The following is a 144,179-nucleotide window of genomic DNA, read 5'->3' as shown; positions in this document are numbered from 1 at the left end:
TGTTGATAGTCCTTTTTAAAAAATATATATTTTTATTGATTTCAGAGAGAAAGGGAGAGGGAGAGAAAGATAGAAACATTAATGATGAGAGAGAAACAATGATTGGATACCTCCTGAACACCCCCTACTGGGCATGTGCCTTTGACCAGAATCAAACCTGGGACCCTTCAGCCCTCAAGCCAACACTCTATCCACTGAGCCAAACTGACTAGGGAAGTGGTCCTATTTGATAAGCAAATGTGATACAAGTGCATATGCCCAGAGATGCGAGATGGGACCAATTTTAGGTCTTGCCATGTGGAATCTATAGGAGCTGACGCTTGGGATATGGGTTATGAATGTTTCCCTCCCTCCCTCCCTCCCTCCCTCCCTCCCTCTCTCAATCCCTTCCTTCCTTTCTTCCTTCCTTCCTTTCTTCTTGCCTTCCCTCTGGCCTTCCCTCTTTCCTTCCCTCTTCTCTTATTCTTCAATTCTTTCTCTGGTCCCTTTTTCTTCCTCCCTCTCTCCTTCCTTCCCATTTTCCTCCCTCCCTCCTCCCCTCTTCCCTCTCTCTTCCCTCCCTCCCTCCTTTGTTCTTTTTCTTCCTTTCTACCTCTGTCTTTTTAAAAACCTTTTATTAGGAACCATTTCAAGCACACACAAAAACAGGAAAATAGTATAATGAATCAAATTATACCTGCCACTCAGCCTCACCATTTCAACTCAAAGCCACTATTGTTTCATCTGTACTCCAGCCATGCCTTCTGCTCCAAGATGACTGTAGAAATGATTCTAGACATAATATTATTACATCCTAAACAGTTCACTAAATTGCCATTTCTAATAATTGTACTTTTCTTATATTATTCTCAAGCCTTCAGTAAAAGTTTGTCAAAAGTAAGAGTGTATATATCTTGTTCAGAAAAATTACGAAACACCTGTCCATGTTCAGAAAGAGTAGCTAAGGGAAACCTGTATCCTTTTTAAGACTGGATTGGGATTATTAAGACAATTACATGAAGTGGAAATTTGTTCACAGCAGAGAGGGAACCTCCAGAGGGAAGTGCATGTTCAGCAAGACAAGCAGTAGGGAAGCATGAGGGGAAATGCAGAATCTCAGTCCAGGAGAGATAGTTCTCTTAATACTTTTCAAACTAGACATTGTTGTTCATTAATAAGAGTAAAACCAGATTCCTGCATGGCACCAGTATTCAAAAAGTGAAATAGAATAAATGAGGTTAGAATGGATGGGACTAGAATAGGAAAGAAAATAATAGTGTACATAATACATATTAAGGCAAATCACAGCATTATTCTTATAAACATTCACATGGGCACACTGCATCATGTGATACGTAATGCATGTGTGACCTGTAGTTATGGCGGGCCACCGATGTTTGAAAAGCAATGATCTAGGAATTCATAAAAAGCTCAAAGACACTATGAGAGGAATGAGAGTTTATGGCCATTGAGTTTGTGGAGTCCAGTACTTCTGGCTCTCTGGCTATAACTACTTTATTTTGGTTACTCATATATTCCCAGCACCTTATAAAGTGTCTGGCACATAGTGGACACTCAATAGATATTTGCTTAATAAATTAATAGAACAAATAAAAGTATTTCTGATTAGCAGGTAGGTTTCTTTCATGTGGTAGTTCAGGCTCCTTCCACCCTGTGACTTCGCTATTCCTTGTTCTCCTAGACATCTGTGTCTAACTGAAGGCAGGGAAGGAATCTGAGAAGGCATTCCTGATTTTAAAAGCAAGGGCACAACCTTGTGACTACAGCAAAGAGCATTGGAGTCTGGTAAATACTGTACAGCTGAGTGCCCAGGAAAAGAAGGGAATAGATTTGATGAACAAATGTTCTATAAAGTAGTATATAATAAGTATCAGATACATAATACAGCGGAAATTTTTTTCCAGTAAAATTGGGAATGATACCTGAGAAGTTATTTGAAACAAATGAGTTAAAATGAATTTTTTAAAAGATACAGAGAAATAGCAAACATTGATTTTTAACTTAAAAATGAATTTAAATTTGTTTGCCCATCTTCAGTGTAGTGATCAGGCCTTTTCTTGTTCTTTTCTTTTTCAAATACATATTTTATTGATTTTTTTACAGAGAGGAAGGGTGAAGGATAGAGAGCTAGAAACATCGATGAGAGAGAGACATCAATTAGCCACCTCCTGCACACACTCCACCGGGTATGTGCCTGCAACCAAGGTACAAGCCCTTGACTGGAATCGAACCTGGGACCTTCCAGTCCTCAGGCCGACGCTCTATCTACTGAGACAAACCGGTTTCATCAGGCCTTTTCTTTTAATATAGGTCTTTGATTGATCTACACTCTCTTCTTTACAAAGAATCACACGCATAAGGCAAACAATTTTCAAGTTAAAATGAAATAAAATAATTATGACATGATGTGATAAGTGAGGGAGATGAATTCTGTATCCAGATGGGGATTGCATAAGGCTGCAGAGAGGAGCTGACACATGGATTGACCCCTAAAGAATGGATAGAAATTCAGCAGAAGGCCATGAAAGTTGTCCCTCCTTGGCTTATGAGGGGGGAAAGGACATGAGGGTTTTGACACAGAGAATGGACAGGCTGTGTGAAGTGGCAAGAGAAGAGACTGAGAAAGAAGATGACTTGCATCAAATGTTTGGTCCACTGTAAAGATATTGGATTTAAAAAAAAAACACCTTAGAGCAGTAGTTAAACCCAGGCTTCAGTTTAGAATTCCTTGGGGAGCTTTTAAGACATACTAATGCCTGAGACCAATTAAACCAGAATCTTGGCAATGAGGACCAGGCGTAGTTTTTGTTGCTGTTGTTGTTTTAACTGATCCCTTGGTGGTTTTAATATGCAGCCAGTGATGAGAACCTGCACAGCAATTTGAATGAGATGACACATCAATATCTTCAGTCAGAAATTTTTCCTTGAGCAATAGGCCCATATACCTGCCGTCTCCTTATGCCTCCTCCTGCATACATCCTCCCAGACAATGTACAGGTACCCGTTTCACATTTAGAATTGCATCACTATTTTTTCCACATGTCCCTATTCTATACTTTGTGTAATATTCTTCATTTCTGTGAATGTCATCAAAATGCATCCAGTCCAAAAATCTCTACCACAATCACCAAATTTTCTTTTCCTATCTCTTAATGATTTATCCAGATTGCCTAACTTGTCCCCTGTCATATTGTTACTGTCTTAGGCCTGGAAAGTAAGTGGCACTCAAATTGCAAGTTTGTCCCAATGGAATCCATTTCTAGGTAATTGCTCAAGTGACATTTCTGAAAAATAGATCCACAAATCACTCTAATATCAGGTACTCTTTAATATTTTCTCAAGTTTGTTAGAATACATTAAAAACATTTTGACATAAATTGAATGCCTTTAAGATTGTTTTGCCTTCTTCTACTTACCTCATTCCCTTTGTTGCTCTTTACTAGGGTGTCTACACATGCTGCTCTTTCTTGGCATTTTATACTTGGTTCTCTTTACCTGGACAACTCAGCTCACCTTTCAAGTCTCCTTCAGATATTTATGCAGCATCTCTGAGACCATAGAAATCAGTACTATCCTAATCAAGGAACTTATCAGACTGTATTTTAAATACAGGGTGTGGTAAAAATAGGTTTAGAGCTATTCATAAAGAAAATAATTCAATATTTAATAAATAATAAAAGAATAAACTGTGTTTTGAGTACTCACAACTGTAAATCTACTCTGTGCTTATTTAATTTAATATTTACTCACAATACATAAAGTTTTATAGAACAAAGGAATTGTCTGCTTTGCCCATCATTTGTATTCCCCCCCAATATAATAATACATTTATTGCCCAGAGCAGGTGTTGGGTAAGTATTTGTTGAATGAATGAATAAACATGCTAATCATGGGGGTGCAACAATACAATGAGTTATAATACTCAGGTTCTGTCGTCCAGAAATGTATAACTTAGTATGGGAAGCAAATGAGTAAATGAAAAAGTGCACAACATAATGTGAAATTGTATTATTTTATGTAAAAGCTACAGGGTGTTATGGAGCACATTGGAATAGCATTTAATTCAGCCTTGATAGCGATTAAGGGAGATTCGTTAGGGAAGATGTGGGTGAGGATTGAGGTCTAAGCTTATTTCTGAAGGTAAGTAATGTGCTAGAGAAAAGGGAAGAGCAGGAAGTGTGGGTCAGAAGGGCCAGGAAGAAAGAAAGAGGATGCAGCACATGGTAGAGGAATCCCAAGTAGTAAAGTGTGGCTGTGTGTGGAGCCACAGGATGGGAAGATCCTAGGTGATAAATTACATATGCATTGGGCACTTGATCTTGAACACAATCAAAAGCCAGTACATACTATAAGCAAGATATTGATATAATGGACTTGATCTTTACAGTGATCATCAACTGTATCTTGGAGACTATTTGAGAAGGGCACAGTGGACGATCACTTAGGAAACCTGAGTAGTTCAGGAGAAAGGTGGTCACATGGACATGCAGAAACAAGAACTAATGAAGAGATATCAATGAGAATCCCCAATGGAATGTGATGACTGATAGGAACAAGGGGACACAAAAGAGGGAGGAATAAAGGAGTGAAACTTTAGTTTCTGACATGGGCAGTGAAATGGAGAGCAGGGTCATCCTCTGAGATGGGGAATGGCTGACAAGGACCAGACTGCCTTTGGGGGGAAGACGAGTTCAACTTCGGAACACTTGCAGGTAGGGATGTTCATTTGAACATGGAACATTGTTACAGGTTGAATTATGTCCCTCACAAAAAACATGTTGAAGTCCTAGCTTCCTGGTACCTCAGAATAAACCTTACTGGGAAATAGGGTAATTGCAGATATAACCAGTGTTCAGTTGAAGTCATATGACAGTAGTGTGGGCCCCTAATCTAATATGACTGGTGTCCTTATAAGAAGAATTCTGTGAAGACAGAGACATGGTGGGGACACCATATAAAAACAGAGGGTTGGAGCCAAGCATCTACGTCACTTCATACTCTTTGGAACTACGCACAAAGATTGTTACAAACCACCGAAAGCTAGCCAGAGGCAAGGGAGGATTCTCTGCTAGAGCCTAGAAAGGGAGCGTGGCCCTGTCCACATTTTTATTTCAGATTTCTAGCCTCCAGAACAGTGATAAAATACATTTCTGTGGTTTTAAGCTACCCAGTTTATTGTAGCTCTAGGAAACTAATACAGATTTTATAACAAAGCTACCTAATATTTTCGAGCATTTAATAGGCATTAGTAACTGTTCTAAAATATTTGAATCTACCAATTTAATCCTCATAGCATAATTATTATGTAAATACTATTATGATTAAAAAAAAAGTAAGTAATACAGGTTGAGTAAAAGGGAGGAATTATGGCAACAGGAAAGGAAAGGAAATGGATTATTTTTGTGTCTCCTGGATAATGTCTTATTTTGAGACAGCTGACCTGTCCCCAGGAGCTGCTTGGGAATGTACAAGGTCAGCAGGCTTCCCTTAATGTAAAAATCAAAGCTAACAAAGAACAAGTCGTCCTACCGTGAGCAATGCCTACACGGGCCAATTGTATTGTGTAGGCATTTGTTTCCATGAGGGTCTCTGGCTGTCCCGCCAGGCATTGATTACAGAGATCAACACGGAGGAAAAAAGGAATTTCTCCTCTCACATGCCACAGCGTATTTTGGGATGGAATTTCTGGACTGTCTTTATGCTAAGAAGTGAAAGGGGAAGCTGGTGTACTAAGGTGAAATGCAAACGAGACTATTTGATTCCTTACACGAGTGTCAGCATTATAGCCCATTTTCCTGAAGGCTAATTGGGTCCTGACAACAGAACAGAGCCTTTCCCTGCCCCACTTCATGGTGCTACTCAGGGCACATGGGACGCCATATACAGTCCCCACTCCCCCTGGGTGGCTGCCAGAAGACGTGATTTCCTTCATGCCTCTTAGGGAAACACATTTCCTCAAGAAATAAATCTCCATGATAAATGTATACATATGAGTTGAGCCTGTAAAGTTATGAGACAGATTTTCACTGTGGCTTATGAATCAGTTTCAAAATCTGAGAGAACAACAGAGGTGATTTAGGCTGCCAACATGGATACGTTTTAAGGGATAATGTTTGTGATGGTGAGATATTTGATAGAGCTGAAATGACGTAAATGAAGAACTTTTGGAAAGTATAATGCACTATATAAATATATTCCTATTCAGGATGGTTAATAATTGCTGTGAATTCTGTACACTAACTTAAAGTTTAATGGTTTTATATTTCAGGTTAAATACTATCCAAGATAGCATCTTAGGACTTGATTTTTATTCCAGTTGAGCAGTCCCATTTATTATTATTACTAGAGGTCCAGTGCATGAATTTGTGCTTGGGTGGAGTCTGGCCAGCCCAGCCCCTATCAAGGCGGATGGGGGCTGGGCCTGTTGGGAGGAGGAGATGACGAGAGGTTGGCTTGCTGGCCTGCCCCATGGGGCCTGATCAGGGCCAGGCTGACTGGGGGAAGGGGCCTCAGGTGATTAGCTGGTGGGCCCTGCCCCCAATTGGGGTTGGGAGGCCAATTGGGAATGGGGCTGGCCATGGGGAGGGGCTATGAGCAGTGGGCCTGCCCCACCCCCAAATGGGGTGGGGGGTGCCTATCGGGGGCCAGTGGCCTCAGGGAGGGGCCATGGGTGGTTGGCCTACCTGCCCTGCCCCTAATCAGGGTTGGAGCTCTGATTTGGGATAGTGTCAGGCCGGGGGAGGAGCTATAGATTGGCCCTCTCCCTTATTGGGGTGAGGGGTGCAATCAAGGGCTGCAGGCCTATCATGGTGAGGTGGGCTGATTAGGGGGAGTGAGGAAGCATTTGGCCAGTGGCCCCACTCTTGATCAGATTGGGAGAGTCTGATCAGGGGCAGGCTGGCAGGGGGGAGGAGCAGCAAGTATGGTTTGCTGGCCTCAATGGGTGTCATAGCAACTGGGCATTATGGTAGTTATTGCTGTTATGATCACTGGCTTTTTATATATATAGACTAGAGACCCAGTGCACAAAATTCACGCATGGGGAGTTCCCTCAGCCCAGCCTGCACTCTCTCCAACCTAGGACCGCTTGTCTGACATCCCTCTCAAAATTGGGGACTGCTGGCTCTTAACTGCTCACCTGCCTGCCTGCTTGATCACTCCTAACCACTCTGCTTGCCTGGTCACCCCTAACCCCTCTGCCTGCCTGCCTGATCACCCCTAATCTCCTCTGCTTGCTTGATTAACCCTAACCCCCTGTGCCCCTGCCCCCACCACCGTGGCTTTGTCCAGAAGGAAAGCAGACCTGAAGATGTCAGGTCAACTAGGTCTAATTAGCACATTACTCTTTTATTAGTATAGATTGTATAATTGGCAGTGCTTATTTGTACTTAGCCGAGGAAGATGTATACTGTGCTTCTTGTACTTTTTATTCAGAGATGTTGCAACATGTGAAAACCAAGCATTAAGCTTGGTTTATGAATCTAAAAGCACTGAAAAGTTGAGTGAGCCACCTGAAACCACACAGCAAAGCAGCAGAAAGAAAAGGTAGGACATAGCAGCTCTGATTCTCACTTTTATACTCAGATCTTTTGAACATTCTCCCTTTTACTAAAGATTTTGAAACATCCTATCTAATAAAAGAATAATATGCAAATTAACCATCACTCTGCTACAAAGATGGCAGTGCCCATAGTGCCAGTGTCCCACTCCCAGGCCTCACAGGGAGGAAGGGCTGCAGACAGAACGCTGGGCTGCTGGGCCAGGGGCATGCTCCGAGCTGCCACAGTGCGCCTTGGGACACGCCTCCGGCCCAGCAGACAGAAACCCAGCTGACAGAAAGCAGGGCTGCTGGGCTGGGGGCATGCTCCCGGCAGCCCCCCAGCAGTGTGGCTTGGCCATGCCCCCAGCCCAATGGACAGAAGCCCTGCAGACACAATGCAGAGAGTCCTCTGTGCATGAGCTACAGAGGAAACACCTTTTCTTTTCTTTTTCTTTTCTTAATATATTTTATTGAATTTTCCCAGAGAGGAAGGGAGAGGGAAAGAGAGCTAGAAACATTGATGAGAAACATCGATCAGCTGCTCCCTGCACACCTCCTTCTGGGGATGTGCCCACAACCAAGGTATGTCCCCTTGACCAGAATTAAACCTGGGACCCTTCAGTCTGCAGGCCGATACTCTATCCACTGAGCCAAATCAGTTAGGGTGGAAACACCTTTTCTGAAGACTCATTGGCTAAGCTCCCTGTAAGCTGCCTCTTACAGTATTCTTGATAACTTGAATAATAGGAATGCAAGAAGGTGATCTAGGGTTTTTCCACCTCACTCTTGGAGGAAAAACTAAGGTCTGCTGCTGGAGGGGCTAAGAAATGTCATATCCTGCCCTAGCCAGTTTGGCTCAGTGGATAGAGCCTCGGCCTGCCGATCTCAGGGTCTGGGTTCAATTCTGATCAAGGGCATGTACCTAGGTTGCAGGCTCCTCCCTGGCCAGGGCCCAGGTCAGGGATCATGCAGGAGGCAACCAATCGAAGTGTCCCCCTCACATTGATGTTTCTCTCTGTCTTTCCCTTTCTTTTCCAAGCTCTCTAAAAATCAATGGAAACATATCATCAGGTGAGGATAAAAAAAGAAAGAAAGAAATGTCATATCCTATGAAGACACATCTTGAAAGTGCCTAAAGAAAGTTGTCATTTTTTTCATGGTGAAGGGATTGGAGTCCATGTTAATGAGAACACCTTGGCAGCTGTGACAGTGGCAGCAGCAGTGGGGTGATGGGACTGGTGCCTTCCTCTGATCAGCCCAGTCACCTCCCACAGAGGAAGGCCAAACAGTGGCTTAGGCCTGCTCTCCATCAGTAGGACATCTCCTGAGGGCTCAGTCTGTGAGAGGGGGCAGGTTTGGTTGAGGGAACCCTCCCTCACCAGTGCACGAATTTCATGCACTGAGCCTCTAGTTGTATTTATACTTAAACAATGGCCTGATGAAGGAACTCAGGACTTAATTTTCAGTTTATAAATTCTTCAGCTTAATTCCAAGTTAAGATAGAAAATTACTTCATGAGCTAAGAGATTTAGCAAATGGGAACCATGGTATTGTGCTCATTAAAGATAATAACAGGTTTTCATACTTTTAGTTATAACTTCCTCACTCATTTTGTAATACCAGATATTGGTGTACTAATATTCTTGGAACACACATATCTAACTGTCTTTCTGCTCTTTAGCAATCATTTTTAATGCCCAACTGCCCAGATATTCTTTGGGATATGTGCTCAGGAACCTGAAGAATACATTTCTAGGTAGCTGCAAACATGGATATAAGACAATACTTAGAGCTGATGGCAAAGGAAGATATATTGAAAAATAATGGTATCATTTGCTCTGGCTGCTGACATACTACCGTGTTTCCCTGAAAATAAGACATCCTCGGAAAGTAAGACCTAGTGCATGGAAAAATAAGACATCCCCTGAAAATCAGATCTAGTTCATCTTTGGGAGCAAAAATTAATATAAGACACTGTCTTATTTTTGGGGAAACAGGGTCCTATGATGCAGAGGTTCTAGACAGGACTTTCCAATCCCATCAATAGCAGACAATAACAGCAGTCCTGATTTGTAACTGGACAAGATATTTTACTGTTTGTTATTTGTTTATTTATTTTTAATAAACAACTGGCATATTTTGTCATCTGCATAGTTGCTAGTCAGTGATTGTTCTACCGTCATAGATGAGTATAAAAAATTACAAGTATTCAAACTAACATGGCCATTTCTACTTTTACAACATTATACACTTAAGAATAAAGTAAAATAACAACAAACAATAGACTGATGGCACTGACAGCTACCATATTTGCCAGGAATGGGGGTGGAGTGAGAACCTACCTTTTTGAATGAGGATAATGTTAGATTGTTATTTGAAATATCCAAGAGACAAGTTTGGGAGATAATTAGGTAAATATTATGAAAAAAACACCCTCTCTGTTTTTTAGAAACAATCATTTCTTTATGTAGTACTTTGAAGCATCCTGCATTATATTTGTCACTGAGGAAATGGAATTATTCTGAGCTATAACATATATAAGTTTAAAATAACTTCAAACAGAAGTACTATTGACAGCATAAAACTAAACTGAAATAAAGTTGTATGTATTTGTGTGTGCGTGTGTGTGTGTGTATTGCATCTTGTATTGTATCTATTTTTTTTCTTGAAATTTTACCTTTTAAATCATACTGAACACATTTTTCGGTTGTAACTTGGGAAGTAAAAAGTTATATTGGATTTTAAAATGAAATATTCTCTCTTTTTAAAATTCTTTATTGATTAAAGTATTACATGTGTCTCCATTGAGCTCTCCCTAGCCACTCCCACTCTCTCTTCTCTTTAAATAATTTCACCTCAATTGGCTAATACATCAAAGAGTATAAAATAACCATGTTTCAATTCTAAAAGCACTATTGCCTCCAAAGAACTCCAAACATGCAAACATCTATGCCATGGACATAATGCATACATGTTGACATTAGCAGGCCCTAGTCCTTTGAAACTTATCTCAATTACGTTTTTAAAATCTTCATATCTCATTTAATACTTACATTGCAATCAATACTTTAAATAGGTAGATGCTATTGAAACCTCCTTGGGTGCTATGTTCTGCTCTGAATTACAGAAGCACTACTTTGACCACTAAATGGGAAATTTGTAGGATTACCCTTGTAAACTATTTCATATGTCTCTTCATTTCCAATACAACAGATACTTATGTATCATGCTTGATTCAGGTAAAGGTCCAAATAAGACATTTTGGGTTTTCAGCATGACTGTCATCAACATAATAATGTGATATTCCTTCTGCTTCACTCTCAGCCCTGTGGATTGGAGGATCAGATTTTTATAATAGCTTGACATCAGGCATATGATGGATGAGGAAACAATCTAGTTGGCTCTCCACTGATTCTACTGTGCTAAGTGTACACATATTTTAAATCAATTGATTTCATTATTAAACTCACATATCCAAAGTAAAATTGCACAGTGAAATAGAGAGGAAACACTGTTAAGATTAAAAATAGTAAACAAAATGCTTTTCACAACACTAAAACTATCCATGTTCCTCTGACTTATCAGTTCATACATGAATATGAAGATTATCTGTGTTGCATCTAGAGAAAAAGTGTGCCATTGCTGAGATCAGCCACAGAGTCAAGCAGGAAAACTCAGATTCCGACTTTGCAACCAAAGTAGGCAAAAATGAAAATACCAGATGAGAGCAAAAAATTTCACAATTATTTGGACACATGAAAATAATTATTTATTTGAGTTTTTCACACTATTATAATGACAGGGTTATTGATAAGCCCCAGCTTCTGATTTTTCAAAATATGCTACCAAGCACCCTGATTTTGTAAAAACCAACATCTCAAAGGAGTTGAAAATCCTTGGAAGCAGAGCTGTCTACAGACATGTGTCTCTGCAGAGGTAGAGCTGACATGGAGCAAAGCTGGTAGATTGATGCACAGCTCACCCTTCTTGTAGAACCCTAAATATTAGCTGAGGAATTTTATCAAATGCTCCACCTTTAAAGGATTTTCTCCCTTGCCAAGAAGACTTTTGCAAATAATATACTATTTTCCTTTTCACAGAAGCCTGGGTAGGTTCAGGAAATATCCTCCTCGCTTATGTTAGCTTTTTGCTTTTCAGAGCAAATTCCCTATGGCAAAGATATTATCCAGATCACTATAAATGTGTGTGTGTGTGTGTGTGTGTGTGTGTGTGTGTGTGTATGTGTTACACATTCATATATTTTTAAATTACTCTTCCTCAAGTTTTAACAAATCAGAAGATTTAATTATTTAATTATGTGACTTCTTATTTCCTAAATCTTACTAAATACCAACATTTATTTTGTCTTTGCAAACCTGATCTTTTTCATCTCGACTTACTTATGAATGTGCCTGTTTTGACTGTGCATAGGAAAGGACTATATTCATACAAAAGACCCATTTCTTAAGTTGGGTGTGATTTTTTTACATGTTAGAAAATAAAATCAAAGTAGAGAAGTGGAAATGAAAATGTATCACTGACTCATTTAGTGCTTCTTAATGTTGTGGACTGATTTACTGGAGGGTTTTCCCATGTTCTCACATTACACATGGCACACACAGCGTACACACACACACACACACACACACACGCGCACACACAATAGATGCTCAGTTACTATTTATGTATTATCATCTGCCAGGGGCTTTGAAATTTCTGTTTTGCATTAAAGACAAAGAATTCCTCTCTCTGACTGCTCATTGAGGGTTTCCTGACACAAGAACATAATTAACTCTTTACTGGCCTAAATAATTTCTGCATTTTAAAAAGTGGCCAGGTATGACAAAAGTGGAGCACTCTATCCACAGGGTGGCCATTAGCTGCACTCCGTCACTGTATGTCCTCAATTCAGGCCACAATTACTGTCAGGGAATTGCACTGGAAGCTCCTTCTTGTACGCAAACAGGGATATTATTCATTAAAGAGCACTTTCAATAAAATACAATCTATATTTTTAATGAATATTTGAGAAAGAAAATACAATCTTAGCTTCAGAAACCTGCAATACGGTTATTATTCTTTTAATAACACAGACTTCCTCCTGTACATATGCTGAGAGATGTCGGAGGAGGAAGCAGAAATGAGATGGCGGGCTTTAACGCAGAAGAAAGGAAAAAAGCTGAGCTACAGTAAACTAAGTCAATGTTAAATAAGGATTTCCTGGTACCACCTACAGCAGACACCGCTTCCTGTGGGTTTTATTGATATCCCTGAAATACTAGATTTTGCTTAAATCTTTCAAGCCCAGTTAAATATGAGAACCTGGGGCACTTCAGAGACTGAAAAAAAATAAAAATAAAATAAAATAAAATAAAAACTTGAGGCACATCTAAGACCGTCCCTTGCTCCAAGAATCTGCCACCCCATAACCCAATTCTTTTTCTCTTAATATGCTTTTAATTTTAGTGACTGCGATTTTCATATTTTCAGACTGTTGGTTCTAATAAAACACCTAGTTGCAGTTTCTAGGAAATGGTATCAGTAATATTTAATGCTCTAGGAAAATGTCTGAAATTACTTCCCACTAATGAACTTTAAATATGGCCCTCGATTATTAAAGACAAAAACAGAAATAGACATGTGTGTGCCTGTGTTGTGCACATGCACAGGATGTGCACACTTGCACACACACATTTGTAAGCGACGCGCACTGGTGGATTTACTGAATGCAAGAGCAGTTTGTTCTGGTAGCCCTTGGTGGTAGCCAGCCCCATCGCCAATTGCTTCAAAAAGCAAAAGCACAAACAAGCATATTGATACAGACTGAGAGTGTTTCACTGACCAAAAAATTCCAGGAATGTTGCAACTCAAACAAACATTCCATTGAAAATCTAAGTGATGCTTCCAGAAAACAACTAAATTATGATTTTTATAGGAATGAATCATAAGTGGAAATAACCAATTTTTAAGGGGGAAATGCAATGCACCATCTTATTAAAGAAAAGGAAGATCATGCATTTAGAGTCTCCTAAAGAAAACAAGTCTTACATATAGGCTTGGATTCACAGCGAATTAAATAATTTAAAGTTATAACGTGCAAAATCCACTCCCCCATTCCCTACAAAAGAAATTGAGTGCCAGTTATCAAGATTATTGCCAACATCCTGGTGTTCACTTTGAATTATATTTAACTAATAGGACTATGGCTAATTTTGAAGTACATTCACTGACAATGAACATGTTTTTATTTTATTTTATTTTTTCCCCCCTCTCTCTTTTATTTTCAGTTTGGTACAGCGACCATGACTGGATGATATACTGATTGCATAGTTGAGAAGAGGGACTTAGAAAAAAGATCTCCAAAACAGGTTGTTTCTCCTCCTGCTTATCACTGACAAATGCAAAGGAAGAATTCAGAATTTCAGTGGCAGCACTTAGCTCGTGCCAGTCATGCATGGAGTGAAATGTGTTAACCTTTAAACAGTTTGGGAGTGGATGCAGTTAATAGGTAGGACAGATAGTTACAAAGTCCTGATTAAGTACAGAGCGCACAGACGTGTGGAAGGAACCTTGGCTGTGGGGACTGGGAAGAGACAGCGGGTTATTTACTGTTCTGTAGGCCAGGTCCCCGGGAACAGGAGGAGGAGGACATTCTGAACAGCAACATTGCCCTCTTTTGGCAAAACAGCGCACAGAGTATTTACCTCGCTCTCATGTGAAAGCCTGTCTTGGGGACACAGACACTTTCCCACCTCAAGGAAAATGTGGCACACACCGTTAGTAACAAAATCAAACGCATCAGAGAGGGAAAGAGCCCACCTCTGTCCCCATCAGCTAGACACAATGCGAATACAAAAGTGAAGAGACTTAAAGCGATAGGCTGACAAAGAAGCTTTCAGGCTCGGTCTTTCCGGGGTCCAGTCCCTGAGAACAACGGTTGCTTTAACCCTTGTATTTATCCCTGACAGCTTCCAGCCATCCGCAATGTAATCGCAATCCTGCAGGACTCAGCGTGTCAACAGACAAGGCAGGATCTCGCTCCCCTCGTGCCAGCGGTGCTGACAGAGGCGGGGAGTCCGCAGTCACTGCAGAGAGCTGAGCCCCGCAGCAGCCAGCCCCGCAGAGCCTGCGCCCGCCCGGTTGGTTGTAAGGAAGCCCCGTGAGGAGTGAGGACAGTGAAAGAAATGGGCTTGATCGCATCGAAAAGAGAAAAGAAAACTCTCAGGAGGAGAATCAACTTTCATTCACGTTGTCAGAGCCACTCTTGAAATAATACTAATTTCAGGCTCCTTCTCCATGTTTTCTTTCCTCTCTGTTTTTCAAGTTAAAAGACCACCTCTGGCTGGATTTTTGTTATGGGATTTTTAAAAAATTATTATTAAAAAAGAGATACCTCTGGAATGTAGGAATTTCTAATACAAGTGTGGGTGTACCGAACCGGTTTAGAAATTTACTTATTCTAGTTTTCTCTCTCCCTGGCTATGAAATGAATCACCAGGCCTGCTAGTCCTAAATGCCACACCTTTGCTAGCGTTCAGGCTAGACATATTTGTAGAAAGATGTCTGTGTTGAGAAGGCTCACAGGTCTCTCAGGAGTGAGGACAAAGCAAGTTCCTCAGCTTTCAACAGTAGGAGGTAGAACATGCTTCATGAAAGGACACTGAGCATCATGCCCCATTCTAGTTCGTTTAGTTAACTCTCACTAAATAAAATAACGGTCAGGGGCAAGGAGGTTTTGCAAGAGGAAAATCTAAAGGGAGAAATTAATAGTTACAAAACAGAGGCAGGAGAGGCAGCCCACATCTGTATTTGTAAACTGCTGTTTCTTCCCCTTCGCATTGCTGCGATTTGGAATACGTGAACTGCTAGGTACATGCAATCTTTATTGTCAGAGTAGTATTTGAAGGGAATTCAAGTTTAATGTTTAGATCATTTGGATTCATTTGCAAAAAAAGAAAAAGAAAGAAAGTGCTTGACTCCCTCAACATTGCTCTCCATAAAAATTCCAAGAAACTATTTTGAGCTTTTTGGCAATCAATTTGGAAAGGTCAATTAATTCTATTAGTGCTGAAAGTTTACAAATGGCTTTCATATAAATCATCTTATTCTATCTTTGCAAAAAACCCAGTGAAGTAAGGATCTATTATTTGGGTCCTTACTGCATTTGGCAGGTGAGGAATTGGGAGGCCAGAAAGTTGATGTGGCTGCCTGAGCATGTGCAAACCAGGGTTCTAGTTGTAATTCTTGTGCTCTTTTACTTTTCTTCATATGTGATATCATGGGACTTATCCTCCCTTACCTGCCTTAAAAACAAAACGAGTGGAAAGCTAGGAGCCCCCTTCAAAACCCTTCAAATATCATGTAGAACTTGAAACTTTATAGAAAAGCATTTTTTAAAAAATACAATGGAATGTGGGCCTTCCTGTTTATTCATGTTCAGAAAGATTTAAACCTGCAGCATCGTCTTAAAGGAAGCGCATTTCATAAGGAACCTCGTTCCGGGAGGCAAAAACAGAGTTTTTTTACTTTCTCAATTCCTTCTACATCAGTACACTTCAAAGTGACAAATAAAGTTGTCCTTCTCTGTCACAATCAAATTGACATTTATCTCTCCCATATCCGGTGACACCTCGCCCCACTGCATCTATCAGCTGCTACAGCCTTCAGACCCGAAGCAAAGCAAGCTAATCTCCAGTGGCAGCGTCTGAGGGGTACACAGGTGGCAAAAGCAATTGTACAGGTCTGCCACCAAACACAAACAGCACTACCAGGTAAGCCTCGCTAGATAGCATTGTTCTGTTAGAGCCTATTTTCCCAGAATTCCCCTTTGAACCTAAGGAATTTGCTTACTATTACCTGTAAAAGAAAAGATATGTCCTTGTGCAAATTTCTCCTGGCAAAATATGCATGCCCGAATCATGGTGAGAAGGAGCCAGCTCCCTACAGTCATCCACGTCTTTCTGCATGAATGTGTTCATTGACCTTTGAGGCCAGCAACATAATTTTATGTGTGTGTATTTGGCGGGGGGTGGAAGTCATTTCTTCTAGGATAAAGCAAGAAGAAAAGTCAGCCAGGTTGCTGCTTTTTACATAGAGAAAGAGGAAAAAAACAAAATTTCCTGTCTCTGTGAGTGCTGACATCGACACACACTGTACAGCTCTAGAGGAACTTGTGAGGCTGTTTCATTTTCACATAGGAAATATAATTCAAGTAAGATTCAAGTGACATTTTCCAACATGATGCTCAAGTTATAAATAATAATGGTTCCCAGATTTTTTTCTGGATCCAAATGAATCCAAAATGATTCAAATAGGTATTGCTACTATAATTTACTCATTTGGTCAAATGAGGATGCTTATACTGGTAGAAAAAAAAAATCTGAAAATAAAAACCAACATATTTTTCACCTTAAAAAATTTCTTTGTATACCTGGTTCTTGGCTGGGAAAACAAGATTTATATATTAAACAGTGACTGTCACAGGTTTCTTTCAAAGAACCTTTATTAATACAACAATGTCTTTAGAATCTGTTAAAGTTTTTTTTCTAATTTCTTAGGACTGTTTTTACTTCCTGATTTTTAAAATGTATTCAGAAGTTTTATAAGTATTCAAGTGTTTCACATATGTGCTTATGTTTTAGTCCTCTTTAAAAGTGGATGTTTTTTACATTCTCTATGGCTTTACACTATTTTTTATTAGTATTAATTTGGTCTTACGGCTTAAGCAACCAATTTCAATAACAATTTATGCCAGGTGAAGGAAAATAAATGAACTTCCAAAAGTGAGCATATACTCGCTGCAAAATTGGTTAGCCTGGAGAATAATTTGATTTATTTGCATGCGAAGTCGCAGACTTTCTGATGCTTAATGGAATGGACCTGCAGTGGTTTTCAAACAATGCATATAGACAGTCCCCTCATTCAGTGTGGGTGATATTCTGAAAGTTCATTTGTAAGTCACTTGTGTGGAACTCAGAATGCATTTTCCTGCAGCAACAATATCATAACAATGATTAGGAGCTCAGGCCAAGTTTCCTTCCCCCCTCCGCCCTCCTCCTCCTTCCGCCTTCTCCCTCCCCTCTCTTGAAAACTCAATGTTGTTGAAACATTGTTTTACATTTTCAGAGAAAACCTATAAAAATTATGGGTGTTTTCACACTAGTAATCAAACAACACAGAGAAATGAGAAAATGGGAAAGGCTGTCTTGGAAATGCTGATGCTTGAGGAAAGCAGGTTTGATTGGAGGAGGAGGCGGAGACTGAGGAGCCTGCTGTGAAAATGCTGAAGGAGACTCCTGGACTCGCTGAAGGGCTCTAGCGGTGCCCAGTGCCTGCTGTGGTTGTGTCTGATTTCAGTTCAGGATGGAGACTCTACTCTCTTTTATTACAAGTATATCATGTAATATGAGCCAGCATTGAGGCCATTGTTTCTCTCTGTACTCACAAATGGAAGGATGGCTGAGTGGGCCAAGGATCATTCTGAGGTAACAATAGGAGATGGAGGAGGGAAAGGGGGAGTACTGTATTGTGTTTAGGAGGGGACAGTAACATCAACAGCAGTGACTGCAACAAGCACCACATGTTTCCTGGGAGGAAATTGATGGGTTATCAATGGTCCCTGAGAGGCTAGGATGAGCAGGCAGTAGGTCCAATCTCCTGAGTTGAAGAGGTGTATGTTTCAGACATATCCCCACCCTGGAAAGTGGATTTTCTCTAGAAAAAGTAGGTAACAGGAAAGTTAAGGTAGCTGGCTGTGTATAATCTGATTAAGGGATTCTTTTTTTGTCAGATACCTACAAGTTTGGAAATGTCTACATTTTTTTGGAGGGGGGGGGGATTATAATGAATGGAATCAGCTCCCTATGTTTGTCATGCCATGTTTGAACACACAAATTATCTGAAAATGCACATTATGTATAAAATATAGAACTAGTTATTTTGTTGTTACTGTCCTCTGAACTTGTCATTGTATTAGCCAGCAAGTTAAGTATAACTCGATTAAGAAAATCTGTCTTTTCCCCATCTTAGCTACTCAGTGCAGACCAAATACTTGTTACCCCCAGGGTTTTCAAAAAAGGCCCAAATTTCACATTCTTTAAATATTTACTTTTCATAAATTTTGAAAAAATTATACATTGCAAAAATTTGAAAGCCAAATTATGTCACTAGTGATTTATAACATGTGTGTTTGTATGTGTCTGAGTGTGTGTATAAAAATAAAACTGATCCTGGGAAGTATATACCCATTTGAACAGAATCCTTAGCTGTAGATATATTACGGGAATAATCCCATTTTATTCCATTTCATTCATTGACCACTTTTGAAATATTGAAAATATTTTCTTATTAAAAATATCAAACAGTGTGATGACATGCTATATAAAATGTACTATGAGTAACTCCTTCCAAGAATCTTACGGAATGGGTTCTATAGGTACCCTGTATGTCTGATGAGAAAACGGAGACTCAGATATGTTACATAATTCATCCAAGATTATTCTAGAATACCTACAATAATCTCAATGTTCTGAATATACTGAAACTATGGCATCTGGTGAATGGATTTAAATACAAACCTGCTTATACAAAATCGACTCCTCCTTACAATTATATTAAATGTGCTTGAAAATATACTCTAATGCAAAGAACAAGTAGCATGGAAAAGAAGACAAATTTTCTTAGTCCAGTTCTGCTTAATTCGTCTCTGCCTAGGTCAATAGTGAGCTCTGAGGGCAGGGAAAACAATGTGGAAAATCACATTTTCCATGGTCTGATAGATAATTTTGCTCCTTTTGTGATAAGACATCCTCCAGCCGAAGCCGGTTTGGCTCAGTGGTAGAGTGTCGGTCTGTGGACTGAAAGGTCCCAGGTTTGATTCCGGCCAAGGGCATGTACATTGGTTGCAGGCACATCCCCGGTGGGGGGTGTGCAGGAGGCAGCTCGTCGATGTTTCTCTCTCATCGACGTTTCTAGCTCTCTGTCTCTCTCCCTTCCTCTCTGTGAAAAATCAATAAAATATATTTTTTTAAAAAGACATCCTCCAGCTGATTCATAAAACCAGTGCCTCTGGTCAGAAGGAGGACAAGTGAGAGAGCTCAGGTAGGTTTTGACATACTCATTACCACTCCTGAAAAGGCATCACATTATTCCTAGGTATGGCCAGTTTTACCTTTCTGCAGATGAAAGCCTGCACTTTTTTGTTAGATTAAACATATTACTGATGAATTCAGTTCCATGTGAAATGGTCACCAACATTGTTTTTAATGTTTGGTTTTTTTCATTATTAGCTTTAAGTTCTATTATTAAACTTTTAGTTTACAGTGTCCTACTAGACATAGGTGTTTCCTCTGACCCTTCTCAGGACCCTCCTCCTGTCTGAGCAAATGCATGGAAGTACAAAAGGAAATAACCTCTTCGTGGAGAAGAGATTTTGAAAGTAGTCAGAAATAATGAAGAGATTTCAACAAAAAGAGAAAGCAGATGAGCTTGGGTGGATGGGTGAGATGGGGAAGTTGCAGCCTAGACAGAACACAGGATAGCAGAGCTATTTTTCTCTCAACAGAAGTTATTGGGGAAACCTGGGACCAGAGTTTCCACCTATCAGAGAGGCTGGCCTGAGATTCAGGGATGAAAGCAGAAGAATAAATTAAAAACCTTTATAAAGGCCAAGTGCACTTATGGCCTAGATAGGTAGCCAACATTTACCTCCAGGTAGAAAATAGACAGGTCTTTTCTAAAGGTTCAGCCTACATTGTTTGTTGAAAACAAAGTCTTCAGGGCTCTGAGGCTCTCTCCTCTCATTTCTGAACCCAAGAGATTTCTAAAAGAGTCGGGTCCTCCAACTTGAGATAGCCTGCTCCCAATTAGAATTCTCACACAGATGTGAGACCCAGAAAAACAACCCTATGGACCTTATGACACAGATAACTCAAAACTAGCTACCAATTCCTTTAATCTTACATATAAAGAACCACTAGGAAAACACATACTAGTAACATCAAAGAGAGAGACTAAGATAAACAGAAAAATGAATATGGGAGGAAAAAGATTGTTCAGGGAACGGGAAAGAGTTTAATATACACCAATGCCGTGATACTAAAAGTGTGCTCATCAGCCCAGCTCTTTGCACTCCACTATTGGCTACTGGTCCCAGAGAAGTTAAGATCTTTGTGCCAGAATTGAACCCAGCTATGGCATTAAGCACACTCTAGGTTAGCTGCTAGTTTTCTCTGAAAGATCTTCTCCATGAAGACAGAAAAGCACTTAGTCACATTGTGATGCAAGAACTATAACTTACAAGCTTTTCAAGGTTCATCACAACCTGGGATTCTCCGTCAAACCCCGCCAGGTGGGGGTGGGGGGGTGTGCAGCTTCAGGTTCCCCGTCAAGCCCCACTGGGCAGAGGGCGTGGCCTGAGGTCCCCTGACCCAGCATTGGGGGTGCATCTTGAGGTCCCCTGTCAAGCCTAGCTGGTGGGGGGCATGGACTGAGGTCCCCTGTCAAGCCCTGTTGGGTGGAGGGGCATGGCCTGAAGTCCCTTGTCAAGCCCCACCTAGTGGAGTGCACAGTTTAAGGTTCCCTGGCCTGGTGTTGGGGCAGGGGGAGCAGTCTGAGGTTCCTAGCCCAGCATCAGGACGGGAAGCGCACCTTGAGGTCCTCTGTCAAGCCCCACTGAGTGGGGGGCATGGCCTGAAGTCCTCTGTCAAGCCCCACCAGGTGGAGGGTGAGACCTAAGGTCCCCGAGCCTGGCACTGCCTGAGGGAGCAGCCTAAGGTCCCCTAGCCACACCAGGATGGGAAATGCACCTTGAGGTCCCCTGTCAAGCCTCATGGGGGCAGAGGAGGGCATAGCCTCTAGTCCCTGTTGATTATTGGTTAAGGCTCCTTATGGGAACTTGGCCTCAGCTGTGGGTGCAGCCATCTTTGTGACAGAGTGATGGTCAATTAGCATATCCCCTTTTTAATACACATACACACCCACACACACTATTGGCCCAATGCATGAAATTTGTGCATGGGGGTGTGCATGGGGGTGTGTGTGTGTTCCTCAACCTACCTGTACCCTCTTCAATCTGGGACCCCTTGGGGGATGACTGACTTCTGGTTTAGGCCTGATCCCACAGGGACTGCTGGCTCCTAACCACTAACCTGCCTACCTGACTGATCACCTTTAACCTCTCTGCCTGCCTGATAGCCCCAACCATTTTGCCTGCTGGCCTGATTGTCCCCAACTGTCCTTCCCTCTGCTGGCCTGCTCGACCCAACTGCTCCCTCTGCTGGCCTGATCACCCCTAACTGGACCCCCATACCAGCCTGCTTGGACCCAACTGCCCTCAGCCAGCCTGATCACCCCCAACCGCCCTCCCCTCCTTATCGCACCTAACCACCTCAGTCCCGGCACCATGGCTTTGTCCGGAAGGTCTCCTGGAATGTCTCTCAGTCTAATTAGCATATTACCCTTTTATTTGTATATATATGTAAACATAGAGTAAACATATAAACAGATAGATTAAATATATGGTTTTATAATGAATTAAGCTTTCTATTAAATGAGGCTAGTATAAAGACACCCTCATACATTCAAGAATTTAAGAAACTTACTTCATTTACATTCCTTCCAAAGGATGTTGCTTAAAGATATACTGCGGAAAAAGAAGTGTCTTTTAGGAATGAGGAAGAGACTGGATCACTCCAGGAGCATGTATTTTAACTCAATAGAGCACAGGAGGGAGCTTTTATTTTACTTATTAGTAAATATATATTTTATTGATTTTAGAGAGGAAGAGAGAGGGAGAGATAGAAACATCAATTATGAGAGATAATCTTTGATTGGCTGCCTCCTGCTGGGGAACGAGCCCACAACCTGGGCATGTGCCCTTGACTGGAATTGAACCCAAGATCCTTCAGTCTGTAGGCCGACACACTATCCACTGAGCCAAACCAGCTAGGCCCACAGAGCCTAGGGAGCTTTTAGAATGACATTTGCACACACTCTTACTAAAAACCAATCAATGTTGAAGCTAGAGGATAGAAAGCTATGAAGGGAGGTTTCATGGAAAAATGGAGACTCATGTTAGATAGTTTTACTAAGAATCTGGAAGAAAACTCATAGCTACAAAAAACGGTGTAAATAGTATTTTTTTTTTTAAAGAAATAAATAAGCTCTAGGGAGAAAATATTTTCAAGAAAACGGTGATCAAAATATCAGACAACAGAAAATATGATCATTTAAACCCATAATTGTAGCATAAAAAATAAAATACATTTTTGTTGTTTTTCTTGTGGAAGATAGGAATATTTTCCATCCAGTCAGCCAGAGGTCATAACATTGACTTAGACTGAAAAACATTATATTCCCAGCATACTAATTGGCTCAGTGGTGAAAAATCTTTACATAGCCAAAATAATGTTATACTTTATAGCATTTTCCAATTATTAAAAAAAAATTTGTTAATCCTCACTCAAGGATATTTTTTCCATTGATTTTTTTTTTTTAAGAGAGAGTGGGAGGGAGAGAGAGAGACACACAGAGAGAAACATCTATGTGAGACAGACACATCAATTGGTTGCCTCTCACACACACCCAACCAGGGTCAGGGATCCAACTTGCAATTGAAGTACATGACCTTGACCAGAATCGAGCTTGAGAGCCTTCAGTATGTGGGCTGACGTTTCCTAACCACTACTCTAAAAACTGGTGAGGACAGTACTTTCCAATTTGCTGAGTAAATTCATGGGCAGAGTTTAGAAAATAGCATTTGCTTGTAGAACAGAATGTAAATATTAGTAATATTAATAAGGGGAAAATGTGAGTAATACACAGAAGGTAGTATATGAAAAGTGGGAGAAAAGATAGGACAGGAGCTAATACCTTTATCTGATAAGGTGGGAACAAAGAGATATTATTGAAAGTGATGCATCAGACTTCACACCAAGGCACTGTAAGTTTATGTTCTGAAATAGTCTCTTCTACTGTAATTAAATCATATACCAATTCTTGGAAACATGATACCATAATCTGCTCCCATAAACTCCTCTAAAAAAGTCTAGTCTCCCTGGACTACATGGGTGGTAAGAGTGGTCTAATCACCATTTGCTACAATTACTCCTATCCAGAACTGTGGTGGGCAGAATGGTGCACCCGTTTTAAAGATGTCTATGTTCTAACCCCCAGAATTTATAAATATGTTGCCTTCGGTGCCAAAATGTAATTTGCAAATGTAATTAAATTGAGAATATTACAATAGGAAGATTATCCTGGGTTATTCCATGGCCCCAATATAATCATGAGAGAGATTCCCTAGAAGAATGAAGTAGGAGGGTTGGAGTCAGAGGGAGAAAGTTGAAGATGCTATACTGCTGACTTCCTAGAAGGATGGCAGGGCCAAAGTATTCGGGTGGCCTTCAAAGTCTGGAAGAGAAAAGGGACCAGATTCTCCACTGGAGCCTTCTGAAGGAACACAGACCTGTTGACACCTTGATTTTAACTCAGTACAACCAATTTTGAATGTGTGACCTCCAGAACGATGACATAGAAAATCTATGTTGTTTTATGACAGTTTGGGGTGGTTTGTTAAAGTATCAGTAGGAAACTAATACACAAGCTAATCAAGAATGGATTTCTATCATTTCTCAGTGGAGGTGATCAAAATATGGTAGAGGCAGACAATAAGAACATACAACTACTTAAAGTTTACCTCTTCGGTATTCCTGAGTAGTGTTTCAATTTTGTCACATACTAGAAACACCTAAAGTGCTTTAAAAATTATAATATGCCCAGGCCCTGCAGTAGAACAATTAAACAAGATTATCTGGAAATTTGAGAAAAAATAAAAATAGTATGTTGGAAATTTTCATAAAAATTGAAGTACATGACCTAAATTGAGCTAAAATGTTTCAATCTGTATTTTTTGTTCCATACAGGTTTTGAAAGGTTATGGAACAAAAAACACAAGTTAAAACATTTTAGCTCAATTTAGAATTTAAGCAATATAAGATTCAAACAAAATTTAAATTCCACATATTGTGAAAAAAGAGAAAGGAGGGAGGAAGTTAGTGTATGTGAATCAAATAGATAAGTCAGGCAATGGATTCACTGAGTTCAAAAGGGTGCCTCTGTGTAATGTGGGATTGCAGTTTGAAAGGAGGGGGATGGAAGTTGAAAAGTATTTGTGAGAAATAATGATACTTTTACTAAAATTCAGCAACTGTCCTTGAAGTCAAAGGCATTTGTTTATTGTAAGATTGCTCTGATATTACATTGGGCAGCACTTGCTTTAATAGGAGGTAGTCTGATATGCCGAGTAACAGAATTATTTCTATTTAGTTTAAAATCTCCCTTTCTGAAAACACTTGAATTTTCTACAACTAAATGTGGCTAAAATAACCCTTCAGGCTAGTTAAGTCTTTTCTGTTAAATTTAGCAAGAAGAAGAGAACAAAATAACAGTATCTAGGTTTAGGACTAAGGTAAGTGCTGGAAGATGCTGATGTTTTCAAACAAAGAGCTCTGGATTTCTTTAAAGACTCAGTTCCACCTAACTAAAAAGAAAATTATCAAGAAAGATAAGAAATCTTCCTAAATTTTTATAATTTTTTTGGGATTGGCCATAGAAGCCATTTAAAAATTTGTGTTTTTCTAAAATTTCACACATTGCAGAAAACTGAAAGGAAGGGAAATAGTTACCTACAGTTCCATCATCCGATTTCAATTTCTGTGAGTTTTACTGTTGTGTGTATAATCTTCCATTTTTCTTCTTTTATTTTAAACTAGCAGCCCCCAGCACAAACCCATGCTCCAGTAGCTCTCTACAGGGCCTGGCCGCTCTGTGCCCGCTACCCAGAGGTTCTCGGCGGCCCAGAGGCCCATCTGCGGCCGGGCACAGAATGCTTGCCTTGTTGCTGCTGCAACAGAAAGCATTCCACCAGGCCACTCATGCTGCCCACTCTCAGTGACTCCCCCCCCCCCCCCGCCCCCCCGCCAGGTCTGGGAAACTCTGGCCGGGCTGAGAGGACTGGATATCACCATCTTGTGGTTATGGATGCCGCCATCTTTTGTGATGGAGGGATGGTTAATTTGCATATTACCCTTTTATTAGATAGGGTCACCATATATTGGAATTTCTTTAGTTGCTTTTAAAATTTCTTTTTTGCATATTGTCATCAACCTACATATAAATGTCTGTTCTTTTAAATTGAATATTCCAATAATTTACACATCTTCCTCCAATCCTTTGGAGAACTACACATTGTATTGTTTTAATACATAACTATTGCATTTATTTGCTCAGTGAAAATTTCCCAACATATGCCTTCTGAGGTACTGACTGTCTAGGTGCAAGAGAAAGAAAAAAAAAGTGATTTTTTCCCTCCTGGATCTTTTTCCCTAATGGGGAAAAACTCACACTAATGATAATAAATGGTATAGATGTACTATACTAGAAATGGTAAATGCAATGGAAGATGTATATCTGAATAAGAGAAATGAGACAAGGTTCTAATCATGGAAAATATAAAATGGAAGAAGCATTGCTAAGAGAATCACTTAAAATAGAGTCAGAAGGCTAGTAGGAATAGCCTGTGCAAATCTTTCCTCTCCGTTCTCACAGCTGCTATTAGGTTGCAAACCTGTTGCTGAAGTCAGCTCAAGGCTGAGCTGTAACCATCTTGGAACAACTGACTTTATCAGCTTCTTGTAGTTTTCATTTGCATCTTGTAGTTTTCACCTCTTTTGTTGGCATATTGAAACTAACCAGTCCCTGCTCACCTCGCCAACGAACCTTCATTTACATGAAAGAATTACTGCGCTTCGTGGTTTTGGCCTTTATAAACCCTGCCTTTGTTCTCTCCAGAGCGCAGTCCAAGCTAATACCTGAATCTGAGTCTCTTGGATGTAAATCTCTTAAGACTCCAAATAAACTTTTAAATTGTTTGACAGCCTCAAGTCTTTATTGGTTAACAGTTACAATGCAGGTAGGGAAGGACGGTCTCACTGAAAGATGACCTTTGAACAAAGATGTGAAATTGGCAAGAGAGTTCATGTTGCTACCCGAGGGAAAAGTGCTCCGGGTAGAGTGAACAGCCAGGGCAAGAAGGAGCCGGGAGGCTGGACAGCGTGATCAAGGTGAGAAGCTTAGTGATGTATTTGGGGGAGTGGAGGACAAGTTATGTTGGGTCTCAAGCGATGTTCTTTGACTTTTATTCTAAAAGAAATGGAGAGTTAAATTCGCGGAAATTAGTTTCAGTGGAAATTTTAGCAAAACATTTAATATTTTTTAAAAAATTAAAAAATAATACTATATGCTGTAGTGTAAAGAGAAAACTTTCAGGTCATTTCAGAAAGGACTAAATGACCTTTCAATCTTTTCCTTCTAAAATTGGACTCTGTACAGTAGCATTCTATTCAAGAATGCTTTGGGAGAAAATTGTTATATGATGGGTTTGTCACTGAGTCCTGACTCAGCAGGGTATTTAATCTGCCCTTGATTTAATCTTGAGATTCTTGGTGCCAGGGCATTCTGACTATGGTCTCTGCTATGTAATTCTCTGGTCGGGTTGTCCTTTTATTTAAAATTAATTGAAAAAGTATCTATGTGCCCCTGTTTTCAACCACCTGAAAGCACAGAAATGTATTCCTGAGTAGCGTGTAAAGTCTCCTCGAACTTTCTTCATCTTCCTGTGTATGTTGTTGATGGGTAAACAGAGCAGTAAGAGCAACTTCATTTTGGCTTTATCATTAGGGTGGGGGGGTCATACAACTCTTAAATTGCTGTGCTTTTTATTACATTAATGGTATTTGCTTTACACAAATACACATAAAGGATCTACATGAATATGTTTAGAGTGGTGACAAGGCTTGTCTTGGTCATTGGTATGACATTCATTCCTTAATATTTGTTGAGTACTTAACTCACAGACAAGAAATGAACAATATTATGGTTTCTGCCTTCATAGAGTTAAAATTGGCAAGTCGATGCCGTGTGACAAGTGTGATGATGGTAGAAGTACAAGATGCTATAGGAGCCTACAGAGGGGACTTCTCATCCAACTCCAGATGTTCAGTGAATTCAGGGCATGTTTCAAATACTTAGAAGCACACATTCATGCACACAGAAACGCCAGATTTGCCTTTGCCATTTTAAACACCTCACATGGCATGTCATGGAGATATTTTTTTCCTAGTAAGTAGGCCATTGTAACTATGAAATAGATCTGGTCTTCATTCTAAAGAGATAATTAGAGAAACCAAGCCAAATAAAGTGAACAGACATTTATCATTTCCACAGACTTTTCCAACTTTTTGATGATCTATTCCTTCACCTGCTTAGAAACTTCCTACTCCTAGCAAAGTTCTATCTTGGAATGTAATTGCAGCTACTCCCAGATTTCCTGCAAATAGCTGACTTTTCCATCTTAGTTACTAGTAATTGGTACAGCAATTATATTGTATATAGATGCCCAGTGGGTAACAGCTGAGAGCCATTTTGAATGAAAGCCTTAATGTTCTGCAGAAAAATTGAAATGGACTGCCTCACATAATTCTAGATAAAAAAAAAAATACCAAACATGTTTTCTCAAGAAAGGCTATTAAATGACCCATAGTTCTAAGCTTGGAAGTGCTAATGGGTGTCCCTATGATGGAAACATTTAAGCACAAATGAGTCATCTCTGCTGCCTTAAGGTTCTGGAAGATCACTCCTTCCCCACTCCCTTCTCTCCTCCCCTTCACTTACACCCCCCTCCCCCCTGCTTAAGAACTGCTTAAGACTGCTTAAGAACAGGTGGCAATAATTCAAGTGATAACAAATTATCCAAATGCTTCTTCTACTTCCAATCCAAGGGCAAGTGGGGACTGGGGTTGTCAGTAGAGGTGTTGCACTAGCAGCAGAGGACAGGCCTGTGATTTCTCTTTCCTTGGATGCACTTTAGGAATTGAATGTCAGTCTCATTGTACCGTCCAATGGAGATGCAAGAAAATGTTCACAGTTATTTTTAGTTGTCTGCTTAGCCTGCAGATGCAGCCATACATTTTCCTAATGTATAGTTTTGATGTTTTAACAATCACTTTTTCCACATGGAAAAGCAACTTTCCCTTGTGTTTTGTTGACAAGTAGTTGAGATTTTGTTTCTGCAAACTCAAAGTAGAAACATTTACTCCCATATCTTGGAGGAGAGAGAAGGGGGCAAATGCCAAGATGAAGACAAAACCCCTGCCACACCAGAAGGAGTTAAAATAAATTAATGCTTTTGACTATAAATCCCTCTATGTATTACAAACAAATTCAAGAAGTCTGCAAAAGCTTCCAGAAGGAAGTTATGTCTAAATGGAGCCCTGAAGGATGGGAAGAATTAGCTCAGGGAGGAATGGCAGGAGTGAGTCTCAGGAAGAGAAGAGCTTATGTTGCCTGGTAGCTAGGAGAACACAATCTATGAAGAAATGTAGAGTTCACATTCAGTGCGAGTTGATGGAGAATGGCCACTATCTAGCCATTCCCTGAGAAAGGCTGCGTGACCAATTGATAGAATTAATGGCTGAAAAATAATTTTAGATTTACCCTAGAGAATTGCAACTATTCTAAATTGTGATTGTGCAAATTTTATGATTTTATTTTTTTAACTATTGATTTGAGAGAGAAACATCAATTTGTTGTTCCTCTTATTTATGCATTCATTGGTTGACTCCTGTATGTGCCCTGACCTTGTTGTACTGGGATGACATTCTAATAACTGAGCCACTCAGCCAGGGCTTGGAAAATTTGTGATTTTCAAGAGAACTGAGAAAACTCACTATAACCATTTTTTTGGAGAAGAAAATTAGATCCAAATTTTAATTCTTGTACAACATTTCAAGTCCTGGAGTCTTTTATTTCCTGGAATATTACCATAAGTAAAGGGATAAATCATCCAGATGTATTTTGAAGACATTTAATGTGGGCAAATCTAATGCCGTAATGTTAAAGATACGACATTCTAAGAAAACAGTCTTCGGAAACACACTATATAAAAATTAAAAACCTTCACCTCATGGTAAACAAAATCAATTTGTAATATATTTTTCTAATATTTAGATGATACATTATTTTTCTTGACTTTATTTTTCTCATATGTTATATTTAAAAAAAACAAACCCAGATCTATTTAGCCTTTGTGTATTTTGAAATTGTATACCAGGTCACCTCAAACTTATCCTTTTTTACTCGGAATATCATCTTAACATTTTCAGTGGAATGCACATTCCAGAGAGTTGGTATCATTCTGTGTCTCTATCCTGTGCTCCTTGTTTGCCAGTAATATGTAAGTGTATGATAGTCACTTGAGGTAAAGAACAGAGCACTTAGGCTGGAGAGATGGTATCTTCATGATAATAACAGGTTTCTACGACCTGGCTTTGGTTTTGTTATATGGTGTTGTATGCTGGAAAGAATATGGGCTCTAGAGACCCAGATTTAAGCTTGAAGCCTCTCTTTTAATTTGACTAAAAATTCAGGGATATAAATCGCCTTCTCTGAGTCTCAGCTTTCTAATATACAACAAAAGTAAGCCTTATTTAAAATATTAAAAATTTAATAAATGTATGCAAAGTGCCTGAAACATGGGTAAGACAATAAAGGATAATTGTGACTACAATAATAATTATCACAGTATTTATATAAACAAATAGTGTTTATGGATATTGAACAAAAGTTATAAGTCTTAAGCAAATATCTTTTAAAAAGATGTGATATTTTCTTTTGATTAATTTAAATGAAATTAAGAGAGAAACCAAGCCAAATATTACATATCATAAGATAAAAATTAAAGAGTTTCCCATTATAAGTGAGTAGCTTCTGGGTAAAATGTATTATGGACAAAAGTATTATTTGAAAGGCTTTAACATTTCTATAAAACCTAAAATGTAGTGTAATTGCTTCTTCATTTCTGGGAATTTCTTCTTTTTACATTGTGAATTAAGCTCAGAAATGTCCTATAACCACACTTCACTTTCAGTGATTAAAGTTTATAAAATGACATAAACCAATCACATAATAAAAAATGACTATATCTTATTCTTTATAAAATGAAACTTATTCATTTATAGTAATATACAATGATATTATAATATATAAAATTGTTAACCAAACCTCAGTCAGGTTAATGTGTCCACCATGAAGTAGAAAGAATTCGATTTTGGACTCAAGACATTAATTTATTAGGATAAATTAGAGTAATTTTGCAATGTTGATGAACATGCTATGTCAAGAACTATGAGGAATAATGCCAAGGACAGCTTTTTATTTAGATGAAATAAAATCAATATATTTTTTATAAAACATTAAGGGAAAAGAATATAAATTTGCATCATTGTTGTTGAATATACATTTATTGTTTTTTCTAGAACTACAGAGTTTGCTGTTGTTGTTTTAATATTCTCACCTAAGGACATGCTTTTTCCTGATTTTAGAGAGATGGGAAGGGAGAGAATATGAGAGAAACATAGACCAGGACTCACGGAGGATTGAACTGACCGCCCTGACAGGAAATCAAACCCTCAACTTTTCAGCTGCAATATTAATATCCATTAATACAATAGGACTGCAGAGGTTTGACTTCATTTATCTTAAATCTGTATGCTGTCTTTCCCTTGCCAAATCTTTCTGGTTCTCAAATGACACTGACATAACATAACATAACATAACATAACATAACATAACATAACTCACATAACATAACTTAATTTTTTACCTCATACACAACAATCTGAGAATAACCATATCAATTAACTAAAGACACTTTTCTGTTTTTTTCTCCCCTAACTCACATAAGACTATATATATGTACAATTAAATATTATATGCTTCAAAATTATTTGCAATATTTCTGTGTTTTGCTACAAACTTGGCCACAGAGTCAAGTTTCATATGTGGAGTCATTATTAGCTTCATTGTCTTCTCTGATCACAGATTTTACTCTGGACATTCATTCTTAGCATTTTTATTTTTCATCTTAAGTAGCACTAGGGAAAAAAAGTGTTTATAGTCTTTTGGTTTTTCTTGCCTTTAAGAAAAACATCTTCTCATATGGGCATAAGCAATTCCCCACTGAGCAGATAATCATGCAATGATTGCTTGGAATATTTATTTTTGAACACTGGGATAACCAGCCATATTGGATAGGGCTGCTCCTTAACTAGAAACATTTGAAGGTAATTTTGTATTCTTTTTTAACTGAGCAATTAGCTTTTTAGAATCATGATTTGTGCTACCATGTCTTCAAAATAGAGAAATGTGGGAAATAGACAGCTTTAAACATTTTAGATAGAAACATTAAAAACCCCATATGATTTAAAATAGCAACAAGGGGAACATAATACTTGATGGATGCAATGGTCTTAACTCCTGCCTCAAATGACTTTTATTTCTCATCGTCAACGCAACATTTAGGTAAGACTTTGCATATGAAAATCTTAATTCTTAGAAGTAAAATAAAATTTGTCAATGTCAAGGTAGAATAATCAAATGCCTATTTAACTGCACTATTCATGCCAATAAATCACAGGGAATCTCTCTCCCCCTTACTCACTCTCCCTGATGGGGTAAATACTGTTTGTCACATTCAGTGATTGTTGTATATCATAAGATTAATCAGAGCATGTTGATAGGTCCAATTTTCCGTCACTTATTTTTCAGTGCCAAACCAAAGTAAACCTCACTACATAGTTTAGTCATGGGTAGGAAGAGAATTAGCCTGTTAATGGGACCTGCTATTTTTAAAAAGTGGCTCTTAGCAGTAGAAGATGGAAGGAAACATTGGTCGGATTAATGCACAATTGTTCACTGTGCTTACTAATGCTATATAGAAAAGCCTCTTCGAAAGTTTTCCTTACTACCTATTTTGCATAATGTCCATATTAAAAAATCAATGGACTATTTGCCTCTGAAAATACTGCAGCTGATTTGTAAGTCAGTTTCAAAGAAAACTGAACTCAGTAGACAAAGACTGATTCTTCATCCATCTGACATGTCATGCCAACAAATGGTTCTTTTTGTGTGTGTGTGCCGTTTTGTCAGCGTCTTAATCAGTGTCAAGACAGCCTCCAGCACCGACTCACTCTGAAAGCGCTTCTCATACTTAATCCTTCAACTTGTATGTGTTGTAGAGACATTCAGATGAGGCATGATAATACACATGATTTACAAGGTTCTGTCAGTTCTCGGATTTGTCACACATCAAAATCTCCTAAGCTGAATTTCTCCCCTATTACCATCTGAACTACTTAAAGAATAAGTTGCAACAGTAGTACTTCTAATTGCTCTACAGAACTACGTATTTAGTGTAGCTTGATGTTAAATTTTTATTAAAAAGGTTTTATAAACCTGTTTAGTAAAATGTTATTTTAATTAGGTTCTCATGTATAGATATCTGTGCATAGATTGTTTCCTGGTTTTTCAACTATTAAATATGTGTAAACACATGAGATTATGTGACTAAAGGTTAAATAAGTCAGTGATTTGCAACCCTTTTTTTTTAATTTCATGGCACACAAACTAATTACTAAAATTTTGCAACACACCAAAAAACATATTTTTCACCAAATGGACAAAAAATAGGTATAATTTTGCTTCATTCACACCAGAGAGTTATTGTTGTGTTGGCTATTGTCATTTTTTTTTTTAAGTTTAACAATCTAAGGGAAAAGAGGTCAGTGCCCTGACTGAATAGTCATGGATCACATGTCTTAAAAATTCTTGCTGCATGCTGGTGTGTCCTGGCACACCAGTTGAAAATTGCTGGAATAAGTGTTTGCTTTATTCGATGAACCTTTTTGAAACCATGTACATTTAAAGGTTTTTGGTGAATACATACATATGAACAAATATATTTTTTTATTTAAAGCACAGCATACTGACTTTGTATTTCAAACTGAAAGAATCTTATCTATACTAATAAAATAGTAATATGTTAATTAGACTGGAGACCTTCCAGATGTCCTTTTTGACAAAGCCATGGTGATGGGGCCAAGGCAGAGGCAGTTAGGGGCGATCAGGCCAGAAGGGGAGGGCGGTTGGGGGTGAGCAGGCCGGCAGGGGGAGAAGTTGGGGACAAGCAAGCTGGCACTGGGGGGCAGTTGAAGGCGAGCAGACAGCCGCGGGGGGGGGGGGGGGGTTGAGGGTGATCAGGCTGGCAGGGGGGGAAATTGGGGGCAAGCAGGCTGGCATTCATTTAAGATCTATTCCAACTCTCTTTGGCCTTTTATTTATCTTCAAGGACTTTTTTGGGTTGTTTTGTCTTTTTCATCAATTGTCAGCCTCCCTTGCAGCTAAGCCCTGATATTGTGACAAAATTTTAGCAGAAAATAGATCTCAGAATGTGAATAAAACACAAAACCTTACTAGGAGAAAGTCCTTATCCTTCTGCTTATGGCTAGATGGGCAGCAAAGATCTTGTGCTCATGAAATGATAAACATGAATAACTGTGGCCCTGAGCACTGTTGGTTTATTGCCTACAGCATCACTGGAATTGTGGGACATAGCAACACTTGCCCTGGCATTACCAAGCCTACTAACCAAAAAAACAACAAAAAAACCAACAAAAAAAACCTTTCACTTTTGTATTTGCTTAAATAAGAAAAATTGGTCTTTTTCTTGTATAAGAGTCTATAATTCAATTTATTTTTATTTGTATCAATTGCAGTCCTAACTTAGATATTTCCTAGCACACTGTACTATTGCATGTCTTTGTGCCTTTGAATATATTATTGCCCCATACCTTGAATGATACACAATGTTTCCAATTAACCTTCTGGGTCCTGCTTCAGCACTGCCTATGTCTAATGTTAATTGTGTTAAAAATCAAAGAACTGTTCTAATTTTTTTACATATGATTTTTACCATATTTGGATAGATTGTGGGGTGTAATAAACTAATTTAATTATACCATTGTTGTTATCTATAAGAAGATCTCTACATAACTAGCACAGAATAAAATCATCACCTTTTATTTTATGCATATATATTACATATGAATTATAATTAGTATGAATGTTAAAGAGAATTAGGTATAATGATTTTTTACTTAAAATTTTGTGAAGCCAAGTATCATATTTTACTGTTGCTTTTTAATTTTTGTAGGTTATTCATATGATACACAGCTTATGTTCTAGAATCTGTAAATAAAGGTTAGTGGGCTAATGTGAATCAAAACAGATAATATTTCTATAATGTTCTACTCAGGGATCAAGCTTCATTGATATTTATTATATATTCATTGACATATATTAAAATCAGAAATTTTCATAATCTGTACAGTTAGTATGAGAAAAAATACACTTACATTCTAAAGTATACCAGTAAATATATTTCTCAACAATGTTCTTTGAAATAAAGCATTTTTGAAAGAGTTTATTACTTGCAAACCACATTCTCTTTCCTCTCATTATTGTTCAATAAGGTAACTCTTGGTGGGATCTTAAATAGCTTAGAGTTGGGGGCTGGTCAGCAGAAAGAGCAAGCCTTGATTAGAAGTGTGTTCAACTTCCAGCCCAACACACCATCCTCTGAGGAGCTTGAGGGGATGGAGATTGAGCTCCATACAAACTATTGAACAAGGGGATTTGGGAAGTTTTCAAGATGGTGAGCATAGCTCCTGGCCAGAAAGATGGTGTGCCCTAACTCAAAGGGGACAGAGACTCCTGTACTTCAGGGCCTCTTTATCTGGCTATTCATTTGTATGCTTTATAATATACTGTAATAGCAAGTATAGTATTTTCCTGAGTTATTTAAGTTAATCTAGCAAATTATTAAAACGGGGGAGAGTGAAGGCTGTGGAAACTCACAAATTTATAATCAAGTTGGACAGAAATGCAGGAATCCTAGGGATCTGATATGATTGACATCTAAAGAGAGGACAGTGTTTTGGAAGTAAGCCCTAATCCCATGGAGTCCTACACTAGGTAGTAACTTCAAGTAGTAAGTGTCAGAAGTGCATTTAGTTGTAGGACACCCAGTTCATGTCAGAAAATCAGAATTGTTTAGTGTGTGTGTAAGGGGAAAAGAAACCCTCTCAGTATATATATTTTCCTTCTTTCCAACAAATCACTAGAAATATTAGAAAAAAAGAACAAGAAAGGGTGAGGACCTCAGTGAGCTTAAAATTATGTCAAATTTATAAATACTAATGGCCTACCAAAAGAGAAGTCATACTTATTTCCAAGCATGGATACCTTTTATATTGGTCTCAGCTACTTTGTTTTTACACATATTATCTGACATCAAATCAAAGATTATAATACACACACACACACATACAAAATTGAAGCAACAAAAAATAATCCCACATGAACAGATAAAATAAAGACCAACTTGGAGATGATCTAGTCATTGAGAACTTAGTGCAGAAGATTGACATATACATGAAAAGGAGAAGAATGTTGGGAGAGATAGAAACTATAAGTAAAAGGCAATGAAATGCCAGAAATGAGAGGTACAATACTAGAGCTACTATCAGTCTTAGTTAAGGTCTACAGTCAACTGCTAAATGTGATTTACAAACATCTAAATGGATGAAAGTCTGAAAAAAATGAACTTTTTTGTTATGCAGGCATTTTAATATACCTCTTTGTATATTTCAACAAGAAAAACATATAAACTCTAATGAACACAAATTTTACAAGGTTATTTGCTTTATAAGAAGTGCTTCCTCTTTTTTTGAAAGTTTTGATTCCAATGCCAGGTATTTAAACCCCTCTGTCCTCTGTATCATTCTCAAGGTTGCTCTGACAGCTTCTGAACATCACATTCCCTTTGTCTTCTGAAATGTATAACCGTAGCCAACTCTGCAGAGCGAGTCTTTGTTTGACATCCAGTTTGTCTGGCATCTGACATTAGCTTTGCTCAGTACCTAATTGCTAAGTGCTACCAATTCAGATAGTGTACATCATTCATGGACACTGACAATCATTTTAGTTAAATAAAGCAATAAGAAGTACTTTATAGAATATAAGGCATAATGAAACATATATTTGACTAAATGTTAACTGATTTCAGACATATAGACACATATGCATATATACATCCAAACATGTTAGCAAATAAATGATAGAAGATAAAATTTGTTAAATATTAAAGTAGTTTAATAAAGGTACTGGAGTCTTTAGATGTTTAAACTTAAAAATTTTGAGACTTGGGCTGGATTTGTTAATTTCTGCCTAAAGAAAAGGCTAAGATTAGATCTATTCTCAAAGGAAGGCATTTAAGAATATAACAATAAAGAAAATACTATGCACAGAGGAAAGAGAAATTATAATCTAATATTACTGAATAAAAATTTTTAAAAAAATATAATAGTGAGATTTCTCTGTCTAAAATCTTTCTATATGCATGAACCTTATGTACATTACCATAAATAACATTCAAGGTAGCACATTTTAAGGCATGAACATTAGACTAGTGAACCATGACTGACAAACAGGGACAGGCCATCCTTCAGTGGAAGAGATGAGTCTGCAAAGAGTGAGTGTGAATGTAGGAGGGTTTGCTAGAGTCAATCACACATGAGCTATTATTTCTAGAGAGTGAGGACAGTGAAATTAAAAAAAAAAGTTTAATTTAAGATTGGAGTAAAGGATTTAAATTAGAATCTTTCCTTCTTCAATTGTAGAGACAAAGTGTCAGTTCTAAACACAGTGCCAGTGTTTAATAAAAAAGAAAAAAGAGAAGAAGGAAAAGAGGAAGGAATGGAGAGAGAGAAAAAAGAAATAAAAAGGAAGGAGGGGACATGCTTAGAGAAAGAAGAGAAGAAAATGGAAATAAGTGAAAATTGCCAACTCCATTGTGAACTGGAATGTGTTCCACCATGTGTAATTTTCTCTACCTTGGAGCACTCTTGGTGGCCATATAAAGTTTCAGTTTAATCCAATCTAGAAGGACAAAGATGAACTAGATAACCTTTCAATACGCTTTCATCCTTGGGATAGCTTGTGATTCTGTCTGAAGGAGTGGCAGATGGAAGAAGAGCAGAGACATTCTCATCACCTCATATTTTGAGATTCTGACTTTTCCATCTTTGGTTACATAAATAGCTATTTACTAATACAAAAAACCCTCATGTGGGTTATTGCACCAGTTAATTGCATCTAAATTTTCAATGCACTTCCCAGTGAATATGTATGTTTTCTGCAGATGGCAAAATAGGATTTCTTTTGAAAACATTGCCCTGTGTTCTCAGTGGCATATTTGGGCAAAGGCAAATGCCATAACCCAAAAGTATGTACTGCCATTGAAGAAATGTGGCACTGTGGACTGCCAAGAAAAATTCAGCATCCAAGTCTGAGCTGGGATTGTTTTATTTCATGGCGTATGAAACATGCCTGTCAGAAGCCTTTGAATACAGGCGTACATTTCACTATGAAAACAAACTCTAGTCCCTTTTGTCTACCACTTCCTTCTGTAAAATGAATTAACTAATAGAATAAAATTAGTACAACTCTAAATCTTGCACAGAAACTTATCTGGTCTTATTCATTCATTTATTAAGCAATTGTTTATGGAGAAAAAAATGCCATACTAGATGTTATGAAACTGCAAAGAATTTTAAGATCCAGAGTTAGTGTATAGGCTGAGAAATAAGAAACACAGGGAAATTTGAAAAGCAAATGAAACTGGAAATCCCTTTATTATATAGACTTTATTTTTTCATATAATTATCTAATCCAGATAAAAAAAATGGGCAAGATTTTAACAAATGGTCTCATATAATAAAGAGCCACCTCAAATTGCACTGGCTCAACAAAATAAGTTTATTTTTTACTCACTTCACAGTCCCACACAGATCAGGCAGTTCTGAATGACAGTTTTTGCTAACATTATAAATATAGATAATAAAATACAGCACCATCTCTCACTTCAGCATAGTCATTTGGCAAAATTCTGACCCTGATTAAATCTAATTACCTGCTTTTTAAAAATTTATTTTTATTTTTATTTTTATTTTTTTATTGATTTTTTACAGAGAGGAAGTTAGAGGGACAGAGAGTTAGAAATATCAGCGAGAGAGAGACACCGATCAGCTGCCTCCTGCACCCCCCCCCACTGGGGATGCACTTGCAACCAAGGTACATGTCCTTGACCAGAATCAAACCTGGGACCTTTCAATCCACAGACCGACACTCTATCCACTGAGCTAAACCGGTTTTGGCAAATTACCTGCTTCTTAATGTTTCCTGGCCATCTCGACTTTCCCAGATGATTATTTCAGACCCTCTTTTATCTCCTCAAATCTGTAATACCTTTCACCTATCCTCATTCTCAGTGAATGACCCAGTTTTAATTTGACCAAGGAAATCTAAGTAATCAGAAAACAATTTCTAGAAACTTCTACCACCACCAATACCCCCAATGACATATGTATCCATATGTTTTGTCCTTCTCTCCTTACAGTCGATGAACACTCCATGTTCCTATCAAGGCCAGTCACTCAATTCTGCACCAGAGCTTCTCTATTACTTAAGAATGCCACTCCAGTAATTCTTCCATTTCTTTTCTTTTTCATTAATTTCCTCATTTCTACTATGCAATGTACATAAGGAATCTGACTTCCTTTTTCCCATCTTAAAAAATAGTCTCCTGACCCCAATTATATCTTTATCTATTATTTGATTTCCTTGCTCCCCTTAATAATAAAACTCCTCAAATCAGTGTGCACATTCACTATCTCCAATTTTGTCTTCTTGTTTTTTGCTTAAATCCATTCCACTCAGGTCAGCTACATCATTCTTCAAAATCCATTATTGCCTTGGCTGGTGTGTCTCCGTTGGTTGGGCTTCATCTGGTGCACCAAAAGGTTGCTGGTCGGTCGGTCAGGGCATGTGTCTGGGTTGTGGGTTCAATCCCTAGTAGTGTGGGAAGCAGCCAATTAATGTTTTTGTTTGTTAGTTTGTTTTCACTCATTCTTGTTTCTTTTTATCTTCCTCTCCCTTCCTCTCTCTCTAAAAATCAACAAAAACATTTTTTTTAAAGAAAACCATTATTAATGGTTAATCTAATGGTCAATTTGCTGTCATTTTACTTTTTCTAAAAACAGCATTTAACATAGTTAATACTCTCATCTAAGAAACACTTTTTCCCCCCTTCAAACATTTTCCTGGATAGTAAGATTGTGTTGCTACTTTGTCCAAATTCCATCAATAGTTCCTATTTCACTCAGCATGAAAGGCCAATTCTCAGAAGGTCTTACCACACCCAGCATATTGACCCTCCAAAACCTCTCTGACTTTATGCCCTTCTATCCTCTCTCTCACTCACTCTTTTCTATCCACACTGGAGTCTTGGCTATTTTCTTGAACACATCTATCATGTTCTACCACTTCTAGGTCATGTATGGGCTTTTCCATCTGTCTGGAAGTTCTGCTCTCTGAGAGCTCATTTCTCATCCCATGCCTCCTCTGTCTAAATTCACTTACTTAACAAGGCCTTTTCTGGCCATCATATACAAGCACCTTATTTCGCCTTTTTCTTTAACATTTATTTTCCAGAATATGGCATACTTTACTATTATGCTTATGTTTTTTCACCTCTTACCAAATCCTAGAAGAGTGCTTGGGGCTCAATGTACACTATTTGCATATTAGGATATAAGACTGGAAGGAAACGCTGATATAAGCAGGCCTTACCTGCTTAAAGGTTTTCAGGTTAGAAAATGGCATAATGAAAGTGTGGTTCTAGAGAAAATGAGAACATGGTGGCATGCAGAATTACTGAAAGGAAGAGAAAAATGCAGTCACAGAGGATAATTGGAGCTATTAAAATTGCTTAGAAGCAAAGTAATACAAAAAATAAAAATAAATAAATCTTGACAAAAAAAACTCTTTTCAAGTATGACCAGTTAGAAGAGAAAGACCAGTAAGAAGGCAAGACACATTGTGAACAAAATCTAGTAAGATTAGGTAAAGATGTGCATGGAGAACTTTGGTGACAAAATAATTGATAGAAATAGGAAAGTCAGGAAGAAGAGTGTTGAAGTGAATGAAGAGACTAAAAATAACAATATGCATATTTTATGGTGAAAGGAGAAAATTCCCCATGATTCATATAGTATGCTGGCCATAGCTATGGGACTGGAGATAAGAAAAGTAGTAGGGCTGAGAATGAAGATGCTTAGGGGTTCTGTGTTTAATGCAGTGAATTTACTATTTAGTCAGTACTTAGGTTGCCCAACTTGGACATTTCTTTTTCTACAATAGAAGTTGGCTCCTAGGTCCCAGTTGTGTTCAGAAGGTCTCACTTATGCCTGACTCACACTGGGCCAAATGAATCTCTTTGAGACCTCTGTCAGGCTATCCCCCATTACTGTCCACACTTAGAGCCATTACCAAGAAACACACTGTTGAACATGGAGCTTCTCTATGAAGTTTGCAGTCTTCTCAGACATACCTTAAATATTGAGTTTGGTTGACCTGGGTGATATGTTAGCCTCCTGCCCTGAGATTGGGCCATTGAAAAGGGGGCAGAGAAGGGCATAAAACCTGAGGCTATCTCATGAAAGCTCACATTTTCCTGCTTCCCTGCCTTCTCCCCCCCGCCCCCCCGCCCTTGCTCCATTTCTCTGTGACCATCTCCCAATCAACTGCCTTCAGGCATTGTGGGAAAACTGGGACCTCTGTTCTCCTTTCAATGTATTATTTTCAAATAAATTTAATTTTATTTCTTCAGGCCTCTTGACATTTTAAGTCAATACTTTTAGAATATTTAAAACACAAGCTGAAAGCTTGGCTTAAAAATAATGTTTTTGCTATGAACTTAAACTCCATTTAATTCCTCATCTCTCTGGGTCCAGGCTACATTTATCTTCCCCCTCAGGCAAGGAATGGTGGCTATGGGGCCAGAAGAAAGTCATGAGGACAAGACAAATCTTGGAGCCAGCTCTGAATGCTGTCATTTCATCAACACTCACTTATCTTCTCAATGAATGTTTCGTTTGTGGTCTTCCAATTTCCTGAAAGGGTTGGTCCTTATGTTATCTGAGTAAAAAAAAATTGCTGGGAACCTGTCCCAAGATGTTCATACATACACTACGCATGTGCCATGTGAAGTAGGACTCAGTATCCCTGCAGGCTCTTACTAGATTTTTGTTTTCCTAGTAACCTCTGCTTTGCTTTATTTTGCCCTCGTCATTCTCGATTCCATAGTTCATCTTGCTCCCTGTGGCTGTTCATCTTTCTCTGCTCTGTATCACTCACTCACCTGAGGGTGAACAGTCACCCTTCTCCAATTCTTGACATAAACACTAGGAGATGAATAATCTATTAATAGCTGTTGTATTAAGTTTGAGGCTGACTCAGAGAACATGATTGGAAGGAGGTGTTCAGCATTTTGCAAAAAACAGAAAACAATTTAAAATTGACTGTTAGACATAAATGTTTTAACCATGTAGTAGCCATTTTCCACCTTAACAAATTTCTCCCTTGCTTTGTTCATTCTTCTAGGTCTTGGTTTACTGACAGCTTCACCTTTCACTGATGAAAACTTCTCTTTTTCCTTTCTCAAATGTTTTCTGAGTTTCTGAGTGCCCAAATTATTATTTAACTCACAAGAAAAACTCAATACTTCCATTTCCTCTTCCTCTTCCCTATTTACCTCCCTTTCTCCTTTGCTCCCTTTTTTCTCTCTTCTTCTTCCTCCCCCTTCTTCTCCTCCTTCTTGTTAAACACAAATTAATTTCTCTTACTTAAAACTTTTTCATCTAAGTAAGGTAGCTATGCCTACTAAGAAAGCTCTTCAATGCTTTTTAAGCACAAAAGATCATTAGCATGTTTTCCTAAGAACATATACTGTATATAAGCAACTCTCTCCCTAAGTAGAATTCTATCTTATTACTCTTACATATGAAACACTCTACCTGTAGTCAGCTTTTAAATAAATGATTTTACCTCTGTTTGAATAATATTTATGTACATATATATATACATTTTTTCCATATTAGTGAAGATATTATGACATATTAAAGTAAAATGAGAATGTCTGTGTCCTTAAGGAACAAACAGCTAAGTAAATGATAGTAACATGTAAATAAATAATTACTTTCATTTAATACTAGAGGCCCAGTGCACAAAATTTGTGCACAGGGGTGTGTGTCCCTCAGCCCAGCCTGCAACCTCTCCAATCTGGGACCCCTTTCACAATCCAGGATTGCTGGTTCCCAACTGCTCACCTGCCTTCCTGATTGCCCCTAACTGCTTCTGCCTGCCAGCTTGATCATCCCCTAACCACTCCCCTGCCAGCCTGATTGATGCCTACCTGCTCCCCGCCAGCCTGATTGCCCCTAACTATCCTCCCCTGCTGGCCTGGTCATTCCTAAATACCCTCCCCTTCAGGCCTGTTCCCCCCCAACTACCCTTCCCTGCAGGCCCAGTCACCCCCAACTTCCCTTCTCTACTGGCCTGGCCACCCTTTACTGCCCTCCCCTGCAGGTTAGATCATCCCCAACTGCCCTCTCTTACAGACCTGGTCACTCTCAACTGCCCTCCCTTGCTGTCCATCTTGTGGTGGTCATCTTTGACCACATGGGGGGGCAGCCATCTTGTGTGTTGAAGTGATGGTCAATTTGCATATTACTCTTTTATTAGATAGGATAGAAGCCTGGTACACAGGTGGGATCTGGCTGGTTTGCCCTGAAGTGTGTCCCCGATTAGTTTGGTGGTTCCCTTGGGGTGAGGGGCTTGTGGTGGTTTCTAGGCTGGCCATGTCCCCTGGCAACCCAAATGGAGGCCCTGGTATCTGGGATTTATTTATCTTCTCTAATTGAAACTTTGTAGCCTTGAGTGGAGGCCAGGGCAGGCAAGAGCAGGCGGGAAGCTTGGCTTCCTCCATTGCAGTGGAAACCCAAGCCTCCTGCTCACTCATGGCCACAGCCATCTTGGTTTGGGTTAATTTGTATACTCGCTCCTGATTGGCTGGTGGGCGTGGCTTGTGTGTATAGCTGAGGTATAGCGAATTTGCATGTTTCTCTTTTATTAGTGTAGAAGTGCTAAGGAAACAACATCAAAGGCTACTCTGGAGCATAGGGAAAGGAATGAGTCCCTGTGCTTGAACTCAGGAGGAAGAAACCTCCTGAGTTCAAGCACAGGAGGTTTCCTTTAGGAGGAATGTTGTTTTCCTTTAGGAGGCATGTTGAAAGTGATTCCTGAAGGATGAGAAGTTTGTCAGTGATGGTTGAATTCTTAAGCATGGTTGAGGTCTCCAGATAATCAAATTTGTACTAAGTGAAGATGTGGGGTTAAGAATTGGATTCCTGTCAGGTGAAACTGGTCAAAGATTTCTCAGTTTGGGAAATTATTATTTATTGAAACTGTAATGACATTTAAATATTTTTGAGAAAATCCTTTAAAATGACAATGTGTAATAAGTATATTGTGGCAATTAAGATTATGAAATATATTCTGATTATTATAACTTAATGTAGGTGGAGATATTTTAGAACTAATTCAGCCTTATCTGAACATGGCTGTGAAATGTAAGAGATTTGGGAATATTGATTTTATATCATGGAGTATAAAAAGAAGGTAACTCATGATATGATAAGGAGTAGCATCTATTCTGTTGAACTCTAATGCTTAGTTATGATGATCAGTTCAACACATAGTTTAAAGTACATTATGCAATATATTAAAATAATGATTTTGAGACAAATTAAGCCATAACAGTCTCAAATCAGTTTGCCTACACAGTTAATATGTTGATTAATGTCCTGTTAGGCTTGAGACACTCATTTTTATCTCATTATTCAACTTAGTGTTTTCCCACAACTATTGAATAAAAATGTAATTATTGCTCTAAATTATGTTATTATTAACTTTCTCATGGTGGGTCTTGATAAACAGAAGCATGGAATAAAAGACCATGAGGAGCAAATAAGTCAGAATAGAAGCCATGTAAGTATATGGAACCATTTAAAATTATGTGTTTTAACTATATTTGATGCTGGGAAGAAGAGAAGGTAGTGTTTTCCTTACAGAACTGTAATCAAAAGAATGTGATACTGACGTCACGGAGCCTGCATTCATCAAATAAAATGCAGTTGACAAAAATTCCAAATATTAAATTCCGTTCTAAAAATCTGTGAATATTAGCAAAGTCTCTTCCCATGTGCCCATATTTATGGATTCTGGACCGAGTGATCAACACAAAGGTCATTCACCCTAATATTGCCACCTTTTCTTCTAACATAGGGGTGTCGAACTCAATCAGAGAAGGGGCCAAAATCTAAAATCCAGCCTAAATCGAGGGCCGAATGGTTTACTGAACAGTCATAAACTGTCATTGTGATGGAAACGCAGCGGAGTGCAGTGATGATAGCGCGGTGCGGGCCACATTGCAAGGCCTGGCGGGACGGATTTGGCCCGCGGGCCTTGTGTTTGACACATGTGTTCTAACATCTGAAGTTTCAAAGAAGTGTTTCTTGGTGACCTTTACCTAAAACAAACATGACTTCAGAAACAGAGCCCTGGGATCAGATCTGCACCCGTGTATTTAAATGGAATACTTTCATCTTATATCTTGTCAGAGATATTGTACAATGCAGAAACACAAAGCATTTTGGAATTCTCTAAAGATACTTGTAATGTATCAATCCTCTGCTTGAGTTTTATAACTAAGATGGACCTCTTCAGAGTTATGCCTTTGACGTTATTGTTATGCAAAATGGCATTTTCATGCATTAATCCCCACATGAACACCGAGTGTTACTCAGTAATGTTATCACATTCAGTAAAAGAGATTGCACCAGAGTTTGATGGCTGCAGTTCCTTTGGCTTGATTATTAAAAAGAATAAAGTGTTAAAGCATTTCCATTTATATAGAAATGCCCATATCTTAAACAACCCTAACAATATGCCAAGAAGCTAATAATCTGATAAATAAGCATCAGTGCTGACTTCCATAGCAGGTGAGGTTCAACGCAGGGCATTACTGAGGAAAGGACTCAGTTTTTGCTGAGTCAGTGTCCAGACATTCAGCAAATCACCACTGGAAAGCACACCAAAGATGCAGAATAAGGTCAGCAAAACAAAGGTAGAATTAGAGTTACAAAAAGGTTATTTAATGTCATGCTAATTTAACCAAAGGCTCAGAAAGGTTGTATAACTGGGCCAAGGTAACTCAACTTGGTGATGGCAGAGTCCATTCAAAAAGTATGTAGAAACCTAATGTATAGGTGGCCATGACATCGTGTATGGGAGGTTTACTACAGCAATTAGAATTGAATGATAAAGACAAATATTCAGGATCAAGTAAACAATGAAAGACAGAGAATCAGAAAACAAAATAAATATAATCCTTGGTGCAGTGGGTGATAATTAAGATAACCACAAACCATGCCCGGAACAGTTTTTAATAGTCCTTATTTTATTTCCAACATTTTTCTGAGTTGGACAATAAATTCTATTATATTAATCATATAGCTTCAGATTTCTGTACTATTCAGTGATATTTAATCTGGCCTTTGCTTTTCCCTTCCTCCATAAAAAATTCCAAGCAACTATGTTGTAAAAAGTGTCTTTAATCACTTATAGAAGTTGAAGAAATTGGAGACAGATAAAAGAATGTAGATAAAGTGTGGATTATTTTTCCCTGAAAAACTAAAAGTATAACTCAAAGCAAAGCACAAGTCAATGCATATGTCTAATTAATAGTGGAGAATCTATACATAAAATAAATAATACCATCAAAGCCACTTACTTTTAAATCCCCCAAGGTGATAGAATTCTATTATCTCAATACTCAACATTGGGCTGAAACATTTTGTCAATAAAACCGACTTTTAGCCTTTTATGTCAATTAAAAGGAGGACCGGCTGCTTCATTTATTTGTTATAAAAATTGGTTTGTACACTCAGTTGATATTACAATAAATTTAATGACTTAAATTATATTTATAGTTATTGGGCCCAAATATAAATCTACCATAGTATGGATTATGTTATTAGTAATTTATATGATGGCGAAATTCCTTTTTCTCTGAGGCAGCCACTAATAGTCCTTCTTCTTAGGGACTAAAAGGAATTAGAGAAAGTTACATAAACCCTAGAATAAGTAAATAACTTAAAAATTTATGGTATTTATTCCTTTGCCTAAGATACAAAAGTGTGGCAAATGAGTAGTATATGAAGTGAGAGATAAATATAACTTGCTCATAAATAAAGATTGGAGGTTTGGTTCTGAAAAACTTTCCCCTTATTTCCAGCAGAAGTCCAAATTCTGGGGCAAGGCTGAAGAGATTCTAAAAGCAGTCCTTCAAGCCGAGACCGGTTTGGCTCAATGGATAGAGCATTGGCTTGGGGACTGAGGGGTCCCGGGTTCAATTCCGGTCAGGGGCATGTACCTTGGTTGCGGGCATATCCCCAGTAGGAGGTGTGCAAGAGGCAGCTGATTGATGACTCTCTCTCTCATCGATGTTTCTAACTCTCTATCTCTCTCCCTTCCTCCCTGTACAAAATCAATAAAATATATTAAAAAAAAAAATAAAAATAAATAAATAAATAAAAGCAGTCCTTCAAGTAATAGCATCACTGTTGATCTGTGACCTAGGATCTGGTCCCTCACAGGTATGTTCCATACCCATGCTTCATTGTGAACCCCTAGGAAACCAAAGGTAGATACTCTCAGATTCTAACACCAGCTTCTTTTTCCACTCCTTCTTACATGTGGCCACTGACTCCCTGACTTTTGTCTTGAGACCCTGGTTGATTCCCTCTTTTGTACTTGTACCACCACACTGGCAGGTGTGGCTCAGTTGGTTGGATCATCATCTGGTAGACTGAAAGGTTGTGTGATCTATTCCCAGTCAGGGCATGTGTGTGAGGCAACAAAATTGATGTTTCTCTCTCTCTCAAATCAGTTTTAAAAAAATTTAAGTTAGTGCTCTGCCTATATGTTCTGTCAAGAACTCCTTTTCAACTTTGTGTTCCTTCACTATAACATGAAATAAACCACTGGTACTTTTGTTGATGTGAATTTTGAAAATTAGTGTCCAGGCAACTTAATCAGAACTGATTGCAACAAGGAAGTAAAGTATCAGAGAAAATAGTTCTCACCAAGCGACCAGAGATCGCTTTGGTAACTCTGGCACCAAATCCATGTCTGATCTTGCAGGGTACACAAACCATCTGGCTCCAAAGTGAGAAGGTTGAGCTAGACTATAATTTCTTAAAACAGTGTTGCATTGCTCCTTCACTGTGTTGTCACTGTACCACCAGCCATCCTCTGAGATTGGAACTAAATTTCAAGGTGATCTTAATATCATAAGGGAACAATATTTAGGATGGAACAGATTTTTAAAAATTAGTTCTAAAGGAAATTAAACTTTGCTTCTCTCTGATAGAATAAACTTACTGAACAATGAGACAGGATGTGTCATATCAATACAGGCTGTACCCCATCATTAAAGCTCACCTGGAGTAAGGGCATAGAAAATAATCTTGGTGAGAGTTTCTCAAAGAGTCTTTGGTAACTGTTTTCATGCTAGTTCTGCTCATTTGTGTTATTCATAGCATTCAACTTTCCAGAGATAGAATAAAGAGTGAACTTCTTTATAATTTTTTTTAAGATTTAAACTTTGAAGAAGTAAATCAACTGATATATTCTAGCTAAGGCAAAGTAGACTTCAGAGCCTGGTGGGTAATTTTCTTGCCTCCAAAAAGGTGAAGAGAAGCATTGGCCATTATCATGAAGAGAGTCTTTCTGAAAGCATAGTGTTTTGTTATCTGGCTAGACTTTGAAAAAAAAATTAATTCAACTTTGTGATAGGGAAAATAAAAGTGAAAATTAAGGTCTTAAAACAGCAGTGGTACATAAAAATATTTTATGGCTTTAATTTTAGATTTATTAAGAAATCCCCGAGACTCTTATAATCAAAATAAACACAGAGTTTACATTTCCTTTGATGCTTATTATGCTTTAAATTAGTCTAGCTTTAATGTTACATATATTTAAAATTAATATACAAGTTACTGAAACATGTGAACAGAACTGAGACAGAATTGAATTAGCTGACGTCCGTTACTGAAAGAGTAGTCTTTTGGCCTGCTCTTTTTTATTCACCTGGAGTTGTCATGTAGTTAAATACCAATCTCACTTATTACAGATAATTTGACTTAATACTTGGGCTTTTTTGCATGTACTAAAAAGGCTTATCTCTTGTTTGTGTCAGGACAGTGGGCAAAAGTGTCAAGTATAAGAGACTCTTTTCTTTTGAAATGTGCTTCTGGTCATAAGCATTTTGATCAACTTAAGGGTAATTATCTTATGCTGATATTTAAAATTCAGTCATAACTCTTTCAGGAAGAGTTAGTTTTCACTTCCATCTTTCAAGAGACTTAGTCATACTGCTAAAACATAATTCTAGAAGACTTCAATATGCTTCAAAATAAAGTCAAATCTATTCTCAGATGAAGGTCTTTAATCCTTGAAGATAATGAAAGAATTAAGTGTGAACTTGGAAGTTACCCAACATAAACAACATACTCATTTGCATTCTTTTGCATTTTTACATTATATTGCTTTTTAACACACCTACTTTCTTTAAAGGATTTCCTAATGTAGTTAAATTTCTTGATTTCTTTACAAATGTACATTTCCAGATAACTTAGTACAGTAATATTTCAAACATAACTACACATCTGAATTCATGAAAGATATTTTTAAAATAAAGATTTTAGAGGCCTATTCCTTATTAGCAGAGACCTAAGTTCAATGCGAATTTTAGGTCAAGCATTTGATGATCACTCTCTAGAATATTTCTAATGGATTATTTTTATACTTGAATGAATGAAAAAAACAAAACAAAACCAGAATCATCCTTTCAACACCTATAATAATTCTCTTTATATTTTACTTTTCTATTAAAGACATCACTGACCTTTTGGTTTTATAAAATTCATCATATCGATACCTTATTTTTTCTCATCTCTTTCTAATTGATCTCAAAATCTAAATTATAAATTATTGACTGTTTTCTCTTTCTAAGTCATGACTAGTCAGCTCCTGTTTAAAATAAACCAAAAACTAAACTAACCAAACATAAAAGATCATATAAGATCCATAGTGACAGTGAACCCAAATATTGTGGGCAGAAATTAGAAGAAATTATAGGTCAACATAAGCAGTTCTGTAGATACAGAGATATAAACAAGGCAGCAAGGCTCTCTGCAATATCTCAAGTAGCTGCGTAGGACTATTAGACCAGAATCAAGGCAAGAATCACTTCAGTAGACAGTAGTCCACTGAAGGCCCATAATAGCAATGGTGCTAGAGAAATGATTCAATTACAGTAAATTGAGTTTAATTGAATGATGATTGGGCCAAAGAAATAAAGCTGTTTTTTTTAGCCATGAAAGAACTCTGGGTCTACCATCCAGGCCTTTGTCATAGTGACTTCACAAATACAGGCACATGTGTGCATGGTCAAAGGTGGTGTAAAGTTCTCCAGACATAATTAACCATAGCTCTAGCTCCATCTTTGTGTCCCCACACTTAGATGGATCACAGAACCAGCAACTTTAAATGTGAGTTCTAAAAGGTTTCTAACAATATTTTTAAAAAGAAGGAGATCCCATAGAAAACCTTTTCCCGTCTTCTGAATAGAAATCTTATGATTTGTAGATGAATAAATGTGAATAAGTAAAAAAGGCAAACTATTAAACTGATACTTTGCATAACAAAACTAAAACATTGTGTCTAAGACTTGGAAGGCCAAAACACTTATGAAAGTGATGTCTTCAAGAAACAAGAGCCAAACTATGACTACTTTTATATCTCCATAAAAAGAATAACATTTAATTTCTTACAAGAAATGCACAGTGTGATAACAGGTACAAATAAATAGAAAACCAGATGGGAAATGTATCAGTATAAATAACAATAGGGTTAATACAATAAATAAAGTAAATAGTTATGAAACAAAATAGGCAGTCAGGTATTTTGAAAATATAGTCAAGAGAAAAATCAATAAATGAAATAAAAAAATAAGAAGAAAGTTGAAGAATTTGGAAGCCAGTCAATGACAACTAAACAGTTTTTTTTGTGTGTGTGTGTGCTTTTTCAGCAAAGATCAAAACAAATAAAACAAAACTACTATTCAAAGATAGAAGGGAATAACTAAATTTAAATAAATATATGATATCTCAACAATATATGCATTTTCAAATTGTATTTCACTGCCAAAGTTTCATTTGATGTGTCATTGTAAATCCTGAATTAATCTGAAAACATATTATTGAGAATGAAATGTCAATAAGTACGCATTTTGAGAAACCATCTATAAGAGCAAAAGTAAAATTTTTAAAATTGACAAGTTTAAAAGAATGTTAAATGCAATGTTCAAACCATTTTAAAAAGAGGTATTATTATTCTTAATCTGATTATAAAAGTGATATAGTATATATTGTTGAAGTTTAGAGAGTAAAAAAACTATAAAAAATAAAACTTTTTACAATCTCACTGTTGTCAGATAATTGCTATTAATATTTTGGTGTTTTTCATTAATTTTCTTTTTCTTTTTAGAGAGATACCTTCCTCCCTCCCCAAATGGAGATATACTCTGTGCATTATTATTTTTTGTACATTATGTTATTTTATCAACATATCTCTAAGCCACAAATAATTATTCAAACACATTGTATTGATATTTTTTTCATACTATTTCATCGTATGCATGAATAATAATAACACATTTAAACATTTTTATAAATTTGGACATTTAGGTTGTTTCTAACTTTTTAATATTAAAAAATACTTCAAGAAATAACCATAATAAATACATATACAAAATAAATACATATATTTGGTCCACATTTCTTATCTTTTTCTAAAGAAAAAGTCCTAGAAGTGAAATTTTACAGTGAAGGGATAAGACATTTCATAGAGTTTGGATACAATGTCTTTCCAGAGTTTGTGGCATTATACACACTCATTTACTAAGTACAAGCATGTCTAACAAAAAAGCTGGAAATTTAGCTTCTTTTAAAAAATTACATTTTACTTTGTATCAAAGGCATATTATAAAACTTCCATAAAAGTTTCCGTAAGGTTATTCCTTCAATTTTTCTTTAAAAAAATTTTTTTTTCTCTTGCTCTGGAAAATTCTTCCAAAATGGTTATAAAAACTCTGAACTGATTGCCATCTATATACAATTTACTTTTTGGTACCCTGGGACACAAGAAGCTGTACTATCTAATCTGAACTTGTGTATTCCTTTCCAAAAAAGATATCTTGACTCTGTAGAAAGAACATAAACTTTGTTTTAGGAAAAGAGTTCTAGGCCCCCCATCTGCACATATTCAAAGGCTAATCATACCACCTCATGGGATTATTGAGGAAATACTGAGAAGATACATAAAAACCAATATTAGTTAGTTATAGAGCACTGTCTTTGTTTATGAAGCGTGGACAAAAGCTAAAAATACTAATGATCATTTACAACTAAAATAACTGATGTCCATTCCTTAGATAAACTAAAAAGTTAAAATAATTTATAATTAGAAGGTGAAAACATGAATGGACACTTGCAATTAAGAATCATTTTACTTATTTTTTTAATGGAATCTATGTCTAGTAGAACAACATAAGTTAAGAAGATACTTTAACAAGCTAGAAATTAATACTATAGTTCACCACTCCTGCAAAGATAGTTGACTCATTTTATGTTAAGTTCTATGGAAAAACTATTGGAAATGATGTTTATGTTGCTTTAAAAAGTAGCCTGTGTCTATCAAATTGCTTCTAAGATGATATAGGATATAAAAGGCAGAAAGGTTCCTATATTTTATTCCAGATTTTTCTTGTTGCCTTTAAAAATTAAGGGTATATATAGGGCTTACAATTTTTTCTCTGGTTGTTTGAAGAGTAGAATGGAAGATGCATTCAAAGCCACACACTGTTAAAAATCCAGTAGATTTTAGCAACAGTGGTATTCTTAACGAGTTTTAAGAGGAAGGATAGGGACTGTGAATAATTTTGATACTATCTTGTCTTTTACCAGTTGCTGCTAATCTTTTGAAAGGTTTTCTATTTTTGTCCTACATTCAAATAGACCCTGCTGTTTGACAAAGCTTGTTTTCAAGCCCGATTCACAAGAGCATTGCAGGGACTCTAAGGCTTGGAGGTAATTCTCCGAGAAATATAAAAGTTCCCGTTGGATAATTAACCACTGCCACAGGAAACCTGAAGTGCCTAGAAGTCTGACTTTCCAGGACAACATCCTCCTCGAGTTAAGGAAACAAAGCCCTTATCCCAGCGTGCTCTTCACTGAGAACTGACTTCAGTAGCCTGTGGGGCAGAATCAATGGATCAGTGGGACACAAGAAAGCTAAGACAAACACTGGGAAACAAGATGCAATTACTGGATGTCTAAACTAACCTCAGGCAACACGATGCTGATGTTGGAGCCCTGCAAACAATTTTTCTCACAAGTTTCCATTGTTGTTAAAAGGTGGACTTGGGACCTCAAGATTGGTTGCTTAAGATTCCTGCTTTATAATTCTTTCTGAGTAGCTGATTCTACTCACTTCTATATCTGTAATTTTTTTTGTCACCTCTCTTATGTGCAAGGTCCTCCTACATGTCACCTCTTCTCTCCATGACTGCCTTCTCAGAATTCTCATTTTGTTATACCATTTAAATATGCATGGGTATTTCGTCCTACTTTAACATTGCTCTATTTGTTTAGGGACACCAATAGGTTATCTTAACACCAGACAATCGGCAAATTAATGTTTAGTAAAGCACGCCCTGAAGATTCTACACTGTTAAATCTAAAAATAAAACTTTTAAGACGGATACTCCATATTTTGTGACCCTTGTTATAAATGTTTCTGGCTTCTCTCCATAGGTTTCCAAGGAGACGCCTTGGATGGCTCAGGTGACCAACCAGATTCAACCTTTCCACCAGAGAAATTCCTCTTTTATTATTTAAATATAGGGTTTTCATGTGAGATTTCTTTTGAAATAAGTCTTCTGTTCCAAACAAAACAACACAAAAAAGCAAAACCTCCAGAAGCAATCACCTACCACTCTTTTGGTAGTGTCAACTGACATTTATTCCCAGATTTGTATTCAATAGAGATATAGTGCTATTTTAAATTTTCTAGTTTTAAATATTTTATCAGTCAGGCTCCAGTTAGGAGACAGAAATTAACCCAATTGTCTCACCAGAGAGAATTCAATACTATACAGAATTGATAACCAGTTATAAAGAATTTTTATCTAGGTAAGTTAGAAGACAAAAAGAAAATATTTTTAGTTTACTTGACCCCTTTCTCTCTCTGTGTGCATACATTTCTCTTACTAGTGGTTTTGAAGTTTTCTTACCCTCCTCTATTCCTAGAAGATAGTATATAATGATACCAGTCTGGTGAACTACTTTGTTCAATTTCTGGTCAAGGGACATTCTTTGTTCTCTTATCTCTCTAGGCCCAGCTTGCTACAACAGAATCCCAGTGGAATTTAGCAATAGCTACTAACTTCAAAGAGTGTGTCTGACTCATCTTCATCGTGAGGGGAACACTGCAGTTTCATTTGAACTACCAGTGCCAAACTTGAACTGATTCTGCTTAATTCTGTATTGTAGCACACAAGTTTTGTGGCTTTATGTTGTTCCTTTTCTGTCCTCAGAGATGTATATGCCAGTGCTACTTTTTATAATCTGTAATTTTATAGTTTGTTGTTTGATATTAGAGAAGAGTAAAAATGTGCCTTAAAATATTATCTCTTTCAATCTGATGACAGATCATTCTCATCTACCTTTCTGTGCAAACTTTCTGCAAGTCCCATGATCTACCCAGTGGTGAGTCACTTCAAATCACTTCACTTTAATTCACTTCATCTCTTAACATGTGGGCAATACTAGTAAAAATAGATGCCAAATTGAAGCGCAGGACCTTATTTTTGAAATAGAATTTTGTTGCCTCGACTAAACATTCCCCACAAGTTGCAGAGCTAAACATTCCCCACAAGTTGCAGAGCTAAACATGATTTTGGACCTAGAAAAACTTATAGATACAGGTAAACTTAACATCTAGAATACAGGTACATCTGTAATAAAACCGCTTACATAGATGTTATTCTTTCATAAAATCTCTGAAAATCAATGTTGCAAAAACAACTAACAGGTTCCAAGCATTAACATGTTTTTTATATGTAATTTATGTATGACTCATTTAAGGCAACAATGTTTTTATAAATCCTTTAAAGCACTGGAAGGAACTATGTTTTCAGCTCAAGCCATTGCCAAGGAAATTTTAGAAATTATTAGCTAGATTAGAATTAGAATTCAAGTTTGTATGGTTCCTCAATCCATGATTTTCACTATATTACTACCATGACATTGGCCTGAACTCTTGGTTTGAACAGACTGTCTAAACTCAAAGGGAAAAAAGAATGTATTGTCAGGTAACTGGGAGGTCTTCGGGTAAAACTGGTTTTAGGAATTTTTAGGCCATATATAGGCTCAAACAATAGCATTAGCATTGATGTTATTCTCCAGATCTGTATAGTAGCAGAATGGCCAACTGCTACAACTTCACATCCTCTGATGTTCAAGTCCCAAGGAAAGAGGTCCTCCTTTTCTCAGCAGCTTTCATACTTACCCTTATCATTAGCCTGATTAGAGTAACTTGGGACATGAGCTCACCTATTTATCAGTCACTGAGGCCAGGGGCATTGATTGTGATTGTTGATCTAAGCTTAGGTAATAGGAATGGATTACTGCTCCCTGACTTGTCAGCATTTACCAGAAGTCAGGCAGTGGTTGTTGGATAAAAATATAAACATGTCACCTCAGTTGTAATCAATAGTTAAAAAAATGCTACTATTGGACATCCATTAGGGCCAAATGTCTCCTACTTCTATAAGAAAAGACAAGACTTTTTAAATATACTTTTCAGTTGAGGGAAATGATCAGTATTGAAGATACTCTTGGGACGATGTTGTTCTAGGCACAGTGTGAGGCAGTAGTACTAGTTTGAGTCGAAGCCTGCCTGTTAGGCACATGAAAGAAGAGACTTGGGAGCTCAGCAGTGGAGAAGGAGGTGTGAGGGTGCTTAGTTTGATTGAGAAAGGTTAATTACATGGGAAATGAGGCTGGGATTCAGAGGATGTTTGCTCTAGATTTTGTGTAATGTTATATTAACACTGGGATTCTCTTTATTCAATTAACAAAATAAACTCATTTTGTTTGGTTTCATTTTACAGTTGCTTTAATCCCACTGAACATTTATACTATTATTTAATTTTACTAAACATTTGTAGATAGTAAAATACCTATAGAATTAAGCAACTGCAGGATATTAAAGACATCCAGTTCTTACAGAGATTTGATCTGCTAATTAGCTGCACCAATTTTATGGATCATTGCATCTCAGTTAAAATGTATTGTTATACGTTTATAATCTTTCCATAATGAGCTTTTATTGAGTGCATGGGCCAACTTCTGTATGATGTATATAAGAAACTCCTTCCCCCACCTAAAAAAATACATTCACAGACCTAGTAAATCACAAAAACATTCTACTGAAAATGGTTCTGTTGGCATTATTAAGTGGCTTGTTTGGGACCATAATACAAAATGCAAGTACCTGAGGAGGAAAAAAGAGTGTTATCCAAAATGGTTCAACAAAAGACAATGATGGAGAAGAGGAAAGCCAATCTCTAATAAATTACTAGCAATATAAATTTATGAAGGAAACATATGAGGGTCAAATTTTCTTTTAGTATCACAGTGACTTTATATAGTCTTTGCATTTCAGCATTCTGTTAACTTAAGTGAGATAAGCTAACATTTCTTAGTTTCTCGACAGGGATATTTATTTTCAGAATTAATTATTGACTTTTGAAAATAGATTTTAAAAGCTTTAGATAAGCTACTGTGTATTGAACAGAATGGTCAAGTTGCTACTAAACAAATATTAATTAAGCAGTGATGACCAAGAAATCACCCCAAGATTTGTGTCCCAAAAAATAGTTCATGATTAAAAACGGCTTCTCTCCCCGGGGGAAGGTCAATGGGGAAAAGGAGACATATGTACTAGTATTTGTAATACTTTAAACAATAAATTAAAAAAAAATACATCAGGGAAAAACAAAACAAAACAAAACAAACAAAAAAACAACAAACAAACACGGCCTTTCTCAAATGATAAGATTCCTGAATGGTCCATTTATCTACCAGTGACAAGGGCAGATATAGACCCTCCCAATTCTTGTTCTTCACCTCATAAATGATTAGGTGAATTGTTTATTTTTACTGAACTATTTTGACATAATGCTCACTAATTTGATTTGACCGAGTGTTAGGCAGATTCTCTCTTTTTCTTAGATCCCTGAATTTTGGCCCACTATTAAGAATTAAAACAGTGGGACAGCTCCTCTTAGTGGCCCTCCGCAGTCAGCTGACCTCAGGGAAAAAATATTCCCTGAACAGCTATTTATGCTCCCAACTCATCCCACTCCCTAACACTGGTTTCTTTCTAGCCTTGTTTACTCCTTCCTACAAAGAAAAGCCATTTCCTGCCTATCCAGTGAGTCACTCACAGATGTAATAATGGTGGGAGCATTCTCCCTATTGCAATCAATGGTCTCCTATTCCCTATCCCAATTGTCTCTTTCCCCTATTGCGATAGTCTTTTAAAATGTATTTTTATTGATTTCAGAGAGGAAAGATGTGGGAGAGAGAGATAGAAATTTCAATGATGAGAGAGAGTCATTGACCAGCTGCCTCCTGAATGCCCCACACTGGGTATAGAGCTCACAACCCAGGCATGTGCTCTGACTGGGAATCGGAAACGTGACCTCCTGGTTCATAGGTCCACACACTCATCCACTGAGCTTTGCCAGCTGGGTGCAATAGTTCTTTTAAATAATGTCTTTCGTTACTAAGTATGGATATTTTTTATTGACACTATAATTATTTAAGCCAACCTAGAGTATTTATCAGGAATTATATGCCAGACAGAAAATTTGTTATAATATTGTATTTGTTTTCTCTTCTTATCTCAGTAGACATTTTACTGAATATTTTAGAGGTGTGGATAGTACAAAGGAAATTATTAATAAAAAGACATATTTACTATATGTATAACACTTATAAAATCTCTGTTTCAGGGAGAGTTGCCCTCCCTCTGGTAAATGAGTATGAATTTAAAGAAAAATGGGTCTCTGGCAGAGTGCTTGGGGCAGAGATTAGATTTTGAGTCAGAAGTCTAAATAAGAGTTGTTCAGAGAGCTCCCAAGAGATCTGGGAGCAGGATCACAAATGGAAAAAATCAAGGCCATGTTTTTTGAGAGAACCCTATTTGCAAAATGCAACGAAGAGAGAAAAAAGTTGAATGACAAATATAGAGGAAATAAAAGAAGATAAACTTCTGAAGATTGTAGTCAAGATCTGAAAGTCAAGAATTCTTAGATTAATTAAGGGCAAATAGGCTGGGATTAAATATTAATATATGAGAGGAAAATATGAAAAAGTAGAAGGCTGTTCCTGTGTAATTATCTCCATCAATGAGTTGGAATTATAAATTGGTCTTGGTGTTCAGCAGGGGATAGTATCAGGAGGGGTGGGTATCTCTAAGTTAAATATGAGGCTGGGTCAGTCTTCTGGAAATTGATTCTTTCATGAAGTAGTCATAGTGTTATATCTTGAAATGTTTTGAGATTTTATCAAGGTGGGATATTGGTTCTTATGTCTGTTCTTTATCTCCATATCTTTGTTAATGCAACAGATATTGCATTGGTTTGGGTGGTATAAAGACCTAGTCCTTCTTCTTAAGCACTTTATTTCCCAATGATGGGCAATTCAAGAGGGAAACAGACAGTACTGTTGTTGGCTGGCAGAGCTCTCTTCCTGCTAGTTCCGTGTTCATGAAGTGGGTGAATCTGATAGAATAAAAATACAACTTAGCCTGGCAGTATTCTCTGGAATTAGCAAGGTTCCAGGATTAGAGGCCAACTTCAATGGCTATATCTTCTACATGATCTCCTTCCTGGGAGGATGCCATTGTGCTGAGAAGGCCTATGTAGTTCTGAGTCAAACCTACAATATCATACAAAGCATCACATCATCCAGCCCTTATTTCTTTGGTCATACCTTTCCCTTGTCTTGGATAATGTTATTTCTTAAGAATATATACCTTCTTGGATTTTAAATTTGTGAGCATTTTAATAAAATATTTTTATTGGAACTTACTTCACATAATGCAGTCTAGTACAGTAGGGTTCTGGATGTAGAGAATTCTAGATGTTTCCTCTTATTTTAGAAATATATCCGTCAGACGACTTTGGGTGATGTTGTTGCCAAGTACAAATTACATTTTCTAGCTCTCTGGTTGCTAGGTATTGTGACTGATTTGGCCAATTGGATGTGAGTGGATATATCATGTAAATCTTCTAGGTGTTATCCTCAAATGCACTACATTTCTTCTTTCTCACTTCCAATTACCTGGAATGCTGATATGATCATTTGGTGGCAGGAGCTGGAGCAGCCATCTAGGTCATGATATAGAAGCTGTGTGGAGGAAGGCAGAGCCACCATACCAGTCCTGGACAGAAAGGTATTTTATATTGGTATTTTATATTTATCACTGGCATTTGATATAGATTGGAAACTATATACTTATATTCTCTTAATAAATCTTCTGTAGATAAAAGAATGAATAAGTTCTGTGTTGGTGGCATTGATCCCTTGGACTATACTTTGACTTAAAAGACTTGGCATTATACAGCTGGCCTAAGTAGCTTGATCAGAAGTCCTAACCTAGAGGCCCGTGGATTTGGCTTGTTACACAAGCACATGTTGATTGGCATATATATTGTTTTAAAATTAAAATACTTACCAATGTGTATACCATAGCAGATTGTAAGAGAATATTCTTATTTATGGATCTCTTAAAAAATCAGATGCTATGCAACCCTCAGTCCACATTCTGGCCTTTCACCAAATGACAGAAATCAGGTAATACCAATGCTCGAACAGCCACCAGTTCTAGCCAGCTTCACTCATTTGTGTGACTGCCCATCCACATGGCCGTTTGAGTTTGTGACCTGCCATATAGAATCCTAATAAAAATAGACTCCTATTACTAATGAACACATGCTGCTTCACACATACACACTTTCAAAATAGAGTGATGCTGTTGCACTGGAATTTCCTTCTCTTATGAGCGCTCCAGGTCAGGAGCTAATTACCCTTTGCCTTTTGTCCTTTACATTCACTTTGGTGGAAAAACACACTCCTAAGCTGCTTTATGGCCTCTAATGTCATTGAAGGCAGAACTAGGGGGCATCCTGCATGGGTTTAATCTCTCAAACAAGACTTGGCATGAATAACCCTTCTGAAAACTGTCAGGCTTCCTCTCATGGGCTCCCTTCAAGTCACTTTCCTGGGAGCCCTGTTACTTGCTTCTCTGCACAATGCATAGGCATTATGAATAATTAGAATTCTAGCCCAATCTGTGATAATTAGGAGGAAATCTCAACCTCACAACCTCATAAAGCCCTCAGAAAATCAGTATCTTCACCTAGTTTAGAATTTATGTCTTTGCATAAGAAATACTGAGACTTAGAGTAAAAATTGCTTAATGCATTACATGAAAACAAGTTAAAATAAGTTTTATGTTTTTTTTTTATTAATTGGAAAAAGCCATCTAACACTTTTGAGTACTTACCTTTGGATAGAGCAATGGGAGAGGGATGATGACACATTATAATATTCTTAGACATATATTATTATCAAATTTTCACTTGTTAATAAAACAATTAGAAAAATTATTATAAGAAAATACATCGAATGTTAATATAATTGTGTTTCAGAAAGCATTATTTGAACCTAAATGTTCACAGAACCAAAGTATACCAAACATTTTTTTAAGTACCCAAGAAATTAGGTTTTTATTAATTGCATCAAATTTAGAATTTATCTCTATATATACTTATAAAAATTATCAAAGACACTTTGACTTAGTATGCAGGTTACATTAGAAACATGTGGAAATTTGAACAGTCACATTTCTATACATGTTTCAGTATAAATTTTCCTGTAAAGAAAGATGTGAACTCATCTCTGGGAATTATACTTGGTAATGGTGAGCTAGCATCTATAATCATAAATTCACTGCCAAACTCCTGTTAAATGGCTTTTTTCTTACTGAAATCAGTGTCTGGTTGGTCCTCTTTGCCTTCCTATTTTCTTTCTTCTACCTTTGCTATTTTTCTAGTACATCTGTGAGAAAGATGTGCCTTTTAGATTTTAGTAAGATTTTTATAATCCAGGGTTTCCATTCCTGTCATGAAAATATTCCATTTCTCAGTGATTTTCCCATTTACTTAGAGAGTTGTGCACCCAAGAAAATCCCTCATGGAGTCAAAACCATATATATATATTACGGTTAATAATGTGGATTAATTATTAAACAGTTAATAATGTGGGTTAACTATTGACTGGTTAATAATGCAATTAGCTATTAACCTGTTAATAGTGTGGGTTAATAACCAGTTAAAATGCAGATTAAATATTAACTGGTTAATAATATGGACTAACTATTAACCAGCTAATAATACAGATTGACTATTAACTGGTTAATAATACTGATTAGCTTTGAACCGGTTAATGATTCAATTAGCTATTAACCAGTTAATAATTCAGATGAACTATTAACAGATTAAAATGCAGATTAATTATTAATCTGTTAATAGTGCAGATTAACTATTAACCGGTTAATACAGATTTTATAATCCAAAGAAAACACAATAATTTCAAGAGAAAGATCAAAAGTGCTTTATTCATAGTAATGTCAATCGCTAGCTACACATTTCCCCATAGTTGAGGTAATTTGTGGATACCTTCCCAATAGAACTTTTCTTGTTTTGAGGCAAACCATTCAGAGACCCAATTTTCCACTTCAAAGTTTTGAAGTGCTGCTCGGAAAGTGTGTGTGCCATTGTTCAGAAAAAGTGGTAATGTGAAGGAGCAAGGTCTATTGAATACGATGAGTGGGCTAATACTTCCCAGACAAGATCTGAAGTGTCTTTAACTGGATTTAAAATATGTGATGATGCATTTTCTTGAAGCAAAACTACTTTGCTGTGTCTTCTGGCCCATTCTGGTCATTTTACAATCAAAGTGTGGTTCAAATTGATTAATTGTTGTCAGTAGCGATCAATATTAATAGTTTCACCTGGTTTCAGAAGCTCATAATACACCACACCTTCCTGATCCCACCAAACACAGAGCATTGTCTTCTTTCCAAAGCGATTTGGCCTTGCAGTCGATGTTGATGGTTGACCTGGATCACCCCATGATTTTGTGCATTTGAGGTCCTCAAAATAAAACCACTTTTCATTGCCAGTCACAATTCGATGCAAAAAAGACTTTCATGCCATTGAAGCAACATTTTACTGATGACTTTTCAGTTTGCCATTTGTCTTTTGTTCAGTTGATGTATCACCCATTTTCCTTCCTTGAAAATCTTTCCCATTGCTTATAAATGATTGGAAATTATTTGCTGAGCAATGTTTAATCTTTCTGCAAGTTGTTTTTAAGTTTGATATGCATCTTCACCAGATAATGCTTGTAATTATTGATCTTCAAACTTTTTCAGTTGACCCGGACGTTGTTTGTCTTTCACATCTAAATCATCACTTTTAAAAAGTTTAAATCAGCGTTCACAAGTGTCTTGAGATGGAGCTTGTTCACCATAAGCTTACCAAAGTATATGATAACTTTCAGCAGCACTTTTCTTCAAAATAATGAATTAAGACTTCCTGCAAATGCTCTTTTTTTGGCACAAAATTTGACATTTTTAAGCGTAAAAATATCTATGATGTTAACACCTTCAGAAAATTTGACATATGAAATTTTGAAGCTTGCTGTCAATACAACAAAATAACATACATATCAAATCGCATATATATCAACATACTTGTAACTCCATCTATTGAAAGAAATTTGCATTATTAACCTGTACACCTAGTGGAGGTACAGGTGCTCTCCTTAACTTAAGAGTTCTTTGCTTTCTGGGTAGCTCACATTTGCAATTTGAAAGAAGAAAAGAACAACAACAATGAGGCTCTTCAGTGAATGTTTTACACATTAGTATAAATTTAGATTAAGAGACTTCACACGCAAGAAAACAAGTGAATGGCAGAGAAGGAGACTCACTTCTGTAGAAGCACATTAGTTCATCTCACTAGTTAGTTGTGCTGTATCTTGACATCAAGGTCAGAGTAAAGAGTTTTATTGAGAGAGATAAAAAATATATAAGTGGAAAGTCAGCTGTGGGTATCTTTGTCTTTTATCTCTTAAAAGCACTATTAAGGAAGTGTTAATGTTTTGTCTTGCTCAAAGCCATGCAAACGATAATAAAACCAATACAAGGCTTCTGTTATCGAATTCACTTCTTTGTATAGAAAAGTGCTCTATAATGCCCTCGTCATAAGTCTTTTAAGAATGCAAAGATGGAAAAGAAGCATTTTTCTTCTTTCAGTTAAAATCATTAATATATTCAAGGTTTAACATTCCCTTTACAAGTGTTTCTGAATGTACCATATGGCACCAGTTAGATTTGAATGTTTTCATTTGCTCTTTAAAAATCTGAGTGAGGTTTCCTTTCATAAACTCATGCGTACTGGTTATTTTTTTTAAATAATCATAAAAATTCTATACAACACCAAGTGCATGTTTTAACAGGAAGGTATAAAAAATACATGGCAATATAATAATTGGCTCATTTAGTTAAGAGCTGCTTTGAAGCCTTAATAGTAAAGGGTAAGCAGTCATTAGCTTATTAGCTCAAGTTGGAGCCAGAGCTGATTTTTTAAAAAGTGCTAGAATACATATCTTGACAAATTGTAAAATGCCTCTTCCCCATTCAGTGCCTCCTCCCTGGTCCTACATTCACAAAGAGGCATGAGCTTTTTCCTGGCAACTGATTCAGTTGAGATGGGAACGTTAATATATTTGAACAGATGTGTGTCAACATCACTCTGCAAAAAATGAAAATTAAAAAAAAATTGTCATCCTAACCACATTGGTGCACAACATACCAAAATAAAAACCAATACGATTCTATACTTTCACTAGAATTCTCTTATGAAAATAAAGTTGAAAATGTAGCCGAAACCAGTTTGGCTCAGTGGATAGAGCATCAGCCTGTGGACTGAAGGGTCCCAGGTTCCATTCCGGTCAAGGTCAAGGGCGTGTACATTGGTTGTGGGCACATCATCCCCCAGTGGGGGTTGTGCAGGACGCAGCTGGTCAATGTTTTCCTCTCATCGATGTTTCTAGCTCTCCATCCCTCTCCCTTCCTCTCTATAAAAAAATCAATAAAATAAATTTAAAAAGTTGAAAACTGTAATGTTGAAAATTCAAAAATTTAAATGTACTTGCTAAAATAATTTGTTAACTGATTTTTTTAATTCTGATGGTAGAGGGCTTCAAACAAGACAATATAAGAACAAATTTTAGAAAAGTGAGTAGGACCTGTATTAATTAATAAGCTAGTATTTCTTGAACCTTATATTTTTGACACAGGAACTGGTGTGATAAAGTACTGTTGATCAAGGTGTTTAGATATATTGTTTCATTTTTATTTTTGAAGGGCTTCCCCCCACCCCGTTAGCTTTTTAATTCAATTTATGTTAATTTCTAAAAATACTTTTCTTACTCATGGGGAATTTATGTCTTTTTCTCCTACACATTTTTCCAGTAAAATTAATGGGATAAGATTGTATCAAAATATAGTGAGAGCATTAGGAAATGAAGACACCAGGATGTACATGGAAAAACAATTGAGGTCTTATTGGATTCCTCAGTAACAGGCACAGAATTCCCTGGAATTACATCATTCTAAAGCTGACATTTAAAAGGATAAATGACACACACATAGTTCACCTGACTTTTCTAATTCTGTCTATCTATATATTCAATAAATATTAATTGAGCACATATTATTCGCTATGCACCATTTGAAATTCTTATGAGTGACATGAAGACTGCAATTCACATTCTCAAGAAACTAACAGTCCATGAAAAATGGAGACAGTTACAATTATAAAAATTACAATAGAGATAACCACAGAGAGTTACAGCAGAAAATAGCAAGTTACACAAAAGATGTAACTCCAGTGGACCTTTGAAAGATTAGTAGGAGTTATACTGGTAAAGAGGGAGGAAGAGGGGGAAAAAATTAAGGTGCTGAGAGTGCATGTAACAAATAAAGGTTTATATAGCTGATGTGGTTCAAATATCAGTGTGGTACCTTAATGTGAAAGGAAGTTAGAGGGAAATTTCAGATACTTGAAGTCTTCACATATAGTCTCTTATTTTAGTTTATTTTTAAGTATAGTCAACATACAATATTATATGTTTCAGGTGCACAACATAGTGATTAAACATTTGTATATCTTACAAAGTGATCATGATAAATCTGGTACTCATTTGACACCATATATAGTTGTTACAACATTATTGACTGTAATCCTACATTGCATTTTACATCTCTGTAACTAATTTTATAATTGGCAGTTTGTATTTCTTAATTATTTAGCTTTTTTCTACCATCCCCTCATTGTCCCTCTGAAATGGCAACCATCAGTTATTCCTCTATATCTGAGAGTTTGCTGCTGTTTTGCTTTACTTGTTCATTTATTTTGCTTTTTAAATTCCAAATGTAAGCAAAATCATATATCTATCTTTGTCTTATTTTACTTAACACACTAACTTCTAGGTTCGTTCATATTGTTGCAAATGGCAATATTTCATTCTTTTCTATGGCTGAATAATCATATTTTATTGTGCATATGAATCCATTCTCTTTATCTATTTGTCTATCGATAGACACTTAATTTACTTCCATATCTTGGCTATTGTAAACAATGCTACAATGAACATAAGGGTGCATGTGTATTTTCAAATTAGTGTTTTCAATTTCTTTGAATAAATACCAAAAGGGGAGATTGCTAGGTTTTAAGGCAGTCTTATCTTTAACTTTTTTAAGAAAACTTTACACTGTTTTCCACAGTGGCTGTACCAGCTTATAATCCCACCAATAGTTGACAAGGGCTCCTTTTCTCCCACATTCTTGCCAGTACTTATTCTTTATTGCTTTTTTGATAATTGCCTTTTTGACAGGTGTGAGGTAACATCTCGGTGTGGCTGATTGGCATTTCCTTAATGATTAGTTATGTGGAGCATTTTTCATGTATCTGTTGGCCATTTGTATGTCATCTTTGGAGAAATGTCTATTCAGGTCTTCTGCCCATATTTTAAATGAGATTGTTGGTTTTACTGATATTGAGTTGCATGATTTCACAAATTTTCTAGCCAACAGGGAATCACTGGAAGATTTGAATCCTAGTAGTAAAAAAAATTAGATGTCAGCAATGTAGAGGATAGGTTAAAAAGAATATGAGAACTTAAAGGGAGTCACTGCAGTAACTTACATAAAAATATAAAGGAAACTTGAGGTAACCATTGGTAGTAGAGTTATAGAGAAGATATATAAAAGGAACAAGGCAAAAGACATAGCAATAAGGTGTCCAGTTGATAAATTTTCTAGGTGCCTCCCATTCTAGCTTGGGAGATTGAGTAGATGATAGTACTAATCTCCAAATTGGGGGATATAGGAAGAAGATAATGTTTAGGGGTTTATGATAGAGAGGAGATGAGGGAACTTAAACAAAGAATTTTGGAGTTTCTAAGTTGAGTCCAAGATGCTTTTAGAACATACATATAGTAGAACTTTTATTTATTTATTTTTTAAATATATTTTATTGATTTTTTACAGAGAGGAAGAGAGAGGGATAGAGAATTAGAAACATCCATGAGAGAGAAACATCAACCAGCTGCCTCTTGCACACCCCCTACTGGGGATGTGCCCTTAACCAAGGTACATACCCTTGACAGGAATCGAACCTGGGACCTTTCAGTCTGCAGGCCGATGTTCTATCCACTGAGCCAAACCAGTTTCAGCTATAGTAGAACTTTTAAATAAGAATTTGGGTAGATGTATCTTCAAGAAAAGATTCAGAAGTGTAGAATAATCTGAAGCATATACATAGCAATGGTATTTCAAGAAAAGGATGTGTGTCAAAGCTCACAAGAAGAGTGTGCTATGAGAAGAAAGGAGGGCCGAGGGCATGCTGGTTGAAAACCAATATTTAAAGTGAAAATGGAAAAATAAGACCATCAAAGAACAAGAGACGAGAAGGCAAAGGAGGTGAGGACAACTCGTGGAAACAGTGGCATTGTGGCGCCTGGCCAGCGTGGTTCAGAGGTTGAGCATCAACTAACAAACCAGGAGGTCATCATGGTTCAATTCCCAGTCAGGGCACATTCCCTGAGTTATAGGCTCAATCCCCAGTGGGGAGCATGAGGCAGCCGATTGATGATTCTCTCTCATCATTGATGTTTCTATTTTCTCTCCCTCTCCCTTCCTCTATGAAATCAATAATATATATATATATATATTTTTTTTTTAAAGAGTGACATTGTGGGAGTTGATATGGGTAGAATTTTAATACAAAAAGATTAATTGGCTGCATTAAATATGTAGGCAGAGCGCCAATCATATAAGGTCCATATTAACTAAGTCATCAGTAACTTTGGAAAGAAGGGTTTTAGAGGAAAGAGGAGAAAAAAAAAATCACTGATACCAAAGAGTAAGCTTCAAGAGGTTGGAAGATCAAATGTCTTTAGAACAGGGGTGGGAACCTTTTTTTTTTTTTTTTTTTCTGCCAAGGGCCATTTGGATATTTATAACATCATTTGCTGTTCAAACAAAATTATCAACTTAAAAATTAGCCTGCCATATTTGGTCAAACATTTCATTAACTCATCCATAATGCCTTGGTAGGGCCAGAGCAAATTATTTTTCTGCCCTTATACAGCCCAAGGGTTGAACGTTCCCTGACTCTGCTTTAGAATAAAGTTGGCTTATTCGAGAATAAAATATACCCACAGAATGTTCCTGTATGTCCTAAAGAAATTAACTGGGAGGAATAAGAGAAGATACCAGACATTCCATAGAAATTCACAGGAGAAGAGATATTATTTTGCTCAACTCACTAGACCAGTAATCTGAAAATAAGAGACAATTTATATGATACCGATAAAATGAAAGGAGAAATAACCTGGTGAGGAAAGAAGGAGGAAGTCAGATAAAAAGGAGGTGCAATGGGAGTTAGAAACAAAACTAAGATGATTGAGTTTAAGATTTCAGGAGTAAATATTTTCTCTGAGGGAAAGATCTAAGAAGTAGCTATGGATGCAAAGCGTCAACGTAAAATAGTAGAAAATTATATTTGAGTTGAAAAGGTGAAGAACTGACACAAAAGTGGTAGCCCCGCTAACAGTTTAGGTATCTCCAAAGATGACGGGAAAAGCTCTATGGTACAAAACCTTGAATCTGATACCAAAGTCATCAGAGCCTGTGAGAAGCCAACAGTAAAGTAAATAAATGATGTTAGTAAGAAGTGGTCTCACTAGAAAAGAAAGATGATAGTGAACACAGGGATCCAGGAAACTGCTAGCCCTGTTTCCCTAGCTGAGCATATGCGTGGTGTGAATAAAAAACAGCTCTGCTGAGGAGAGCTGAGGTGGGGTCCACATGATAGTTTTAGAATCACATTTTGGTAAGCGGTAGAGGAAGAAGGTCCTCTGATGCATATAGGAGTTTGTTAAAAAGAAATAGTGATTTCTGGATGCCAAAGGAATGGCTATTTTTTTTTTAATTCCTGCTTTTCTTGACTCATATTGTTGACTCTCAGAGATTGGGGGTCGAGCTGACCTGGCTTATTCCATTATTCATTCAAAGTCACAAGTAGGCTGACTTCCCAAGACTTTGGGACACATTATTAAAAATATTATTGTTAACAGTAATAACTAAATTTATTATGAGGTGGTAGAATTCACTTAGGAGTTGCAGTTATCAAATTAAAGAACCTTTATTGAAATCCTTATTAAGCAGTTAGTATAATCTGGCTTCAATGTTTTATGTTGAGTCCCTTATCCATAGATTAAAAATTTCCCCTTGTTTTAAGGCAGGCATGCCATTAAAGCTATTCAACTTTGAAACTCTGCTTTGCCATCTGTTTAGTTCAGATGGTTTGGTGGATTTATCCCTTGTTAGGCATTATTAAGGTTTGCACCAACACAACATTTTAACCTCTAAACACAGGAAAAGCAACAAACAGGTGAAGATCAACAAACACTGCAGGAAGATTGTAAGTGACTAATCAGATGGAAGAAATGTCTAAAAAGAGCAGGCAGGAAAATGGAATGCCAACTGTTGTAGCCAGAAGCTTGAAAAGGTGAGAACTGATGGCAGACTGCCAAAGCAACCTCAGGCCCTGCAAACCCAACATTATTAGAAATAGAAGCACTGGTGTCCCCACCCCCTCACCTCTCCTCACATCTCCCTCTCTCTCTCTCTCTCTCTCTCTCTCTCTCTCTCTCTCTCTCTCTCTTCTCTCTTCTCTCTTCTCTCTTCTCTCTCTCTCTCTCTCTCTCTCTCTCTCTCTCTCTCTCTCTCTCTCTCTCACACACACACACACACACACACACACGTAACAGCACACTTCAAATAGGGACATGTGAAAACTTTTAGGATTTTGCCGGAGAACTATCACATTCTAGATTTAGGTCAAAGAGAAAAATATTATAGGGTGGACTTGAGAATCTGAAAGGTTAGAGTCAAAATTTTGCTTTTCTCAATAAATGATGGCTTGTCTTGAATAAGTTATTTAATGCTTTTAGGTTTCCACTCCCTCAATTTTTAAACAGGAATTAAAAACCATCCCTATGTCTAAGCTTGCTATGGAGATTGAATGTGGGAATGCCAGAAGGTCTCCAAAGCAAGCCCAGGCGAGGGAGCCCGTCACAGGTGTTGGCAGTTATACATTAACGTAATTTTTTTCTTTTCTAATGTGTCCCCTTTTCCTTTAAAGAAATGAGAGTTTCAGGTGGGCTTGCCTTTCAACACTGCTGTAGTTTCTCCATCTCCATCTTATTTAGATTCCTCTACTTCCAAATAAGACATTCTGATGCCATTTTTCTCCCTAAAATGTATTTTCTTCTCTCTGTTCACCTTTATGGGCCATACCAAGCTATAACTGAAATCCCAGCAATTTCTTTCACCAAACTCCTATATTGGTCACTTATTTAGCCATTTTAGAATTTCTATAACATCTGAAAAATCATCATGTACCCTCAACCACTTGTGTTTTTAATATTTAAGACTTAGACAATTTTATAATTTTAGCTTTATCAGGACACAAACTCAAGGTCTTTTGAATTTGTTGAAAATGATCCCCCTAGATTATTATATTTGTAGTAAAAATTTGTGATTTATTGGACATCACATAGTATAAACTGAAGTTTTTTATTGTTTAATAATTTCTACAAATGAAATACGGGGAAATTTTTGCAGATAACTCTCCAGTGATAAACATTCACAAAAAGAGTTTTATAATAAATTTATAGCTTATGCTAATTATAAACTTAAAAGGAGTACATTTCATTTTTTAACAAATATTTTGTGCCCTTACTATTTACCAGGAACTGTTATGGGCTCTGGAAATATAACAGTGAAAAGATCAATAGGGTCTTACAGGTAAATTAATGAAAAAAATATTTTAAGATAGTGATAAATACAATAACAAAAAAACAAAACAAAAACAAATATAGATATATAATTACAGATTAGTTGAAGAGGTAGGGAGGTGAGATTGAATAGTCAGGAAAGTCTTAAATGTGAAGATGACATTTGAGCTACACCTTGAATGAAAGAATTGTACATTAAAAAAAAAAAAAAAAGGCATGATGAAACCAGTTTGGCTCAGTGGATAGAGCGTCGACCTGTAGACTGAAAGGTCCCAGGTTTGATTCCGGTCAAGGGGATGTACCTTGGTTGTGGGCACATCTTCGGTGTGGGCTGTGCAGGAGGCAGCTGATCGATGTTTCTCTCTCATCAATGTTTTTAACCCTCTATCCCTCTCCCCTCCTCTCTGTAAAAAAGTCAATAAAATATATTAAAAATAAAAATTAAAAAGAGACATCAGTAAAATTTAAGGACTATGAAGCCAAGTTAAGCTTATATGCTCAAGAAAGGTAGCTGAGAGTGGAGTATAAGGAAAATATGAGATTATGCAGGATTTTATAAACCTTTCTTTAAAAATATTTTTTATTGATTTCAAAGAGGAAGGAAGAAGGAGAGAAAGATAGAAACATCAATGATGAGAGAGAATCATCAATTGGTGTGCAAGCCCACAACCCGAGCATGTGCCCCTGACCAGAATCTAACCCAAGAACCTTCCATTCACAGGTCGACGCTCTATCCACTGAGCCAAACCAGCCAGGGCAAGCCTTTTTATTTTTTTTTATTTATTTTTTTTAATAAATCTTTATTGTTCAGATTATTACAGTTGTTCCCCTTCTTTTCCCCCCATAGCTCCCCTCCACCTGGTTCCCATCCCACCCTTTTCCCTTACCTCCCCCCTGCACAATCCTCATCCATAGGTGTACAATTTTTGTCCAGTCTCTTCCCGCACAGCCCTTTCCCCCTGAGATTTGTCAGTCCACTCTCTTTCAAACTGGTGAATATAATAGAATCAGGGGCATAGAAACAGGGCAAGCCTTTTTAAATAGAAGGAAGCTACTGAAGAGTTTTAGGAAGATGATTAATATTATGTGATTTAAATGTTCAAAGATCCCTTCTGATGCCATATGGAGAGAAATTAGAAGAGGACAAAGACAGAATTAGAAGATCATCTAATATGGTATTGTAATAGTTCAAGGCCATAGATTATCGCCGACTGGACTAGAGTTTCAGCAACAAAGTTGCTAAAAATGTCAGACTATTACAAATTCTGGAGATAGAATCTATAGTATTATTGATGGATGGAATGTTGGGATAAGGAAAATGCATCTTAGTAATGGAGTAAAAGGTGATATTAATTAAGATGGGGGAGGACTTCAAGAGAAGAGAATGATCAAAAGGTAATCTATGCATAGTCCGTGGACTCAGGCAATAGGATAGTGAAGACCTGGGGGTGGGGTTGTTAGGGTCTGGGAGAAGGGGGGAAAGGGAGAAAAATGGGAGATATTTGTAATACTATCAACAATAAGAATATATTTAAAAATGAAAAAAAGTTACTTGTATTTTTTAAATGCCAGCTTCTGCCAAGGTTAGCAATCTTGTATAGTTACTTTTTCAAATCTGTTCTGTTAATTTTTTAAGTTTACTTATGTATATTTTTTTCTTTATTGATTACATATGTGTCCTTATCCCCTCAGTGCCCCCCACTCCCACTCATGCCCTCACCCCCTTGGTGACTGTGTCTACTGGTTAGGCTTATATGCATGCATACAAGTCCTATGGTTGATCTCTCCCCCTTACCTCTACCCTTCCCTACCTTCCCTCTGAGGTTTGACGATCTGATCAATGCTTCTCTGTCTCTGAATCTGTTTTTGTTCATCAGTTTATGTTCATTATATTCCACAAATCAGTGAGATCATGTGATATTTATCTTTCTCTGACTTGTAAAGACAACCTTCTCTTTTGTAAGCAGAGTTGTTTATGATCCATTTCTGATAAGTTTATGATTCAAAGTATTTACAGTTTGTTTCTGTTGCTATGTGTGTGTGTGTGTGTGTGTTTGTGTGTGTGTGTTTGTGTGTGTGTGTGTGTGTGTGTGTGTGTTTGTGTGTGTGTCTCCTTCCTTCACAGTGTCTTATTTCCTTATGCTCTTGGTTATCTTAAACTGGGCAATGGAAATAAACATAAACACAAATATGTAGCTATAATTTGAGCCTTATGATAAATGCAACTTCCTCCAGACAGAATTTGCAGTTTATTCTGCAGGGTCCAGGAGATAATAGCAATCCAGTGTCTATTTGAACAAAGTTGAAGACCAAATTCTTCCCCCCCAATTTAAAATTATGCTGGAATTCATGTAATGGCTTTTCCCTTTCTACTTTTCCTTCTCCTTAAGGAGTGAAGCTCTTATGGTCTTGATTTTGATGGCTGTTCTGCTTATCTTGTAATAACTGCCATACTCATTTATCTCTCTCAATTTCCAATTTTTCTCCATTTTGACCTGATAATTTCTTATTGTCTTGTAAAGATTTTCAGATGATTGAAAAATATATCTTCTCTACTTTTTTTGGCTACCTAGGTGGGGGACTTGGGGAAGACTGGTCCAATTATCTAACCAATTATTACAGGAAACAAAGTGAAAAGTTTCATTTTTATCATGGAAGATATTGCTAGATAAGACTAAGTGCACATATTGAGTGGGAAAGTGGATATCTGAGTCAAAATTTCTCAGGAGAGTATAGTGTTGGAGGTGTAATTTAGGGAAACATCACCATATGGATGTCACTAAAAGCTAGGGATCAGTTGAGATCACTTAATATGTGACTGCAAATAGAGAAGAGGGTCAATGGTCAAGAATCAAAGGCTAGACTATATAGAAAGGTCAGAATGAGGAAGAGACTGACAAATATTAGAAAGAAGTCAATGGAGTTTGCAGTAAACTAGGATATCATGATGCAACTACAGTTGAGGGAAGAAAATATTTCAAAAAGGGAAGGTAGCCAACTGTGTCAAATGATCCAGAGAGACTAAATAAATGAGAACAAAGAAGAAACTACTGATTTTGATAGTCTGGAACTCAAAGACAAAATCATTTTTGGGGAGCATCGTGACTAAAACTTTAATGGAGTAGTCTGAGGATGTAATAGCACAAGAAGACAGGGAGACACTGAATACTAACAACTCAATACGAATTTTCCATGTAAGGAAGGAGAAAAATGGGGCAGCAGATAGAGAAGAATTTATGATCAAGATAAATAATACTTTAAAATAGAAAATGACATGATGGATTTCTTATGGAACTGATCTTGTAAAAAGAGGAATTGCTGATGTAGGAAAGAATAAGAATACCTGAAAGAATACCAGCAAGAGAAAAATATCACACGGTCTCACTTATATGTGAAATCTAATAAACAAAATAAGCCAAGGTACAAAATAGATCCAGAGACATTGAAACATGCAATAGACAGTCATCTTAGAGGGAAGAGGTGGGGCAGAAAGAGATTAAACAAAGGATTTATATGCATATTCTTGGACACAGACAATAGTGCATTGAAGGCCTAGGGAGTGGGGGAGGGACAAGAGTGGGAGGATTAATGGGGTGTAGTGGGGAGGAAAGGATGGGACATTTGTAATACTTTCAACAATAAATATAATTTTAGCCGAAACTGGTTTGGCTCAGTGGTAGAGCCTCGGTCTGTGGACTGAAAGGTCCCAGGTTCGATTCTGGTCAAGGGCATGTACCTTGGTTGTGGGCACATCCCCGGTAGGGGGTGTGCAAGAGGCAGCTGGTCGATGCTTCTCTCTCATCGACGTTTCTAACTCTCTATCCCTCTTTCTTCCTCTCTGTAAAAAAAATCAATAAAATATATATTAAAAAAATAAATAAATATAATTAAAAAAAAACTATTTGAATGGACAAGAAGGGAGAGAATCAAGGGTTTATTCAACTAGGGAGGTTTCTTCCATCTGGTTAAAAAGGAAAGCAAAGCAAGTAGGTTGAGATTCCTGTAGGTTGATACAATTGGTGGTGGGAGTTTATCATTGTATTAGCTTTTTTTTTTTTTTTTTTTTTTTTTTTTTTTTAGTTTTCACTGGGTATAGACTTATTTCCCAAATATTTTATATCTCTGACAAGAAATTGTATGTTGGAGAAGAACAGAGAAACATATCCAGGAGAGAATGACTAGGATTATAAGAGAGTCTCAAAATTTTACTCCTTAAGAAATGAGTGCAGGGACTGGGTATGTTTAGTCTCTTGGAAAGTCTTTGAGCTGACATACTTCAAATCACTGGAGAGTAGTTATGAAGCAAAGGCAGTGGTCTTTTGTGGGCGTAGTTCCAGAACACAAAACTATGACCAGCAGATCAAAGTCATCAGAAGATAAATCTTGATTCATAATAAAATAAATTTTTTGAATCTAGAACTTTACAATTTTGAAGTCATGAAGTTCCCTTCACAGAAAATGTTCAGAAACCTGGCTGACTTCCACGAGGACATTGTGGAGATAATACTTGCAATGAAATGAGAAATTATGTCAGACACTTCTAGTCCTTACCAGGCCTGAGTTCTGTGGTCTCTGTGACTGGTTCATCTCTTTAAATAATTTCTCAGCCATGTTCTTTCTTCCTTATATTTCTATCTCAACTGTAGCATTGTAGCTTCTCAATTGTGCTTAATGAAGATTGAAAAAAAAGATGTTGTGAGATAGGAGCTACATCTGAGATTGCTTCTTATGGTCATATTTTTGCAAACTTTAGGCAACAGACAACATTGCTGTGTCATCAGATTCATCTGACCCAGGGTTATCAGGGAAATTGGAGGAATCACATATCCAATTCCCAGTCTCTACTTCTTTTAATGCTTTTGTACTTGACTCCGTGCATACGATGCTTCAGTGGGGTTATTGCTTAATTAATTAGAGACAAGAGAATAATAAAATATTAAAGAGAAAATTGTAGATTACAGAGCCCACTGTTTAGCAATGACATGGACTAATTTGACAATCGAAGGGTCAGTACCTGCAAAAGTAAGGACACTGCTTACAAGCATTAGCATCCAACTAGTGACAATGTGCACGCCAGGATAATGAACTTAAAACAATAGTAATTAGCAGGCTAAGACAAAGGATTAAAATAAAAAATGAAGGGTGCTGTGCTTTCCGCTTGCTTGTAAGACAGAATTAAGCCAACTTAATCCATTTTAATTCGTTGTGAAACCTGCAGTGCAAATGAGATGGATTCAAGGGTCAGGTTCAGCTCCTGGGAAGGTACGATACATTCACCTGTGACAATTCTTCCTGGAATGATAAAGTGAGGGAAGTCTCTTAAGAACTCCGAGTGACTCCATGCGGTCCCCAGAGATCAGGTGTCAAAGTTGTCTATCAGATGCCTGAAAAGAAAAAAGGGAAGCATTACTCAATGCTATTGTGAGACAGTTGTCATTGACTGATCAGGCCTTTGAAGCATGCTTTCACAGTCAATGAAACCACCTGAATAGATGAAAGCCAGACAGCTTCTGACAAACAAGAGTCCATGGAATATTCATTGTGCATCTGGGAGGGAAAGATTAATGTATTAGAAATTAAAATGGGACCAGAATGTATGATCTTGCTCTAACACTTGGCCAGACCTGTGTCACCCACTGCTAGTGCCTGAAGTCGACAGACAATTCTGCCAAGGTAGCTGAGAATCATTAAGCATCCTGCTATTGTGCAGGGTGAATAATAAAACTTTCCGCCTATTCTTTGCCTGGAGCTGACAATGAATAATTCTGGAGCTATTTGCAATGTTAACAGCACCTATCTTGCCCATCCATTCCTTTATGATAAGGATGGAAATATGCATTTCAACAGTCTGTACAGATACTGAATCACAGGCATTTCAAAGGACACCTGTCACTCAAGTGAAGGACCTGTCAGTCTCCCATGTATGATGGTGCCAAGAAAATGGCCAAAAAGATTATCTGTACTTTATTTCTTCTCCTTTTCAGAATAAAACACTGTTACATTTGCCATAGACTGACAAGTGATTTACACTGGCAACTGTAACATGTTTAAGACTACAGGGGGGGGGGGGGGAGGGCGAAGAGCTATTTTCTTAGGCAAGCATATTCTTCCACGGTTTACAACGGTATCAAATATATTATCACAAATGTGATGTAGACACTATGGAATGTCATTATACTGGATATTAGGAGCATTTAATCTGTTTGCTGACACAAAGGTGACATTGATAGAGCTGTATTTTTTTTTTATCAGCACCCAAGTAAATTTACTTTTAGAAAATTACAAGTAGATTGGCATCTTTAGAGTGTGACCAGCGTATATTGGACATCTTCATTAAAATTATGTGTGAGCAACTGAATCAGTATATCATTGAGTTTAAAATAGAACCCCTTCCATAACCAACAGAAATTCATGTCCCATATTCTAAAAGTTAAAATTCAACTACCAGAGACATTCTTAATGCTTTGTTCTTCTGAACAAAAAACTTATGACCACTTTATGGATTTTCAGAAACCTTCAAAGTTTTATTCCCCTGAACAAATATTATGAATCTCATTAGGATCCCAATTGTTATTGAATAAATTAGTTGGCCTCTTCCAACTACAGTTAAATTAGCAATTAAGTTGTAAATTAGTCAACTTCAAAGAGGCCTACCTTCTTCGCCCCCACTGGATGTCACGGGAACTCTCCAGGATGTCACAGGTCTTCTCTTTTACCTGAGAACAGTGAGCCTGTCCCACTCCCTGCTGACCACAGGCACCTATTCCGAGAAGTCTGCATGGAACTCACATACAGAAGAAGACCGACTTGGGCATGTTAAGGAATTGGACTGTGGAGTTCTCCAGCTCCAGCTGATGAGTGGTCCCTCTCATTCTTCTTGCAATGTAGTTCTTATAAATGGCAATCTTTATTTTTCCTTAAAATGAGGAATCTGTGGTCTTTCCCCGCCTTCTCCCCCACAAGTCAACCCAAACCTCCAACCTTAGAAAATGGAATTTACTTGTTATATATAAAAAGAATCTTGAGTTACCTACCTCACATGTGTTTCAGAAGAAGTGATGGTGAAAGGGTTTAATTTGTCAGTCTCTAGATTCAATCCATTGGATTCTCAATTTTTTTTCCTAACTTTTGTGAAGAGGAGAAAATGAATGTGAGTTTATACAATGAGAAGTCATCAGTCAATGAGTGGATAAAAATGCTGTGGAACATTTACACAGTGGAATACTACTTGGTCAATGTCACCCCAATAAATTGAATAAAAATAAAAAATGTTATCACTTGATTATGTGTAGTGTGAGAGAAACTCCAAGGCTTTCCAAATAAAACTTCTAGCCTGAAAAGTCATACATTTGCTCATAACTGACATTAAATATATTTTACACATCTATATGTTTATTTAAACAATGAAAATTTATTCTTACAAATGCATGCTTCTTACATTAACATTCACTAAAAGATCATGTGAATCACATGCATGCAATGAGGGTAACATTGGAGCTATACAGTTGGATTTTCTCAATTGCCAGATCCAGTCAAGAATTAATATTAAGAGCTCACTGAAAAATGTACTCACATGTTAAACAAATATTTGTTGTACACATATCAAAAACAGTTTTAGGCTCAGATGATAAGTCAGGAAACACAAAAATCCTTAACCTCCAGGAGCTTACTTTTGATTGAGAAGAGAGGGGAGGTAGAGGGGATAATAAACAAGATTCTATAAGGTTTTGTAGACCACAGTAAGGACTTTGGCTTGTATTCATGGGGACTAGGGTTTTGGACAAAGCACTGATATGTTCTTGTATTTTAAGAGAATCATGCTGACTATTATATGGAAAATAAGTAGTTGAAGTCTGGAGGTAAGATTGCAAGCCAGAAGACCAGTTAGGAAGTTGTAACAGATGTTCATACAGAAGCTGATGGTGACTTAGATCAGGTAGGTAGTGGTAGAGCTCATGAGAAATGGTTGGATTCTGTGTATATTATTTTCAAATAAGTGTTTATACAAATTTCTGATTGATTGAGTGTTATGAATGGGATAGGGAAAGGTATTAGCATTGACTCCAAAGTTGAAAGTATGGTGAATATTATGAGGATATATTTGAAATAATTGATTAAAAAGATGTGCATGCACATTTTTCCAAACCAGATGGTAAAAGTGAGTGGATAAGAAATGCTTGTTTGTACCAGTCCATGAATAGGACAGATTCAAAAGAACAGGTTTGGGAGATTGCTTCATATGGTTTCTTGGAATACAATTGTATTAAAGAGAATCACATATCAATATGGTTAGTAATTAGTTCTCAGTATTTAAACCTATCAGAGGAGTTGGATAAAATATCTTGCTCTTTCTCAGCAGATAAATGTGTGAGTTGACATTTTCATTCCTGGTATGCCTCAAAACAAAAATGTGCAATCATTCTACAAAAATGGAACCTAATTTTTTTCTTCTACTAAGTATTATCTAACCAAGTGACAATACTATTACACAATTGTATGCTTTATTATTTTTATTGACAAACTTACCATTAGGTGAGAGGTAAGCTGATTATATTTATTACTAATTTCATTGTAGATTTTAATTTTTTAATTAATCACATTGTTTTGTTTTTGTTTTGTGGTTACTTTGATTCATGTCAAGTGACACTGGTTTACTGTCTTAAGGTATTTAATAATACAATCGAGTTGATTAAATAAAATGATTAAATAAGTACTTCAATAGATGATATGTGATATGACAACACTCACAAAGATTTGAGTAAAATAATTGCTGTTTGGGTAAATGTTAACATTTTCTGTGAGGCCTAGTAGCTGAGCCAGTTCGAGCAAGTAGAAATGTCTACCCTCTTGTGCATGTCTGTATCTAGCTATTACCAGCTACAGAGCATGTATTGTCTTTTGTAGTGTGACATTGTTGTAGGCATTTGCTGTACACAGCTATTTACAAGAATAATATTTTCATTTTCAAGAAATGTATAATTTTATGTAGATACTAGAGGCCCTGTGCATGAAAATTCATGCACTGAAGTGGGGGGGTCCCTCAGTCCAGCCTGCCCCTCTCACAGTCTGGGAGCCCTCATAGGTGGTAGGTGACCAGGTGATCAGGGGAAGGCAATGTCCCATCACATCTCTGCTGCTGCCATTGTATGCAATGCAAACCTTGGCCAGCCCTGGTTACCTGAGCCTCAGGTGGCCCTGGGTGGCTGAACAGTCACCATCTGAGGCTTCCCTGCACCTTGGGCCAGCCCTGGGTGGCTGAAGGGCTGAGGGGACTGGGGGACTCTGGAGGCAACTTTAGGGTGCCTAAGGGGACTGAGCACTGCCATCTTGTGGCTGTGGACATCGCCATCTTTGAGGGCATGGCAGTCAATTAGAATATTCCCTCCTTATTGGCTGTGGGTGCCACCATATTTGAGGGTGGGACAGTCAATTAGCATATTCACTCTTTATTACCCTGTTTCTCAAAAAATAAGACAGTGTTTTATATTAATTTTTGCTCCCAAAGGTGCACTAGGTCTTATTTTCAGGGATGTCTTATTTTTCCATGAAGAAGAATACAGTACACATTTATTGTTAAATGAAAATAAAGGAAATTTATTACCTGTATACAGTACAGTAGTACGGTAGTTGTCAACACAAACCAGACAAACTGAATCCTACAGGATCAAGAATTTACTCATTTATTTAATGACAATCATGTCATCATCTTCTGGAACATCATCATAACAATCCAATTCCTGAATTTCCTGGTGAATTTCTTGTGACTCCATTTCTTTCAGAATCAGTGGACCAAATCTCTCATGTTTAGCCTAGGGGGGCCTTATTTTCAGGGGATTCCTTATATTTCACTCAGAAGGAATCCTGTAAGTAGGTCTTATTTTTGGAGGATGTCTTATTTTTGAGGAAACACGGTAGCTATGAGGACTGCCATCTTTCCGACAACATGAAGGTCAATTAGCATATTCCCTCTTTATTAGATAGGATATCTAATTTATGAAAGGAAAACACCAACAGACATGAAAAGATTATTAAATAAGATTTCCAGAATCCCAAATTTTGAAGCTTTGAACCTTCAAAATCCTTCTCTCTCCTAAACATTTTCTTTTTACACTATTTAATTGTACTTTGTGCATCACACACATATATTTATACACATATATATGTGTGTGTGTATATATACACATACACACACACATACACACACACACACACACATATCTATACTAATAAAAGGGTAATATGCTAATTAGAATGGATCAACCAGACATCTTCCAGATGTCCGACTTCCTTCTGCACATGGTGCTGGGGGCTGAGGCAGAGGTGGTTAGGGACAATCAGGCCAGCAGGGGAGCAAGTAGTTAGGGGGCCATCAGGCTGGCAGGGGAGGGCAGTTAGGCAAGATCAGGCAGGCAGAAAGGGCCAGCGGTTAGGATCCAGCAGTCCCGGATTGTGAGAAAGAAGTCCGACTGCCGGTTCAGGCCTGATCCCAGCCAGGTTCGGGCCAAACTGTTAGTTGGACATCCCCTGAAGGGTCCCAGTTTGGAGAGGGTGCAGGCTGGGCTGAGGGACACCCCCCAATGCATGAATTTCATGCACCAGACCATATTATAGAACATAAATACTACTTGTTATTTTCTAATTAGAGGCCCAGGGCAAGACATTCATGCATTGGAGGTGGGGGGTCCCTCAGCCCAGCCTGCACCTTTGCAGTTCGGTCTAAGGGAATGTGTGACTGATGGCTTAAGTCTGCTCCCTGCAGAGAGTGGGCCTAAGCTGCAGTCAGACATTTTTAGCACTGCCACAGAGGCAGGCTGTTGCGCTCACCAGCCATCAGCCCAGCTTGGGTTGAATGGTGCTTCCCCTGTGGGAGCACACTGACCACCAGGGGGCAGCTCCTGCATTGAGTGTCTGCCCCTGGTGACCAGTACGCATCATAGCGACTGATCATTCTGCTGTTCAGTTGCTTTGCATATTACCCTTTTATTATATAGCATTACTTATGTATTTCTATTAAACTATAAGTTTCTATGGATTTCATTTTTTTCTTTCCCTAGCATAGAGAAGTAGTTACACCTAATAAGTGTGGCTGATACTGATATAAAAGTGACACCCTATTCATTTTTTGCCTTTATTACATTCTCAGTGTCAATCACTACTCTTCTTATAACTCTGTTTTATTACAATTCATAGCTTCAAAATATTTCTCTTTTCCAGAATCAAAAGTTCAACATCAAACATGCACCGTTTATTATTTGCCCAACATAAAACGTGGTGGTGCCAGTCACTTTCTGTATCATGCACATGCTGTACAGAACAACAGAGCAGATGAAAGGAGAAAATGACACAGAAAACTGCATTCCCGCTGTTCAAATGGCTAGACCTGTACCAAGCTCTGGTCATTTGCAGTACCAGGAAAATGGTGCCCAACTAGGTATCATTATCTTATTAAGACAATGAAAGCTTACCTTAAATAAATGAAATAAAGTTCAAAGTTAGGGTTTATCAGTTAGAAATGTGCAAAAGGCACATTTCTCCATAGATTTGTCTCAAAATCAGTCAAGGACTGCATTTTCAAAAGTCATTATAACATTGTTGTTTCATTTCCCTTTCTGTACCCTTTTGCTCTGAAACATCAGCATCTAATCCCATTTATCTTTGTCTGATGTTTTTAGCTTTAATGATTTCCAACACATAGAGCATCCTATCTACTAGAGAATCCATCTGAAGTCTCCGTGTTTTTGGTGACTGGAGAATAGCAAATAGACCGATAACAAAGGATGCTTAACTACATGCAGAATACTTGGCATGACAGACTTCCCTTGTCAAATGGAATTAGGTCTTACAGAACTGTCTCTTACTAATTTAGGAGGAAAAAACAAACACATTATTTAAACAAAAGGTGTTTGGGGGGAATCTGCATTTACAAATAAACAGACAAATGCTTATCTCCCGGGTTGTGGGTTTGTCTTCAAAACTTTCAGTGGATATCAGATCTATTGGATTTGTAAAAATAATTTCTCTGTGAAATTTTTTTCTCTAAATTTTATTTTCAATTCTTAACTAAGGATGTTTTCCTTTAAGTCGTTATCTAAAACTGATTTAATGACAAAATGTATGAGCATGAAGTATCAATATAATGTTTAGAATCCAGCTTATGATTAATATTATGAGATTGTGGAATGTTGTCTCTTCTCAAAAGAAGCTGACAGTTTATTTGGAAACTTTTTTAAAAATAGATTTGTAGAAAGTTTTAATTGGAAGTATAAATATAAATGATCAGTCTAGGTGACAATTTTGCTATATTGACTTTGAAACGTAGGAAAATACCTGTACAATAAAACTATTGATTGTTGTGAGTATATAAGAACAGGTAATTTTCAACCCGATCTATGGCCACATTTAAAAACAATGGTGAAATACAGTCAGAAATTAAAAAAACAAGACCACCAATACATGTATAATCAGCATGTGCAAACATAGTGAGCATCCTATGTGATTCTTTGTCATGGACCATGTCTGCCACAGTTCTAATATGTCTTGGTTCCTTGCTGAATTGTGAGTATTAGAGGTTAGGTACTGTGATTTGTGCATTGCTATTTACCGGTGCCCAGAAATATGCCTACATCGTGGTAGTTGTTTAAAATACGTGAATGACTAAGTGTGTTGATAAATGAAGTAAGGTATTAAATAAACAACAGTTGCTTGGTTTCTCACTGTCAGTTTTCCCCCATACTTCTTTGGCCACAGGAATCATTTGTTATATGAATATGTTCTTGGGCCCACTACTGACTTAATGAATCAGAGACTTTGGAGAGTCAGCATTTCAGACAGGAATCCTGCGTTTCCATTTGAGTTTAGGAACACCTAATGTTCTGCATTTGGCTGTTTTCTCTTTCCTAGAATTTCTTTTAATATCCCATGATTGACCTATTATTTAAATATTAGGAATCTGTTTTTCCATGCCAGTTAAAAGGGATGTTTGGTGGAGCTGGCTACGTAACTCCAGTCTCACACTGGCTATTAAGAAAGCTAAGAGTAGTGTCTAACCTAAGCCTAAACAGGCCACTTATCAGGGCAAATTTGAGGGTTGAATGTTGGCCACATTATTAAAAAAAAAAACTTTTTATGCTAATATTTTACTTCTAATTCTCCCTTGAAGCAAACAAGGCAAAAACTATTCCTAGTCAGGGAAACTATTTCTACTACATGAGGCCATTTTCTCCACCGTTACTCAAAGTCTAGGACTTTTGGTGAATTTTTAGGATGTGTCTGCATATAATGCAGAGCCACTTCACTTATCCCAGCCCTGAAAGTTTTAATATATCATTAGTAAACTAACACATGTGACACCTATGTCAGAAGTTTTTTTAACTTTAAAATATGTTCCCATTGTGTTGACATATAATTGACATAATATTGTATAAGTTTAAGATGTACAACATGATGATTTGATATACACATAAGTTGCACAATGAATATTGCAGTAAGGTTACTTAACAGTTCCATCACTTCATATAATTGTCTTTGTGTGTGGAGGGAGGCAAAAGGGGTAAAACTCTTAAAGATTTGTTCTCTTATCAACTTTCAGGAATATAGCACAGAATTGTTCACTGTGGGCAACATGCTGAACATTAGATCTGCAGAACTTATTCATAACTAAAGTCTGTACCCTTTGACCAACACCACCCCATTTCCTTCACTTCCAACCCCTGGCAACCTCTGTTCTATTCTCTGTTTATGATTTTGGATCTTTTAACTTCCACATATAAATGATGTCATGCAGTATGTATCTTTCTAGGTCTGATTTATTTCACTTAGCATGATGCTTTCAAGTTTTACCCAAGTTGTCACAAATGACAAGCTTATCTTCTATTTTATGGATGAATAATATTTATATCCTATCTAATAAAGAGGGAATATGTTAATTGACCATCACACCCTCACAAAGATGGAAGCACCCATAGCCAATAAGGAAAGAATATGCTAATTTACTGCCACATCTCAAAGATGGTGGTGTCCACAGCCACAAAATGGCAATGCCAAGTTCCCTCAGCCCCACCAGGGAAGCAGGCAAACAGCATGGCTGGACCCACTCCATGTGCCTGCCTCTGGAGTCCCCCAGTCCCCTCAGTCCCCCAGCCACCCAGAGCCATCCCGAGGAGCAGGCAAGCCTCGGATGGTGGCCACCAGAGGCTCAGGTAACAAGGGCCAGCCAAGGCTTGTACTGCTGGCAGTAGCAGCAGCAGAGATGTGATGGGGGTGTCACCTTCCCCTGATCGCCGGGTCGGCTCCTGTCCCTGAGGGCTCTCAGACTGTGAGAGGGGGCAGAATGGGCTTAGGGACCCCCCTCCAGTGCATGAATTTTCATGCACTGGGCCTCTAGTGTATAATAATTATATATAATTATATTTTATACTAGAGGCCTGCTGCATGAAATTAATGCACTGGAGGGGTTTCCCTCAGCCTAGCCTGCACCCTCTCCAATCTGAGACCCCTCAGACACCTCTCTTACAATCCAGGACCACTGGCTCCGAACCACTAGCCTGCCTGCCTGATTGCCCAACTGCTTCTGTCTGCCAGCCTAATCACCCCCTAACCACTCCGTTGCCAGCCCAATGGCCCTAAGTGCCCTCCCCTACTGGCCTCATTGACCCCAACTGCCCCACCTCCTGATCTGATCACCCCCAACTGCCCAACTTCCTCCACACCATCCTGCTCATCCTCAACTGCTCCCCCTGCTGGCCTGCTCATCCCCAACTCTCCCCCCACCCCTGCTGTCCTGCTTGCCCAGAACTGCCCCCCTGGCTCCCCACCGGCCTGCTCACCCCTAACTGCCTCTACCTCGGCCCTGCCACCATGGCTTTGTCTGGAAGAACATAAGAAAGGTCTCTTGAAAGGTCTCCCAGTCTAATTAGCATATTGCCCTTTTATTAGTATAGATACTATACATACTGGTATATAGTATAATATAACCAGAGTCATATTTGCAATAATATCACAATATGACTATGTAGATTAAGTAAAATATTTTTATGGATGCCAAGTAATATTATTGTTTGTTGTGTATTATATTCTTTCTAGTCTCTTATAACCATAGAGTAAATTGATTTTAGCTGGAATTTGCTCAAAGCATTTTTGCAACCATGAGGGACTGTTTTGCAGACCTGCTCATCTCTGGCCTATTTTGTGTCCACATTACATAATGCACAGTGACAAAAAAGAAAAGAAAAATAACCTTTTCTTTTTCAAATGTATTTGAATATAGGGCATTTTTGGTACTTTATTTAGTGTACTATGTAGCTTCATAAATAAGACAAACTATAACTGGTATTTCCAGTGTGAGATAGTGAATTCTTGTGTAGTCAGACTTAAACTCTAATTGCTTTCCTGGCCTTAGTATAGGTACATAGGCATGTCACAGAAATTGAAGAATAATTGTCAGAATTCTGAGCATGTGTAAATAAATATAACAGTTAAAATATAATGAATTTCAAGAGAGTATAGTAAGTCTAATTAACTTTGAACATTTTTTAATTAACTCAAAATTATGTTTTCCTAATAGAAGTCTTAAAAACATGTTACTATCACTATGAAAAGTAAAAAGGAAAGACAAAACTCCCACAAAACTTGGTTAAAAATAAAAATAGATTTAAAAAAAGTATAAACCCAAATTCCACTCAAGTGCAGTGCAATACAATTCTGGGAATATGCCTGAATTGCAGGAGACAGTCGATTGATGATGTTTCTCTCTCATCGATGTTCCATCTCTCTATCCCTCTCTTTCTAAAAATAAAAAAAAATTAAAATTAAAAAATGAATACTATAGTTCAACAAAAGAATACTTTGTATTTACCAGGTATTATTACCAATTGCTTGATTTCTTATTGAATCTTCACCATATTCCCATGAGTCATATTTATTGCTATTTTAACAATATATACACTGATACTCAGATTAAATAAACTTTATTTAATCTGAGTATCAGTAACAAAGGTTGGATTCAGAAACATGTTTTAGAGGTCTAAAATCTGTTTCTTTTCTAATTCACTGCCTGTCTAATATATGCAAAGCAATAAACTATGTACAATAATGTTAAGATGAGTAAGATTATTTTTACTATGAACTTCGAAAACAGAAGTCAAATGTAGTATAAAGTAAAATAGTATAAAAGCTAATGATTTCAGATGTGCTGTTAAAACTGAATGATTCACATCCCTCATCATCTTTCTACTGTTCTCCATTCCACTCCTCCAGCAAAATTCTGTTTATTCATCATTCTCTTCTTGCCTTTCCAACACATGCTTCCAGGTTACTTAAACATCTTGCTTTTCTTACCCATTAATAAGTTAATATGCAGATTCTAAAACTAATTTTATCTTTCTTCAGAATCAAAGTTTAAATAAATGCAACAGAGCTTTAATGGATGATGTATACATTTCTTTCATGTAGAAGCACTCCATCTGCGATATTTCAAATCTAACTTGTTGTGCCACGGGCCTGTTAGCTCCCTTTCCCAAAGCTATGAAATGCTTTGCACCTTCCTGTGAGAGTGGGCTTGTTCTTATCTAAGAAAAACATATTTCTTGAGAGAAGTCTATTTTTTTCACACCCACATGAAGGGAGAACAGGACTGACTAAGTGCCGGTTTATTTCAAATATTTTCCAGATTATTTGATGCACATTCTTCTTCTACAATATTCTATTGTCATCTGTAAGTGAACTTGGCAAAGCTAAGGGCTCTGACTCATGAATGTTCACTTTCTTCCTGGATTAAGTAGGCAGTGACAGGAAAAAAATGTCCAGTGACTCAGAGTTCCTATGAGTATGTTCAGTTTTTCCCATTTTTTCTTCCACTCTGAGGACAAGTAGAAGAAATACTGGTGTGCTATGTGTCCTTCCTGTCATCCCTGTGCAAATAGTACACATCTTCAGGACTTTTATTATTCCAGGTTATCAAGGTCCTCTGATCCATTTCTTTATTCAGGAAAAAATATTTCTTCTTGTGCATTTACTTTCAGAAAGTTTATAACAACTGCATATTAAACAGAATAAATATCATGAAAATTAGAGAATAGTAGGTGAATAAACCCATTGCAAATTATATGGAACCTTAAATTGTTCTTTGGTTGAGTTGCCATGTATGAGGCTAATTATATTCTGATGAGTTTTAATAAAAATCAAGAGAATAGTCCAGCATTATCATCAACAGATATATTAATTTGCTTACTAGAGTAAAGAAATGGATCTTACTTTCTCTTCATGATATTAAGAATTTAAAACTTAATTTAAAATGTGCCCAGCTAGTGTTGCTTAGTGGTTGAGCATCGACCCATGAACCAGGAGATCACAGATTGATTCCTGATCAGGGCACATGCCTGGGTTGCAGGCTCAATCCCCAGTAGAGAGTGTGAAGGAGACGACCAAGCAATGGTTTGGTTCTCTCTCTTCATCCATGTTTCTATCTTCCTCTCCCTCTCCATTCTTCACTGAAATAAATAAAAAAAAATTTTTTTAGAAGTACTTAAAATTTGTTAAATAAATTCCAATTAAAAATTTAAATATCCAACTCTTCAAAGAAATCCTTGGAAATAATGACTATTACCTTTAATATATCTAACTTCCATATTAATGGATTTGTTTCACCATCAGATTTCCAACAATTCCAATTGGTTGAAACTTGAACTGCACACTAGACAGACATTGTATTTTTAGCCTAGAAAGGTAATATTAAATAATTTTTATGGTATAACAACTGAAAATTTCATATGGATCATCATATACAAAATTCAAAGTACATAATGGCTGGCCCAAAGTATAATAACTCAGGTATTTATTTTACCAAAAGCATAAAGAAAGACACCATGAAAAAAATTAGTCTAAATATTCATGAAAATAAATCATTGATAAAATAAAGTTAATTCCATAAAAGAGGAAAACTATATCATCATTTTTTTTAGCTATAATAAGTAAATTTTTCTAAGATTCCCTTAAGAAAATCCAGTCATTTTCAAATTTTTTTAGAATTGTTCATTTCTATATATTTATACTTCTTGGACAACTACTTCTTGAATTAACTCATTTCATTTACCACTACTCCATTTTTGAGAAGGGATGAAGATAGACCAATGCTCTAGAGGTAAATGTCCAATAAATACTAGTCCTTCCTTCCCTCTCTCCCAATACAAGGAAGTCATGTTTTACTAGGCTCTCCTCTCCTCTGCTCTCCTCTCCTCTCCTCTGCTCTCCTCTCCGCTCCTCCCCTCTCCTCTCATGCCTGGGAATCCCTGAAGAATGCTTACATATTGCACCAGTCCAGCCTTTTTGTCTTCATAAAACCCCAGCCAGTCATACTCTCCTAATCATCTTCTCCATTTCCTTCCACCAACAACCAGCTTTTTCTGAGTGCAGCTGGAATTTTGAAGCTTCTGTGGCCTCTCGACATAAATTTAATTCAATAGAAAGCAGGTAAAAACAGACAGGAATATGTAAGGAAAAGATATTACAGAAGCCTGGCAATCAGAAAAGAACGAAAATGCAGGGGGAAATCTTCAACACTATACCAGGCGTCACAGCCTGTAGTCTATGGATTTGCCCATACCAAGAACAAGGACAGCCTGTTTTTGTTCTGCATGACTACTCATGCCAGGTTTTCATACACCAGCCTTCTCCGACTTTCCAACTTTCTCTGGAGCCCAGCAAAAGGAAAATTAATAGTGCACCCCTCCCTGTTTGTCTCAGCAAACCCTTGATTGTACTCCTTAATTATGTAATAATACCTTTGCCCCTGAGGTAACAAGTTTTGACATTAACACATTGAACACTATATTCTTTGTTATTACAAACCTCTCTATATTCCACAATAAACTAGGGTTTTGGTTTTCAAATGACATAACACATAAACTTTTAGGATGGAGGGAAGGAGGGGGGGAGAAAGAGAGAGAGAGAGAGAGAGAGAGAGAGAGAGAGAGAGAGAGAGAGAGAGAGAGAGAGAGATTGATTTTCTTACCCAAAATATAAACTAGAGAATCCAGATTTAGGCGTGACAGAATAATTATAATTTTTCTTCCTATAGTAAATGACTAGAAAAAGAAAAGGAAAAGCTTGAGAGACTGGACAATGGGCATGCAGTAAAACAATCCTGAAAAACAAATAGGATGAGCCTAATGAGTAATTATAATGAGGCGAACGGCATTTCCTCCACTGATAATACAGATTACATTTTGAAAGGAATGTTCAAAACTTTTGAAGATTTTTTTTTTCATAGGAGGGACACAACAGGAATGCCAAACAGAAGGAAATAATAATTTCAAGTGTATCAGTCAATATGTACAAAAACAGAAATTACTCTAGAAATTCAAGGCAGAAAGGAATTTAACAGAGGGAATTACTGCCTCTGTAACAGCTGGAGGGGCTGTGAAAGTGTTCAGGAACAGCCACTGCTGGACTTTAGGAAACCAGGCCATGGGGGAACTGCAGGGATCTATCCACAGCACCAAATCAGGTGAGTGCATTCACACATGTCCATCGCTGCACAAGAACAAGATGGTTCCTCCTTCTCTTTCCCTTTCTAAGTAATGAGCAAGTACTTTTCATGGTTGAACTTAAGCAGGCTTCTGATGGTGGTTGGGATTCTTGGAAATGCAGTTCCAAGGCTTCTGACCGCTGTAAAAACAGGAGAGTAGAGAAAATCCAACATAGTAAGACATGCAAATTGTAAGACTTTTTTTTAATACAAGAAATACTTTTTGACTGCCAACTTATTTATATATATAAAAGGCTAAGTGAACATCACATCTGAAAAACTGAACAGACAACCAAACAGGCTGTGTGGGGTGACCAGACTGGCAGGGGAGGTTAGTGAGGGACAACCAAATGACTGAACAGAAAAGGCTGCATGGAACTATGAGGCCCGCAAGGAGTGGTGAGGGGTGGGAGGGGTAGGATGGGGGGCGGCAGTTGAGGGAGACCAGGCTGAAGGGAGGGAGGGGGAAGTGAGGGGCAACCAAATGATTGAGCAGCAGACTGTGGGGTGACCAGGCCATTGGGGGGGGGGGCAATTGGGGACAACCAGGCAGTGTGGGGGGGTATTGGGGGTGAGCAATTAGGAGCTGGTGGTCCTAGATTGTTAGGGGTCCCGGATTGAAGAGAGTGCAGCCTGGGCTGAGGGGACTGTGTCCCTGCACCCCCTCCCATGCACAAATTTCATGCACCAGGCCTCTAGTAATACATAAAGTACTTCACTAGGCTCTGAGAGGAGACCTGGATAAATTGATATCTATCTTCAAAATTTTGAAATTTAAAGGCGAAGTTCAGACTTGTAGCAAATACTACAGTTTTACATAGAGAAGTCTAGGGATGATGCCAAATCTATAATGTAAATAAAATGATCGGGAAATAGGAAAAGCATTAACGGAGGTAAAATTTTATGCTGTTCAATTGGCAGCTTGGAGTTAACAAAAGACAAGGGAGCCAGATTGGCTGGACTTGATTGAATCTGGAAGTTTATACTTAATCAGGATCAGGTCTGGAATATACAGCTTTAGACACCCTTGGGAATAGTCAAACCTTTGCCAAGGGGATTAACATCCCTCTACCATCCTCTCCTCCCAGGAAGGACCCCTGTCCAGTCTCCCCAGGGAACACTGTTCATTCCCGGCAGATTACCGGGCATGGAGAACCACTAGAGGAGAAATGCCTCTGCTGTGTGCATGCACAGTACTAGTAGAAGCCAAGATGGCAAACATAAAGGGGAGGTCACTAGCCTGAGAAAAGGATTGTATTGGAGAAGAGATACAAAACCTCAGAAGCTTTAGGAAAGGGATTCATAGGGGGAGGACCCAGCACAAGGCCCAAAGGAATTGGAAGATATTGGTTAGTGTAAAAGAAGCCTCTCTCTCCTAAGACCGAAGTAACATAATCAAAGCTCAACAAAGCTCCTGGTAGCACATGCTCATTCATGGGCTCACCCTTTTGTTCTCGTGCTGTTTCCCCATAGCAGTGTGCGGGTCTGGCAGCTGAATGGGCCTAAGGGAGGGGTCCAGGCACAGGCCTGGGTGCAGCAGCAAAGAGCTGGCTGGAGTGCAGTGGGGAAGAAACTAAACCAGTTTAATGCTGAGACCTTTAATACAGTTCCTCATGTTGTGGTGATCCCCAACCATAAAATTAGTTTTGTTGCTATTTCATATCTGTAATTTTGCTGCTATTGATGAATAATAATGTAAATGTATGTGTTTTCTGATGGTCTTAGGCGACCCTGCTAGCAGTTGAGAAGTAGCCAGAGCAGTGGATCTCTTTGTGGAGACAGAGAAAGAATCCTTGCCTTTGAACATTGCATTGACAAAGTCAAGTCACTGACATTCTTTCTTCAGAAATGTACTTTTTATACTTCCACGTAACACTTGTGTTTTTAATTGCCATAAGCATGAAAATTAAAGCTGAGATTTTAATCTGTTGTGCATCAGTAGACTAAAATTTTGATTGGCATCTGCTTGGTGGCTTTTGGTGACACCCTGGACTTATTTATAAAACATCTACTGTGAGTTCACTCTGCAGGTAGCTTATTGGATTAATCTGATGTGATACTGCTAGCTACAATTTCAGAGGGTTATGTCTCCAATTGTTTTTCATGTGCTACGGGTGTGCTCCATTCACCATTTGGAGATACCGATACGCTGACTTCAGCTAATACAGACAGTTAATATTCATCGTTATAACCATAAATAGCTTCTGAATATTTGGGGATTATTTTTAATAAAGATTATTAAACATTGCAAGTTCCCTTTTATTATTTTATAAACGGGACACATACTGCTTTTTAACAGTCATGCAGATGTCAAAAATTGCTCTCATTACTCAGAGAAAAGTGCCACCATATTGTAAAACATTATTTTTATCTCAGCAAAGGTTTAAAAACAATTTCATTCTGATCCTCAGCCTCTTATTCTACTCAAACTCTCCTTTCATATGTAGTAATGTAGATTTCTATTTTAAGTTGCTAACAGTTTGTGATTTTTGTCCCTTTCTGTATTTGCAATGATAATTGGCTAATTAGAGAGTTGATCATTCACAAAAAAATGCAGCACTGTTCAGAAGCTGGCTTTGGATATGCAAATGTTCTTATGTATCAAAAGGGATAAATTTTTAATGTGTTTTTTTTTCTTCCCAAAACTCAAGCGTTACTTTTTTTTGGCTTCACTTCTGAAAGGTCATCAATGACACTTTTAAAAACACCCCCCAAAAATGATATGTGACTAAGTTGTTTTATGAACTTTGCACTTTTATGTTTGTATACATTTTTAAAATGTGCCACTATCATTTATTTATGCATAAAGTCTTGGCTCAACCAATTATGGCATTAAAATTCAGTTTCATCTTTTCATGTGGTCATTAGCACATTAAGTTTTTAAGAATTATAGAATTTCTTTAATGGGAAAGGTATATTTACTCAAATAATATAGATTTAGAATATCCTCTTGCAAACTAAATAGGAAACTACGTTAACCATGTCTGTCTTCTCTTGGCCTGTACAGATTGTGGGGCTGTATGAAACATTTATTTTTTTAAAAAGAAAAAAAAAGAAAAAAAGAAAAAGAAAAAGGAAACCCATAGTAAATCCAAGATCTTTTATTATCATTTTGCAAAGAATGTCTTCTGTTCCCATGTTAATTTTTTCCAAGTAACTATAATATTAATTTTAAGGCAATATCAATTCATTTTTAAAACCTGTCTATCATTTGTTATGTGTTCATTGTATGTAGTTTACATATATTATTTTATTTGACCCTATATAAACATCATTAAATATTAGCAGCAATCCTACAGATGAAGAAAAAGTAGCATAGCATAGGAAATCTGAATAACTTAGTAAGGTCATACAAATAATAAACAGCCAAGCTAGAAGAGCCTATTGTTGTCTGTTCTTAATCTTTTCGCTATAAGCAAACACTATCATAGACCAGTTACTGTGGTGGAAGACAAAAAGAAATGTATTTTAAAATAGCTTAACTGTCTTCTCAATGTTGCATTGATTTTGGTGCCTGAAACTATGGTATATGTTAGCTTTCTCTCCTTGTTTGTCCATATTGTGTCTCTTAGTGATTGCTTCTATATGGAAAGTCAAGTCACATGACCTAATCATCTTAGCCACAACTGTTTAGATTGTCGTGGATATTTGACTCATGATATCCTATATTAAGGCTACTTTATGGCTTAAAAGAAATCTAGCCTAAAACTTTATCCCATAGGGATGGTGATGATGACTTGAGCCAATCATGCAATCTCTCTTAGAGTTTGAATGGAAATGTATGCAGAGATACTGTCAGTGAGTGGCCTGAGCAGAAGGCCACTATCTGGTTATAGAAGTAGAAACTAACAGATATCCAGAGAGGCACAGAAATAAAGAGTAACTTAGGAAAAAATAATGATGAATCTATAGGAGCCATCAACAAAATTCTGTTGCTGAAGTGTCTTCAATTGTATCTTGCTTTCTAGAGCTGCCTAGATGGGCAAGGGTATAGAAGGGAGAATAGAAAAATCAAGGCAGCTAGTGAGAAAGCAAGTTCATGAGCTCTCACCCATCTCCTCCTTTAGTTCTCCTGATGAATGCTCCCATCTTTAATGCCCAGCTGAACATAATTCCCAGCTGCATTACCTACTAGTTCTGTGTCTTAAGCAAACCTTCTACCCTTTGAGACAACTTACGCAACTTACCCATATATAAAATGGACAGGACAAATATTATGTGATAGTTCCTGGCAAATGGTAGACCCTCTAGAAATATTACTTAAATTTACATGTAAAATAAGAGTCTACACTTGGGTTCCTGTTTATTGACCCCTCTTTTTTACATTCTCACGTCTTTCTTCATTTCTCCTTCTAGTGACATCGGAGAGGAGCTCAGTCAAATTTTCTTCAGTTCAATCACTTCCTCGACTTGCCTGTTGGGCTCTGCACTGATTTAAAACTATCCCCTTTTACACAGTCTCTAAGGAGGAGAATGCCAGTGGACCTACAGACCTCACATCTCTTATAAAATTTCTAATCATCCTATTAACTCATTTTCTGATTTCCCCTGCTCCCAATTATATTAACTATATTCACATTGTCCTGTATACCATAATTTTTGTTAGGATTATCTTGTCACTCCACCAAGGTGGCAGTCCCTTTGAGGAAACAAATACTAGATTACTTATTTTGCATCTCTAGAAGTATATAACATAGCACCTGGCACATAGAAGTTTTTCAGTAAATATTTGAATTGAAATGCTGAGCCATGGGCATGCTGCCTGAACAGAAGCCTTTATTAAATCAAAAGGGCAGGGAGGTGCTGGAGCTGATGTCGCTGATTTCAGGCCTCCTGTCCCTTCTGGAAGTGGGAGACTCACCCTGATTGTGCACGTGTGGCTGCTTTGCCACAACCCAGAAGAGCAGGTCCGGGTATTAGCATTGGGCACATTTGTAGAAGCCAGAACTCTTCAACTTATCATGAAAAGCTAAAATTCCAAGAAGGGAGGTGATGAGTTGAAAAATTAGGGGAAAATATGTTGTAAGAAGAATCTGGCACACCCCTTCCCCACCTCCATATTAATGAAATGACAAGGGTGGAGGAAGAAAATGTTATGCTATACATTGGCAGGAAAGCTGTGCATGTCCTGTGAGCAGATGAATATGGGACTGTGAACAGGAAGCTGATTATTTCAACACGTTCTGTTTCTCACTGGAAATATCATCCTAAAAGAAAAGTCCAATATCTCTACTTTTGGGGCACCTACTGCTCTAAGTTTCTGCATAATCTCAGACCAAAGATAACAAGAAGACAAGTAATTACCTCTAAGAATGGGCATTTGAAAAGAAGCAAGATGGGTATTTATTACATGTGTGTATTCAACCCAATACTGACCTCCACTTACCACTACCACCATTTCCTGGAAACTGTCTCATACTTTCTCTTCAGTTAGTCAGTTAGAGTAACTTAGTTATATACTAGATGCAAGAAATCCATGCAAGAGTAGGCTTTCCTTCCCCCAGGTGCTGGCACCAGCTTCCCACTGGCTCCAGGGAGCCAGGCTTCCCTCCTCTGGCCACCAGCAGGCACCGGGGACCTGGCTGGCTTCCCTCTGGTCCTGGCTTAGTCAGGAAGGATGTCCAGAATGACATCTGGAAGGCGTCTAGTCTAATTAACATACAACCGTCTTATTATTATAGATACTTTTTGTCCAATTGGGAGCACTTGTTTTCCCCTTCCACTGCCTCCCCTGATCCAGAGTTACTTTTGATTGTCCCAGGAGTAGGAACTGAAGCAATCTTGACCAACCAGAATTTAAAAAAAAAAAAAAAAGGAATTGAGATGGAAGACGTTTCTGTCTATAATGTAAAATTTAAGAAGTTTCTTTTTGCCAGATTTTTCCACACTATGGACCAGAGTAAAGAAAGCTAAAGTAGAATTGAAGTAAGAATAAAACAGCTATAAAAAAGGAGAAAGATATATAAAGATAATTTTTGAATTATTGGTTCCAAATCATTCATAAGGATCATTTGTTTTTCACTCCTTGTCTTGTGAGATGCTCCTATATCCTTAAAAATGACTCATTTCCCCCCTCCCCATGAAAAAAGTTGGAATTTTTTGTTTTGTTTTGTTTTTGTTAAATACAGACAACTGAGTCTTAAATATCTCAATTTCCCTACATCAGTCTGTTTGAGAATGGCCTAAGCAGCCCCTACTCATCTTCAAAATAGAATAGTCTAAAAACATAATCAAAGTTGCTATTAAACACTGTGTAATATTACTAAAGCTGGGCCATTAAAAAAAAGTCAAAGGAAGCAGTTGTATAGGCTTTTCCAACAAAAATAACAATGTTTAATAAATCACAGCTGGAAAAAAAATTGCATGCAATAAATAAAAGCAGCCACCTACATCAATCAATAAAAGGTGGTTTTTGTTTTTGTTGTTGTTGTTGTTAAATTCTACAACAGTAGTTAAAGTTTTTTGGTGTGTGTTCAAAGCTCTCCCATGCAGTGGCCCCCACTAGGTCCCACACGGAGGGTGGTATTTTGCAAAAGGTAAGAGACAGGTGTTCATCGTTTGAAGTGGAATGCATTAACAGGTTGTATTATTTTACTCAGCCACCACGGAGCATCACAACGGGCTGATAAGGTGCCACACTAGAGGCTGTGGGCGGCACATAAACAAAAGCTTTAAACTGAAAAAAGCTTTGGGGCTAGGAACATACACAACATGCCCCATGCCAGCTAACTTATTCAGCAGGACTAGGGAAAAGATGATCTTTTCTTAATTCCAGTGCATTTTCACCGTGATAAAGCAGCGAATCCACTTACAAAACCCACTCGATTACTTGGCAAGGGCTGGGTCCTATTTTTCTTTATATAAAAAAAAGTACTGGAGCAATAAGATAATTTGTAGTCCTGGTTTTCTAATATACAATAATTTTGACCATTTAAAACAGTTTTTGTAGGAAATTTTTTATAGTTAGAGAAATAGTTTTTGACATTTTGGGGGAAAAGAACAATGGGCCGTTTACAGGTCTACACAGCAGATTAATGAATCTAATTGAGTCTGTAGGGAAATGTTTCAGTTTAACTACTGGAACTAATTTATACATTCACTACATCGTAATAAGTCAATTTAAGTTTCTGGAAATAAAACTGGATATCCTGGGTATAGATTTGAACTATAAATTTCTGCAAGAAAGGAGTCTGTGTGTTCATTATACATTGTAAAATTACCATATGGACCTGTCAACACTTCTTAGCACAGCTTTGTAATAATGTCATTTAGTTTAACATTGTAATGTGCCAACTGAATTAATGTGTATGACACAAAGCATGCCTCCCTCCCAACCTCTGCTTCTGGGGAGCTGTGCAACTTTTAAAGATTTTTCTCAAGGCAAGAACCTCCTGCATTTGCATAGAGAACTTCAATAGGAAGATTGAGTGTGATCACATTCACTGAGAGCTGTTGAAAAACAAGCTACCGGCTCTGGCGCCTAAACTTACTCCAGAAATATGCCATCGCTATAAATGGAAATAAATCTTTACCTGAGTCAACCTACTTTACTCCCAACTAATCTACATCTAGACAGCAATAGCATTCTTTATTAATTTCTTTTTAACTATGTAAAACTCTTTAGAGGGAGAGTAGAGAAAATATTCAACACATAATAAAACTTGTTACTCTATTACTCAAAATGTTCTCTTCGATCTGGATATTTATTGCATGGATATGAAAACATCTTCCATCCAAAATATCATTAGAATGTGACATAATATAACCCTGTGGAAAAAGTTATGGAAAATGAGAAATGAAAAAAACAATTGCTAGCGTTTACCCTGTGTGAAGTCATTTACATGTATAATTTGATTTAATTGTCCTAACCCACCTTGTAGATGAGGAAACTGCGACATGGAAAGGTTGGAATGTCTCTCCAATTTCTTGTACATAGAAAAACTTGAATTTTAAGACAGCTTTGCTCAAAGCCTAAGACAGAATCCTTAACCAGTATATCATACTCTCTATCCTGAATAATAATAGAGAACTCTTGCAGAGTGTCTATTCCAGGTAATTAAAACATTTAACTCATTTTATCCTCACTACAACCAAAGAAGTTAACCATTATGAGCTCAAATTCATTATTGAATTATTGCTAGTAAGTGGCAGAGCATGGATTTGAACCAAGGCAAACTGGCACTAGGGTTCAATTTTCTTCATAGCGACCATGTAGATGTAGTTTCCTATAGGACATATCTTAGTAACAGAGTGATTTCATCTTTTTCATATGATTATAAGAGCTTCAAAAGTCCTCACCTGTATAAAAATTTGGTCCTAACCATTTGGGGGGGTGGGGGTTTAAGGCTTTGCTTTTTAAAAGTTCCTCTTCCCTTAAAGAGCAATACAGTATCACATAAACTTATATGAACACACTATTATAGGTGAGTTGATCTGATAAGCTAATTGCCATCACACAAAGAGTTAAACTTCAAGTTTTTTATAAAGATACAAGTGTCAGAATAGGTCTCTCTCTTTCTCTATCTCTTCCTCTCTGAAATCAATAAAAATATATATATTTTACATGCTACAGTTTTCTGCTACCACCACCACCACCTTCACCACCAATATCATTCTCAACTATTTAGATTTGTCCTCTAGACAACTGTCCTAAAAGAGCCTTTGTCAAATTTTATGGGATTTCCTGCCAGTTATTCAGTATGAATGGCAATAAACATTTTTTAGTAATTAATCAAGTTACATCAAAATCTGGGAGTGCTTCCCAGCAAAGAATTTATCTTTACAAAAAATCTGTAAATAGGTCTTTTTTGTGTGTCCAGAAATTATGCCTAGTCAATGTTTCCTATTAATATGACAGATTATAAAGTAACCCCTAAGTGCCTCAGATGAGATGAGGAAGATTGAATTACAGCATTTAATCTATCTCGAGTGAGGTGGAGAGATATGATTATAGACTCTCAGTCACCATCATTTATGCCCCTTGAGGAGGTAAAGGGCACATCACATCTTCTGCTTTTAAGGACTCACTTGACAAGACCCCCAGTAGAAGCCTTTCAGCCAAGTGAGCTCCATGGGCAGACCTGTGCCCAGACATTCAAAACAAATGGACAATGCCCCTCCCCAAAGAAAAACACCAGCAGTGATCTGAAAACACCAGAATACACCTGAGGAGGAAAACAGCATAATGCTCTTTGCTTGACCTCTGTTTCTCATGTTCTCGAATGTCTGTCTTATTGGCTGTAAAAGGAAGAGAAGTGTGGAAAGATTCCAAAATAACCACCTTTACCAAATTGAAACAAATACAACTCCTAGGAAAATTGAATGTCCCATATGACTCGTGTTTAAAAAATTCACAAAACTCACTACAGGTCTAATAAATTATCCCAGTAATAGAGCCCAGTTGAGAAAGCATGAGGTCAAAAAACTCACATTAAAGTATAAATGTCCTGGTATGGTTTCCTCCATTGATCAACGTGAGGCACTGGCCTCGATGCCTCTTTCCCTTGCCCTTCCCAGGCATTGGCATAGCCTTAAGCCACAGAAGCCATGGTGAAAGAAGGTGTTGATAATTATTTCATGAATCTAGGCAGTGCAAATCTCAATCATGCGGATTTAAAATTGGATGTTTTGGCTTTGGAATTAATTTCCAAGAGCATTATAAAACAATCATCTCTATTGAGGTCATGACTTAATTATTTTAATTATTTCTGAAGTATGAGAAAAATGATCATACCATACCATTTTAATAAATGTATATTCTCTGTTTTCAGTAGTTTGATAGGAATTCACACACACACACATCTCTTTTATTATATGTCTAGAGGCCCAGTGCATGAATTTGTGCACAAAGCAGTTGGGCAGGTACTGCGGGAGCTTGGCCCACAGGCCCCAGTCTTACTGATTTTAGAAAGAAAAGGAGGAAAGGAGAGATGAGAGAGAGAGAGAGAGAGAGAGAGAGAGAGAGAGAGAGAGAGAGAGAGAGAGAGAGAGAAAGAGAGAGAGAGAAATCTCAGTGACAGAGGAACATCTGTTGGCTGACTCCTGCATGCCCCTACTTGGGGGGAGGGAGGGTGTGAGCCCACAGCCCCAGCACATGTGCTGAGGTAGCAGCAAGCAAAAACCACAGACAGAACTCCCCCAAACAGCCTGAACACCAGCTATGCTCTGACGTGGAAATATAGCACTCCTCTGCTGCCCACGCTTGGGCTGCCTCACTCTCCCGGGGGTGGTTGTCTCTGCTACCTCAACCACACATTTTCTCAGGGCTCCGCCCCTAAGCATGATAGGTAGCTGACTTTGAGAGCCTGCAAAGTCACGGGGCCAAGCTAGAAGTGGCTGACAGGGGCAGAAGGGTGAGCATAGTGTGGTGGCAGAGATAAGGTGGTGCTTACTTTCCGTCTTTGCAGTTAGGCTGCTGCCTTGCCCCTTCCGCCCATGCTGAGTTGCTGCTCTGTCTCGATCAGCACTGGGGTCGCTCTCCTCCTACAGGCTTCCAGATTCTCCAGTGCCAGGAGCCTTAGCAGGTGGGGTGAGGGTGGGAGGACTGGCCAGAGGGAGGGACCACGGGAGGTTGGCCTTGGGAGTGCACTGACCACCAGGGGGCAGTTCCTGTGTTGAGTGTCTTCCCCCTGGTGGTCAGTGCACTTCAAAGTGACCGGTTGTTCTGGTTGTTTAAGTTGTTCGGTCAAAACAGTCGCTTTATATATAGAGAGAGAGACAAATGGAGAAAAATGTAAAGGATCATTCTCCTTCTCTTGATTACGTTTGCTCTTTCCCACTCCAACTTTTCCTACTTCAGCCTACCCGCTGCTTTCAACAGATGCCTAACTTCTTTATTTAGATAAAATGTAATTTGTTCAAATTGTCCTTTCTAAACTTTAAGAAATCCCATCTAATATATAAGACAATTCATGGCTTTAGAATACTTAGCATTTGTATGACACTGCTCATCTTCAATGCACTTTAGAAATATTAGCTAATTAATTAATTAGATCCTGATTACAAGGGGGTAGAAGTTCAAGAATAAAATTAATGTTTCTCTATGTTTATAAAGAAAACGTTGCTTATAATAGAGAACATTATTTTTCCTTTTGAGTAATCTGTGCTCTCATTAAAAAAAAAAAAAAGTGTTATAAATGTCCTTTGCTGAAACCAGGTATAATAATCATTAAAAATGAAGAATAGTAGTAATAATACTAGTACGAATACAACAATATATTGTAAGGTGGATACATATTTGTTAGACTCTGGGCTCCTTAAAGCAGGAGCTATGTATTGTTCTTCTTTGTTCTCTGACACCTAACACAGTCCCTGGCTTTGTAATATAGAAATACATTAATAGGTGATGAAGTCTAATTTATAACCTTTATTTTATACAGTGATAAGCAATATGAGAGTTAATACAAAACAGAATTATTCTATGTAAAACGGAACCTAAGGATCTCAATAGTGTGGTTAATTTTCTGATCATGAAGTTATGTCTACATGCCATTAAACCTTAGGAAAGAAAACAGAAAAATGCTTACAATTGTGAGATTAACCTGTCTGTGTTTAGAGGACAGATTTAATTTCTGATGTCATTTTCTACAAACAAAAATTTTGTTTTGTAGAAAATATATTTTCTTAGAATAGTTTACCTTGATATTGTAACAGTTAAATTGGTTAAGAGTATAATCCCTTCTCATCCCCTGATACCAAACAGCTAGCTATTTCAAAATGACCTTTAACTTTGTACATGAGTTCCTGATTTGAGATAGAGAAAAAAGTTAGGCTGTCTGTCTACAGAAACAGTACAATTGTTTTGATAGTGAAATTACACATTTAGCAATAGAAATAAATTATATATATAATTGAGAGACAGAAAGAAGGAGAATTCTAAATTTTAGACATTAAATCATGATCTAAGATTTAAACAAATTTTCTACACAGAGAAAATTCTGCTCATTCTCTATTAGTGAGCAAAACTAAACCAACCACTGAGAATTATTATAGAATATAATAGCTAAGAAATGCAACCAAAATAATTATAAAAACACTCTAAAATTTGGATTTGTGGGCTTCTTATTAACATGTATATGTATTTTTAAAACTCAGAATACATAGGAGTCAAATTAATGTTAAATTCAACAGTGCAGCAGTGGTTCTTAAGATTTTGGGGAATGTATAACCTCTTTGAAAAATCTGATTAAATTTCTAAAATCTTTCCTCAGAAAAAGTAATATAAAATTAACAGAAATACAATATTTAAACTTTATTTCAGGCAAGTCACACACCTCAAAAAGCCCATGCATGGTCTCTGGAACCCAGGTGCCTTGGGAGGTGGTAGTGAAATTGACAGAAGTTGAGATAGCCCAATGAAAAGGTATAGGAGAATAAATTAATTTGTATTTTGGTGTGTTGGAAGTTTTGTTGTCACTTAACATAAAGTCAAAATGTTCAGCATGTAGATGAAAATTCAAAATCTGGAGAGAAAAAGGTTGGGCTAAGAGTAGAAAATGTTGGTCGTATATAGTGGTAATGACTAAAATCATGAGAGTAATTATATTCAGCAAAGGAAGATCTGTAAGAATTGGAAAGAAAGATAATTGGAAAGATGGGGAGATGCTTAGTTGTAAGGAGTGGGAGAAAAAGCAAATACGATGAAAATAACAAAAGACCAAAAATGTAGAAGAAAAGTAAAAAAGATCAATGTCATATCAAGAGAGATTTGAATAACAGGTCGTCAACAGTGTCAGAAGCTTAAGAAAAACTCATATTGAAAACTGAGTCAAGACCATCTAGCTTGCTGAATAGGAGAACCCTATTAAAAATAGAAAAAGTCAGGAAGTACATTTTTAGGGGTTAAAAAAGAGAAGGGAAGAAAGAGTAATGAGGAGGAGAAGCTATCATATTATCGAGAAGTTTTGTAGTCAAGCAAAAGAAGGAAAAAATGTAGACAACATTTACTAGTATACAGCCTTATTTAGATCAATCATTTGAAGACTGAATCCGGAGAATGTTAGGAAGCAGCAAAAAAGGGAGCAGCAAAAAAGAGAACAGGCCACTTTTCTCCAACCTTTCTGCATTGTCTCTCACGCATTCTCCTTTTCCTAAGGCATCCAAAGTTGCTGAGCTAGGTAGAGTGAGGGACATAGCAAAGCCAATAGCTCCCATTATAGACAGAGAATTATGTCAATTTTTTACATTACATTAAGATTACAAATTATTTAAAAAATATGAACCAAAAACAAAAATTTAAAAAAAAAAGGATCTCTGACTCTTTCTACCTAAAATAGAGGTACTTCCATAGTCCTACTTCCATAGGTACTTCCATCTACCTAGAGAGTCTGGATGCTGAGGGCCAACTGCTGATGTGTATAAACTGATGAGTTGCTGTGAGATTTCCCTGCAGCTAGTCTTAAGTAAAGGACTGGTGAAATGACTAAAATCTTACCTCACTGGGTCAGTTGAACAGGCTAATCCTCATAAACAGATAGGATTTAAGATACAGTGGTTAGTTTTTTTTTCCAATTGCATAGGTGTGGGTTCAGATTTAGACTAAATAAAACAGAAAAAGATATGGACATAGTCATCTAGCAACTTTTATATACATTTAAAGTCGTTGTTTAGTATATTTTTCTCTCAATAAAAGTAGCATGTTGAGATGAAGGAATTTTTGCAATAAAATACAAAGCCAAACTATTATGTTACCAGCTCAATAGCATAATACCTTCAATATTTAAATTTGTGCGGAAGGGATTAAATATAAAATTCTCTGGCCAAAGCCATCACATATGAAGTTGGAATGACAATATCTATTTATGGGTGACTAGAGATGATGAGAATCTTACTTTTAAAAATACGTCTTTACAATATATGCATATGAGGATGACTAAAATTTTAAGTATCCTTTTTACTTAAATAAAAGAAGTAAAAGGTATTGTGCTGGTAAGCATGCATGCATTCACGTTAAGACAGAATTTCAAGTATTTAGTCTTTGGATAAAATCTTTTGCCCATCTATATGTTTACCCCATATAACTAAATTTTTATTTTTATTTTTTCTGTTATTATAAACTTGCTTTCTATTTAATTTTAATCCAAGAGTAATAACATTTTAGAACACACACACACACACACACACACACACACACACTCACACATTCACATGCCTCAATAATAGAATCAGACTATTGAAGAGCTGAAAGGACATTTTGAGCATGTTTACTATCAGACCAGCCTTGAACTAGCAGACATGGAATGGAACTGAGCTTACGGAACATGAGTCCTTCCCCCTGGTCCACAGTGGGAAACATCTGCTAAGAATGTTAACATTTAGGCTTATAATCAACCCCTATCTCCCTTATAACCTTCTTTCATCATTTCCCAAATGTCCTCTCTAAATGTTCCATTTTTTAGCTTTGTATACTAGTCCACATGCATTCCCCATCTCTTGGACCTATAGAGAGTCATGGTAATTTTTTGTCTTCCCTCAAACACAATAAATATGCTAAATAAATAAGGGTCCAACCTCCTGGTGCTTATCTGGGCCTTATTTCTTGAAATGATTCTCTTCCCAGATGGATGAGGACTTATGGTTTCAAACTCAAGGTTATAAAGTTAAGAACTTACTTTTTGTGATCTCTGTTTTGGCCCTGTACCTGGTGGATCTGAAACATCAGTTGGCTTTATATATACTGATTATATGAAGTATCTAGTCAGGATCATTATGAACCACACTGTCACATGCAAATAAATCTGTCAGCAGAATATGTATCCAGGGGGTCATTTTGAAACTGTGGTGTCTCTTCCAGGTGTCCCTTTGGTAGCTCATGCAAGATGTTGTTGAAGAGTTGGAGTGAAAATGGAACAACTGTTCCTCATCATTCACACTCATCCTAAATGAGATCTTAGAAAAGACTCACTCCATCCATGATGTTCATCCAGGTAATTATTCACGTAAACCACTCTATTACTTCAAGTCCCAATTTGTCTTTCCCTAAGAAAGAAATAAGAATCCAGTATTGTAAAAGATGCCTGGGAATCTCACCTGAAATAAAACCACATGCTATCGTAGGATAATATAATAGAGCCCTTTATAGTTCCAAAGTACTTTAAAATACATGACCTTATTTAGACTATAAATGTTTAACCACAAGCGTTCCTATTTGGGAGTTGTGAAAAGTAAGGCTTAAGAAAAATTTTCAAGGTCATGAATCTAACGAATGTTCTCTTTGTTATTTTTATCCTTAACTGTTATTTTCAGTCTTAAAGCTCCAAGCACTATACAGCGCTGACAGTTTTTACCTACATGGAGAATATGGTATCCATGACTAGGGACTATTACACCCAATGGAAAGGGCATACAAAAAGAAAAGTTAAGAAGGTCAAAGGCTCTTATGAGCGCCTTTTCAATAGCATGCCATTATCACGTGCCTGTGGATCTTTTTCTGTTATCCTCTAGGGTATTGAATACTTAAATAGTTTCCCAAAATAACATAATCTAAAGATTCCCTCTATCAGATGACCTATAGGCCCCAGTGAGAATAGTTTGTGAGACAGGAAAAGAGAAAGTTATACTTTGACTTCATTTTTTACTTGTGAGTTTCTGTGATTGAAACTCTCCTGATGTCATTCAGATCAGCTCAAGTGAAACATTTGACAGGTCCATCTGTGTCCACAGTTACCCACAAACATGGGAAACTGCCACCCATCTGCCTCCCTGTGCTCTTGCTTTGTTCCTGTTCTGGTTGTTTTGTTCTCATATGGCCATAGGGCACATTAATACCCTCTCCCTCCAAGAACTGTGAAGAGAATGGATTCTATGCTAGCTGAGAGGGATGTAAGAGAAATGGGATATGTCATTGTATGGTTATTTAATTGTATTCCACAAATTCTCAAGCAACATCCTCACATTTCAATAAACATGGTGCCCAACTTTCTAACCTGGATTCACTATTAAATCATGTCAAAGACTAAGAATGATTCATCAATTATTTTGCACTTTCCCCAAATGGATTGTTTTCTCTAAATGACAAAAAAAAAAAATGTTATAAACTTGGAAACACCTTTTAGATTCAATTGCTTTCTGTTTAATTGCCTGAATTAAACTAATGTGTTACCAAGTGTTATATATTTGTGTTCATCTTTTTTTCTCCTGTGGAGAAAACAATTCACCTTTTGGTAAAACAAAGCCAGATGATTTTAACTAGGGAAAGTGCAAGTAAGAAACTTAAAGGTGAGAAGCAATTCAATTTTTTTCTTTATTTCATTCCTGGAACATTTCTGTATGACATTCCAATAGTAATTAATGAGTCTAAAAATAATGTTATGATTCAAACAATTCTATAAATATGATAAGAATTCAGAATAGCTGTCAAACTCAAAACAAAACAAATATGTCAGTGAATTTGAAAAAGGATTACTTGAATCATTTTAATCATTGTTTTTTTTTAAAGAACTCGTATTTGAAAAAGATATCTACAGAATACAGCTGAGTATACAAATGTGCAACCATATCATATGAATTCAAAATCTTGTAAAGTACATATACATCCACCATTGTCATGTAGCTTTGGAATAATACAAATAACCAATTTACTGTTTATTTGTCATTGCCTCTCTGATTGATTTTTCTCAGTTGGTAATATCATTCATACTGTAAGAATATGTATGAAATGCTAGATTATGACAGGGCAAAATAATTTTACTCAGGTAAAGACTTCACTTGTATTTAAAAAACCTGCAGCTTTTCCTTTAGAAATTATTTCTGTTGTAATTTACTTATTCATGCTCAGAAACTTTAAAAGATCTTAAATCTCTAAATGTATTTTTGAACATAAAATCAATTTAATGTCTATGACTAATGCCAAGTTCATTGTATTCAAATGAAAGTTACTGTAAATATTATCTGAAATGGCTTGATATTTTTGTAATTCTTTTATTAGGTAACTGATCTTCATGAAAACACACACACACACACACACACACACACACACAAAACCTACAGGTCTGTTAAATGAAATAAGCCTCAGTTAATTTTTTTGAAGACAATTTATTGCTATGGTTATTATTTCTTCCCTTTTTTATGTGGAAATAAATTAGAGATGCTCAAAATTCTTTTTTTTTTTTTTACTTCAGGAGAATGTGGGCATAGTTAAATATATTTCTGTGTAAATGCAATAGCACCCTCTGGAGGTCTGGAACACTTTGCATAACTTCCATAAATCAATGTCTTCTTTTGTTAACCCTACATATTTTTGTTGACTTTGACATTTAATATTTTATATTCTGATAATCACATTTGTCTCTTCAGATGATTAAATACATTTAATCTGTTATTACTTTCTATCATGCATTCATCGTGATTTGTGTCTCATCTCATTTGTAATGTTGCAATGTAATAACAAAACCTACAATTCTGCTGATCTTAGTGATGTCTCCGTAACTTTTCTATTTTTTACCATGTGAAAATATTTTCCAAGCAAGAAATGATAAGTTTCATTTCTGAAACCCCTTAATATCTGTCCGAATGTAGACAACAAGAAACTAATTTTACCTCCTTTGAAGATCCTTCATGGAAACAGCTACTTTCATTCTTTGAGTCCCTGTTTAATAAACACAGCTGTGGTTTTTCTGTGGTTTTGAAGCAAATCTATTGGAGATGGGAGAATATGGAAAGGAGCAGAGGTCAAAAAACATCGGAAAAAATATCATGAGTCACTGGAACACTTTCAAGGACCAAAGTGACTTCTATTGTGCCATAATAATATAAATAAACGATCCCATAATCATCGCCTCTCTGTAATAGCTCTGCATACAAAGATCTTTTTGAAGTTCAGAGAGAGACAAACAAAGTTGTTCATCCACTGAAAAGAATAAAAAAAGATGAACATGTGACTAATATGGGATGAGAGGAAATAATGTCATGCAATTCTGAATGGAGCCTGGGCTTGCCTCTCCCAGAAGGTTGCTCAAGAGGCCATATCTCAGCTAGCTGGGAGTGGGAGGAGGCTTTGGAGTGGGAGTAAAACCTCAGTGAAACCCAGTATTCAGTTGGGCAAGCCTCTGAGAAGATTCGACTCCCTTGGCTCTAGTCTTGGGAGTCAGGTGACCTATCCAACACTTTTTCCCTGAAAGAGAATGAATGACTTGTGAGGATGTCACAGGAAGTCCTTCCAACTGCTACATGTAAAGATAAAAGGCAAGCACAAAGACAAATGTCATTATAGTTCTAAGCCCAAGCACTTGAATGCATTAAAAAATAGATACATAAAGATATATAAAATTATAATTTTCAAATAAACTACAATTCATAGGAAAATTGGATAGTGGAATGATTATATATTAAATAGAAACACACACACACACACACACACACACACACACAAAACTATAAGAGATACAATTGCCTTGGTCATTCTCTTCTTAGTATTCTGTTCCTTCTCTCACTCTTTCTCCTCACCTCTCTTAATGATATTTAATCATCTAGAAGAGTCAGGCCCAAACTCTGCCAGCAAAAAAGAGAACTTTCTGTAAGTCAATATAGCAGTTAAAGATGTCTGATAGATCCTCCCTTCCTGCAGTTGATGGACAGACATAAACCGCACCTGCCGCCAGACATCCCTGAGCTCTGAACCACCAATCAGCATCTGCCAAATACCCTAAGCCCCCGACTCCTAAGTCACTAGGTCCCTAATCACCAATCAGCTTGTACACCTAAGCCCCACCCCATATTCTTAAAGGTGCTTGTACACCCATTGCTAGCTCTCTTCCGCCCCTCTCCATGGAAGCAGCCAGTAGGGGTACCCTTTCCTCCAATAAAGCCTGTGTTTGTCCTGCCATCCCAGTCTCTGGTCTACCTTCTCTTTTTAATCTATCAATGTCCATGCTGTGTCATTTGAATTTTGCCACTGACTTTCTTGAGTTTATCCAGTGTAAGTTTTATAAGCCCTCTGTGCTTTGGTTTACATAAAGTGATGAGGAGCATTAAATGATGATATACCTGCAAAGCATTAAATGGTATATAGAATGTAGAAACAAACGCTTGTTTTCATAGTGTTTTACAATAATTAGTTAACAGATACTTAGCATATAGATGGACTAGGCAATGTTCAATGTACTTTATAACTATTAAACAATTGACTCTTTCTAGCAACTTTGCAAGGTAGCTAAAATATTATTATCATCATCATCACTTCAACAGATAAATCTGAGTCATAGATGAAGGTGACTTTCCAAGTTACACAGCTAGTAAGTTCTGGATCCAGCCAGCATTCAATCCCAGGCAATCCAGCCACAGAGTCTATGCTCATAGCTTTCAGGTGCTTCTGCAGCTGTGTCACTGCTGTCACCACCATCATTGCTGGAGAAAACCATTCTATAACACTCTGGTTCCAAATTAGTCAATAAACCCTCATCACAAAATAGGGATGACTACTTTATCTATGGATATAAGCACAATAGAATGATTGAAATAATGAGAAATAATGATTTCATTTCTATAGTTGTCCTCAAATTTGTTCCTTTACATTTATTCTTTCCTTGTGCCCATAAATTCCTGAATGATCATTCCCATAAATTCCAGAAGGATTTAAAGTAGAAACTGGAAATAAAATGAGGGGGATGGGAAACCCCCCACACACAATGAGGCCTACCTACTCCTCTTGCAGCCTTTGCACACAGCTTTTTGATGCTACATGTACCTTGGCAGTTCACCATCACCGGGCTATGTTTTCTTCATCAGAATTTTTGTCAGTGATACTCATAGGTAAAGACTGGTACTGCAGAGAAGCCCAGGCCTTCCTAGAAAATAGTGGGCTTATAGCTAGTGACATTTGTGTTATTTGAGTCATAAAATCAATATCAAGTGTGCAGAATATGTCTGAAAATTTTGATGTCACGATTTTGGCTAGACCTGGCTGCCTTTGTAAAGGACACATTGCTTAGCTAACTTCTAAGAAGCCAGTGAAAGCACATGTGTCCACATTCCTCCTTATCATCAGATCTCAAACTAAAATTTGCATGAGAATTTCCCCCAGAGACTCCAATTTGGCATGTCTAAGACAGCCCAGAAAATTTTGGATTTTCAGGTGATTCTGATGAGGGGCTGCACTTAGAGAAATATTTCAGGACCAGTATTTCCAGGGAGCAATAGGGAAAGAGTAGTCCAGAGTCTCCTTGGGAATGATTTCAAATTCATGTGCCTGAGTGCCATACCTGGGAAGAATCAGAATCTCTGGAAGATGGAGGGCCAAGCATATGATTTCAGAATGAACTGTTGAAGCCTTTAGCAATGCCCACCTGACCCCAATCCCTTTTCTCCGCCCACCCCCCCCCCAATTCCTCTGTTCTGGAATTTTATATTCTTTGGTTTGTTTGTTTTTTAAAATAAAATTTGAAAAGCATATTTATTTTCACAAAAAAAGGTCCAAAAAAAAAAAAAACATGGAAATTGGCTATTTGTTTAAAAGCTCAAAGAATATTCCACTTTATATGTTTTAAAGTTTATACATCTGAAAAAAAAAAAAAGGCCTAACTGATTCAGGAATTATAATCCCACTACAAACACCTTAAAAAAACAGAAAACACATATGAAAATGTTCTTTTCAGATACTTAAAAACAGGCCTTACAAGACTGTGATACCTAAGAGAAGGAAAAATTGAGGTGAATCTTACAACTGTCTTATATTACCACAGGAGTCTGTTTCCCAGCCCCAGCAAAGGCTGTGTAAAACCTGAGTCTAACAATCTCGCAGAGCTGAAGAGACAGCTATTGGAATTCAGATAGGCTATATATTGTTTTTTAAAAACAATGTACTGTATTTTTTGTAGGGAGGAGGAGTCTGAAAAAAAATTAATTCAGTACCACATCTCTAAAAGTAATGACAGCAGTTTTACAGAGGTCACATACTTAATTCTGATCATTTTGAAACAGCTTTGTATCCAGCTTCATTCTCCTTTCTCCAACAGACAGAAAGTGTGACATTGGGAGAGCATCTCAAATCACGCAATTGTCTGAATCTAAATGTTAATCACAAGTAATACTAAGAACCTCTTGATTGTATTTTTAGCCCATGACATGAAATATACAAAGAAATACTTTCCATTTTGTTTGTTTTTTATCTAGAGATAATTCTATAAAAATAATCATAAAAATCAATACATTGACAGATGGATCCAAAATTTAGTTGTAACTGATTTTTCACAAGTTTTCCACTTCCACCCAGTTGTTAGCATCAAGGAAAACCCAGGTTTATTCTCTCTGAACTCCAAAATGAGCACATGGACTGAACTGAATGTTCTATTTACTCCTGGTTACAAACATCAAAGGCTGCCATTGGACCAAGAAAATGTTTCTAGTGTGATTATTAATATCTGATAAGAACACAGGGTCTTGATTGTGACCATAAAATTTATAATATAAAATGGATAGTCTGTCAAACACTGAATGTCAAAAACTAAAATGGAAACAAACTAAATGTAAAAATACAGAACCAGAGTTAACTACTTTCTTGACAGATATTATTCTTTTTTTAAAAAAAAAAAGATATTTTGCTTAAATAATCATATTGAGTTTAAAATAAACTAATTAAAATAACTTGGGCAGGAAATGATTATATTTATAGTTAATTTATGATTTTACTGCCCATTAAAAACAATATAATCAATGAAATGGGCTAAATAAGTTAAAAAATCACTTAGGCCACCAGTTTTAACCCCCTACTCACCATCTCTCTCTCTCTAACAGAACCTCCAAGTAGCAAATATAAACTATGTAGCTTTATTCTTTCCTCTCTACTACTCAAGCACCAAAACAAAAACAAATAAAAAACAAAAAACATAAATAGGAACATAGCTCAAGGTAAGGTTTAAGACAGAGAAGAAATGCAATAAAATATATTATGACTAAGGTAAACAAAAAAAAAATGGAAAAAGAAAAACACTTTCGGATGTATTATCTTTGCATAGTCATCAATTTATCAGTATGTATTGAGTCCTTCCCACATGCTAGGAACTGGGGATGAGAAAATGGGTAAGAGATAATTCTTTTCATTTAAGAGATCCTTTTTTCAAATTGGGAATGTGGTCCATTATTGAGTTGTTAATCATCAAAATTTTAGGTGTAATTAATATTTTAAAAATTAGGGTAGAAAATATCAAAGGACATTGCCCATAACAAGGAATATATTATTTCCTCTGAACTGTGTTTCAGTGTGTCTCTGTGAAAATGTGCCACTGTGTGTGTGTGTGTGTGTGTGTGTGTGTGTGTGTGTGTGTATTCTGGTCATAATGTAAGAAAGTGTGTTTTAATGGCATTTTCATTTTAAAAATTTGAAAATGTTAAAATGTTTGCCAGGAGAGGCAGACAGTTGAATAGATAATTAAAACAAAATCTGACAAGTGCTCTCTTACAGGTGTGGAAAAGTACTAATCCTAAAATATAAAAAGAGAGAATGACTGGATTGTTGGAAATGACTACTGAAGGAGTCTTCATATTTGAACTGGTCCAAAATGATGAAATTGAAGTGAGAAATAGAGACATTCAAAAGAAATTCCAGAAAGAATAAATAAATTGGGTGAGGAGTTGTGAAAAGATGTACTGTGTTTACAGAGTGGTGAGAACATACCTGTGGAGGCAAGAGAAAGTGAATGGCATACAATAAAATTGGGAAGTGCATATGAAACAGACTGGCCATTGAGGAGGAATGACAGATCCATTTTGCTTTGTTTGTCTGTTTGCTTTTTAGAAGGTAAACAGAAAGGAAGAAAAGCGAGGAGATTAACCCAATCATTCTGAACATAGTGAGGATGGAGAGAAAATACCACATTTGAGAAGATGCTAACCTAGAAGCCATATGATTTCATGACTAATTATGAATGTGCAGTGTGAGATCGATGATTCAAGAACGTTCTTATTATTACAGAACTAGAGAGAAAAAAGCATCAGAATGTAAGAGAGTCATCAATTTTCCTCATAATTTTTATTTTAGCAATGGGGAATTATGATGTAACTTTTCAGCCTCAATGTCTTAATCTGCTGGATGGAAATGTATGTAATGTTCACTGAGTGGCCAGATTATTGTGTACTTCTCTTGAGTACCTCATTTATTTGATATCAAAGATACTATCAATCGTGCACCTGATCAGTTTTCCCCTTTGCACTGGCTGATAGAAAGCTCAGGACAAATAGGTGGTTGATCGCCAGCAAAAGTCTAGAATACTTTTGGTACCCATTTGAGATATAAATACACTGAGTGGTCAGATTGCTATGTGTTCAGAGATCATAATAATCTGGCCACTCGGTGTAATTTAAAAGCCTTTAATGTGAAGTTTATAACTTTATACTTTTTTGAGCAAACTATTTTTTTATCATTGCAATGACATAATTCTGCAATGTAAAAATGTATGTTTGCTAGTACCATCCTATGACTTGAATTAAAAGGGAAACTACAGTTGCCTAAAGAGCATAAGAGAAACATTATTATTTTTCTTTTACTTAAAAGTAAGTCTAATAAAACAAATTCAATTAAGATTTTACATGGCACAAATTTATTTAGGTAAGAGGGTGAAAAACCACGTTGATCATATTATCAAAAAATAGTAAATCTAGTTCCCTCCCTATCCATTTTCACCTAAGGACACATCGCCTGTAAGCATTTTCTTCTTATCCTGCCATAATGAGAGTCTTTGTGATCTTTGCATTTGCTAGTAGACACATTTCAAACTTTCCATCTGGGCATCACAGAGTCATTTGTTCCCCTAAGGAAAGTGTCCAATTCACAGGAGAATGCAACTAAAGCAAGTCAACCCAGGCCTTGGGGATTTCATACCATGTAAGTCTTGTGGCCCCAAAATCTTCTTAACTGTCTTAAATAGGCTTTCACCATGTCCCTTCCATATACAAATATTGGTAATCACTCTTGGAAAATATTTTTTTAAGAATTATAAAAGTCCATATTATAAGAACTTTTCTGGCTGAGACCGGTTTGGCTCAATGGATAGAGCGTAGGCTTGGGGACTGAAGGGACCCGGGTTCGATTCTGGTCAAGGACATGTACCTTGGTTGCGGGCATATCCCCAGTGGGGGGTGTGCAGGAGGCAGCTGATCAATGACTCTCTCTCATCGATGTTTCTAATTCTCTATCTCTCTCCCTTCCTCTCTGTACAAAATCAATAAAATATATAAAATATTTTTAAAAAAAGAACTTTTCTGTTATTCAAAAAAAGAAATACATTATGGCTGGATTATGCTCATATGTTGAGAAGAGAGGCCCAGTACATGGATTTGTGCACATTCAAAGTAAATTAATTAGAAAGTGGCCAGGAAGGCAGGACCAGGAGAGACCAGCTGGACACACTCTGGAACCATCCTCCCATGGTCCCTCCCCTGCCGGCCGCACCTGGCGTGGCATCAGGACTCAAAGGGCATCTGGGGAGTGAATAAGGTCCCTCTGGCAGGTGGGGTCCCTTGGCCTGGCCTGCAGGGATCGGGCCCAAACTGGCAGTCCAACATCCCACAAGGGGTCCTAGAGTGTGAGAGGGCACTCTGCAAAGTTGCTGTTGCTCATCAGCTCCTGTGTTGAGTGTCTGCCCCCTAGTGGTCAGTGTGCATCATAAATACCAGCCAGTTGGCCGGTCAGCTGGTCAGACAGCCACTTAGCCTTTCATATATATAGATGTGTAATGCTCTGCAAAAATAAAGTTCCTTGCTTTATAGTAAGAGCCTTAGTGTGGACCTCCAGATATTGTGGACAGAAGGAATATGGTTTGGAGAAGTCAAACATACCAGCTGAGAATTTGGAAACTCAGATTCTAGGTTTCATTCTTTATCCAGTGACAGATTTTGAGTTCTCATTTTTTCATAAAGCTTATTCACCCATAAAAGGAGGAGTGAATATTAAATGGATCTTAAGACCCCTTCTAGCTCCAATTGCCTCTGATTTTATGAGAAACTTACAAAAAGAGAGAGAAGGTAAGGTGCCTTTTAGCTTCCCACCCTGCTGTTTGTTAAGATGACTCTGAATTGGAAGTAAAACAGACAGAAGTCATGGGCACCATCTGGGAGTTTTCAGGTGGCGAGAAAAGGTGGGGACAGTTATTGGAATCGCCGTCTTGAAAACAATTTATTTGTAAATGCATCTGGGAATTGAGGGGTATGTCCTTTCCTCTATAAAATGCCTTCTCTTGTTCACCATAAAATGCAGATTTATTTTTAAATTTATTTTATATTTCCCATCACCATTTATCCCCTCTATGCTCTCTTCTATTTCCACCCACTCCACTCCCTACTGCAATCACCACAGTGTTGTCCAGTTCAGAGTTAAAATTTCACAGGACCCGCCTAAGAATTAATAATACTTATTTGTTCCCTCTTCTGCATGTAGGTGGGGAATAAAAAGCAAATAAAGACTCATTTGCTCATATTTTCCAACTCTAGGATTTCTTAAACTTTTGAAAAACATTAGCCCATGTAAAGGGACATTGTCTTGGAGGAAGTTTCTGATCTTGTTTTCATAGAATAAATTAAATCTGCACATCTGGTAATAAAATATGATCGTGGGTATTTACCGAGATTCTTCCAGAAGCACTAAGACTAAGCTCCTCTACTGAAACATTTAGAATCTCTGGGGAGTTCATCCTTTTTCTATATTTTTAGTTTTGGAAAAATCTATGCAAAATAGAAGTTGACACATGGGTTAAGAAACCACCAGAATAAAGTGTGTGTTAAAGAATTCCCAGCAGGTGCCTGCGAGTGTGTTTCCATCTGAGGAGGACCTCAGCTGTCTTTCTGCACTAACACAATGGGGAATAATAATAGCCCTTGCCAGCTCTTTTATAGGAAATCAACCCCTAACACCAACATAAACCAAAATGTTATTCCTCTGGGTTCTCCTATCCGGCTTAATTTAGGCATGTAACACCATTTTGAGTTTCAAGTGGTCCTGGTCATTTTGTTAATTATCATCTTCACTTCGCCAGAGGAAGAACCTTTTGCTGTTTAAGTGAGAGAAACATACCTGGCAAAGGATGATTCTGATGAACTGACATTAAAGATGAGCTCTTCTTTGGTGAACTTTTGTGCTAATGTGGTGCTCAGAACTGATGGCTTTTCAGATGAATATGTGCTGTTGTTACAGCTTCCTCCTCCGTATCTAGGATGATAAATATCTGTTCAATATTCAGTGCTTCCTCCACTAACATACTACCCTGTGTATGTTCCATGCTTACAATGTGCTAATAGTTTAGTTCCTAAGAGTTTACTCTTTTTGTTCAATTCTGTCTCTACCAGCACTAAGGAATGATGCGTGGCTAATGGCTACCATATTAGGCCATGTAGAACTATACTTTGACTTTCAAAGTACCCCCAGATTTTGTTTAGTGGCCACCCAGATGCTGAAATCCAAGAGAAGTGCCTGACTATCTGCCATTCTTTTAGTCTTATGAAGTATAGCTCAATGCCAAGGGGGTTTATGTAATATTTGGACTTGTATTACATAGAATTAATCATAACATAAAAAATGTTTTGATTACAGGGTATGCTTTGTCAGTGATTGATGGACTAACTCACTTATTCATATAATAATGCTACAGTTTACTTCTATTTATATTCTTGAGCTGTAACAGAAAGTTTCTATTTGTTCTATGCCAGTAAGTGGATTACATGGTTATCATAATCTTTCCACCTGTTTTATGAGGCTTTCTGAAAATAATCTCTTATTTTCTTTGTTACTGAGTCTCTCTCAAAGTCACTTTTCTTATACAGAACCAAAATGTTGAGACAGTGATGTTGTTACCCATAAGCATCTCTACACTCTCCTTAATTTCAACCTCTGCCCCTATCCCGTTGGTAGAGAAATAATAAAATCTTTATTTCCATCATGTCTTCTCAATAAATACCTACATTTGGAGGAGAAGCACATATATAGCTCCTTTTTGGAATTCAATGGTAGCACCTATGCAGGTGGTATAATCTTTATTAAGAAAAGAATTAACACTTCATCTCAATCTATCTTAGACTTTGTAAAAAATGTTGCTAGTGAAAGCCCTTCTCCAACCCTTTACTCATCAGTGATACAAAAATTATATCCCTTCACAGTTTTGCACAACATATCCAGTCATTAGGTGGATGAGAAGCTGTCTGATCTCCTTCAAACCCCACAATCTGACACTTGGATGTACTGCTTTACATTGTTCTTCCCTTCCTTGTCTCCCCAAGTATAAAGTGAATTCATGACAATAACGATGATCTTCTAATCTGCATTATTTTCCTACTTTAAAGGGATAAGAGATATGTAATAGATTCATAAAATCACATATGTTAATTTCTTTGTTGGTAGAGACATTATAGTAAAGAAAGCCAAGAAGAGATAATTAATAAAAAATTAATCAACATTTACATGTCTAGATTAACAGATATATAAATAAGTATAAGCTAGCATCCCCGCTCTTAGAAAACTGCATGTGGTTTAGAAAACCAATACTAATGCTTGAGAGGCTATTATGGACTGTGACAATATGAAATTAATTACTACATTTATGTAGATAATCTGTAAGAATTTTTACATAATGCTGTAGGACTTCAGAAATGAAATTTGTGAAGACAAACGTTAACAGGAAAGATTCATGGAGAAGGTAGCATCCAGCCATGCTTTGATTAGCAAATAAAACTCAACAAGATCCCTGAAAAGATAAATGACATTCTGGGAGAGAGTTACTTAGGTATAAATTGGAAAGCACCTGGAAGAAGACATCAGGGATAGAATGGAGAAGTTGACATGGGTGAAAGAATCTTAAAAGGAAAAATGGAAAGTAAGCTCTAGCTGCATGTGTAGCACATATACAAAGAAGGAACTTTGTCCTTGATTCAATAATATTATAGTTTACAGACTGATGAATTTCAGAGGGTGGGGGTGAGAGTAGAATGATTAACTGGGGACCTTGTATACATACTAGAGGCCCAGAGCATGAAATTCATGCACAGGGATGTGAAAGGTCCCTCAGCCTGGCCTCTCACAACCTGGGATCCCTTGGGGGAAGTCTGACTGCCAGTTTAGGCCCAATCCTTGGATCCTGCAAGATTGGGTCTAAACTGGCAGTCAGATATTCCTCTTGCAATTCAGGACTGCTGGCTCCTAACCGCTCACCTGCTTGCCTACTTTATCATCCCTAACCATTCTGCCTACCTGCCTTATTGCTTCTAACCACCTCTGCCTCAGCTCCCACTGTGGGGGCTTCATCTGGTAGGATGTCTGGAATGGTTGTTTGGCTGCTGGTCTAATTAGCATATAACACTTTTATTATTATAAATATGCACTATCTATGGAGACAAACAATAGAGAGGTAAAGACCTGGGAGGAGCAAGTATGGGGGAGAGGGTATCAATAGGGAGAAAAAAAAAATAACCACACAAGCAAACAAATGGGACTTCTGTAATACTTTAAACAATAAAGATATAATTTTTTAAAATATCATATTTTAACAAGAATAATTCCTAAGATTTTCTTCAGATCCCTAGAGTTTTTTCAAAGGCCAGGTGGCAGTGGAAACTTCTCTTCCTACATCTTCATATTTTTTTTGCTTTTCTCCTTCTCTAAATTGTTTTCTTTTTTTTCATGTGCCGAATACCACATCTGATATCAGATGGCAGTTTCACACATTCCTATAGTCCTGCTCTCACATAGGTGATCAAGGAGCAAGCAGGTGATGAGATAGGAGAGGCAGTAGAATGTAATAAATGAGAGAAATTTCAGAAGCTGGATACTGGATGCTCAGCATTTCTTTTATTTAACCATTTACTTTGTCTTTTTTTTTTTCATCAGCATTTCTTTAAGCATGCTCTTGACCTTATCAAGAAAAATTTCACTGGAGTGGTACAAAATGGCATCTAAGTTACCCAAAATACAAACATTAGCCAAATTATTTTCAATATCAATTTATACCTAATACCAATAATTTATGTCAAATTATTTTCAGTATCAATATATACCTAATACCAATAATTTATTTCAAATTATTTTCAATATCAATATATACTTGTACCTTTTATGTAATGAGGGTAGTCTTTCATAATTAACATGCTAAACTAATAAAACTGAGTCACTTTAGAGATGCAATTTACTATTTTAAGTAATTAAGTAATTAAATACTATTGGAGAACTAGAGATTTTAAGGAGGACCAATCTAAAAGTTGATTTGTTTTTATCCTATTCTTCATATGAAGGTGTTTACAATTTAATTAATTCATGTTTCACACTTGATAGTTTGTTAATCTTGTTTAATGTTTTCAAAAAACTTGAAACATAGTATTCACATACAAAGATATATGTCAGCCTTACAGAATATGGGATAAAAAAAGAAGCCAATGATATGCAAATTTTGCTATAAATTGTCTATTACTGTCACCACTTGTCAGCATGTCACCAAAACAGTAACTATCTTAGACCATAATTCTCTCTAAAGAGTAAATTAGAGGGTTATGGAATTAGAAGAATGCATATTTTAACAGTAACAATCCTAAATAAAATTATATTTTAAAATCAAAGTAATATGGAGTATCTTTCTCTTGCTACAAGAAAAAATTACAAAAGAACACTAAAAAGATAGCCTAAGTTGAAATCATTATTACTATTAGGAATCATTTTTCCATGTCTAGCTGAAAATGTAAAGATAAGTGGATTTATTCTTTCCAAAGCATTTTACAGATGTCAGGCTTGAAAGTATTGTGTAATAATATATCAAAGACATTACATCATACCATAGGTAAGGTATAGCATCTGGTTTTATCTTCTTTGATAATCTTTCAATTAATTTTGAAAAAAAATTATTCCTATTGTATAATCATCCCAGATTAAAATTTACTTCAACTATGTAAGCATTTAACACATTGTCCCACGAGAAAGCTTCAAATTCCAAGAGATATGCAACCATGTAGAAAATTCCAGGACATGGCAGCTTAGGTATGTTATGGGTATAAAAGCATGTAATTGTCTTTCCTTGTTAGAATGAATAATGTAGAAACCTATGAAGACAATATTCCTCGTACAAGTTTCCTGTCAGTTCTTAAGTCAGTCTGGAGCTAAGAAATAAAAATTGGATATATATATCAATTTCATAAACAATTTTTAGCCTCTACATGCAGTTAAGAGAGTCTTTGTATAAAAATTCTAAAATTGTTGCTTTCTCAATTAGAAACACTTAAGATCTTTAACTATTATCTTGGTCAACTAGTCCTTCTGCAAGGAAAGGTCTGGGTCAATGGTGTAGATTTAGAAGTATCATTGCAAAGGGTAACTTTAGTAAAAATAAAATTCTAAGAAAATCTCAATTATATATAATGCTATATGTTGCAAAAACATGTTTTGGTAGAATTTTAATATCAGGGGTTGTACTATGGTATTAAAATATTAGAAATATATCAGTAAATATATCCAGAAAAATAGAGGGGATAAAGAAAACAGGTTAATTTGAACAGGATATATTCCTAATACTGATATTAATATGATTGAGCCCTGACCTTTGGAATATTGCATGCATTATTAATCAATTGAAGACAGTAGTAGGTAATATGACTTTACGTGCTTTTTAGGTTATAATTTGCATAACTGGGGTTGTAATTTATTTTTTCAGTGTCTTGAATTCTGCGAGTGCTCAATAAATACTAAACAACAATAATATGGTATGGCTTATATTCCTGAGCCTTCATTTGCATGGCCATCTGTCAAACTCTTGTGTTGTAAACACTAGTTTTATTTTGAGTAAGAATGAAATTGCTGCAGAAGTTGTTTAGCATTCTTGGTTCAAATTTTTTCCTGCTTTTCACCCTTTCACTTGATAGGAAATGTGAAGTAATCCAAAGAGTCAAGGCTTTTGAATGTAACAAGTGGAAGACTTGGAAAGATTGTATTTACACTAGGGGCCAGTGTATGAATTCGTGCACCTTGAAAGAAACTGTAGGCTATGAGGCTGCAGTGGGCACAGGGGTGAGTCTCGGCCCATCCTCCATGCTCTCACTCTCCCCTCCCACCATGTCCCCGTCTCCCCTTCCCCCATCCCCTGTCTGCCAGCAGCTCGGCTCTGCTGCTCCTCCCACAGGCTGACAGCACTGGCCCTGCTTGTACCCACTGATGGCACAGAATAATTGGGGCCAGTACCAGCAGTGGGTGCGAGTGGGGCCAGCACTGTCAGTGGGTGCGAGTGGCAGTTGCTGCCCTAATTGCCCCTCAGGAGCAGGGGAGGTGGAGAAGTCCTCAGGGGCGATTGGGGCAGCAGCTGCCTCTTGCACCTGCTGACAGTGCTGAGTGATAGGAACCAGCTCTGGGTGCTGGCAGTGGATTCCAGTGGTTGCTCCAGCGCCAACTTGTGGGTGTGATCAGGACTGGTGCTGGCAGCGGGTGCAAGTGGGGCCAGCACCTGCAGCAGGTGTGAGTGCCAGGTGGGACCATGATGAGCAGGAGCAAAGAATTGTCAGTAACCACAAGAGGCTAGACTCAATGACAGAGACCAACGTCTTGTCTTGGTCTGGTACCCCCGCTCACCTCCACCATCCTGCTGCAGCCAACACCTACTGTGTTCCCCACACACCACCAGGTGCTCAGCACATGCCATAGAGACTGGTTGATCAGTTGTTCAGTTGATCTGCCCTTTTAGTCTATTTGCATATTAGCCTTTTATTATATGGTATGATGGCATGTATTTTATTAGATTTTTTCATTACTGGTTTAGAAATCCATATCCTTTTTTAAAAAAAATCTTTATAGTTTAATGAATTACACATGCCCCCCTTTTCTGTCATTGACCCCTTCCACCCGGCTCCCACTCCCTATTCTTAGGCCTTCACTGTACTGTTGTCTATGTCCATGGGTTATTCATATACTCACATAAATTCTTTGGTTAATCTCTTCTAGCTTCCCCACCCACCTTGGTCTTCCCTCTGAGACGGTCAATCTGTTCCATGTCTTTGGATCTATTTTGTTCATCAGTTTATTTTCCTTTTTATTCTTATACATCATTTTTCATAAACCCTCCTCTTTACCATTTATATCTATAGGAAGATAGTTATCAGATGAGGCCCATTTCTTCTGTTTATTAACTTAGTGTTTTTATATTGGAGATATAATTCCCATACCATAAAATTCACCCTTTTTAAATTGAATTTATTGGGGTGACACTAGTTAACACAATTATATAGGTTTCAGGCATGTAATTCTACAACACATCTTTTGTATACTATCTTGTGTGTTCACCACCCCAAGTAAAATCTTCATACATGACCATTTATCCCACAATACCTTTCTTTACCTCCCCTTAATCCCCACTACTTGCAATAACCACACTATTTCTTGTGTCCATGAGTTCATATACCATAAAATTACCCTTTAAAGTGTATAATTCAATGGTTTTTAGTATGTTCACAGAGTCATCTGAAACACAAATAAAAAATAGATTTAAAGACAGGTTGATCTTGAGGTGTCTCATAACTCCTCAGGTACTTTCCCAATCTTCACCCCCTTTCTCCCACTTTAAGCACAAAAATAATCAAATGGCAAATGACATTTTGTAATTAGTTTCTCCTCTAATCTAATATCTAATTGACTGGCATAGAACAGTATTTCCCTTCTTCAGAGGATAAATGTGCCAAGAAATTAAATCATTCTGAGATAGCCCCAGCATATCAACACTTTTCCTAATTGTTGACAAATGCATGTGTGTTTTTATAATGCCTCACGTGGTTTCATTTAGAAAAATTGTGTTGCATGGCTTGGTGTGGTGTTTTTTTTTAAATATATACTGTATATAAATATATGCTTTTTACATAAGCATCTGTATTGTTCCTTCATTTTTATGCAAATCCATCTGCAATCAGACAGGTGCATTGTCTGCTTTCTCTTCATCATCAAGAAATCCAATAACCCTGTGTTGTGTACCTATATCTGGTTAGGGTTTGACCCAACATGTATTTGAATGTGGATTTCTAACATGGGCAGGTATTGAGCCTATCAAAACTACCAGCAATTGGAATCTCATTCACCCCTGCAAAGGCAACCAGTGATTTAAAAAAAAAAAAGATTATAATTTAGACTTTGATGCTCAGGTCTTGTTTTGGAAGAGGGAAGGAGGATTGATGTATTTATTTGCTTGGGCACCACTGAGTACTAGACTCTCAAGCATTCTGTTTTGCAGTGAAATTTGTGAGAACTGACATGTAAAAAAAAAACACACCTGAAATAAATTTCAAAATGAGAGAAAAACATGCAGCCTATGTTTGGTGGCATATTTTTCAGAAGTGGCCTTCTTAATGGAATACAAGTCAGGAGAGAGTTGACTCTGGGGACAAAACAAGAAGTGATCCATAACAAATGGGAACACGGCAGCTCTGCCTCCCTTTAGGCAGTATCCCTCCCCCACCCACAGGGCTCAAAGGAGGACAAGACACCACTATGTATAGGCAGCTATTAATCAAAGAACCCCTTTTGGACCCACACTTGTTGAGAAAATTAAGGCCTATTTTTAGTTTCCAGGGAACAGAAATGTTAACACATAAAGGTCACAATCCGTTGCTCTATAACCATGAAGATTTACATTCCCACACAAGAGAAATAAAAAAAAAAAAAAAACAAGAACAGCCAAGATACCCTTGAAACTGTCTCATGATCATACAAATAGCTTAAAAACCTAGGAGAAGGGAGAAAAGAAATGTGACTACTCACATATCAATGACACATTTATACTATCGTATATGTCTTTTCATTCCTAAGGCAAATTCTTTTGGCAGAACAGGGATTTGGAATTAAGAAACCCATTTTGTACCTACGTCAGGCAGAGAAAAGAATGGGGGAGGAGGGAGTTCTAGGAGAAATACTCACAAGGCAAGCACTTAAAATGACTGAAAACGATGTAATGACTTCATACAAGTCAATGGAAAAAAAGAGTGAGAGAAGAGGACAAAACAGAGGGAGAAACAGGCAGATTTAGCATACATTTTATAAGAAGGGGAAAAGGAGAGGGAAGGAGGGAGGAGACATGTAAATTGCCATTGTAACACATCTCTTTTAGTAGGCCAGACAGGATGTGCTTCTGGAATGGAGACAGAAGCCAGCTCCTCCCCCTATGGCAATATGACACAGCTGATCTCTGAGGCCACAGGAACATTGTCAAGACACCAGGAACCTAGGCCAGTGAAGGACTTTCTTATTCAGGTAAAGCTTTCTAAATGATGAGCAAAGTCCAACTAAACTATCAGGGTAAAAGGAATTCAGACAATGACTATGAATTAGACTATGATGATAGACCTGGACTAAAACAGAAGAGATTGGAATGAATTTGATTGCTAATCTATTTGTTTCATTGAATGCCTTAACTTGAGAGCTGTAGGAATGCATTAATATAAATTCTGCTTGCAAAAGATAGAGATTAATCTGATCCATTAGTGCCCATTCTAAAGATTTCAAACCTGTAAGTAGGACAAAGGAGGAAGAAGTTTAATCCAATGGCCAGGGGTGACTAATTTCACCCAGAAATATACTAACAGTGGGAATGGAATTTCTGAACCAAGACCCTACAGGTCAAAAGACTATGACACACTCTATTTGCTTTCTGTCAAGAGTGATTCTGCCCATTATTACAAAGCCTATTTCTTCAATTAGTGTCATTGTCAACTGCCCTAACATTTCTAAATAAACTCTTCAATACCAAATAGCTTGAAAGTGTTAATGAATATTTCAAAGTTGCCTAAATTGAATCTAAAGGGGTTTCTAACTTGAGTGGATCTGACTCTTTAGGAAGCATGGAAATTCCTTTAAAATTATTTTATTTATTCTTCTACGAAGCATCATGGTTTGCTATGTCCGTGGTATTCAACATTTATCAAAAACCTATTTTTTCAATTATTTCCACAGATATTAGGATAAAAGATATGTAGGAATGATTGAAAAGCAATCTTTGTCCCTGAAGAACTTGGAATAAGACAGAGTTAAAAAATATCACTCCTAGTTTAATAGTTCACAGTATTTGAATTAAAAAAAATCTTTCAACATTATTTCTTTTCCTGATTTATCCTAGGGGTAAGCTAAATGTTTAAGTGTATTATAAAAGATCACATTCTCTTTACTATTTTTTCTTTCACCTGAGAATTCCCATCAGCATTGAAACTGGAAACATAATTTGTGGTTTGCCAAAATTTCACTGACTTCAGCATGTTTAAAAAGAATACCCAAAAGGCAGATATGTTTTTCTACTATGCTACTTCTCAACTCTTTCTTTCCCTCCTCTTACACAGAAAAAAAAAATCTTGTAACTATAAACTGGTCTCCTGCTTAGATTAATTTTCTTCACCAAAACAGTGAACATTGTCAAATGTCTTGCATCTCCATGGAAACTGTTTCCTTGGCCATAGACAAAGGTCTGCCTATAATACAATGCCATGAGAGTGTCTGAGGTTGTAGACACCCTTGTTTAAAATCACAGAGCAAGAGCATAATGTAGATTTTTATATTATTTCTGCCTGTCTGTTGCAGCTGGTAGGTCTTTATGCCAAAATAATATTTTTTCAAATGAAGTAGCGGAAAACAGCTTTACATTTTTGTTATCCCTTCCAGCACAAAATAAAAAATGCCTGTGCTGCTACTACCTGATTCAATCAAGTGGAGTACATTTGATACCCACGGGCTACAAGTGCTGGAAAAGCTGACTTGTATTTTAATTAATAATGTGCTACACTTTCTCAACAGCCAGGCCTTTGGCAATCTGATTTGCTTTGTTCATTATTTGCTGTAAACAATTTTCAAACAACATGTAGTCAACTCTATTCTGAATATCTCCTGCTAATTCATAACATTAACAAAAATATAGAGGAGGTTTTTACTTCCTTGCCAAGAAAAACTGATTAAACTTTAATTATAGTCAATAGAGGCTTTGGGATGGGAATATTGGGGTGCATGTGTCCCAGAGATAAATTAAATAAAACAATAAATACACACACACACACACATATACATTTATAGTTATATATACACATATATTCTGTTCTGCCAGTTCACTTAAATACATATAACCAAAATGAAACATAGGTATTCATTGAAAATCTGGTGGAACAGCATGAAAGAATTATTTGGCTGCTATTTGATGTGATACAATGATCTGAACTGTGTCCCTTCCAAATGTAGATGTTGGAGCCCCAACTCTCAATGTGATGTTGTTTGGAGAGATGTGACCTTCACAGAAGTAATTAAGGTTAAATATGGTAATAAGGATAAGTCCCTAATATAATAGGATTATATATATATGGCATAGAGAGTGAGACCAGGAGTCTCACTCTCTATGCCATATAATGACACAGAAAGAAGGTGGTTGTCTGTAAGCCGGGAAAAGAGCCTACATCAGAAATGAATCAGGAAGTACCTTAATCTTAGGCTTCTCAGCCTTTAGAACTATCCTATCTAATAAAAGGGTAATATGCAAATTAACCATCACTCCATCACAAAGATGGAGGTGCCCATAGTCACAAGATGGCAATGCCCAGTCCTCTCACCCCTGCCAGAGTCCCCAAGTCCCAGGGGATAAAGGGGGGCAGCTGCTGAAAGTGGGCAGTGTGAGTGGCCTGGCAGAATGCTTGCCTCGTTGCTACGAGGCAAGCATTCCATGCCTGGCCGCAGATGGGCCTCTGGCCAGGCTGGGGCACGGAACACTTGTGTAAGAAGAGAAGCAACCAGTGAGCTGAGTAGAGTCAAGTGGCCCCTGACTCCCAGGCGGCCAGAGGGTGGAGAGGTTGGAGTATAGTGTGACAGGAGGGGCTGGTAGCAGAGGCACAAGGGTGAAAGCCAGATGAGAAAAAGGGAGTCCTTCATCAGAGTTCCTGAAAACAGGGAGGGAAGTCATTTACATTTTCCAGCTGCAGATGGGCCTCTGGCCAGGTCGTGGCACGGATGGGCTTCTGGCCTGCGGACAGCCTCTGGGCAGCAGGCATGGAGCTCCCAGGCCCGGCAGAGAGCTACTGGTGCATGGATTTGTGCACAGGGTTACTAGTGATAAATAAATGTTCATAGTTTAAACCACCTCATATATGGTATTTTGTTATGGCAGCCCAAGTTGACTGATATTTATGGAGAAGATGAAATTGAAAGTATTGAATAATATATTAAATGAAATAGGTACCCTCTATCCAAATGGAGGTATATGGTTAATCTTCATTTATAAAGAATAGGACTTAATGAAATAGTGTTAAAGTTTAAGAGAGAGGACTTGATTTAAACATGAAGAGTAACCTTAAAGTTAAGGAAATATATGAATTAGAATAATAAACTTTCTTTTATATCAAAGTTCATAGATGACAAACCACTTTCCTAAAGATTGGCTTCCCATCATTACTATAGAGTAAATAAGAATTGGTAACTCCAGTTTTATTTACTTACTTTATTAAATTTTTCTTTTTCATTTTTTTTGTTAATTCTCACCTGAAGATATTTTCTCAATAGATTTTCAGAGTGGAAGGGAGGGTAGAGAGATAGAGAGAAAGAAACATTAATGTGAGAGAGACACATGGATTGGTCGTCTCAGGCATGCAGGGACTGAGCTCACAATCAAGGTACATACCCTTGACCAAAATTGAACCTGTGACTCTTCAGTCCTTGGGCCAATGCTCTAACCACTGAGAAAAATTGGCTAGGGCATATCTCCAGTTTTAAAAGAAGAAATTGACCAAGCTTACACAAGTTATAACTGACAACACAAGGAACAGGTATTAAAGCACATACATAGCAAAATAAAGATAAAAATCCTTCTGACCTTGAATGTAGTATATAATGAGAGCCATAAAAGGCCTGGTTTTTAAGCCTATTCATTAAGTATGCATAAGTTAAAAAGAGACTTCGTTTATAATTTAACTTTCTCCTCTTTCAAGTTAAACTAATACTGTGTTTCAAAATAAATTACCATACCCATCACATTAACAACATTTATGACAACAGTAACTATATAGCAGAGATGAACTTAGGTTGTTATGTTCAAACAAACAAACAAAAAACCCTATTAATACTTACATTAATCTATTTATTATTTCTTTAACACTCTTTTAATAGGCACCTATTGTGTTTCAGAAGTATTTAGTGCTGAGTATACAATGAGGACATAATCTGATCCCTGCCTTTAAGGAGCTTACATTTATTAATGCTAGTTCCACTAGACCAACATATATTAAGAACCTCTTAGGTAGCAACTTATTAGATATATGAGAAACTAAAGGTACAACAGTAAGATTTTAGAATGGAGAGCAAAATGTCAGTAAAGAATTTTAATGCAGTCTGAAGAGTCCAATCACATAGAAGCATGTGGTAGCTGAAATGTTGGCATAAAGTCAGGGATGGTCAACTATTCTTGTAGGGGGGAAATGAAAAAAAAATCATTTCATCTGAATTTTGAGGAATGAAAAGAAAACTAGGCACAAATGGTGAGGAAGGGCATTTCTTTCAGGGGTAGTAGTTACTATAAATATATCTGAATAAAAATAAAGAGTAGGTCAGCTTCACATATGTTCATCATGTCAGAGGTAAGTATGAATACATCATGAGGAATAAAGAGCAATGAAGCCAGGGATGTAAATGGAACCAAATCAGAAAGAGCTTTAAATGCTACACACAGCTGAAACCGGTTTGGCTCAGTGGTGGAGCGTCGGTCTGCGGACTGGGGGGTCCCAGGTTCGATTCTGGTCAGGGGCATGTACATCGGTTGTGGGCATATCCCCGGTAGGGGGTGTACAGGAGGCAGCTGGTTGATGTTTCTCTCTCATCGACGTTTCTAGCTCTCTGTCTCTCTCCCTTCCTCTCTGTAAAAAAAAAATCAATAAAATATATATTTTAAATGCTACACACAAAAAAGTAATTTATTTTTACAGGCAATGAGAAACCATTGAGGAGTTCTAAGCAGTCAAGTGAAAAGATCAGATATAGATTTTAGAGCAACATCTAACAGGAAGGTGGAAGATGGAGTAGAGAAATGTATGATAAAACATTAGGATGTGAATAGTTCTAATAGTTGGAATAGTCAAGTCAGAGTGAATAAGTACCTGAACTGAGGCAAGAGCACTGAAAATGAAATTCCTTTACTGATATATTCAAGCAAAAAACAAACAAAAAAGACCATCTAGTCCCTTGTTTTATGAACAAGATCTTCGAAGTCAGTGAGAACAAGTGACTTATCCAGTGGCACATAGAACCAAGGCGAGAGCTTGAATATTCCCTTTTCCAATCCAGCCCACTTTTCACAACATAAAAGCTCACATTCATCTTCATCCCATTTCACATAATGATAGGATGGACAAGCACCCTGACGTTCCAGGCCATCTTCCTCTTGGTCTTCCCATAGACTCCCACTCAAGCCTAATGAGTTGCTGATCACATAATCAAGTAAAACACAGCTGAAAACTTCCTCTGATTTCCCAGGGCTTGTAGTCTTAAAATAACTCTTCAGCTACTAAGTGCAGGCTTATACAGCTGTCTTATATTCAGCCAGTCACAGAATGTCACACTGGTCTATCCCCATCCAGAAGAAAGGACTTATTTTGCTTCCCAAACATACTTATTCTTGGAGTATTTCTCATAGAATTTATACAAAGTATACTATTGGTATAAGCATATTAATATTTGTTTTATTTGAAAGAATGATGAACCAGTAGCTAAAGACATGACCACAAACACATTTATAACCTGTAATTCTACAACCGACTCATTAGAATCATGACCACTTCTCTCTTCCTTGCTTTTGGAAACATTAATTTTATTAATGGACTCCACATATCAGAATTTCTTGCTCTTGCTTTTTGACTTGAAGTCATGCCAATCATGTTTCTATGTTGATTGTTTAATTTTAATTCCTTTCCCATTTTCTCAGTTTCTGAACTGATTTTTCTCTGGGTTTGGGATTCAGAGAAACATAATTCTCCTGAGAAATACCAGGAAAAAATTCCTGCATGGAAACATCAGACACAATTATCTCTTGGCAACATGGAGTGACACTAGACACCAGCCATCCAGTAGCCAATCCTGCACTTTGAGAATGAGGATAGTGAATTGATATCCTCAGTATCCACATGTTCAGAAGTCTGTGATTTACACTCAGATAACAAACATCATTTAGAAAAAAAAACAAAACACACACACGCATGTATTTCAACAGTATCTTAACCAAATGACTACAGAAGCAATTTTTAAATGTTTAGTCATTTTTATTATTTATTTTCAAATGGATAAATCCTATATAATAAAAGGCTGATATGCAAATCTACCGAACGATGGAACAACTGGTCACTATAACGTGTACTAACCACCAGGGGGCAGACATTCAACCAGGAGCTGCCCCCTGGTGGTCAGTGTGCTCTCACAGGGGTAATGCCACTCAGCCAGAAGCCCTGAGCCGGGCTCATAGCTGGCGATCACGATGGTGATGGGAGCCTCTCCCATCTCTGAGGCAGTGCTAAGGATGTCTGACTGATAGCGTAGGCTCGCTGCCCATGGGATGTTCCCCAAGGGCTCCCAGACTGCAAGGGGTGCAGGCTGGGCTGAGGGACCCCTTCGCCCACCCTCACCAAGTGCATGAATTTCATGCACTGGGTTTCTAGTAAATAGATATTCATGGTACTTAACTGCCCTGAGGTCTGGAAGTATAAGATGAATTTAGCAACTTATTATTAAATGAATCTCATTATAACAATATAAATTGTATTTCTTAGCTTCTCAGACAAATGTTATAACCTTTTGTAATAGATGAAGTATATAGAAAAATATAACTATAAAGGACTCCCATTGCTGTAAAGAAAAGTTTAATATTTTTAAATTTATAAAACCAACATGGGCTCTATAACCTTAATTCTCCCATTTTGGTCAGTGTTTAGATAGTCCTCACATCCTTTTCATGGATTTTACCTGAGTGCTGTACATAGGAAATAGAGACCAAAGACCAGTACAAGCCTCTGACTTACACTGTGACATTTGGCACACTGGAGAAAAGAGGCCACGTTCATCAGGATCTCTGCTTTCTGATTAATGAGGAGGCATTCATTACAACTCAGGAACAGACAGCTCCCCCAGATACTTGGAACTTAGTTTATTCATCTAAGGGTCAAAAGTTAAGGAACATGAGAAAGACAAATAAAGGAAAAAGAGGTTAAGAAAATAGCTGGAGCAATAAGGATATGTGGCACCCCAAACATAATAGGTTTAATGGTAGGAATAATGACTCCTAGAAATAAGCACATATCCTATATAATAAGAGGCTAATATGCAAATAGACTGAATGGCTGAACAACAAGAATCGAACAACCAGTTGCTATGATGTGCTCTGACCACCAGGGGGCATGCACAGGACATGGCTGGCATCAGGCAAGGAGAGATGGTGGAGCATGTGAGTGGGGGCACCAGACCAAGGTGGGACACCCGACACTGTCATTGGGGCAAGCCTCTGGTGGTTACTGAAAGTTCTTTGCTCCAGCGTGCTGCAGTCTCACCCAGTGCTCACATCTGCTGCCGGTGCCGGAGCTGATGCTCGCACCTGCTGCTGGCAACCAGTGCCGGTCCTGATCACTCGACATTGTCAGCAGGTGCTAAAGGCAGGTGCTGGCCCTGATTGCCCCTGAGGGCTTCTCTACCTCCCCCTGCTCCTGAAGGGCAATCAGGGGCAGCAGTCGCCGCTCACACCCACCAACCTCACCAGCCCTGCTTGCACCTATTACTGGCACCAGCCCATCGCTCTGCATCATCAGTAGATACCAGTGGGGCTGCTGCCATCAGCATGTTGGAGTGGTGGCAGCAAGAGCAGAGCTGCCAGCAAAGAAGAGTCTGGGGGCCATGGCAGGATTGGCCGAGACCCACCCCTGTGCCCACCACAGCCTCATAGCCCACAGTTTCTTTCAAGGTTCACAAATTCATGCACTGGGCCCCTAGTTTTAAATAAATACAAAACCCTTTGAATGATTAAATTAAATGAGATTCTATCTAAATAATGACTCAGCTGGGTGTATTATTTTAGTTATACTCATGCTGCTGTCATCTATCTACATATACAACTAATTATATTATGTTGAAAGATCAAAACAAAATGGATCTGCGACAGAAAAAATAGAAACTTTTTGAAAGTATTCAGACAGCTTCTGTCTAAATAGCTGGTGTCTTAGTAGGCAAGCCAATAGGAGCATATTAGATAGGATCACCTGCTTTCAAGGATGGCCATCCCTTGGATCTGGATAGGAACCAAGGCTGTCTGGAAGCCGGAGATCCAACATAAGGCTTACGACAGCTGAATTCTGCTTCCATCACCTCTCTCCATGGTTGCAGCGATTCTCCAAGGGGGCTGGGACCTTTGCCATATCTTCTTCCAAAAGAGGATGCATCAGTTCAGACAGTTCAAAGTGCAGTTATTCAAAATTTCTTAGCTTTGAAAAAAATAAATGTATTTCTTCTGGGGATTGCTGTATAAACAATCACACCAACTATGGAGTTTATTTTCCTAAGAACACAGCTACATATTGCATTTCCATGCAGTGGTGTAGCCACTAAACTAAGCTCTAGTGGATGAGTTTTAAAAATAATTCTTGTTATCCCATTTATTAGGGTGGCATTGGTTAATAACATGAATATTTCAGGTGTGCAACTTTGTAATAACAATAGGCTATATATATACTCTATTTTGTGATGACCACCCAAAGTCTAGTCTCACCTTGCATTCGACACTGTTTACCCTTTTTGTCCTTCTTCCTGTAACTATCGTTCTGTGAGGTTTCTGTTTGTTTGTTTGTTTGTTTGTTTGTTTGTTTGGAATGACTTGCGTGGAAGTGATTGACCCACAGAAACCTCCCATACAATGTCATCCATGCTCTTTCTCTTCCTGCCACCCCAGGAATGGGTTCTTGCTGTCTCTGGGTACCATCTTGAAGAAGGCAAAGTCACACAATGAATCACTACTTGCAGGGATAAGAAATGTCTGGCCTGCAGGCTGTATAAGGCCCCGGAAATTCTTTAGTCTGGCCCTGCCAAGGCCTTAGGGGTGAGTTAATGAAATATTTGACCAAATATAGCAGGCTAATTTTTGAGTTGATAATTTTGAGTAGCCTGTAAATGATGTTATAAATATCCAAATGGCCATTGGGGGGGAAAAAAGTTTCCCATTCCCGACTTAGAGGAAAGGCGTTCAACAATCCAGAACACCTATTTTGAATTTTATGAGCCCAAAATATGAATTTTTATTGCATTTGTGCTATTTCACCTTTGTCACTATTGCTGTTCAAGGAGCTAATGTCACATTAACTATTACACTAGTTATTGTTATGTAAAGCCATGTTTTAATCACACATTGCTCAGAGACCTCAGACCATCTGTAAGGCTGTTGTAAAAACAGAAACATCATTCATGCATCATCAAATAATCACTTTTTAAAAATATATATGTTTTTATTGATTTTAGAGAGAAAGGAAGAGGGAGAGAGAGAGAAACATCATATAAGAGTCATTGATTGGCTGCCCCTTGCACTCCCCATAGTGGGGGTGAGGCCTGCAACCCGGCCATGCGCCCTTGGCTGGAATTAAACCCAGTACCTTTCAGTCCACAGCTGATGCTCTATTCACTGAGCCAAACCCAGGTAAGCCCAAATAATCACTTTTAATAATGAATTTAGAAAAATGCAGTTAAGTATTGCTCACCACTGTATTCCCAGGATTCTGTCTGCCTTATTTCTCTAGTTAAGTTATAAGCTACAGATTTATTTTACTTTCACAGTGTATTAGAACAGTAGATGTTAGTTGGTAGCAGTAGTGAAGCTGATTGAAATCATGAGTATTATTTATTATTTTACTCCATATTCAGCTTTATATATACTTCCACATGAAAAGAGCACATTGATCTTAGAACTTAACTGAGTCCAGAATAAGCATAGTATGGACACTTATCCCTTCAAAAATAAGCAAACCTTGATTTAAAGGCAAATGGTATGCAAGTAGTCAAAGGTATTTAAAGCATCATGAAGCCATTTTAAATTATGGCTAATGCATGAGGAAGACAAGGAGGATGGCTTAGTAATACTGAGGGAGCTCACACTATCAGGAAAATGTACAGTTTTAAAGTGATCATCCCAAACTGCCAAATAGCAGAGTCTAATTGGCTAATCTCTATTATGAATCCTGTCATCTCCTTTCCTTCATTAACTGATTTGTTTAGAAAGAGAAAGAAACGCTATGGAAACTGTTTTTCCCTTCCCCAAAAGAATATCTGTTAAGTCACATATGTTATAATACATTTGCATTCTTAAACAAACAGAACCCAGACAAACAAATTAAAAATGATTATGTATGCCCTAAGCAGCTGGGTTACCCTGCGGGGCCACCCAAAGGTCAACCATGGCCTCAAACTCTGCTGCGCACAGCCTGACCTGCAAGAGCCATTGATAACAACCCTCAGCGGCAGGGCTGGAAGACTTAATCATTTGACATACAAGCAGCCCAGGGCATTCGGAGCTGGCATTTTCCTTCGTGAGATGTACACAAACAATATGCATTTTAAACAATTCAAAGCCTCGGTGCCTAAAATAGACCTGGCGCAGCTCTGCCTCTCAGGAGCGGCTTCTCACCAGCTCCGTGCCTACTGGAAGCACATGCCCGGAACGTGGAGCTGGCGGAGGCAGCTGGAACGAGAAGCCACCCGTACTCTTGGCACGGCCCCCGTGTTTCAAGGCACGTTTGTCATCTGTATCATCGGAAACTTAATCACAGGGCGATGTAACTCCAGCCTCTTTGGGGAGGGATTTTTATACCTTGTTCAGAGAAAGAAAACTCTTGGCTGAGAAAACGTTGCACCCTCGTTTTCTAAGTGACACCTGAATGGAAAGTATTTGCAAGAAGAATCTTTTGATAGTTGTGTTCCTTTAAGTCGTGTCCCTATGTGCTTGTGAAAAGAAACATCCTATATAATAAAGATGTAATATGCAAATGGCCATTACTCTGTGAAGCGTAAGGAGCGGATCATAGACCAGCAGGAGAGTGGGACAGGGAGCTGCAAGCAGGTGGCAGAGAGGTACAGGCTATGAGGGGAGAAGGAAGGGCAGCAGATAGAAAGCTACTGGCCCACGGATTCATGCGCAGGGCTACTAGTAGTATAGATAGAAATAGAGTTATTTGGACTATCGCTCACCCAAAGCCTCTAGGGTGAGTTTGTTACTAATATAACTTAGGAGGAGAGAAAGCTGGCTTTTCCAGTGCTAGATACCAGTAGGAAAACAGGGTGGTAGATATGAATGCCCACTGAGGAAAAGAATCCTAAAAGCTGCTAAAGAAAAGATTTTCAGGGTGTCTTTTGGAAATTTATGTTTTAAAGAAGTATTTCTCTTAATGTGAAAGAAAAAAAAAATAATCAGGGGATTCCTCTGTATAAATTGCCTGTTTTCCCAGGCCAGTATGGCTCAACGGTTAGAGTGTAGGCCTATGGACTAAAGGGTCTTTGGTTCAATTCTGGGTCAAGGGCATATATCATGGTTGCAGGCTTGATCCCTGGCCTGTGCAGTCAGGGCAAGGACGGGAGGCAACCAATCAATGTATCTCATCTCTCTCTCTCTCTCTCTCTCTCTCTCTCTCTCTCTCTCTCTCTCTCTCTCTCTCTCTTTCCCTTCCTCCTTTCTCCTCTCCACTCTCTCTCTAAAAAATCAATGGTATAAAAAATCAATGGTAAAAATATCAAGTGAGGATAAACAAATAAAAATAAAATGCCTGTTTTGTTGTTTTGTAACCAGAACTGCCAAAACACCTATCTTTTTTTTTTTAATTTTATTAATTTTATTTTTTTAGATAGTCAATGGGAAACCTTTCTTTCTATCCTTGAACAACATGGAGGTTAGGGGTGCTGACTCACTACACAGTTAAAAATCCATGTGTAACTTTTGATCCTTCTCCAAAACATAACTACTAATAGTCTGCTGTTGACCAGAAGACTGACTGATAACATAGTAGTCAATTAACACATACATGAATGTTACCTATATTGTGTACTGTATTCTTACAATAAAGTAAGCTGGGGAAAAGAAAATATTATTCAGAAAATCATAAGGAAGGGAAATACTTTTATAGTATTGTATGTACTTATTGAACAAATATATGTGTATAAGTAGACCCACATAGTTCAAACCATGTTGTACAGGGTCTACTATCTTTAGCTGAGTTACACATGGCCTATGATGCCATTCTTCAATCCAAAATATGAGGAGTGCCCCAAAACTCAAATATAGCTCCTGAGCCCAAATGAAATACCATGAATCAGCATCAGCTATACAGCCATTTGATAGGATGCCACTATCTGTAGGCATTGATTCAACCATTTATTTATTCAACATACATTTACTGAGCTAGGTGCTATATTTGGTAGGAAGATGGCTCAAGGGAATAAGAGCCCACCAGATGTGTGTACAGATTGGCACAGCAGGCAGTGCTGCACATACTATTAAAAGATTCACCCTGGGGTTATCAGTCACAGGTATTTGATTTTTTCTTACTATTTAACATTTTTCATAATTTATTTTATCCATTGAAGGATTTAATCTTAATAAAAAGAGGGGGAGGCCGACAAAATAAAACAAAACACAAAAAAGCTTAGCACCATGAAATGTGATGTCTCGCTCCTATTTTTTCCATTGCTTGACACCAAGAAAATGAAATCTTTCTCTTGCCATGTGTTGTGTTTTAATAAACTGTACATTAGTTTCATTCAACTGCTCCAGCCCCTGGCTATCCACTTTTCTGTATATTGGTTTTAAATACACATTGCTTGCAATAACACTGTAACTGGAACTGTGCCTCAAGTTAAGAAATGGTTAGGATTGCTTTACATTTGCAGTCCCATTGAAAACATTTATTCAATCAAAGGGAAAAATAAATGTGGTCCCACAGCTCTGTCAAGTATAAACTGTTATTGATCCCTTAAATGAAATTTGTTCATGCTGATCGATCAAACACATTATCCTTTATCCAGTCTATTACCAGCAATTGGAAACTCTCAAGCGTCAATAGTTGTTTGACCACATACGGCTGTAAATTTAGACAATTGCTTTCAAACCTGAATTATTTCTCCCCATTCATTTCTCCCAAAAAGTGATGTTGACATTGAGATGATTTTTCTCTGAGCTGACAGTTAAGACAATAATTGAATAACATGTTGGCAATAATTGGTGTCTCTCCCACTATGCTGCATGGGATTAGGGAAGAGTCGAGGCTATGCAACAACAGACCTAGCAACCTCTGCCTCTTCTCCTGGTCTCCTAACACTGGGGCCATCTCAACTTCTTCAGACTTTCTTCACTGCATTTGGCACAGAAGCATTCGTATTTAACTATCCTCTTTACAGGTTGGTGGCTTCTGACTTATTACCCCACTCAGGTTTCATGCACCTGACATAACAAACTAACCCACAGGAATACAAATTCTCTGTAGAACACCCAATGTTCCTATCAAAAATGGGCTTTGGGGAGCTTATAGTTCCAATATGACCTGATCAAGGCAAGAAATTTCATTTATTCCCTCGTTTATTCATCCAGCAAGCTTACCAGCCTTTTATTCATTCATTCTCATCTAACTGTTCTGTCATATATATCATAGACACCACTATAAAATGGCCTATTATATTATAACATGTACTACACCACAAGTTGAATTGCATTTCCTAAACACACTATGAAGCATGGTACAGTAAGTTGATTATATGGTGTTGAACGTGTCCCAAATAACAACACTATTTGTTGGGTTTTGTAGTCATAATAACACAAATCTGACAAATTCCAGACCAGATCTAAATTGTCTAACTAAGTATGTAAATCATTCCACATAACTAGAGGAACATAAGCATTTTTCTGAAATAACATAATAATTTCACCTTTACTTCAGTGTACAGGGAATAATTTCACCTTTACTTCAGTATACAGGGAGATATCTACAGTCCTTATACTGTCTCTCAATAATGACATATTTATCTTTTATGAGAAAAAAAAACATTGTTAATGAAAATTCTATCAGTGAATAAATACACGGATTGGGTTGGATCAAGTATTGTAGTCTTTTTTTTTTTCCCCCTCATTGACAATTTTACAACTTACCAAAACAAGTCTTTTGCTTCTAGTTTAGACTATTAAATAAGTTTCTCACTATTAGCTTCAAATGTCAGCTCTGTAGAATTCAAGTTATATCTTCAAAACACACTTAAATTAGGTTTGATTATATTTTTAAAAAAGTAACTTTCACCTCTTATTGGCATCTTTAGGGACCTACTTTCTACTGCTGTCAATATCGTATATGTTTGTCTTCTATCTTGCTGATAGGTAATATTTTTCCAAGGAAGCTTAGGGAACAGTGACTCATTATTAAAACTAATAAAAGAGGGAATCACAGATTTTAAAAAAAATTACTCTGGAAATTATTACTGACAAGTCTATCTTGGGTTCCTAAGCAAGAAAGAAATAATGGGAAGTTAACTCTCCTGGTTACCACAGCAATCCAGTGACTTTACTGCCTTACACTTTCCTAATGCAAAAAGTACTTTTTAGCAGGTGCCATTCTACTATTTTTAAGTAAAAGTGATAAAGGTGTTGATCTGTTTAAGAAAAGAAAATATCAAGTTCATTAATATGCAAAATCAGATTTCAATGATGCTCACTATATTTTTGAATACTCCAGATATAAATTTGATAATCAGTAAGTGATAGATAACAGTTAAAACTGGAAAGATATCAAACTATAAAAAGGGATTATTGAATGCTAAAGGCCAGAAAAGGGTGAATTTGAACTAAGAAGTTTACACTGAGACTAGATATAAGAAATATTGAAGAGCCATATTCTTTTTTTCACCAACTCAATTCACTTCTGTATTTTTGCTCTATCTTCCATGTTGGACAGTCACAACTAGGAGACAAAATATAATTGCCAAAGAGAGGTCGTCAAGACAGTTTTTTTGCCCTGTTTACTGTCTGCCAAAATCCCAAAGTCATTATTCCTTTCACTTCCTAATAAATTCACAGAAAAAAAATAAACTTTACATTAGTTCCATTAAATCAATTACCAGTCAGAAATATTTTTGAATGAATTTCTATAACATAGTAAATGATATAAAACTTCACAATTCTTGCTAATTAAGGTAGATTTAATTGATGTGACATGTAGTTTAATTTTAGACATGGCATTATATATACACAATATATTGGAGATCAGGCACTTTAAATTAATACTGCAAATAGTACTGAGGTTATTTATAATGTTTAAAAATACACATTTCAGAAAGTCAAACATAATTCCATTCCCTCCTCAAAAGAGAATTAATACAATTGAAAGTCCAAATTATTCACAGTTGATTTTTATCCTGTATTACTATATGTGAAAAAAATCTTGATTCCTCAATTTATTCAATCATCTCCTCCCTATATATCTAATATGACCTTTTGATTTGGTTTATGGTTTGTCTGGATGAAAATCCTTAAAAACAACAAGCAAAAATGGACAAATATTTATAAGGTCAACATTATGAGCACATCTATAGTTTATTCTACTATAAGAAAATGCTGGATACTCATATTTACAAAATTCTTAGTTTGAGCAACAAACTATTTTAATTCAAAACTGGTAATAATTTGCCATCTAAATATATATAGAAAGCTGCTATTCAGCAGTGATTTAATATCTCTAAAGAGCTTTGGCAGGTCTGCAAAAGTATGAATATTTGTCTTATGAACATCTATGCCAAACTGCCTTTGCATGATAGATCAGTGAAAAATTATGTTCCTAATGATGCAAGAAGCCTGTAATATACTATTTCCATTAAACTTAAAAAAAACTTACAGATAAATATTATAATTAAAGTCATTTAAAATTATGTTGTCTCTAAGTCAGTAAAAGAGTGTCTACCTCGGATTTATTAAATTTTAAAAAGGTTCAATAATAATAACATGCTTATTGAGGCATAGTTTTAACTGTTATAAATGTATTATTTATTTACATTTTCTCAACAACCCTACATGGCATAATAACTTATCTTTAAGTCATATAGGTCCTTGGTGGTGAAGCCAAGATTTGAATTCAGAAAGTCTTATTTCAGAAACTATTTCCTCTACACTATTTCGCTTCACCAATAAAACAATGAGTCTTACATGTCAGGTCTCTTGATTTTTAAATGAGAAATTAGAAAAACATCTTTAACAAGTATATGAATCTTTCCAAGAATATGGCCAATATATTCCTCTCTTGTGTTTGGAAAATCTAGTTTTCCTCTTATAGTAAGCTCAATGATACAATTCCAATAATAGGATTTCCCTTAGGGCTGAATGGACATCCAGGGATCCTGATATCTGTTGCCACTATCCACCCAATGTCTATTATAATGTCAGGTACATAATTGGTCCTTAATAAATATTAGAGGCCCTATGCACAAAGATTCATATAAGAATGGGCCTTTCTTCCCCTGTCTGCCAACACTGCCTTTGCTCTAGCCAGAGCCACCTTTTGGGCTTCCCACGCGGCCCAGAATACCTGCATTGTCACCATGGCAACAAAGCAAGCATCCCTCCCCCAGCCACTTGGTACTGCATATGCAAATTAAACCACCATCTTTGTTGGGTTAATTTGCATACTCACTCCTTATTGGCTGGTGGGTGTCATGAAGGTACAGTCAGTTTTCATCACTCTTTTATTAGTGTATTTTTGTTGTATAAATGAGGGAAATGATTAATAAATATTATAAGAAACTTGAATAAGATAATAAAAAATGAGAGACATAGTTCATTATTAAACCCCAACAAAGTGTACTTTCTAAAAGATACTATGCAATAAAATTCATGCCTCATCTGGATCTCTAGAAAGGGAAGAGAAATTTACCAGCCCAGTCAGAGAAATTTGGAAAAGCAGAATTCTACCGATGAACGCTGGTGAAAATGAGAGAGACAAAGTAGAATTTCTTCAAAAAGTTGAATTTTAAAAAGACAGACCTATATCCTTCTGGAAAAAGGAAAAGAAATATTTAATTGGCTGTACCTTCGTGACACCCACCAGCCAATCAGAAATATTAATTTGGGGATTTGCAACTTGGTTCAGAATAAAAGAAAAGAGCAGCAGAAATCTTCAGAGCTCTCTTCTTGATCTAGGCACTTTCAATTCTATCTTTTCAGAAGGAAAATTGGATGATTACTACAGTGAGTTCTTGGCCAGCTCACTTCCTCTTGCTAAGAATAAGGTTTTCCTCTGAAAGTGAGGGAATCAAGTGCATGGTAGGTGATTCATTTGAATCACATCGAGCTTGAAAAATTCATATTCTGAACAATGATTTAAAAACACAAAAATCATGATATATTGTTTGTTACTTTTCTATATGATAAACATATATTAAACACTGATTTTCAAGACATTCGATATCAGGCAATTTGGAGAGTAATTGGGTAGGAAAAATGAACTTAACCCTATCTCTATTCCAGCTTATTGCTTTGACAAAGTTGGATAAAATCTCTAAATCTCTAGATATCTTCAGAGGTCTCACCTCAAGCATTTAGCAGAGTAAATCATGCATGTAAAGAAATTACTTAATATTAAGGTAAAGAATAACTAGAAGAAATAGTACTCATATAGAACCACAAATATTGCCTATTCAACCAACCTCATATTAGAAAAATCCCACAACTCATGGGGTTTTTAGTAATGTACTCAGATGTTTTCTTTTTAATAGTGAGGTATAATTAGCCCCAGATTAATACTGTCTGGTTACGCTGAGCACATATTTAAAAGTAAAACCTGAAAACACCAAACAATTTCTAATCAATTAACTGTGTCTTTGAACAAACTTTGAGAATATTTATAGAAACAGAAAAATACAAAGGATAAGAAAAGGTAAAATTCACAATCTCAAGCATTCAATGAGAAATTAGCATGTGTTCAGAGAAACAAGAAATATGACCTATGAAGGGGAGAAAAATAAATCAAAATATATCCAGAATTGACATACATGTCATAATTGGGAGGAAGTAACAGTAAAATAGTTATTATTATAATATTTGCTATGTTTAAAACATATAAAGGGTATATTTAACATGTTAAATAAATTATATAAAAACAACACAAAATTTGTTACGAAGCGAGTCCCCAAGAGATGAACTACTGAAGCCAATTTGATTAAGCATGCTAGAGTTTATTACAGATTGAATCCGGGCTCAAACCTTGGCTGACGCAGCAGCCGGCAAACACCCAGGTGAGAGCCCCGATGGAGGGGCAGTCCCTCCAGAGCGCTCACACAAAAACACAGACAAACACACACCTACCGCGGCCAGTCAGGCTCTCCGGAATGGGGGTCCCTCATGGTCCTGGCTGGGGATTCCAGTCATGATCCCCAAGGACCACCAGGGAGCCGAGTCCGATGCAATAAACAAAAGAGCCTTCTCCATGCTAGCATGGGCTGTCCCACTCACGCCGGCAGCATGGCGGAAGAGAGCGAATATCGCCCAGTCCAGGGGTTTTACTCAGGTCGGTGGTGATGTCACTGCCTCAGCTAACCCTGATTGGCCCCTCAGGACAAAGAACTGGCCAATCAGTTATCTGTTCCTAAATCCTAAAGACTAAATTCTAAAGACTGGGGACAGCCTGCAGGGTTGGTTCCCAGTCACACCCTGCTGGACATTGGAATGTGGCCCTATCTTGCCCATAATACAAAAGCAGAACTAAAGGTTATCTATAGTTTCTACCCCTAAAGCTACTGAGTCAGTAGGAGTCAATCTCCTATAACTACCCTATTGTTTAAGCAAGTAATCGAAGGTCGAAGTCAGATAGCAAGGTTAAAATTCAAACAGCAGTTTTTACCCAAGTATGATTGCTACCATATTTCAAAATTGAGCTTTAGAGATAAAAGACAGATTAGGCATTGAAGAATAAAATATTAGTGAATTTGGAGATGTCTCAATAAATCTGTAAAAATAAAACACACAGGAAAAAGTGGTGTGCTGGAAACCAATCATTGTCTCACTAATAGAAAGAGGCTGGTCAACCTTGAAGCTCTGAAAGGTCAGAGCCAACCACACCCTATCTAATTGAGACAATAGTAACTGAGGCAACTTCCCCATCTTGTAATCATGTAAATCCTTACTGATATGATAATCCACTTATTACCTGCCTAAGGGCTATGGGTGTTTCCCAAAGCTGCTTAAGGGTAATGGGTGTATCCCATAGCAGCCTCAATAAAAGGGATAGCAAGGCCAGAGCCTAGAGAGTCTTCCCACTAGAGGTTGACTCCTGCCTGGCCCCCCATTTGTCCCAAATTAACTCTTTTCTAGTCTCTCTCTTCATTTTAGGAGTGGTCTCCTCCAGAAACCGGACCCTGAGTGGGCCCTAATCAGACGGGTTGTGTTAAGGGTTCCCACAGTGGTGCAAGAAGTAAATAGAGTATCTGGAAGCAGTGAGCTGTGGGTCAGTCTCCAGAAGTAAAACATATAATTTGAAGTCTCAAACAAACAAAAACAACAACAACAGGGTGTGAAAGAAAAAAACAATTGAAGAATTATGGCTGATTTTCCCCCCCTGAATTTAATAATAAGTATAAACCATTGATCCAAAAAGCTAAGCAAACCTAGTTTAAGAAGCATTAAAGAAAACTATACCAAGGCACATTGTAAGCATTAAGCTAATAACCAGTGATAAAGAGAAAATCATAAAAGCAGCCAGAGAAAAGGAAATGTTAGATACAAAAGAACAAAAACGGTTCTTGTTGGAAACATTACAAGTGAGAGGACAGAGGAGCAACACCTCTAAAGTGTTCAAATTCTAGACCCAATAAGAACATCTGCCAAAATGACAGACAAAATAAGGGCTTTTTCACACATACAGAAACTGAAAGAATTCATCATCAGCAAACCTGCTCTACAGAAAATGTTAAAGGAAGCCCATCAGTTAGAAGAAAAAAATACCAGTTGGAAATGTGGATCTATAGAAAAAATAAAGTTCTTGATAAATATAAGAATTGTTTCTTATCATTTACATCTTTTAAAAAGTAATTAAATACTTGTACAAAAATAATAACAATTTAATATGAAGTTTACAACATATTTAGAAGTGAAATGTACAGAAAAAGCCCCCAAATGTCAAGTGAAGAAATGGAAGTTCACTATTTTAATTTTCCAAATGGATACAGAAAGTATAATAGTTATCAAAGTTAGATTGTGACAAGTTAGAGATGTATGCTATAAACTCTAACGCAACCACTGAAACAACAAAAGATGTCACTAAAGAGATAAAAAAGGTGATAAAATAAAATTATAAAAAGTACTTAACTCAAAAAGATGTTTTAAAAAAGAGGAAAATGAGAACAAATAATAAATATGACACAGAGAAAACAAGTATATTGTGATGGTAGATTTAAACCTAACTATATAAATAGTCATAGTATAATAAATGGTCTAAGGACCCAGTTAAATCAGTATGGATCCAAAAACAAGATCTAACTATGCACCTTCAAGAAAATATAAAGATAAAAGTATGTTTAAAATGAAAGGATACAGAAAGA

The sequence above is a fragment of the Pipistrellus kuhlii genome, unplaced genomic scaffold (assembly GCF_014108245.1).
Source record: "Pipistrellus kuhlii isolate mPipKuh1 unplaced genomic scaffold, mPipKuh1.p scaffold_m20_p_7, whole genome shotgun sequence".
Lineage (NCBI taxonomy): Eukaryota > Metazoa > Chordata > Mammalia > Chiroptera > Vespertilionidae > Pipistrellus > Pipistrellus kuhlii.
The sequence above is the reverse complement of the archived record's forward strand: the minus strand, read 5'-3'. Positions refer to the sequence as shown.